This window comes from Acipenser ruthenus, chromosome 10 (genome assembly GCF_902713425.1).
Source record: "Acipenser ruthenus chromosome 10, fAciRut3.2 maternal haplotype, whole genome shotgun sequence".
Classification (NCBI taxonomy): Eukaryota; Metazoa; Chordata; class Actinopteri; order Acipenseriformes; family Acipenseridae; genus Acipenser; species Acipenser ruthenus.
In genome coordinates this window covers 34400618-34508300 of record NC_081198.1, presented here as the reverse complement: position 1 = coordinate 34508300, position 107683 = coordinate 34400618, and the positions used below count along the sequence as shown (strand labels likewise).

The window sequence follows — 107683 nt, the reverse complement described above, 5'->3', positions numbered from 1 at the left end:
TACAGTAATTGACCTGCAGGTCTAAGCAATAAGTGTTTTACAAGGAATTTCAAAACAATTAAATGTACCATTTTAAACTAAGTGCAAAGTTTGCCCCGATTTTTTTTTCCTGAAACATAATTAATATACAGAGGTGTGTCGGCATGGAGACTCAGAGACCAGAAACGCTGCAGTTAAGCGCTTACACGCATTTATTTACAATACATTTTAAAAACAACAAACAGTGCAGCCAGCCCCGTTCCTTCACCAACACTACCTAAACTAACACTCATGATCACCCTATGTATACACCTATATTAAGCCTTAATTACTAATTTAATCACTTATTCAATTCACAGATTCAGCCACATTTCCATGTGATTTTGCAGGGAGGAATTTAACCCCCTCCATGCCACTCAATATTCCCCACACATACACACACCTGTGCACTGGCAGGACTTTCAGGATTTAAATCTTGAAATTACGTAAAAACTGTCATTTGCGTCATTAGCATATAGGTTTCTTATTTAAGTACTGAATAGATATTCTGCCACCTTTTTGGAACTTGCACCCATTCCACCTGCTGGAAAACAGTTTCATTTTATGATGGAAACAACGTTCAGAATTAGAGACAGCAAGACAGTCGGAAGACACTTTTTATATTCAGGGCCATTATCTTGAGCGCACAAGATACTAACTTTTTTTTTTTAGTGATTCTGTAATACCATATTAAAGCAGCTTTTTTCTCTCTATTTTATTATTTAAAAATATTGCATTCATTACTCTGGCGTGCTCTGCTCAATTCAAAGCAGTCATGTTGTTGGTCACCTCGCCTATTGAAAGAATGTGAAGTTAGAAGTTCCAGGGGAATCAATGCAGGAGGAATTCTAACCCAGTTCTGCATACATTTTATTCATTAGGCCTTTTTGGATAGATAATATTAGAATAAACAAATTTCTTACTACAACATATATACTCACTGAGATGAAGTATCTCTTTTATGGGGATGATATTTGGGAGAGGGTAACTATTGGTATTTAGCTAAGATACAGTACTTCTTAAATGAGTAATGACATGAAATATTTAAACTTCAGAGAGTAAAGAGAAGTATTTGCATACCTGCAGCACTGTACCATCCAAGATCATTCCTCTACTGAGCAACCAACAGCACTGCATAATGAGAAATTCTACAGAGGTCTCCCCATCCAGATACAGATCAGGACAACCCAAATCAATATCAATATTAACCAATGTGCATTATTTAATTTTTAGGTGTACAACCCAGAAACTAGGGGCTAGATTCTTAAAGCTCTTTATTTACTCAGTGACATTGTAATATTTTTCCAAAAATGATGGTCCTTCACCATTGCTGTGGCGAGGAAATGTAACTGCACATTGGACTAAATTAGGAGAAAAGTTAACGTGAATGGTAGACAGATTCCACTACATGAATTGCTGTCATATTTGGGATATTAATCGTGATGTCAGGATGTGAAGGTCTAACATAGTGTCACAGCATTTTATATATGGAATGGACCTGAACTGGCTACTTATCAGTGACAACACTTATTACATTAAAAGATAATGAAGTTATGTTGCTGTTCTTTTTAAATCTTTGTAAAAGCATTTTACAAACACACAACATGACATTGTCAAAGTCAAAGAGAATATCTGACTGGTCATTCCCATGTAAACAGGAATATGCTAAATAAAACCAATGCATGAATTCCGTTGAAAAACCCTGAAACATTAGCAGATGCGTTGCTGTTTGCTACATAGCTCACTGTGGCTGAACCCTAAAGGCTTCCCAATGAAAATGACAATATAAACAGAGAGGAGCTAGGCAGAACTTTTCCTAAATAAAAGTGATTATTTCTGTAATGTTTTACAGTGTGGAGTAGTGATTAGGGCTCTGGACTCTTGACCGGAGGGTCGTGGGTTCAATCCCAGGTGGGGGACACTGCTGCTGTACCCTTGAGCAAGGTACTTTACCTAGATTGCTGCAGTAAAAACCCAATTGTATTAATGAGTAATTGTATGTAAAAATAATGTGATATCTTGTAACAATTGTAAGTCGCCCTGGATAAGGGCGTCTGCTAAGAAATAAATAATAATAATAATATGTTGCCAATGTCATTAAGGCTGAAGTGTGTGTGGGAGCGAGGGGGGCTTTGAAACACGTCCAAGCTAAATTAATGGAAATACAAAATTAAGCCGATGAAGGCACTAGTCAGAATGTTTGTTCACTTCTTATAATTGATATGTAGATCGGAAAGAGGGAGAGCACCCGACACATACATGTCTCCTCATTAACCTGTGAATTATATATATATATATATATATATATATATATATATATATATATATATATAGTCATTTCATTCATGAGCCCCTACAATCCTGTAATAAATAACTCACCTGTCAGAGGAGCATATTTGTTTTGAGCCGACTCAGGGTCTTCATTGAAAAATTGCAAATCATTGCAAATCAGACAACGCAGGACATAACAACAATAAAGTAACGTGTTTCTTATAAACACTGCAGTGTCCTATAACACTATGAGACCAGAGAAATTCATTAAGTTCTGTCAGGCCCAAAATGTGTTCTGTTATAAAAAGGAAAATACACCAAAACTGTACTTTGAGGCTGGGATTTCATCTCAGTGCTCTTTGCTCTCATGGTTTATGTTGTCAGAAACCCTTGACGAAATTATAGCCTTATAATAATTAGTAGCAATTGTTTAAATCTGTATAAACTGCAGCAGAGTACAGCTGTTTTATTTACAGTTGCGACAACAGTAAAATAATTAGACTGCACATGTTTCCTGTAGTTAATAAACACAAATGCCATTGACTTTGCCTCAGAACAGCTGTACAAAGCAACTGGCTAAACCAGTTCAGTTTAGTTCCAGCTGCCTAAGTGGATACATATCTGCATTTTTCTGAGATGGCATCAAGAGGCTGCAATGGTAGCATTCCTGATGGGTCTCCAAGGCGGTTTTACCAAGTTTCCCTGCTATCTTTGCCTTTGGGACAGCAGGGACACCAAGGCGCACTACCACAGGCGGGACTGGCCACAGCGGACCGAGTTCTCTGTGGGGAGGAACAACGTCAAGTGGGAGCCACTGGTGGACCCCCGGAAAGTGCTGATGCCACCACTGCACATCAAATTGGGCCTTATGAAACAATTTGTCAGAGCTCTAGATAAGGAGTCGGCAGCCTTCAAGTACCTTCAAGACTTCTTCCCTAAGCTGTCTGAGGCAAAGGTCAAAGCCGGTGTCTTCGTCGGACCACAGATAAAGAAGATCCTGGAGTGCAATGAATTCCCCAAGAAGCTCACTAGTAAGGAGAAAGCGGCTTGGAACAGCTTTGTCGCAGTGGTTCGGGGCTTCCTGGGCAATCACAAGGCCGAAAACTATGTGGAGCTGGTTGAGACTCTGGTGAAGAACTATGGAACAATGGGCTGTAGGATGTCCCTCAAAGTCCATATCTTTGATGCTCATCTTGATAAATTCAAGGAGAACATGGGAGCGTACTCGGAGGAGCAAGGCGAGCGCTTCCACCAGGATATACTGGACTTTGAATGCCGCTACCAAGGACAGTATAACGAGAACATGATGGGAGACTACATTTGGGGGCTGATTCGTGAAAGTGATTTACAGTATAATCGTAAATCTCGAAAAACTACTCACTTCTAAATCTTTTGTAGTCATTTTTGTATTACCTTAGTATAAATTCATGTTAATTTGGATTCATATGTTGTTTTTTCTGACTTTATGTGAACGAAAAGACAAAAATTCGCCCGTTTTCTCATTGGAAATAGGTAAATTTCAAAATATCACTGTCCTGGTCACAAAAGCAAAGTTTGTGGGGAATAATAGCCATTTTCTATACTTTTGAGGCATAAGCAATTAGGAAATAACACTTACTACCCAGGAACAAAAATTGTGTTACATAGTGTTATTATTATTAATAATAATAGTAGTAGTCACAGTAATTTTATACAAAAGTTTGACTATTTATATAAAAAATTTTGCTTTTTAAAATTTGGAATAATGTATTTATCTTTATTCTTTAGAAACTGCAACAAAAATGTGCCACATTCCCTATATAATAAAACCAGTTCATAGTGAAGCTGAAATCTTAATTGTGGGTCAAAGAAAGGTGATCTAAACCATTTGCTGATCTAATCTACCAAAGTGTCCATTACTGTTTTTATTGTCCCACTAAGAAGTTGAAAGGAATACACATTGCTGCCACACCTCACAACATCTCCCTGTAAAGCCTTGTCTGAGTCACATAGATACAACCTGAGGCATCATTATGGTTAACTTAGTCCCTCAATTATTCAATTTCAATAATTAAATTACCTCTCCTGTGAGCATATTTACAAATTAACCATTTTGTAAAAAAGACTTTCTCTGGGGTTGCAATTACAGAACATACAAGTTCAAAAATTACTTCTTATTGTATTCCAGTGCATGATCTAATGATAATGATGCAAACCATTATGACACTGAAAACAGTTTTTATTTACCCCTTCTATTGAGCTTTCTCTTATGTGTTAAAGGAATGCTGAAAAGCAATATTAACATAGCTGATATCTTAAAATATATATATTCTTTATATATATATATAAAAAAATGCTTCCTAGTATCTACACTCTTATAACCGCACAGCTTTATATTTGAAAATATTTGCATATCCTGAATGAACGTTAAAATATTATCAGATAAAATGGGGACCAGTAATACAGTGAATAGTAATTCAATTCTAAAGCATCAGTTGGCACTCATTTAACTGATTTCCAACCTTCTAATAGTGAGTAGAGTTCTTGAACACAGCTTGCTGCAGTACCACAGTGAGTGCTGCTGTGCCTGTAATTTGAATAAGTACTTGTATATCTGCCCTGTCTCTTCTCCTGTGGTCATCAGAAATTCATACATATGCAGAGCACAAAGCCTACAGTTAAATCAACCTCCATGTATCTGAAGCTTTGTAACAAACGTTTTGCTTTGTTTGCTGGGCAATCTAGTGCTCCCACAGGTTAGGGAGGCAAAATCAACAAGGGCTGAGGGGCTACAGCAGCCCCTGGTGGCTAGGTGCCTGGTGAGCTCAAGCGGATACCTGCAGGCCTGGCCTTTGTCTTCCTGGAGCTGGTTGCTTGCCGACATACACTGTCAAACTCCTTGGTGTAAAGAGGCAATAGGCTTAAACGAGCGATTGGAGGACACCCACTGACCTTCAGTTCTCCTAAGCTATTATGGATATTCCTGTGGTGAAGGAACAATTCTAAATTGGGGTGAAACACTGTGGTAAAATAATTTGGCACTGTGAATAAAAAAAAATGAAAACACTTTGTTGTAAAGTAGTACATGCAAGTTTCCATTTCACTGTCTTTCTTCTTATCTGTAACATGAATAACATCTGCCCAACTGATAACTAGAAAAGATTGACCTACAGGTACATGGTTACATATCTGAATAGTTAATCAGGCCCACACCCTGCTCTCTTGCTGCCTGAGGAGAAGAATGTTTACAGTAGCTGCAGGTTTTGAATTTATGCCCACAAGCATCGATCAGCTAAAAGCTTCCACCTTCAAACTGTAGTAAAACAGACAATTCAGAGACAACAATAGTATCTGGGGAATGTGGCTTAAATAATAGCCCCTAGGGCCATCATGGAGTATAACTAATGAAATCCATGACAGAAACATCTGACTTAACAAAACCAAACACACTATGGGACAACAGTCAGTGTCTATGATAGTTTAGACAGTAGTAGCCCATCATCTGGCTTCCTTTTAGTAGCCCCCGGTCAATGTTCTCCTCTGGTATTATTGAACCCCTTAGAACATGTTGTAGAAGAATCACTCAGTTCATCATACAGTGGCTTTCTCATACAGATTTATTATCATAGCATTGCAATGGATTACTTCTTGTGTGTATTGATTTGGACCAACATTCCAATTGGCTGCTATTGTTCTTTAGTACAGTGCCTACCTTTGTATTGTCATGTTAATCACTGTCTTATCACTTGTAAAAGCAAAATAAGAAGGTGTTCACATTTCCAGGTTAAAGTCAAAGAAAGAAAGTATAAGCGAAGAATTAGCATTACCTCAAAATGAATTCATGTTTCTTTTTGGTATGTAATATGTGATTTAAGTGTGTTTTGATGTAGGGGATGCTACTATTTTGTTCAAATATGGTTTGAATGATATTTCTGTTTTTAATGGACCAGATTTATCAAGCCATTTTAATGTCATTCACCACACAAAAACGTATTTAATATGTGGTTTATTTTTGTATGTAACAAGGTTATAGGAAGTGAATAGTTAAACTAGTTAATCCAGATCATGTGATTTAAGAACACTTTGATCAGCCAACATGCATGGGCTTGGTTTAAAGATTTTAAATTCGTGATATTTAATCTAGAGGTACCTTGCTTCTTGAATTTGTTTCCAAGATGTCTTGCATTTGGCACTACCATAATGGGAAGCAGGCCCATATTAAATGAAAAAAAAATGGGGGGGGGGGGGGAACTAAAATGAAACAAGACATTATATATATATATATATATATATATATATATATATATATATATATATATATATATATATATATATATATATATAGTGGCTCTCAAAAGTATTCACCCCCTTGGACTTTTCCACATTTTATTGTGTTACAACATGGAATCAAAATGGATTGAATTAGGAGTTTGTGCCACTGATCAACACAAAAAAGTCCATAATGGTCAAAGTGAAAAATAAAATCTACAAATTGTTCTAAATTAATTACAAATAAAAAACAGAAAATAATTGATTGCATAAGTATTCACCCCCTTTGCTATGATCCACCTAAATACGCTCTGGTGCAACCAATTGTCTTTAGAAGTCACATAATTAGTTGAATGGAGTCCACCTTTGTGCAATTAAGGTGTTTCACATGATTTCAGGTTAAATACACCTGTCTCTGGGAGGTCCCACAGTTGGTTAGTACATTTCCTAACAAAAACTACATCATGAAGACGAAGGAACATTCAAAGCAAATCTGGAATAAGGTTCTTCAAAAGCACCAATCAGGGGTAGGATATAAGAACATTTCCAAGGCATTGAAAATCCCCCGGCGCACAGTAAAGTCCATTATTAAGAAATGGAGAGAATATGGCACAACTGTGAATCTGTCTAGAACAGGCCATCCTCAAAAACTGAGTATCCGGGCGAGAAGGGCACTAGTCAGGGAGGCCACTAAGAGGCCTATGGCAACTCTAAAGGAGTTACAGTCTTACACGGCTGAGCTGGGAGACACTGTGCATATAGCAACAATAGCCCGGTTGCTTCACAAAACTGGCCTTTATGGGAGAGTGGCAAAAAGAAAGCCATTGTTGAAAAATACTCACATCACATCTCGGCTAGAGTTTGCCAGAAGGCATGCAGGAGACTCTGAGACCAAGTGGAAGAAGATTCTATGGTCTGATGAGACCAAAATAGAGCTTTTTGGCCTCAATCCTAAGCACTGTGTTTGGCGCAAGCCTAACACCACACATCATCCTGAGAACACCATCCCTACCATGAAGCATGGTGGTGGCAGCATCATGCTATGGAGATGCTTCTCTGCGTCAGGGCCTGGAAAGCTAGTGAAGATAGAGTGCAAAATGGATGCAGCAAAGTACAGAGAAATCCTGGAGGAAAACCTGCTGAAGTCTGCAAGAGACCTGGGACTTGGGAGAAGATTCATCTTCCAGCAGGACAATGACCCCAAACATACAGCCAAAGCCACACTGGAGTGGCTTAAAAACAAAAAGGTCAATGTCCTGGAGTGGCCCAATCACAAACTTTTTCAAAGAAGTTAAAATAAACAAGAGCAGTGAAAAAGTAAACAGTGGCAATATGCCACCGCTTTGATTTTTGCTTATAACTCATTAAAACAAACGCTTTGAAAACTATTCGAAATGTCAACAGGAAATACAAATATAAGCAAGTTAAAGTTTAAGTTATGCTAAAAGAAGCGAAGTATTTGTAAACAAATGACTTGACAAAATGTTCTGTTTGAGGAGTGGTATATATTTTATATAAATACAATGAAGGGGCACTCTGGGTGTTTAGTAACACTAAAAATGTGTTTAATTAAACCACGGGGTTGATCTGATTAATCCAAACCCTGTTTAGAGCATTCTAAAGCACTTAGGAACACCCCTAATATTGGTTATCCCAGTACAGTACTGTATTGCCCCTTAAATAAGTGGTTGATTATTGGTCCTATAAAATGCTTCCAGTGTGCATAGGTTGATCAAATCAAGTTTACAGAACATTCTGTGATTGAGGAGGGTAGATTCAATCAACAATATTGCAGATAGGTATTTCCAGCATTACTTTATGGTTTTATTTTGCTATTTAAACCTCTAGTTTAATAGAAGGCTGCCATACAACAGGGCTATAATACAGTTTGTTTTTTTAATCTCCCTGTGAAGTTATGAAGAAACATGCATGTGTGTGTGTGTGTGTATTTATATATATATATATATATATATATATATATATATATATACATACATACATATATATATATATATATATATATATATATATATATATATATATATATATATATATATATATATATATATCCTAAATAAACCAGTTTTCCACAGTAATTTCAAATCTTATGTATAAACTGTGATCTTGTGTAGTTTGGGCTGTTAATGTATGTGTAGTGATCTTGTGTAGTTTGGGCTGTTCAAACTTTACAGAAGCCAGTCTCTTAAAATAAGAGACACCCTACTCAAGACATATTAACCACAAAAACTGATACTGTAGCCAGGGTGTACAATTAAACCTTTTTTTCTTTTTTTTTCTAACATGAGCTGCATTTTCTATGCAGGGGATGATATATGTACCCAGGATAAGATATAAGATAAGATAAAACAATGATTTATCATGCAAGTTAATAATACTGAAATATAATTATTAAATGTCTATTTGCTTCCATAGTTTAGTATGGTACGGGCCCATTGATTCTGACCGCTGCTGGCGAGATGAGGTTAAAGGCTCTATAAGTGCAAGTTCCAACTCCTATTCACACTCAGCCTCCGCCCTAATAGATTAACTTAAAGGCCGGCCTTTGTTTTTTGTAGTTTATTGACATTCCACAAAGGTAGCTGTTGGGACACATTTCTGTGCCCCTTGTAACCAGCCAGCTCTATCATCATTCTAGAATTAAGATACATTTGTACTGACAATATTTTACAGAAAATACTTTCTGTACAGCTCTTGTATTGTCATTATTTCCTTATAAGAACCTTCTGAAATATATATAAAAAAACCCTATTGTTAAAACCTAATGGAGCACCACTCAGGAGTCTGCCTCGTCTGGTTCCAGGTGATCGATTGGTAGCCAGTCGTGTCTTAACTTGCATTGAGTTTGCAAGCTGGAGCTGTTTGGAATTTTTTCCGCAACAGTCACCAGGATTTAAAAACTACTTCACCTGAGGGGCCTTATGTTATTGAGATACATGGCCTCTAGTTATATATTTAAAGTTCCAGACATCCTCCATCTCCTGTCATTCCATTGTTCTTCCCAAAGCATTACTGACAAATTCCCTCTTTACAGCTTTATTTGTCAAAATAGAGGAATCCCCGAAGGAGATGCCACTTACCAGTCCATAACCACTGAGCACAGTCCACACACGCTGATATTAAAGTCTAAAAACCTAAATTAACGTGCAAGCGACATAAATAATGGTCTAGGTGTTTGAAATAAAGTCGGAAATTAGCTTAAAAGGATGTGGTCTTGAAAGCTTGTTTTCAGTCTAATGCTTGGTATCAAAATCAGCATTGTTTCTCCTTTTTCATCTTTGGACTAATACAATAGTTTAAAAAAAGAACAAATTCAAACTTGAAGCTAACTCTTTAAATACAACACTATAGAATAGAACTGCTACACCCTGTACTGTAGGTCATTCTCCAACATATCATGGTTTTCACATAATCCCATATAGCACAGTTGAAAAGTGGTTCAATTAAACAGTCACTCGAACAAGTTGTTCAGTGTTCTTTGTGCTTAAATGGCCTACTTGAATTAATGTGCAGAGGTGTAACAAACAGCAGGAATATACGTATAATAAACCAGGCTAAATAAATACACTATAGTTACTAGAGATTTTGAAACCCAACATGTAGCACTGAACATGTATAGTCTCTGTTATTAAGTGTATTTATTGAAAAAACATATTTTGACACGACTGCAATGTAAATCAGAATGTAAAATCAACAGATGTGCAGCACACATGTTACTGGTGATCGACAGTAAAATATATGTAAATATTGTTTTGTTTTTGTTGGCAACTACTTTAGTTTGCTTTAGTGACATGTCATTGACTCATTTGTTTATTTGAATGCAGTAAAACCTGTATTAACAGCCACCTGAAACCTAACACCTAAACCTAAGTTAATGAGACAGGAACATTGAATAAGCAGCCACGAATGTCCATCCTTATTAGTTACTATTTTACAAAAGGCAGGGTGACTATTACTGTTTTATAAGAATGTAAAGCTATGCAAAGTTTCAGGCAGGAAACTCTAAATACCCTTGCAAATATGATGATCTGTTTGACTGGAAAATCCTTGTGACCATCACCAGAAGTCAAGCAGACTTTAGACTAAAGAGCTGTCTCCCACAATCATGTCAGCCTTCTGTAAGTGGAAGTTACTTATAGTATTGAAGCCAGATCAATTTAAACCTACCTCTTTGCAGTCAGTGCCATGCTTTGAGTTACCCTCCTTCTGATCAACCTGCACCTCATTTTCAGCCTTGCCTGGGGGGTTGGCAGTTGAACTGCCTCCTTGCCAATGTCTCAGCACTGGGGGAGAGATGTCAATCAATATTTGGAGGGAGCACCATTTCCCGAAAGGCAAGGCTGGGCACCAAAACAAAGCAAGGAAAAATACTGTTATGAAGGCTAATGTCAACTGTTTTTATTTTTTAATTAACATATTAATTGTAAATCTGTTGTCCTGTCTAAAACCAGACTTTGTTGGCTTTTCAGTTTACTTTTCAGTTTACGCTCCCTAACTGGTGAGTAAGGATGGCATGAGCAGTGTTCATTTTGATTCACAGCATACCATTGCACAGTTGGGACATTTAAGGAGTAAAGAAAAAATGAAACACACACACACACACACACAAAATAAAGTTTCTGAGGAATCTTTACACCTACATATCTGCAGCACACATGTTTCATATAGTTTCCTTTTCAATTTTCAGGTCACATCTAGTTGTAGCTCACTACCACCTCCCTGTGGCCGTCACGCACAATGAACATGGAGGACCTAACATCTTTTGCTACATTTCTTATATCTTATAAAAACACAAAGCAGAGCATGAATTGAGAATCTGTAAAATGTATTTAGATTACAGTTTGACTGAATATTTTAGACCCGCTTATTACAGCAGTTAACCATCTGAAACGTTGTATATGGGTTTATTAAACTTTACAATATTGTACAGTGGTCCCTAATCTTGATTTGATTACTGTGAGAAATAAATATGTGCAATAAAAACAAACCCAAATACACCAGTTGCCTTTCCTAAATCTATTTCAGCCAAGGCACTGTGCCAATGGGCTCTTGCCAAAATGTAGTTAATTTTTCATGAAAGCGCTGTAAATTGATTTAATAGCAAATTTCCTATTGTCGCTGAGCCATGTTTGAACATTGTATTGTGTCTTCAATTCAGCCAATTTATTTAATAAATGTCGTGCTGTGTTTACCCCCAAATTCGCTCAGCATTTAAACTTATAGCCCATTCAAATAAATGTTTGCACAAGACTCTGACAGGTGCTAATGTATGAAAAATGAAATGTTTATATTAAAACACTCATCAAGTTGTGATGAATCTTGTTATCGGTATATTACAAGCTCTTTTCACAATCTAGGTACAGTGTACAACATTTGAGATCTAGCTTACCCGATAAAGGAACATCCTTGTGGTGTGCAGGGTGAGTCATACAGTCAGGTAAAGCACAGATTTGCATCCTGGCTGTGCAAAGTTGTCAGTCTTCGCTAGGGATTTCCACATGGGCTGCCGTGATTAACAAGCCAATACATTGTGCAAAGGCTTTCTGTGATATCACGAACCCTGAAATGCCCAATTCATTGGCTTGTAATTTAGTAACCCATATGTTATTTTTGTATGTAAAATATTTCAAGTTTATATAGCTTATATAAGTATGGAGAATAGCAATTGCCAATATATTGAACACAGAAAGCACTAGCTCGTCCCTTTATGGAACACAGTATGGCCGACACTGAAGTACCTCGCAAACTCTACTCCCTTACAGTGGATATTCTTGGAATTCCACTGCCTGCTGACCCAATCCCTGTGGATGATATTCCCAAATCAAAAAGGAAACGGTGCTCCATTTGTCCATTATTGAAGAACCGAAAGACAAAGATCTCCTGCACCTCATGCAAAAATCCAATCTGTCTTCAATGTGCTTGTCACATGTGTCCAAATTACATCTGTAACTGCTCTGAAATATTTGAATAGTGTTGTTTTCTTTTGTCATCTTTTTTAAATGGATTTAATTTGTCTGTTTCTTAGACCAAATAAACCAGGGGTCCACTGGACCCGTGGAGAGTACTTAATTGACTTTTTTTGGTGGATAGTATGGGTTAAAGGAGTGCTAACCAAAGATTTTAAATCACATTTCTTACCTCTTATTAGTGCTAGCAATATTATCAAGACGTTGTGACCTACAGCAACTAGAATGCCGCTGTTTATGTAGAGCACTGAAGTTGAAATATTTGTTTATCCTTGTGGCAAAGTGGTGATTGATTACAGGTGCGTGCAGTGCAGAGTGGAAACAAGAACACACAGACAATGATTTTTCAGGTGCGAGGGTGTTTATTGATTTATTATACAATATCCAGAGCCTTATGGCGAACACCTGTAAATAATGAATGATGGAAGTGATACAACAGCGTGTATCACTTTGTTTGTAATCCTCGGGTTTGACCCGAAACCAAATAACAAAAGTCCAAGTTCTATTACACCCACACGAAACACAAAACACAAACACAGTTACCAGTGAGTGATTATTAGTGCTCGTGGTGCAAGACAGTTCTCCGTGAACAAAGGGGAAAGTGTTGGTGTCCGGGTTTGATGCTGGCTGAATAGCGACAGCTCCGGATCTTTAGTAGCAGTCTAAAATAACAAACAAGCAGTTTTTACTCAGACAACTAAAACACTCATGTTTTTAGCAACACAGGATACTCCTTCTAGGTTTGTTCTAACCATTTTCAAAAGGAAAAGATCACTTACACTATGTCCCCTATGTATGTCCCCTATGTACACTATGTACACTATGTCCCCTATTTATACCCTCGCTCATGACCCCTAGGTTAACCAGCGCATCTGCTCCTCCAATCCTCAGATGCCACGCCGTTTACCGTCTGGGTCATTGAGTTTGGGTACCGTAGCTTTGCCCCTTTCTTAAATGACTGACTTCCACCTACCCTAAGAAATAAATTGTGGTGCCATTTAGTTAAGGGTACTCTGTTCCTTTTACACAGTGCCCTAACAGGTCGAGAGGGAGATCTAATACCAAGAATCATTCGATCTCTGTCACAATCCTGTATTAAAAAAAAGTTAAGAACTGAAAGACTCTCAGCACAAAAGGGGAACCATTAACAATGTGAATACAGCTAATAAGTGGTTAGTTCTCAGATCGAAACTTGGTGTGTCTATGAAATATCAGAGTTATGTTAACTGATGTATAGTCGCAGTCCTGACATAAAAGATTGAAAAATACAACTGCAATACCATTCTAACAGTGTTGCCCAGAAACAAAATAGCACAGGGATGGGCCCTTTGAAACAAAGTCTTTATTCCTACCATGTACTTAAATGCATTGCTTGTGTTTTACAATATAAAACTAAGGACATTGACACTTGTGGCAACTGTCAGAAAAATGTTTGGTGCCACTGTATATTGCATGGGGACATTAATCAATGGAAGCAGACAAGAGTAGTGAGTCAAATCACCATGGGAGAAATATCATGAATAAATGGAAACAGGAACAGCTGGTTAGAAAACAATAACACAATCAGTACATTGAGCCGAAGCCAAGCTCTGAAGCCAGGTATCTTTGAACAGTTAAAAGCACCCTGATTCCTAGCAGCTCCAGTTCTATTTAAAGTAATCCTTTCGCTGGAATCATGTCAACATCAGTTTTCTGTAGCTTATCAGAGAGGATGAGAGAGGGCGAATGCTGTTGCCTTTGGCAGAGCAGTCTATACCTCACACAAACAAATGCAACAACAGTCTTTTTTTCTTCCTAATCCAAATCTGTAGGAAAGGAGCCAGGGCATAATGTTTGGGTATTGTTTAGGCTGGATGAGACGGCCAGCATTTCTTTCATAACAATCACAGAGTCAGCAAGTATTGGAATATGTGTTTATGTAGTTGCATGCCAAATGAGGTAGGGCATGTTTAGAAGGCAGGATTTCTTTTATGCATTTTTCTTTAGCCTGGATAACCTAAATTACATGATTCATCTTGTTTCCCCATAGGCACCTGCTTAAATTGTATTAAGCCTGTTTAGCTGACTAATACATCTTTCTTATTGAGCTACCATCCAGAGGGAGAAACCTACATCAGCACTTTCAACATCAGACCTTACCATCGTTGAACTTAAAGAGAACCTACAAAACACCCATCAAAGCAAATGTAATTTATGGAACTGTTTGGTACTGTTACCCATGGACTCAACGCAGGCCGTCTAACACATTACCCGCAGTCGCTAACACCATTGCATACAGATATTTCGAAATACTTAAATGTAAACGGTAGCTTCCAAATTGTTGTTTATGTGTCCCTGTAACAGGGTCAGGGTTCCATCGCTGGCTTTTCGGACGCACGTGTGTGCTTTTGAGCTAGTCTTGAGTATCTTAAGTGCCCAGGACTGAATAGTCTTCCTTACTCCATTCAAATCATGTGACAATGTGACATGCCCCACCCACTTTACAAATATATAGACAGAGAGAGAGGTTGGGGGGCTGACTGAGTTGACAGGTTACACTATCACACAATTTAAATGAAATGCTTACTTTTTAATCTATTTTGTTGCATATTTCAAAGATGCAATGTCCTATGTTTTGTTACCCTAAGCATATGTTGAAACTATGTGTCATAAAAAAGGCAATAACTTTTTTAATTTCACCTTTTCTTCTTAAGCAATGATAGAACTTGACATGTCATTTATAGGTAATAGCAGGAGCACGCCTGATTGATGTAGTGGCAAGGAGATTTGTGAAGGAGCAAAAAACGTGTTTCACTACTGCAAAAAAAAAAAAAATTTAGGGGAATGGAAAAAAAAATAGTCTGCCTGTGTATTCAGAGAGATTTAATATACAACTGCTTAATTATTATTATTATTTATTTCTTAGCTGACGCCCTTATCCAGGGCGACTTACAATTTTTACAAGATATCAGATTATTTTTACATACAATAACCCATTTATACAGTTGGTTTTTTTTACTGGAGCAATCTAGGTAAAGTACCTTGCTCAAGGGTACTGCAGCAGTGTCCCAACCAGGGATTGAACCCACGACCCTCCGGTCAAGAGTCCAGAGCCCTAACCACTACTCCACACTGCTGACCCATTATTTTATACTAATAACTAACTTTATTACCTACATTTGCCAATAATGATTTACTACTAGCTGCTAAGAGATGCATAATACTGATTACAAATATGTTTATGCTCTTAAAATAATTGGATTCTTTTTAGTCTTTTGAAGTCATTTTTCATTATTCCTTACTTGAAGCACGTTCAAATGGCATGTTGAATTTAGTTTCCTGGCATCCAGCAATCGGTTAAATAAATATCTATTTTCAACAGAGATGTGATGTGCAGAAATTGCTTTAGGTCAGAATAATTCTTCAAACATGGTGACTTTTTTTCTTCTTTTTTTCATCAGAGAAACAGAATAAATACATCATTCCTAATTGGTACTTTGAATTCAAATGTTTTATGCAGGCATGTCTTACTGTCATCCAGTTACAAACGTTATATTCTTGGACACCACTCCCAAAGAACAATAATACATCATACTAACCCTGTCAGACAATCTAGGTGCAAAATGAATTAATATTTCTAGACACCTTGAATTTTCAAAATGATCTTCTCATTCAAAAACAACAAATCAATGACAGAAATGATAAGAAAGATTTATAACAGTATCTGTTATCTAAAAGTAGCTGTTTTCTTTTAACAAAAGATGATTTATAATAGGTTGATAAATACACTTAACCTTACAAAAACCTTAGGAAATTGCTTTTAAAAAGGAATCCCTACAGTTACAAGTTACTTAAACAAAATGATAGCTAGTTACATTAACTTTACTTTGAAAATTAATGTGACTAGTTACAATAACAAATAAATGTACATTTCACATAGTGTAGGCAGCAGTGTGGAGTAGTGGTTAGGGCTCTGGACTCTTGACCGGAGGGTTGTGGGTTCAATCCCTGGTAGGGGACACTGCTGCTGTACCCTTGAGCAAGGTACTTTACCTAAATTGCCCCAGTAAAAACCCAACTGTATAAATGGGTAATTGTACGTAAAAATAATGTGTTATCTTGTAACAATTGTAAATCACCCTGGATAAGGGTGTCTGCTAAGAAATAAATAAAAATATGTATTTTTTTCATTTTGGACTGGCTGCAGCTCAAAATATTATTTATATATCCAGCTATCGACCCACCTGTTCCCTCCTCTGATTCAATTTTCTACAAGTTCATATAAAAAGTGTGTTCATATGACATGTAAGGTTTGACTTGCACTGTTGAAGCGCTTTCTGATTTCCATGCTATGCATTAGCCATAGTCCTTTTTTTAAATGTAACTAAAAGTAACTACATTATTTTTTCACATGAAATGTAATACATTACCACATTTAGTTACCTGTCTGAAAAAGGAACCCAGCACTGTATAAGACCGTCTATTCAATCACACTCTCAGGTAATTTCCATGAGGTCAAACAATCAATGATAACATACAGTACATACAATAATCTCTACCCCACTGGAATAAGCCACAGCTAGTTTTACAGCACTGGGAATTTCCATTGATTTAATCACCCCCCTTTTTTTGGGGGGGGGGGGGGCAAAAACTAGGATAAACATAAATGGTTGATGCACCCCAGTGTCATTCCTAAACGTTGTAAAATTCCCCAATACAATTCAACTATGGGGTATAGGCTGATTAAATCAACCCCTTCATTCATAAAATTAAACTTGTTAAAGTGTTGCATCCTGCTACACTTGTAGATCGCATTGTCTGCAGCAGCAACTTTTCATTATCTATAGTATTGTCTTTGAAATATCTGCACATTCTAGATTGAAGTGTGCTAGTTAAACAAACAAGAATTATCACAAGAAAAGGGGGCGTATTGATAGTTGCCTAGAAGGAAATGTTATGGATATGAATTGTTGAACTAAGCAGGCAGCTAAGAGGGTACTGAAGCTAATTATGGGTAGTTTGGTTTATTTTAAAGCTTTACTTTCTACTTTGTGAGCAGGTAATGGCTGAATAAGCTCAAAGCCAGGCCAGAGACTTTTTATAGAGAGTCTCTTTTTATGAGAGGGTCCTGGCCAAGACAGACAATAGAATTTATAACAAGCTGTTTGTGTGCTTAGTGGTTTATTGACACGCAGAGGTTAAATGAAGAGGTAGCGCAATGAAACTACCCAATTTGCTCGAAAAATTAAACATACCAGTCACAAAACCGATTGTAAAGGTTGACCTCCTCTCCATTGGTAGTTCACTATCCAATCTGCAATCAGTTTTAGAGACACCCTGTTTGTAGAAACAAGTTCAGTATTCCTGATATTGATGTGGACCTCATTTGCTTTTCTGAACTGATTTAAAAAAAGCTTTTAACACACATACATTTTACTGTAGGTTTTTTTTTTACCCAGTTTGAATGTTGCCTCAGATCTGCAACCTACATTGCATTCTGAAAGACAGGAGATCAATGGACTGTCAAGCCTTTTTTTTTTTTTTTTTTTTTACCTACAGATGTTAATAAACCTATGAACCACCCTTATAAAAGTTTACCACAGGAAATTGGCATGGTCATTTTGCTGTTTTCCCCATGCTTTTCTCATGATTATGCACTTACCAAGGTTTACCATGTTTTCAATATGATCTGCCATACCTCTCTGTAGTTTACGATGCTTAACTCTGCTTAACTATGTTTTCACTATGCTTTATTACACTTTGCTAGATTTTTACCATAGTAAACTAGTATAAGGGCAACCTCGGATTTCTCCATCTGGACTTGTGGGTGGTATCACCAGCCGCTTTTATAAACGCAATAGCTAGTGCAGTGTATAATGGTTCCAGGTACTTGTATGCACAGTGTGAGTGATGTGGAAATGTATGTTCTACTGTTGCCGTCTCACCCCAGGTGGCAAAATTCATTACAAGAGCTTCCTAAGGGTCCCCAGACAGTGATAAAATGTTCAACATGACTATACACTAAACACTATGTGCCTGCTAGTTATTTTGCAAAAGCACTACCCCAAAGACTTACTAGCTGCTGGATTATAGATATATATATATGTTATTTTGAGCATACTTTCAGAAGTGGCCCAGGCAGCCACAAAGAAGCCAGTCTTCAGTGGGTGTTGTCTAGAGGAGTATCCTGTGAAGCAATAGCATTAAGAAGCTTATACAGCGATTTGTGAATGTTGAAAGGCATGGGTGTAATTTGACTTAGATTACATGCACAAAAAAGAATAAACTAATCCTATTGCTTTTCATTACAAAACATGCAGCTCCATTAAATGATGTGTTTTTTCAGAACTTTGGAATGATTAAGTCTTTAGATGCAGGTACTTAGACCTGACCAGTACCTAGGCTACTGTTCCTTCAGCCACGCTGCACCTTCTCATACAGAACTCACTGCCACTCTTCCCATGTAGTGCTTAAGTACTTTACAGTAAAATGTCCCTGATATGTCACTACAAAGGTTTAAATTGTATTGCATTCTTTTGTCATTTAAATTGCAATTCTTCATCTTTTTTTCGAGTTTTTTTTTCAGTAATATGCACCATAAAACACTGATGACAGTCATCCTATCCCTTATAAATGAATAAGACACATTTTAGAAAGCATTGTTATATAAGTATATATTTGTAAGTGATTGAGATTTGACATCGCTGTTTCTGAAACTGATGATAAAACGCATTGAAAAACTTCTGGGATCTTCTGGGATCTCATCTGAAATATATACTTTTAACAACATAGATTTCTTGTTTGAATGGCTAGAACCAGACAGCTGCACAGACTTAGCCTTGTCTTGTTGGTGTAATGGATAGACTAGCACTCACGTTTGTTCTTGTAGAGGTATGTAAAAGATAAGATGTCGGATAAGTAAAAATAGAAAAAAATAAGAAGTTAATAATGTAAACATACACAATGAGGTCAGGCAAAGGTGTTTTATTATATTTCACTAGGTGAGGCATGTTGTCTGCTTGTAGGCTACAAGGATCTGGCATTTTGTTTAAACCTTTTTATCATTAAATTTCCTTCATCCAATGTAATGGTTTGAAGTACTTCATTTTGTATAGCATGTCTTTATTCTGTAGTTGTTATCTGTTGTTTTCTATTCATATGTTCTTTCCTTTTTTAAAACATGTGTTGTAATTATGTGCACTAGTTAGATTATTAAAACAAAGCGTACCACCAAAACACAGAAAACACCACTGTCTATAGATTATATTCATTTGCAAGTGCACTTTGGCTTGATTTGTCGTGTTAGGTAAACACTACAGTAGTTTATTTTCCTAATTAACACAAGCATGGCTATCAGTCCTCGCTTCAAAATATATATTTCTCTGATTTATTGAAAGCAGGTCATTAAGCAGGTATCTGTATGAAGCTTTACTATAATTTGATCAACTTGTTGAGTCAAAGACCTGCCTTAACACCAGTTTTAAGTTTATAAAATGTATTTCCCTAGTTTTTATTATTTTAAGTACAGTTTTCACTACACCCCTTGTGATTGTGAGTAAAACTTGAGAAGTAGCCCTCTCCATTACAACTCAAGTGTTTACATGTTTTGGCTGAGTTACATGCTTTTACTGCCTTACTGTTGCAAGATAATATACCTAATATACTTATACTTCACTTCTGTGGATTTATACAAGACGTTAATTAAGTCCTTTATGACGATGTTATAAATGTTACATTGTGTCCAATTCAAATAAAAGGTTATCAAAAAAAAACCTCAATCTAACTGGCTGCCATCTTGTTTACATTCATTGTTTTGCCATGTGTCTTTGGTTCTTGAGAAACTATCTGTCACTGTGACCATTCAGCTGACTCCACCTCCTTATTCTGTACCTGTATACAATGCCACAAACCAAGTTGAAAGGAAACCATACTACATGATTTATCAAGAATCAGGAACCAAAGAAACAAGGCAAAACTACAAACACCAGAAAGCAAGATGACAGCTAGTGAGCCACTTGAATGATTTTTTTGTTTTTGTTTTTTTTGCCTTTCCAAACAGTAACTTACAGTCATATTATAATTAGTATTCTGATCAGGTACCTAAATAGGGTATTGAATTAAACACTTCCCACAGTCTTGAAATCTAGCCAATCCATTCACGGTTTACTGAATTTCTGTCATATACTGACCACCCAGTAATCTAGTACAGTATCTCTCCCCTGATTCAGTCACGTTACAACATCCAGACCACATTCATACTTACAGGGCCAGCCACAATGGAAAACACAGACTACAGCTATACAGTACTGCCTTGGAACTTGTTGTCATCAGAAGCTAAGCAAGGATGGGCCTGGTCAGTATTTGCAGGTATGATTCGGAATCAATTTCAAACCCAGACACAAAAGGGTTAAATGTTATTGTATGATACACCAGCTTGACCTTTGAAAAAGCCTTAATTTGTGTAGCAAGTATAAATCAGATATCTCAAACTGAAAAACCACATCGTCACAACATGGCTGCCATTTTAAGTCACAGGTCAAAGTGAAAGGGTCCTGAAGAGTTTCAGTAAGATTGAGAAGATGAAATCAGTCACCCTTAGCTTCAGACGGGATGCATGCTACTATGTCATTGAAATAGAGTTTTTCTTTTAAAATTAATTTGGGCCACTTACATAACTGCAGACAAGGAAAGGTTATTTTCATCTGGGTGTAGTAAATCACAGTGAAACTATATCGAGAACCTAGTAAAACACAGGCAAACATGGGTAGATCACAGACAATCATGGTAAAGTATAGAAAAAACATTGGGACAATTATGGTAAACTGCCAAATCAGGTAAAGTTTTCTAATGTAATGCATGACACTTGGTGCACCTTGTCTTGTGAGCTGAGACTCAGCAGACCTGTCCAGTCCACAGATCCTTCCCAGCTGCACATTCCCTGAAGATAAACGGAAAGCTGTGTGGTCTGGGGGGAGAAACATTTCTGTAGTTCAGCTAGAGGAGGGGAGGGCAGCCACTTGACATCACTGATAACACTCTCTCCAGGTCTGAGAATGCAGCTGCATACCTGAAGAGCAGCTCATGAGTTATTTATAAGCAAGCCCTCCTTTGTCTCATTCATACTGTGGCCCTCAATACCACTGTGATACAATACTACCGATTTTTAGATCATTAAAATAGACTCAGTTATCAAATTTCAAATGCAACATATTTTTTCCCCCATGAGCCTTTGTGAAAGAATAGTACAATGCATTTGAATTACTATTTTTAAATATGGGGTCAAGAAGATTGTCCGCAGTAGTGTGGTGAGTTTGTCCCTGTCCGCAGTAGTGTGGTGAGTTTGCCTCCCTGATTCGCTGGAACAGCAGAGCGTATGAGACTCAGTGGAATCCCCAGTGAAGGCTCGCAATTTTGCACAGACAGGACGCAAACCTGCACTCCTTGACTGCCTGACATATATATATATATAAAAAAATTTATTGTACGGTAATTGTATTTATTTATTTTATTTTAAGTCTATATTTGTATGAGGAGTTAATGCAAGACATTTATGTACCAGCTTTACTATGAACTTTATTCTTTACACAATTAAAATATAATATATAAAACTTATAGTAGCTGTGTCAATACTTTGGGAGCCACAGGGACTGTACTGTATGTGCTGTATACATTGCAAAAACACCACTTCCAGTACATGTACAACAACTTTACAACACAGACGAGGATCTAAATACAGCCCCACATCTGAGTAAAGCTGCAGTGTATTTGTTTATGTGCTGAGTAGTCATGAGGCAACGCAGAAGTTTTATAAAAGGAGGTTGTTAATCCTGTCGCTTTCACAGAATGGATGTTTCAATACAACATCATTGCCAGGAACCCAGCTTCTGTTTAGCTCCTGATCAGATTACTTCCATCAGTTGAAACAAGAGAGGTCAAATATCGAGTCAGAAAATGTTGAGTTTTTTAGCAGCTGAGGCCTTCCTTCGCCCACAGACACATTTGTGAACCCATGGAAACTGAGAGCCTGGGACGCATTTGTCAGGTTTTCCAATCAATGTTAAAACCTCCGCAAAAACACATATTACATATTACAAGCAAATGCTATGCACTGCAGTATTAAGCTTGACAATCAATACATCTTGTGTTACTGGGTTTACAATTCTCCACAACTGCAATTCTTAAAAGCATGCATAACTATAAAAACACTAATTTGTGCTATAAATAAACAAATACGTATTGGAACTTTGTAAAATTCAATGACTAACACTTTGACAATACAATACGTCTTTCTAAATGTGCTGGTTCTTTTAGCATTTCTAAATGTTTCACTTTTGAGTAGTTATGGATGAAAAACATATTTAACCCTCACACACAGCTTTCAATTCTGTCTATAACGAATACAAAGTTATTCCTCAAGGACTTACAAAGCAAATAAAACTACTTGCACACAAAATCGCAGACTAAAACAGAAAAGGAGACTGAAGACACATTTACATATTTCAGTATGTCCAAATCTTTAAAAACAAACAAAAGAGAGAGTTTTTAAAGCCTGTTTGGGAAGATGTTCGTGGAAAAAAAAAACTACTGCTTATGACAGTTACAATATAAAGGAATAACAGATTATATAAATTAGAATCTGTTCAAAGCAACAACAGATTGTATTCAGTAGATTCTGGTGAGTACTGGAGTTACTATGTGCACTGGAAGATGGTGCCAGGTACACAGTTATTTCCAAAGCAGTTTAAACTCTAGAGGCCTTAGAGGAAATTTCTCTGAGTGGAATAAAACACTTGTTACAGTATAAATCTAGCAAGAAAGTTGCAGGAAGCATAATGTGACAGGATGAAGACGTTGCACATTGATATTTTATGTCTTGTTTAAGTTTGGCAGAGATGAAGAAATCCAAGTGCAATCCAAATGACCACATGTAGAAAAGCACAAGAATCAGCCAGGAAGGCAGTTCAAAGGGAACTCAGTGAGGGGAGAGTTTAGGTCCTCTCAGAAGCATTGCAACAAAGACATTATTTGCAGGGTTAAAGACTTTTGTTTAATTATTTGTTTATTTAGAAATAAAATTGCCCAATAAGGGCTTAATTACACTAATTTGTTAATGTGACTACTGCTTTAACAGTACCTGCTTGACCAAAAATTGGCTTTTACCTTTGCACTTGATCAGTTTATTCTAAAGCTTTTAGCCAAAAGGCTTAGGAGTTTAGGTGAATTTCAGTTCTCAACCCGGCCTCATGCACAGGACTGATCTTTTGAAACAAATCCACCAAAAGCTTGTGCTGCAGTTCCTGTTATCAGTAGAAAGCACTTAATCAAATGGATGCCTTTCTAATGTACTGAGATAACTGACACTGGACGCCGCAATTGAGATAAAACTCCAGGTCTGAACAAATGCCTAAATTCCTACTGACTGGCAAAGATGCCAACTATTACTTGGAAGCATAATCTCATTGTTTTGTATTTAGTCTAGTGGAACCAAAGAAGACCAGGGTTGGGTTCAAATTGCTTTTGAATGGGGTGTTTATGAAATTAGATGGTTTTACAAGAACAAGATTTTGAAAAATACCATTGGGATACCATTGGTATTTTTCAAACATTAACCCTGAAGAAACCTTTAGCCTAATCTTGGAATTCAGGACCTTGGTGTCCCCAAGCTCCAAACACCTTGCTCTCCGGATCAGTCAGTAGCGGCTGTTTCATTCTAGGTGTTTGGTTGATTCATCCATTTACCATGTTTACAAACAGCACAGTAAGCTTACATGTCACCATTGTTCTGCCCTGCACATGTACAAAGCAAGGACACCTGTGAAACATAGTCTACATGTGAAACAATCAAAACTATTAACATGCCTGCCTCTCTCTAAAACATGAGGCCATTGCCAGAGTTCAGACACAATGTGCGCTGGAACTAACAGCCATTCTCATACCATTTAAATCATGTGACAGTGTAATCTTTCAACCCCACTTTGCTGCATATCTGCAACATTCATGGCTGACTACATAATGTTACCTTAGGTACAGTAAGGCAGTCTACGATTAGTGCTAATCGTGGTGTGTGAAACCAGAAAAAAATAAGGAACAGGCAATTAACAGGGGTGGTGCTAAAGTTTTAAGAGACCACTTAAATTAGGACTGTCCTTTTCCTCTAGGTTTTATAGGGTCTCAAGTTAGCTCAGTGACCCCCCCCCCCCTCATTCCAACCCAAGCATGTGTTCTATTATTAGTAACTTGTAGTGAGTGAATGGAAGGGCCTGACTTATCTCTCCCGCTGTCATCGAAGCCGCTGGTATTTTTAGGGGACAGCAGCAGCTGCAAAAGCATTTAACGGTTTTCTGCGAACAATGACACCAAGGGTGCTCCGGGACTCTTGAAGAGCCACACAGGAGGCCAAGGGGGATCAGGGAACTACAGCTGAGAGGCACTGAGTGGGCCGGGAAGAGTGAGAAAAACCAGTGTAGCAACTCAGAAGAGACGGACAGACAGTCAGACACACAAGGCTAAAAAAAGAGAAAAACAACAGGGTATTGAGAGGGTTACAGACAGTAATTTGAAACATAGACACACACACACATAAATATATGTGGAGAGAGTGGTGGAAGAACTGTAAGGAGATACAGACAAGCAGCAAGAGGCATAGAGAAAGTAACAGAACGAAGGAATTCAACCACTAACAGAAAAAGGGGAGACGAGACACTGAGGCAAAGCATTTACTCTGATGACATAAACACCGGACAAAGGACAAGTACCTTGAAAACTTTGCAGGAAACTTGAATGACTGCCACATTCTTCCCCTGCTGGTGGTTTTAAGAAGCACTTGTGTTTGAGGATTACTGGGCTGCAGTATTACTGTAAGTTTCTATTTAAATCTTTTTTTATTTTTTTCCCCCCTGATATTAAGTTTTAAAAATAATTTGCTATTCTGATTTAATTTCCATTGCAGTATCTACCAAAATAGAATTCCTATTACTACTACGAATGGACACACATTCTTTATTGTTAGGGACACCTGTATCACACATCTACTTAAATACCAGGTAGTATGGTTCTGATTACAGTGCATACCTTCATCATAAAGAATGGTCTTTCTTTAAAAGATTAGTCTTATACGAGCTGCTGTCATTTCATTATATCAAAGGCATTTGTAAGAATACTACTAAACAAACATACATATATATATAAGTTTGATTGAATGTTGCTAAATATTACCAAATATGTTAAGTTATAAATGTTTAAACTTGTTTAATACTAAAGTTTAGGAAATTAAATAGAATCGAACACCCCTAGTTGCTATATATATATATATATATATATATATATATATATATATATATATATATATATATATATATATATTGTATATATATAGCAGATGCTCTATTCTTTTACTGATACTCCCTCTATGTAACTACAACTGAAATCTGTGTAATCGGGCATTTTCTAATGTCGTATTTACACTGATCACCATTCACAATTACGTTTTTAATACATGTGATCATGCATTAATTACAGTAGGTTGCGTAAACAGGGTACTCTAAATCTACTCTAAACTAGATAAGGTCAGTTGTTCCCTCCGTGGTTGTCTCTCTATCTGTACCTCCAGCCATCATTCTGTATGTCACATTACATTTTTGTAAATACCTGGAAAAGCTCTTATCAAACTGTGATTAAACATTGCTAAGTTTTATTCTACATTATTCTGTACATACTGTTATTATATGTCTTCAACTTTTTCATCATACCGACAGCTCCAGTTTTGAATTTCCAGCCATGGTGAGGGAGGTATGGTACTTGTTTAGATACAAGTAGTTTGAACTAAGTGTACAACAGTGGATAAATGTCCAAGAGGTTTAATTGTAAAGCCTTCATGATATTGGGTTTATTGCAGGATATCCCGATTCTGTACTGACAGTATAATGTAGGCTACACACTCAGAATCGCTACAGAAGTAAGCGGGCAGTCAATTCCACTGCTGAATAATAGAGTAAAAATGTCATTCAGCAGGTACAGGTAAACAATTGAAGACCAACAACACTATACTCATTTCTGGTCATTTTGAAATCTGATCAGTTCCAATATAGCAAGACACTGACAACTGCTTAGATTGCTAGCACAGCATCTTTTAATAAGACATCTTCTAGTTATACAAAAAATAAAATTAAAAAGGACAAGCCAGCGGATAGTCATGAGTCAGGGCCAGGCACTGACAGGTAACGACTGAGGATGAATCTACAGCTGCTCCAGTCTCACTTCTTAGAGTTTCTCCAGTACATTGCCTTGATGGCTTGGGACAGTCACAGTCAGTATGTGCACGAGTTCAAGGGTTTTTTTTCGTACTTGTACTTGTTTATATACCAGAATAGAAACACATGTAGGAACACCACATCAATAGGTAAGATACAAAAGACTATACAGTGTTTCCACTGAAGTCTGATGGCTCTATTAAAGATCCTGCTGATATGTGCAAACAGGTGGTACGCATGTGTAACAGTCAAAGGGCTAAGTGTGAGAGTACTGACCTTACATCTTGTAAGCATAAGTAACATTATCACTGTTTCTCTTATCAGTAAATATATCCTAAAATTGGATTTAAAATCCTAGTTGGTAATGCATGTCAGCATACTGATACTGTAATAGAATGTGTATTGGATCAAACCATTTTTATGTCAAACTATAAAAATGGTACCACTGTGGTATCATTCTACTAATGACTCATAGATGCACTTTGTAGTACAGAACAAAGGTGGCTATATTTCAAACAGGTGTTTCTTGATAACATTTTACAGGAAACAGTAAAACTGAAATGGGCTTTAACCCTTGCAGTTCTGAAAAAGAGCTCCTTTATATTAAGTATACATGAGAACACAACACATTATTTTATTATTTTTTTACATATATTTATACACTATCTCAGACTGGGACCTCAGAGTCCTGTAAGGCTCCAACGTGATTTTCGACAGCATATTAGGGCACCAGTGTAGAGTAGTGGTTAGGGCTCTGGACTCTTGACCGGAGGGTTGTGGGTTCAGTCCCAGCTGGGGAACACTGCTGCTGTACCCTTGAGCAAGATACTTTACCTAGATTGCTCCAGTAAAAAAAAAAAACACCTGTATAAATGGGTTATTGTATGTGGAAAAAAAAAAAATGATATCAGTATAATGTATAATGTGATATCTTGTAACAATTGTAAATTGCCCTGGATAAGGGCGTCTGCTAAGGAAATAAATAATAATATGTTATAGGGCATTAATATAAGAACTGAAAGGGTTAAAGCAACAAGTTAAGTATGAAAAAACAATTTTTATAAACCATATGGGGCCCTAACTTTAACAATCACTATGACATTGAACAGGAAGACAGGTTGCTCAGGACAGTTTTGAATGTTCCATACTGGTAATGTTAGGGTAGCTCTAGTTTTCCTTTGTTTTTTTAGGGGAGGGGGTGTCTGACTACGCCCTTACGTTAGGGCCTCATCAAAGTACTAGGATTAGAAGTGTGTTTTCAAAAGGCTGGCCTTCATAAACCAACCACAGCTGAAAGCACAGCTGAGCGTCCACCCCCCCCCCCCCCCCCCCCCGACTTCATTGGAGATATTGAGGCCAATTCCTTGCTGTTGGTCAAAGGCTAACTTAGTGCGGAACTGCTGCTGCTTGTGAGACTATTTCGTACAATTTGTATTTCTATTGCCTAATTAATTGGTTCTCCATTACCTCTCTGTACCAAAATCACAACTTTCCCTTTCAGAATTTACCTCAGGACCGGGCCTTGAAATCTCATTGCTTAATGAGAGCCTTTCACATTTTAGAGTTGCAAGTACAAAGCTTCTACAATTTGATCTAAAATAAGAAATTGGGCATGTGTAATAGCCAAGGTTTTAAAAACTTTTATAATTAGCAAGCAACAAGTGTCACATGTCCCTTTTGTTATGCTGCTTATTTATCTTTTAGATGTTTGATGGAAGAACCTTTTTTTTTTTATCTTCCAGTGGGGTCCCGTTACCTGTAAGACAGGAAGAAATGTATAGTGTTGTGACAGGAAACATGAGCTTTAAGCATTGCCTTCACCCAAATCTAAATCAAAGCAAGTCTGAGAATGTTTTTTATGCTTGTGAAGTGTTTTTATGCTTTGGTTATTTATATTATTATTTATTTCTTAGCAGACGCCCTTATCCAGGGCGACTTACATTTGTTACAAGATATCACATTATACATTATTTTTACATACAATTACCCATTTATACAGTTGGGTTTTTACTGGAGCAATCAAGGTAAAGTACCTTGCTCAAGGGTACAACAGCAGTGTCCCCCACTGGGGATTGAACCCACAACCCTCCGGTCAAGAGTCCAGAGCCCTAACCACTACTCCACACTGCTGCCCATATATAGAGAATAATACATCTCGATTGGTGAAAATATATGAGAAATAGAGCAATTGTGTCTAAGAATCCTTTTGGGAATGCTATTTACTGATGCAAAAATCAAGGCCATGGGGGTGTATATGTTAACTGCAATGGTGCTAGTGCAAAAGCTACAGCTTTTGAAATGAAGTGTGTGTGTGTTTCTGAGTGTGCATAGTGGGTGTGTGTTTTGTGACACCCGAGACAAGACTCTAGCAGCTCTTTAATTAGGCTGACTATAAAAAGCTCTTTCCCACTGAAATACAGGACCAGCTGTTTAAAATCTGTGGTGGCTTCTATGACAACAGGAAATTAGACATTCACCTCTAGACAGCAAGTTCTTTTCAGACTGTGTTGACCCATATAGCCTGACTTTGAAAAATAGATACCTTTACGATATTTTCGTGAAGAAACTAAAAGGACCATTATAGGACAGAGCATACCAGCAATGACCACAGAATGGGTCTGAAGCAAATATTGCCCTATTGCAGCATGGTAGCACATATGAACTGATATACATAAGCGCTTAACATTGTTGAAAAGTGGGGGGTCAAACATCAGACAAGCAGGGGCCTGTGCCCACTTTTATTTACTCAAAAGCGTGCAGCAATATCACATGTAGATTTAATATGACATTCAGATTTAAGCTAATGTATGTGTGAAAAGACACTTCTACACAAAGAAAATCATCTGTGTATATCATGGAGGTCATGTTCAAATTTCAAGTTGTTTTTCCACGAGAGCCAGTTTTCCTTGCAAAGTCTCAGGTACAATGCTAAATAAAGGAGCTGTAGACAAGCATAAGATTAATATTTTCTATGAAGGAAATTTTGGCAACTATCAAGTGACAGGAACATGTATAGTTTGGCAGAAATGTCACTTTTCAAGCTAAAAAATAATTTATTAACATGCATCCTTTGCAACGCTAGATAGTATAAAAGGGGCAGAACAGCAAGTAATGTCAATGTGGTAAATGTCAGGGGGTGTTTACTAAAGCTTTGAATAATCTTTCTAAAATGGCCAGTCCCAGAAGACAAAGCAGATTGTATTTAAGTCCTGATTATAAATTATTATAGGACACACTAAAATACAATTTCGTGGTATTGTATTACCGTGGTACATCCTTTCCTAGGTCAGCTTTGTATTCCTTCTACTTCATCAGAAAGCAATGTTGTTGACAGTTTGTTTACATTTCACCAAGGGTAGTTTTAACTGTGAAACACTACATGTAGGCCTCACTACGGGTCAGATAGGCATTCTCTTGTTTATACAAGACATCTTCCAGCTTTTTATAACTTTAACTTTTTATATAGCAAACGTTTTAAATCATCTGTACTGTATCATATTGAAGCAATTAACTATTAACATGGTCAGCTGCATACCATATACCACCACAGCCAAATAATGTTTCACACATTTTCATTGTTTTAGACCATGGAGTGATCAATCATGGTCAACAAAGATACCATGGTTTACCAAATAGAAATAGATATCCGTGAATGTTGTCCTATTTTAAAGAAACTCCTTGGTTTAAAATATGAGCAACAACCTTCTAAATATGTAAAAAAAAAAAAAAAAATTCTATGGATACTACAGGGACAGTAGTCAGCATTTTATAGGTCATATCTCGTCAGTTATCAGCAGAGGCAGAGGGAGTTCTAGAGAATCTTTGTCATACAGTAACAGGAAGACTAAAACTACATCATGCATTGCTAGGTGATTTCACCCAAATAAATAAAGCTAACAGGCAACTGCATCCAGGAACATAACTATGCCAGCCAATTTATGAGGTGTTGATAGAAAGTCAGTTATGTAGATAGACCGACAGATAAATGGAAATCTCATTGTCCCAGTTGCTTGCTCCTGAAAACCTGTGCTAGAAGCAAGAGGTGACAAGCCAGTCAGATGGTGAGGTAACCCTTTGTATATATATTAACAGGTTTATGAGACTGCATGTCTGAGGAGTTCAGCGTGAGGTTAAGCTGGCCAGCAAGCAGTGATGGACGTGTTTGGCGGTGCCCCACGCTTCCTGGCATACCCTCGCCCCCTGGTGGTGCAGAATGGCACTGACGCCGCGCTGAAGTGTCAGATCGCTGGGGACCCACGGCCAGCCGTCATCTGGGAGAGGGCCAATAAGAAGCTCCACCCTGATGGACGTTACCGCCTTTTTGAAGACGGCAATGTCTACAACCTTATCATTTCCAGAGTGGGGGCGGAGGACAGTGGGCAGTATATCTGCAAGGCCAAAAACAGCATTGGGGAGACCTACGCCGCAGCTACTCTTAAGGTCGAGGGAGAGGCGCAAGAGAAGGAGTTACGAGAGGAGAACAGGCCTCGCTTCCTCATCAAGCCTCTCTCAGTTCGAGTCGGCCGAAGTGAAGATGCCGTCTTCTCCTGCAAGCTGTGGGGCAAGCCCCGGCCGGAGATCATCTGGGAGAAGGATGGCAAGAAACTGAATGACATTTTCGAAAGCACTCACTTTAGCATCGGCCACCAGGACGGGGGCTGGTTCCAGCTGAAGATCTTCCAGACCCGGGCCCCTGATGCAGGAATCTACACCTGCCGGGCCAGGAATGAGTACGGTGAAGCGCTGGCTGGAGCGGTTTTGTTGGTGGACGCTGGGCCTGGACATGAGGAGGAGGCAGCAACCCGTAATGGGTATGCCAATGGTCACTGGAAACACCATCAGGGCAAGCGTGGTTCCAGGTTTAACGGCACTCACAAGATTGAGGAGCCTTCGCCCAACTCAGCCAAAGTGAAAATGTTCAAAGTTTCGGAAGGCAAGCATGCCAAATTCCGTTGCTATGTCACAGGGAAACCCAAACCAGAGATTGTGTGGAGGAAGGATGGTGTTGTGATAATGTCTGGGAGGCGGTATCTGTTGTATGAAGATCGGGAAGGCTACTTCACGCTGAAAGTGCTCTACTGTAAGCAGCAGGACAATGGGCTTTACGTCTGTGCTGCCTCCAACACGGCAGGACAGACCCTTAGTGCTGTGCATCTCAACGTCAAAGGTAAGCCCAGCATCATATAACAGGGTCTTGGTTTAGATGGTGGGAGGTTGCATGTAAAGCCTTGGTCTCACATTTTGGGTTCTGAAAGAAATACATGTGATGGCAATCATTTATACATATCTTTTAAAGATTATTTTTTTAAAGGTACAATTCATATAACCGTAAATCATTTTGTAAGGGCAGTAATTCCCCAAACTGCCACTTGGAAAGTTTTTACTATTCGTAGTTTTATGACAGTTTTATTTTATTCTTATTTATTTATTAGCAGACGCCCTTATCCAGAGCGACTTACAATTGTTACAAGACATCACATTATTTTGACATACAATTACCCATTTATACAGTTGGGTTTTTACTAGAGCAATCTAGGGAAAGTACCTTGCTCAAGGTTACAGCAGCAGTGCCCCCCACCTGGGATTGAACCCACGACCCTCCGGTCAAGAGTCCAGAGCCCTAACCACTACTCCACACTGCTGCCACTCAGAGTGCCACTCATTATGTCTACTGTGTCAAGGGTTGTCAGGCTTATCTTTCTTCTCTGTATAACACTTTTTGGAATATGATAACTCATGAACATGTGAATGGACTGGCAGGCTGTTTTGCGTGTAGGCTGATTTGGTGCTCTAGACATCTTTCAAGGGATGACTGACACAGGGGAAAGATCATGGCAGGCTATCAATGTTCCACATACTGGACATAATCAAGTGTTGGATTTGTACATTAACATTCGTAACTCTAGGAGTATCAACATATTTATATTTTATTTGCCTTTAGTTTAGAGAAAGAGGGACAGGTATTAAGAATGAATAGAATTAAGTAAATATTTAACAGAAAGATAGTCCACTCTGAACAGGAGCATCCTAAGGAAAGAGCGATCAGTTCACTCACAGATGTGTTCAGTCTATGTGTACATACTTTGAGTCCTTTTAATTATGACTTAAACCAGATATAACATCTACTGTATACAATTGGTAACCAGTGTTTCTGGTACTGTAAAACAATGATCTAGTTTTCAATAGTAAATGTATTTTTTTTATTCTTAACTATTATACAATAAGCACTCATAAATAGATTGTGGAAGTAGAAGGCAAAATGTATTACTTTTTTATTTTACTCAAAAATAGTTAAAATAATAAAGAAAACACCTCTTTCTCAGTATTTTTCCTTACCTACAGTTAGTAAGTGAAAATCTCCATTAAAATTCTACCATAAAAGAAATGTTCCAATAGGACCAGCTGCCAGGGAAGTATGTGGCACTTTTACTTAAACCGCCAATCAACTAAAACATTAATGAGATCTTTTAATTGCTTAAAGACCTCTGTGGGTGCATTCATAGTGCTGCGAGGCACATCTCCATTGACATACTAGAGATTCCACACAGACCGTTTGACCGATCTTTAGCAGTGTGTAACATTGGTGGGATTGGATTCCTCCCACATTGCACACAGGGATAGGTCTGTGCTGTAGTAGACATGTGGCTCCTAGCACCAAAGAATAATGAAATTTGACATTTGCTGCGTAAGACCTTGATGGTGATTTTTTAACAGTCTTTATTATGTCACTACTTGCTAAATAGTCTTATTAACTAAAAGAAACAGCCCTCCAGTTTTAGCTACGGAGACATTTGTCAAGGAGAAAAATAATGGAAGTACACCTACAGAAGAGGGGGTAAAACCAAAATAAAGAGGAAGTAGGAATTTACCTCAGCTAAGTATTCTAGTGGAAAAAAATCACATATACAAAAACATGAGATTAGAAAATTCAGCCAGTGGTAATAAAATCAGAAACCAGATGAATATCAGACACTGTAATAGATGCACTGAAGACTTATGCAAAATAAAGAATCAAAAACACATGTACACTATTTAAATACAACTGAAAACATGCATATACACAGCGTATACCACGGCTTGCATACTAATGAGCCGCTTCACACTGAATAAATCACTAGACTCCACTACATTCTAAATTCCATGACAAGCTGCCATTTTATTTGTTATTGGTTACAAAACCACTGCCAAAAATTAGTGACATTCCACCTATTTCCTTTAATATATTTAGTGATGAAACTCCACATAACTGGTATAATACCAACTTTCTGAGTGAAGACAGCAGTGACCAGCGCCTGAAAAACATAAATAAAATAACTGCACCAGCAACTGTCAAGAGTAGACACATAACCGTAGATGAGGAACAGCTAAATGAAATAGAAGAAAACATTAAAAAAAGGAAAAAACACTAAAAAAACTACAGCATGGGCTGTTTATGTACTTAAAGACTGGTTTAAAGAAAACAATATGGACATTCATTTTAAGGAAATAAGTCAAAATAATCTCAACAACATAAAGCAATTTTATGCCAGTGCAAGAAGTTAAACTGGGCACCAGTATTCAGTCTCCAGTTTTATAACGCTGAGCTGGACTAAATAGATAGTTTAACAGTAGAAGTTTTAACATCTCTGCTGACAGCAAGTTTAAAACCAACAAGAATGTATTCCTGTCAGTTATGAAAACTTTTAGAAAAGCAGGTAAAGACAAGGCCAGACACCACCCCCTGAATTACCAGCCTGGATCTGAAACGTCTGTGGTAAACTGAGGCAATGTCCCCTGACACCGTGGTCGGATTGGTGCGTAAAGTCTGGTTTGAACTTCAACTTAATCTGGCACGACTTTGACATGACATGAGGGTGTTCGACAACTAACAAAAACATCTTTTGAGGTCTGAAAGGATGAAAACTGACTTGAATATGTGTGCCTCACATATAACGAGGACACAAACTCACCTGAAGATATAGCTTCAGCATTCATGGCAGCTGCTCCCCTTACTTCCTCAGTGTCATTTAAATCCTCGCCCATAATCAGCATGTGCTCAGTCATCTAGTTTCTAGTGAGATTCCACTTTCGATGCATAAATTCATAATTAACAGACATAAGCAATTTATTTTTAACACACAAACAATAAATTAACTTAAATTAAATGTGGGACTATATTACACTGCGGATGTATACACAATAAAAGTTTCTGGTTTTGTCTTAATTTAAAATGTGTTTTAATTATTTTTCATCCCCCAAATGACAGGTAGCCATGTTATAAGTGGCATAAACCACTTCAGGCCGCGCGGTTCCGATGATATATCCCACTTCTGGAATGGTATATATCATGGGAACCGCACAGCCCGTCTTGGTTTATACCTTACTAATATCAGGTTGTTTTTAACTGGAACTAGATATAAAAAAATATCATCCAATGAATGAAACTCACCAGAAGGAAAATCTTTGTTTGTGTTGGTTTGCTGTAATGTTGGGTGTTGATGCACATCCAGGGAGCCAGAGTTGCAGTTTAAAAAGCCGGGTTTTTATTTTATTATTATAGCGTTTAACTTCAGTTTAACCAAAGCATAGCGGTAGGAAGCATAGCACAAATGAAATGCACCCAGAAATAAACTTTCATAACAGGTGAACATTCTTTTATAGGACTTATTACATTATATAGGTTTTTCCCAAAAGAAGTACATTTTCGCATTTTTCGTGCTCAGGACAGAATCGTGCCCCTGGTTATAATACATCTGTAAGTGTTAGGTGGCTACCACAAGTTCTCACAAAGCACTGTCTTGATTTTACAGCGCTTTTTGATAACTGTTGTGAAAGGCGCGATATAAAAACTCATTGTATTGTTATATAAGTTGAGAGTGTTTCTCCAGCACTCTTTGTATGACAGACCCAACAAAGCAAAGAATGCATGAGAAATACAATCTCAACTTGATTATGGGGTAGCCACTGCACACTTATAAACATGCATAGTTAAAAAGTGCTACAAGCATGACATTCCATTCATCTCAAATTTTAAGTGTGCATAAGACCCATCTTCATTTACAATATATTTTGCTTTTTTAGAACATAAGAACATAAGAATCTCAAATCTATAGATCTCAAATCTATATATGGCGGATCCCTTTATTCTAACTTGGTAGGAACAACTGTCACTCTCCATCTACAGTGATGCAACTGCAGCATGAATTCATTTCTACAGGGGGGCATGCTCTGTACTGTAAGTGATAGCTTACCACTTAAAGACTTGTCCCTGTGAAAGCAATACCACATTACAGGCAGGGTCTCAGTCTGTGAAGGGTAGTTTATCCCAGTGCATTAACTGGCTAACTCCGACATTGCTAAATTTAGTGCCTGAATCATGTTATCTGCAATGTGGCTGCTGGATTAGAAGCAGTCTGGGCAGGGGAGAGGGGATAAGGCAATCATTCTTTGGTTTTGCAGTAGGTGTTTTGCCCTGTCAGCAATGTTGACCCCTATTTCCTATCTTTCATTACGCCCACCAGTGGAGGAAGGCTCCTCAGTCGTTACATGTTTACTGACATTCCAAGCATCCCTTGGACCGCAGAGATCCTGCATTAGCTTTCCCCATGTTCCCATGCATTTACTGTTTTATTTGTGTAACATATCTGTGGAGGGGTGGCGCCTGATCTGAAATGCACTTCCAAAATAAAAACAGGAGGCCCAGTGCGGTATTCTTAGTCACGGCAAAACCACAAGCCGAGCAAAAGCCTGATTCTCTACTCCAGACCTTTTTAGTGTTTTTGATGATCAGCCCTCTATCTCCTTTGTCAACTTTCATGTAGGTAGTCCACCTGTCAGCTGCAGTAGCATTCCTTCAAATAGAGACTGTGCTCTGTAGGTAAAGATCTTGTGGGGAAACATAGGAGTGTATTAAAAAGAATGGCAGCATCAACTAACCAAATAATTATTGTATCATTACCGGTAACCTCCAAAATAGCACAAAAGTGACTAAAATTTGTGTCAGAGAGTTAAACTGACTATATTGCAGTTTCAGTTTCAAGCATTAGGTATGAGAATAATTATTGTTTTAATGTTTGTTGTCTATGCATTAGCTATACGGTAGTCAGGCACTTACATATCATTCTTTTCTTCTTTGCCTCCAGAGCCGGCAGTGCGGTTCAAGCAGCCCCTGAATGACGTGGAGGTGCGTGAGCGACAGCTGGCTGTGCTGGAGTGCGAGGTGTCTGTGGACACCGTTCCTACCACCTGGTACCTGGAAGATCGCCGACTGCAGGCAGGAGCAAAGTATGGCATTGAGCAGTGTGGTACAGTGCGCCGACTCACCATCCGAGATATTGGGGCAGATGATGATGGAATCTATCTCTGTGAGATGGCAGATGGAGGGCGGAGTATTGCTGAGGTGTCTGTCAGAGGTAAGCAGGCCACATATCCACTGGGGCGTGCAATGTGTGGCCCTCCCTTGACATTCTATACATACTGTATAACAACCTGCCTACTTACTGTGACGGTGTCTTTAACAAAACAATTATGATTAATGGACCTTAGTGCACAGGAGCAGTAAGTAGTGAGAATATTATAAACGTCAAGGAGTTGACTAACAATGTACTGTGTCTGGATTTTGACAAGTTTAGTATTTGCATTACATTATGCACCAAGAAAGTGCAATAGTATTATAATTAAATATAGATAACTTGCATTACACTTTCCCCATTATACAGACTATTCAGCCATTGCCCATACTTGTGGATCTTTAGTTTGCAGTTCTGATTCTTAGTTGCTAGAATCAGACACAGTGATTGCTTGTTGCTTGCAAATTACCAGGAGATACAGCGATTGCAAAAGGATGCTGGGAGGTATAGTTCTTGGGAATCTACCAACAGCCTTTTGTAATCGCTGTGTCTCGTTCTGCCAACGTGAAGCTTAAAACATGCAGATTGGAGATGAGGTTGTTTTTGTATATGTCTTTAGGTACAATTGTGCGCAAGCTTCCCCGGAAGGTGGATTTATTAGAAGGGGAGAATGCTGCTTTCTGCGTGGAGGTTGAGGAGGAAGAGATGGACATTCATTGGTACAAAGATGGATTAGAGCTTCGAGAGACGCACCAAACCATCCTCAAATCCTTTGGCAAAACCCACATTCTCGTCTTTGTCAATGCAACACCCCAAGACTCCGGGATTGTGACTTTTGTAGTGGGCAGATCTAAGACTTCTTCCCAGCTCCGTGTCAAGGGTAAGGAGATCAATTTAAAACTGCTCAATTTGATGCTGTATATATAGGGTGATTCTTAAACAATGTGTATATTACTACTAGACTATCATGGCAGACAGGATCTTATACAATGTATATTGTGTTAAGCAGTACAGTATTTTCAAAGTAATCGCTAAAGTTTAAGCAGTAAAGGCACTGTTTTAAGAAATCTGTTTCATTTTCAAGTGTATAAACAGAAACATGATGGTTCTTTGTACTTTAGGTAATGAAAAGTTTGAATCTGGAGTAAAGACATAACCAGCTCAGGTTCTTGTTTCTCGTTAAATCAGGCAGCTCATTTGTGAAGTTGTGAGTATATACAGTAGATGTGTCTATGATTTAAAGGTTTCTAACTGTTAAAACTAAAGTATTAAAAATCAAAAAAATATTATAAATGATACAGTAATATATAGTTATGTAGGGAAATTCACCTTAAAAATACCTGTCTTTAAAAGTCCACTTGTTCATCTCCTTAGCGGTCCGGCAGTCTCCACCCAGTTGCCCGGTGGGTGTGCAGATGAACACGGAGCGTTCGAACTCAGCGTTGCTGTCCTGGGTCCCTGCACACGATTCACGCAAGAACCCCCCCACAGGGTATGTGCTGGAGAGGCAGGAGGTGGGCTCCCAGGAGTGGCTGCAGTGCCTGACCACAGACCTAGCCAGTGCGGTAGAAATCCTGGGCGACAGCGTGCCCGCTGAGGCAGACTACCGGTTCCGCATCTGCAGCGTTAACAAGTATGGCAGGAGCGGCCACGTGGAGTTCTCATCAGTTGTCCACCTAGGTGAGCAAACTTTCTTTGTTAAGAGTTAATAAGGACAAGGCGCAGTCTCTTTTGTTAAGAACAACAGGTAGGCAATATTTGATATGTCTGTGATTAATTGTCCCAGAAAACAAATACTTAAAAGATGGTAGGAGGTGGATGGAAGTGGATTGACATAGAAGGCATGGTGGTCTAGTGGTTAAAGAAAGGGGCTGGTTATCGGGAATCAGGCAGTGTGGTTCTGAAAGTTCTAAGCTGTGCTGGTATTGTGACATATTGCTCCCTCTTTTTTCATCATTTATAATAAATTTTAACCTATATTACAACCAGCCAACTAACAGCTAGCTACTATAGGCCATGAAAAAGCCCAGTCATTTGAATACTGTGTCAGTTATGAGTAAGTAGTTACCAAATAATGCTAAACACAATACCCAGAGTTTACAACATAATTAATTACCATATAATTACACTGTATGGGGTAAACACATGCTCTATTCAATTCTCTCTCCATAGTGCCTGTGGCTCGGATAAAAACCCCTCTACAGGATGTCCTGGTGCCTGAGGGCAAGGATGCTAAGTTTTCCATTGAGCTGTCTGCCCTGGTGATCGGGACCTGGTTTTTAAATGGTTCCCAAATCCAGGAGGATGAGAGGTACACCATACACCGCTCCCGTACAGAGCATTCCCTGCTTCTCAAAGCTACGAATCCGTCTGATAACAGGTCTGAAATCACCTTCATTGCCTACGGAGTGAGGGACTCGGCAATGCTCTATGTGCAACGTGAGTTATCAGCATGACAGTTCTAAGCCTTTCACTGTGTTTACATGACTAACTGCAGTCAAAGTTACATTTGAGTGCCCATCAAAAATAATGCAATATAAAATCTTGGAAATAATGTTATCCATTTCAACATTTAACTGTATTTGGAAACCATGAATAGTCTAGTGGTAAAGTATGGTACCTTATTATTTATCAGTAAGTTGAATTTTATTTCATACATGAGCAATTACAATTGAGATATTATTAAAATCTGAGATAGATAAGCGGGAATAAGAAAGTTAGTTACTGTATATATATATATATATATATATATATATATATATATATATATATATATATATATATAAATGATATTTTCTGGAGTATATGGAACTGAATTTACTCACAATGATTATCCTCATGCATGGAATAACTACAGTAATCCAAGAATGTTCATTGTTTATCCTCTATATAACTCACTAAAGCTTGCACACAGAGCCTATGGTATTCATAGTGATCACTGTGTAATGTGAATTACTAAAATGAAAATCAAATGTCCTGCACATCTTAATTCAAAATTGTGGCTGAAAAAAAAGTATTTTAAAAGTGGTAAAAGCTAGGTAATTCACTAGATATTAATTTCTCAACTTGTAGCTCCACCAGTGAAGTTTGAGTTTCTACCAGAGATGGACCGCAACAAAAAAACTGAAGCAGGCAGCCCTGTTGTCCTGTACTGTGAACTCTCAGACGCCAATGCGCAGGTCCATTGGTACAAGGATGGGGTGGAGTTACACACACAAGAAGGAATTCACGTCCAATCAGAAGGCACCATGAGGAGGCTGGTCATCCAATCAGCAGATTTCTCTCATTCTGGGGAGTACAGGTGTGATGCCATTGATGATGTCCTCAAATTTAACGTGGAGGTTGAAGGTGAGTGAACGTAGTCTACAATATGCTAATCCCTTTCAATTTGTGTTGTAAATGTAATTGCTCATGCTGCATCACTGGTCTTGATGATGTCTTATTGTTGTCTATACTGTTGTATTTTGTTGCATTGACTTTATGTTGAAACTAGTTCTAGTTGTATCAAATACAGAAACAGTAGCACAAATCTAAAAAAGATTATTTAAACCACCTGTAGCTCCACGGGTGAAGTTTGCAGCACTTTCGTTGATGGACCGCCACAAAAGCATTGAATCGGGCAGCCCTATTGAGCTATGCTGTGAACTGTCCAACCCCAACACTCAGGTCTGCTGGTACAAGGATGGAATGGAGCTTCACCCACAGGATGGGCTTGATATCCAATCAGAGGGCATCAAGAGGCAGCTGGTCATCCAATCAGCAGAGGTCTCCCACTCTGGGGTGTATAGCTGTGACGCCGTTGATGATGTCATCAAATTTAACGTGGATGTTGAAGGTGATATAATAGTTTGGAGACGGAATCAAGTCTTGTGATAAGGCCTTTTAATTATCCTTATCTACTTGTTAGTCTGTGAATAGTAACTTTTATATAACAGTTTTGAGTCTAGCAAAACAACAGTTTTGTGTATCACATGCTTCAACATATCACAGACAATTATTATTTAAATCCAGAACTATTCGCTATTGAATCTCCTGTAAACTTTTTTTTCCCAATACAGTATAACTGACATTGTAAACACAAATCCCTTTATTTACTAATTAAATGATCATATGTGAAACAATATATTTATGACCTTTCGCCATATAGTAGGAGCTAAAAAGTAATGTCTTATTGTCTACATTTGGTCTCATTGTCTTTATGTTGAAACTGTTTCAATTGTGTTAAATACAGAAATAGTAACACAAATCTTTAAATGATTACTTAAACCGCCTGTAGCTCCACCGGTGAAGTTTGCAGCCCTGTCGGAGATGGACCGTCACAAAAGCATTGAATCAGGCAGCCCCATTGAGCTGTGCTGTGAACTGTCTAATCCCAAAACACGGGTCCACTGGTACAAGGATGGAACGGAGCTCCACCCACAGGAAGGCTTTGACATCCAATCAGTGGGAAGCACAAGGAGGCTGGTCATCCAATCAGCAGAGGTCTCCCACTCAGGGGTGTACTGTTGTGACGCTGTTGATGATGTCATCAAATTTAATGTGGCTGTTGAAGGTGATTTACAGTGGTTGAGAGGTTGAATCTGGTCTTCCGATAAGTTAATGGCTTTTGATTATACTTACAAATCTTGTTTGTGATCAGGAACTTTAATATACCACTAAAGAGTTCTGAGTCTTCCAAAGCAACACTTAAATGCTGCACTTCACAGATTATTCTGATTTAAATACTACATCATTCATTATTGAACTTCAGTTCAGAATCTAAAAAACTATTTTGGTTAATTCTTAAGCAGTTCCTTTTATTGTTTTAAGAGTGCTGTCTGGTGCATTCTTTGAATTTAAGACCTGCAATGCCTGAGGCACAGTGAGTTTCATACAAACGTTTAAAAAAAGCCAATCATGCAAGTAGAAATTTGATTAAAAACTTTTTTCTAACTGTGAAATATTTACGGCTTGCCTTTTGGTTTTATTCAGATACAGACTTACGTAGTTGTACTTGACTGAAGACTCTAGAAAATAATTAAGTCAATTAACTTTTTTTTTTAACTCAAAGTTAGTTGTTTATATTTCCACACTGGCATTTATTTTACCAGTAATGTAAGGAAATGAACGTTTAGAATTGTATCATGTTATTTGTGAATGTTTTTTGCTACATGTTTATAGTAGCTTGATAAGCAAAATGCAAACAAATAACTACAATCTTTTAATTAGTCAACAATTACTAAAAAAAACTAAATAAGTTGATACTAAAAAAAAAAAAAAAAGGTCCATAGCGTTCTCCATCCCATTTATTTAGTAAATATGAGTTTGTTACGTATATTAAATCCTTCAGTTCTGGATCTAGTTGTATCGAATGCATTAATTTAAAAAAGCCTTTAGCTACACCGGTACCCTTCGTTAATTTTGTATTTTGTCTTACTGTAGTCTACATTTGGTCTCATTGCCTTTATGTTGAAACTGTTTCAATTGTGTTAAATACAGAAATAGTAACACAAATCTTTAAATGATTACTTAAACCGCCTGTAGCTCCACCGGTGAAGTTTGCAGCCCTGTCGGAGATGGACCGTCACAAAAGCATTGAATCGGGCAGCCCCATTGAGCTGTGCTGTGAACTGTCTAATCCCAACACACGGGTCCACTGGTACAAGGATGGAGTGGAGCTCCACCCACAGGAAGGCTTTGACATCCAATCAGTGGGAAGCACAAGGAGGCTGGTCATCCAGTCAGCAGAGGTCTCCCACTCGGGGGTGTACAGCTGTGACGCTATTGATGATGTCATCAAATTCAATGTGGATGTTAAAGGTGAATCACAGTTTTAAGTTGAATCCAGAACAAATTAATTCCTTTAATTCTTCTTGAGGCAACTACTGTAGCACATTTTGTACTTAAGAACCACAACATAGTTAACACAGCCCAAAAGCGTATTTGGGTTTTATCTTAAATGATTTGTAAGCATTTAAGATGAAGTGTTGCACCCAAAGAGTTACTATTGTAAAATATTTGAGTTGCAACACACTAGGAGGCATAAGTTCCATTTCAGGTACCACAGGTACTTTATTTAGGCTGCTCCCTGCAAAACAGCCGCTCAGAACAAGCTTAACGCACAGGGGCTTTGTCCCATGATGATGAACCTGCTGAACGGTAGTGGTTACTCACTAATAGAAAAATAACCCACCATCAGATTGCAGACATGAATAACACCAAAGAATGGTCTCCCATGATTCACCCTCCAACTGCATACTAGAGTGCTCCTAAATCCCCATTGACAATACCAGGGTGTACTGCACCTCCACCGGCTGTTTTTTGCCACATAATGGTGTTGTGTGACCACAGCACCCCACATAGTATGTAACGTGGATGTAGACTTGTAAAACTTATCTATTTACTGTCTTTAACACGTCTATTCCCATTCTATACCAAAATAACACCTGTAGCTCCACCGGTGAAGTTTGCAGCCCTGTCAGAGACTGACCGCAACAAAAGCATTGAATCGGGCAGCCCCATTGAGCTGTGCTGTGAACTGTCTAATCCCAACACACGGGTCCACTGGTACAAGGATGGAGTGGAGCTCCACCCACAGGAAGGCTTTGACATCCAATCAGAGGGAAGCACAAGGAGGTTGATTATCCAGTCAGCAGAGGTCTCCCACTCGGGGGTGTACAGCTGTGACGCTGTTGATGATGTCATCAAATTCAATGTGGATGTTAAAGGTGAATCACAGTTTTAAGTTGAATCCAGAACAAATTAATTCCTTTAATTCTTCTTGAGGCAACTACTGTAGCACATTTTGTACTTAAGAACCACAACATAGTTAACACAGCCCAAAAGCATATTTGGGTTTTATCTTAAATGATTTGTAAGCATTTAAGATGAAGTGTTGCACCCAAAGAGTTACTATTGTAAAATATTTGAGTTGCAACACACTAGGAGGCATAAGTTCCATTTCAGGTACCACAGGTACTTTATTTAGGCTGCTCCCTGCAAAACAGCCGCTCAGAACAAGCTTAACGCACAGGGGCTTTGTCCCATGATGATGAACCTGCTGAACGGTAGTGGTTACTCACTAATAGAAAAATAACCCACCATCAGATTGCAGACATGAATAACACCAAAGAATGGTCTCCCATGATTCACCCTCCAACTGCATACTAGAGTGCTCCTAAATCCCCATTGACAATACCAGGGTGTACTGCACCTCCACCGGCTGTTTTTTGCCACATAATGGTGTTGTGTGACCACAGCACCCCACATAGTATGTAACATGGATGTAGACTTGTAAAACTTATCTATTTACTGTCTTTAACACGTCTATTCCCATTCTATACCAAAATAACACCTGTAGCTCCACCGGTGAAGTTTGCAGCCCTGTCAGAGACTGACCGCAACAAAAGCATTGAATCGGGCAGCCCCATTGAGCTGTGCTGTGAACTGTCTAATCCCAACACACGGGTCCACTGGTACAAGGATGGAGTGGAGCTCCACCCACAGAAAGGCTTTGACATCCAATCAGAGGGAAGCACAAGGAGGTTGATTATCCAATCAGCAGAGGTCTCCCACTCGGGGGTGTACAGCTGTGATGCTGTTGATGATGTCATCAAATTCAATGTGGATGTTAAAGGTGAATCACAGTTTTAAGTTGAATCCAGAACAAATTAATTCCTTTAATTCTTCTTGAGGCAACTACTGTAGCACATTTTGTACTTAAGAACCACAACATAGTTAACACAGCCCAAAAGCGTATTTGGGTTTTATCTTAAATGATTTGTAAGCATTTAAGATGAAGTGTTGCACCCAAAGAGTTACTATTGTAAAATATTTGAGTTGCAACACACTAGGAGGCATAAGTTCCATTTCAGGTACCACAGGTACTTTATTTAGGCTGCTCCCTGCAAAACAGCCGCTCAGAACAAGCTTAACGCACAGGGGCTTTGTCCCATGATGATGAACCTGCTGAACGGTAGTGGTTACTCACTAATAGAAAAATAACCCACCATCAGATTGCAGACATGAATAACACCAAAGAATGGTCTCCCATGATTCACCCTCCAACTGCATACTAGAGTGCTCCTAAATCCCCATTGACAATACCAGGGTGTACTGCACCTCCACCGGCTGTTTTTTGCCACATAATGGTGTTGTGTGACCACAGCACCCCACATAGTATGTAACGTGGATGTAGACTTGTAAAACATATCTATTTACTGTCTTTAACACGTCTATTCCCATTCTATACCAAAATAACACCTGTAGCTCCACCGGTGAAGTTTGCAGCCCTGTCAGAGACTGACCGCAACAAAAGCATTGAATCGGGCAGCCCCATTGAGCTGTGCTGTGAACTGTCTAATCCCAACACACGGGTCCACTGGTACAAGGATGGAGTGGAGCTCCACTCACAGAAAGGCTTTGACATCCAATCAGAGGGAAGCACAAGGAGGTTGATTATCCAATCAGCAGAGGTCTCCCACTCTGGTCTGTACAGCTGTGACGCTGTTGATGATGTCATCAAGTTTAACGTGGACGTTGAAGGTGATGTGGAGTGCTTAGAGCTGAATCCAGTCTGCAATAAATTAATCCGTTTAAATCTTCTTGAGGCTACTAACAAATCTTACAAGTTTGTGAATAACTTCCATTGTCTGATTTAATACCCGTGCATACCTAAAAACTGCTGATACCGCTTATTTTTTTATATGCATTTTGTGTTATTTGTTGAACCAGTTTCTTTTACACCAATTAATATGTGTGTTTGTAAGACAATTCTGTCTTCCCTGGGAGTCCTTAAAAATTGGACGAATATCTTAATGACCCTATGATGGTTATATATAATCTATAACAAATATCTTGTCTGCAGGGAGAAATAATGATTAATTATTTCTGCTGCTTTGCGTCCCTCAGTATTTAACATGAATAACATTTGTCATCGTGCTAGCCTATATCTTTATAGCATTGCTTAAAACCGCGTTGTGTAGGGCCTCTCCTCTTTTAGCAAGCCAGTGGTTTCACAATGGACTGGTAATCCATTACAGTACTCAGGTACTTGTATGGTCTGCTCAACAATTCTGGTGAGCTGGTAACCCGCTAGAATGTGGGAATTGGAAACAATATTTACTGTCCTCTTACTGGGAGCCCAGCAGGTATATACAGTACAATCCCAGACAAGGTTTACAGCAAAAATAATTTATTTAGAAACATAGACAAAAAACAGTTGACTTTTGAACTTCAGAGTAAAGGGATTTTTGATGGACCTACTTTTTGGACCAGTTTGACCAGCACCTAGACTCCTAACCAGCTGAAAAGAAGCAAACTACCAGCACTGACCAGCAGTCCAGGTGTACCGAGTTGTTTCATTGACATTTTCCACAGTAAATCTTTTTAAAACAGAACTCATTATGTGTCCTGCAGCTCCTCCTGTGAAATTTAATCCACTTCCTGAAGCTGACCTCCACAAAAGCATTGTCGAGTCCTCTCCCGTGGTGCTGTACTGTGAGGTGTCTCGCCCCGACGCTCCTGTGCGCTGGTACAAGGATGGAATTGAAATCCAACCAAGAGATGGCATTACTGTTCAATCTGACAACACAATGAGGCGACTGGTTATCCAATCATCAAATCTCTCCGACTCTGGGGTTTACACCTGCCACGCAGTAGATGATGCAGTGATTTTCAATGTGAACATTCGAGGTAAAAATTTAATTTTGTTTAAAAAAACTTAAATTGAGCACATTATTAGTTCCCTGGTAATTGCTGGTACACAACAGCTTACCGCTGTACCATTTAAAATAAAAATAGCAACTTGAGTTGTCTTGTTGGACAACATGACTCCAAAAGTGCAACTTGAAAACTTAACTTTGACTATTTCCATTAACTTGGTGCTTTTTTTTGTCTCAGAGCCACCTGCGACAGTCGTACATCCAAGGGAGGACGTCCATCTGGAGCATCAGGTTTCCGAACGAATTGTGTTGAGTTGTGAGCTGTCCCGCTCTAATGCAGCTGTACACTGGTACAAGGATGGCCAGGAGCTTTTGGAAAGCGATGATGTCATCCTGGAATCCGAGGGACCTCACAGGAGGCTGATCATCCTCCAGGGACGCACTGAAGATTCTGGGGAGTACGTTTGTGACACAGCAGACGACTCAATTTTCTATCAGGTTACAGTGATAGGTGAGCAATATACACAGCACAACCTGTTGCATTGTAAATACTACAACTACATTGTGAATTAGACATATCAATGTGAAAAAGGTAATTAAAACAGAATCCTGATAAAAACATAGTACTACAGTAGATTATTTATGCAATCCCATAAAATTCCAATGACAGGCAATACAACATTCTGTTTTAGTCACTGCTTTATCAATTTCACTCAAAATCAAAAGAAAACAACTTTAAAATTATAATATACATGGCATTTTTTGTATTACTTTTAATTTAAGGGGATTTCTTTTTAAGTATCCCTATAAGGGGAGCTGTTTCTGTAAATCTTCCACTGCTTCTTCAACTTGCTAATATTTCATAAACAATTTTATATGTTTGACTTCACATTTTCAATGTTATGTAAACTCCTCAAAATCTGCACCCTTCGCTGTAACCTAATACAGCTGCAGTGGTGACTTTGTTTTCTAGGTTACAAAGACCTAATTGACTTAATTCTCTGTACACAACTGTATTCTATGATTCACTTGTTCGATCACTGATATTGTACAAGAACATATGTTTTGGATATATTGGACTGACATCAGCTCACATTACACAGGAATCTTTATAGACAAGTCAGACACTATCTTAGTTATTAATTTTATTATTATTATTTATTTCTTAGCAGACGCCCTTATCCAGGGTGATTTACAATCGTAAGAAAATACATTTCAAGTATCACAGTACAAGTAATAATACAATTAAGAGCAAGATAAATACAATGACTTTGGTTCAAGCAAGTACAAGTGTGACAAAATACAATTCAATAATACAGCAGATAACAGTGTCAGTGATAGTTACATCAGGATATGATTAAATACAAAATACTACAGATTAAACACTTTGCAGATTACAGTACTCTGAAGTACAGGATTAAATGCTGTAAAATAGGGGGCAGATAAGAGCAAGTAAAGCGCTTTTAAGGAAGGGTGAAAAGTGTCCCAGGGGAAAAACAGAGGAGTTCCCATGAACAAGATTTCTTAATCTCTTGTTGACTCTCTTTCAGAACCTGCAGTCCAGATCGTGTCCCCCAGCCAGTCCCCCGTGGAGTTAGAATTCCTCACAGAAGAGTGTGTGGTGCTGAGCTGCGAGGTCTCTCGACCCAATGCATATGTGCGCTGGTACCAGGATGGACTGGAGTTAGAGGAGACAGAAGACCTCATCCTGGAGACAGAAGGAGTCCACAGGAGGCTCATTATCCCCAAGGCTGCAGTCCAAGACTCTGCTGAATACATCTGTGACACAGTTGATGATTCAGTGACCTTCATGGTGAAAATTACAGGTACTTTCTTAATAATGATGACCTTGGTTACCATTACTCACTGATATACCTTGTTGACCAAAAAGCTTTCGACTCATATTTCTGTCGTGTTAAAACCACACCAAGAAATATTAAGTTGGTCTACCCTAGTTTAACCCATGCTTAACCAGGTTATACTTGGTTTCAAATTTGGTTGTACATCCAGCCATTGTTATACCATGTGTGCCCATGAAACAAACATGGTGAATAATGCTTCCATGATTTACCGAATGTTTTTTCAACTGTGGCCTAAAATCTCCTCTGCTTTTATAGTCTTGCCATGACAGTGCTGCTCTTACCAAATTGCTAGTTACTTTATGGAATGCATAATCCCTATTCTTTTTTACTGTCATGGAATTTCAGTATTCCATTAGTACCAGACACTCACGTTTTGTAAACCACAGGTAAAAAGTATGCAAATAACGTACTTGGGATAGTACGTGATGGATAAAAAACCAATCAAATGGGGGAGATCCTCATTTGAGGACCAGGTCTAAAAAGAATGTTAAACCCTATGATGGGAGTGTTTTGAGTGGATGAGAGGGATAACTTATGTTAAGTTTTGATTCCAAATCTTTATCTTCAGAACCGCCAGTGAAGTTTGTGCGGCCTCATAAAGCCCCAGGGGCTGTGAAAGTTTTCGTGGGAGACCCTGTGGTGCTGGAGTGTGAGGTCTCCCGTTCTAATGCAGTGGTCAGCTGGCGGAAAGAGGGACAGGAGATGGAGGACAGCAGAGAGGTCACCATCGAGGAGAATGGAGTTCTCCGGCAGCTGATCATCCTCTCCCCCAAGCTGGAGGATTCTGGGAATTACTATTGTGACGCCAAAGACGAGACAATGGATTTCAGCGTGAAAGTTACTGGTGAGTTTCCAAAGAATGTATTCCTTCATTAATTTAGGTATTATATTCTTTGCTCCCCTAATTATTGTGCAGTTTAACTTTTCATTTATAATGAAGGAACAACCTTCTCCACTTGAGCTGGCATGACCTATATGCATGTTATTTCTGTTCTCAAAGTGATACTGAAGGATTATTCACATAGTGTTATGTAGCCTTTGTGAATGTGTTATACATGCTTTATGAATCTTACTTCTTTCAGAGGCACCAGTGCAGATCAAGCGGAAAGGGGAACTGAAGACTCAGCAGCAGGTTATGGTTTCAGACGATGTTGTCCTGGAGTGTGAGCTCTCTAGAGCCAATGGGACCGTCAAATGGTACAAGGACGGAGAGAAAATCACAGACAACGAGCGTGTCTGTTTGGAGGAGGAGGGCGCTTTCCGCTCGCTGGTCATCCTGAACGCAGAGACCTCAGACTCAGGGGAATACTTCTGTGATGCCTGTGACGACAGCGTTGTTTTCCATGTCTGTGTGAAAGGTAAGGCATGTTACCATAGGTGATCTGTTCTGGGAAACACTGCCACAGTAGGAGGAAGGGATTCTCCATGTCCTGCACCCAGACCTGCTTAGTAGAACTAGCTTGTGAGAAGTGTTACTAAAATGATCAGGTCTGCTCTGAACTTACCAGAGTTATTGCACAAATCATCTCACCTCTAATAAGTCTCACCTGAGTCTATACTGTAGGTCTTTATTGCATATGGAGGGGTTAAGCATTCGGCCTGCTTACTGGCACCTGATCATTTTAGTAGCACTGTTTACAAGGACTGCAGGACAAGTAAAATTTCTTCCACTTATTTTTGCTGGGTTTTCTCAAAGCAGGTCACATATGCACCATGAAACTATTGTCTCCAATATTTCTCTAGTAGTATAATCAATTGAAGTTTTATGTTCTTTATATATATATATATATATATATATATATATATATATATATATATATATATATATATAAAATAAAAAAAAATCTGTAGTTTTTTCATCCATGTCCAGCGTCTTAAGCATTGGCTGTTAATAAATATAACTTCCTAGGTTGTATAGATTTAGGTCAGCCCACAATCCTGGCCTATTCACACTACCTAAATAATGCACAATCAACGTGCATTGAAACCACATGATGGTAGTGAATAGGGGAAACAAGGCATTAGTTATGAATGTCGAAGTGCATTAAGGTTTCTTACCTGCAGCTGCTCTGATTCAAGGATTAAACAGCATTCAGATTTACTCACTAATGCATGAAAGAAAATTATGTATTTTTTTCAAAATTTGGTTAAACCTTCATTTTAAAAATTAGAAATCAGAACCCTAATGTACAGTACAGTAAATAAAATGTATTCTAAATTAAAGTTCAAGTGTGTATTGAGAAGGGAAGCTGAAATAAAGTAAAGGAAATCTTAAATTATACTGGCAGGCGAGAGCTCTTTGATTCCCATTAACTAGAACATTGACCAGAATGTCGGTTGAGATGTATTTGACTTAATTTCACTGAAAATACTGTATTAAAAAAGAATGAGCTTGGGCTTTCTTACCCTGTGTTTCAGAGTGTCCAGTGACCATCATAGGAAATTCAGACAGCCCTGAGCACCACAGTCTGATTGCTGGTGATGACCTTGTGTTGACCTGTGAACTCTCCCGGTCCAACGCCACGGTGGAGTGGTACTGCAACGGGAAGCCCCTGTCCTCAGAAGACTCCCGTATCTGCATAGAGACCCTCAGCTCAGTGCGCCAGCTGGTCATCTCAGACCTTCAACCCTCAGATTCGGCCGAATACATCTGTGATGCAGGCGATGACAAAATGGTTACCACGGTAACTGTAAAAGGTAAGTCTGGTAAAAACATTGCAGTCTTAGATCATGAAAAATTGATGGCAGCCAGATTGTCGTTGTGGATGTGAGATACAGACCCAAGTGTAAAAGAACCATTTGGGCAACAGTTTCATGTATAACATTAAGCCTCAGGCACTGTTACCTCACTGACAGGGACCACTACAGGCACTGCTGAGCTCAAGTGGCACCTGCAGAGCTGGCCTTTCTCCTGCAGGGGACGGTAGCTCGTTGACATCCGCTGTTGAGGCTAATAATAAAAGAATCTCAAAATCACTCTCTTTGACCTGATATTCAGATTGATTAAAAGGTGACAAAACAATCTAATAATTTTCGTAGATTGTGGTATTTGATTCCCAGATTGCTGATGAAATATTTGAGGTACTGTATACATATATTTTAAAGTGCATTTTGAGTTACTTTTACAAAATATTTAAATGCAAGACCAGTTAATGGATTAGTCGATTCTTGCCACAGTCAGTCATCTAGCTGGTAACATCAAATCTGAATATTCCTTTTTCACCTCCCAATAATTATTTAAATGTCCATTTTTACATTTAGAGACGCCTGTTCAAATTCTGAACAAAGAAGATGCGAAGGAGTCAATTGAAGTTGTGGAGAATGACAGCGTGACGCTGTGTGCGCGGGTCTCCAAGGAAGACGCCATGGTGCAGTGGTTAAAGAACTGGAGGGACATGAGCGGGGAACGCTACTGCGCAAGCAGTGATGGGAAGTCCCGCCTCTTCAGCATTCACAAAGTGCAGCTGTCAGACAGCGGAGTGTACACATGCGACGCCTTCAGTGATGAAATTCATTTCACCCTGCAGGTCAAAGGTAGGAGGAGAGCCCACAAATGGGGGTGCAATAAAACAACACTGGGATCCTATCTACTGCACGGTACAGGCATATTTATGCTCAGTGCAAGCTCATAACCTTAAAGGTGTAAAAGCTTGTGTTATGAAATACTTCCATAAGTCTTAACTGTTGTGTAATTTAATTTGTAGAAGCACATATTATAGCAACAAAAAAAAAAAAAAATCTGGTACCATACTAGGGTGAAGAAAGCAGTTTTCATGCCTTATTTTCAGGTAGTTTGTTATACTTACACCTCCTGGGTCATGTCACCTGGTGAATGAAATTTGAATCACCCTTTCAATACTTCTTATCTGCCAATAACCGGTCATCTACTTTCCCTAATGACTGACAGACACTACTGAGGTGAAACAATTGGTATCTCCAGCGTGATTCTAAAGTTTAAGCAGAGAGACTAGATTTGAACTATTTGTTATTTTGTCCTATTATTCCTTAAGCGGCTCCCATCAAGTTTGAACGCAAACAAGAAAAGCCAGAGGATGTGTTTGCCACAGAAACTGAAAACACCATCATGTCAGCAGTGGTGTCAAGTGATAAAAGTGAGGTGAAGTGGCTCCGTCACCAGAGCCAGATCTTTGACAGTGAGAAGTACGAGATGAGGGTGGAGGGCAGAGTTCACAGCCTCATTGTGAAGAACACGTCCAAGGAAGACAGCGGCATGTATACCTGCGTCTCTCAGGATGATGAAATGGCGTTTGTTGTCAGTGTGAAAGGTGGGTGCCGCCACATTACACGGTTTTCATTTCTCCATTTTATGTCACACTAATCGTGAACCGTTACCATGCAAATAACTATGGGGTAAATGTGTCAAATGGCTGACTGAAAGCTATTTTATATATATATATATATATATATATATATATATATATATATATATATATATATATATATACAGTACTGTGCAAAAGTTTTAGGCAGGTGTGAAAAAATGCTGTAAAGTAAGAATGCTTTCAAAAATAGACATGTTAATAGTTTATATTTATCAATTAACAAAATGCAAAGTGAGTGAACAGAAGAGAATCAATATTTCAATATATAAAAATCAATATTTGGTGTGACCACCCTTTGCCTTCAAAACAGCATCAATTCTTCTAGGTACACTTGCACACAGTTTTTGAAGGAACTCGGCAGGTAGGCTGGCCCAAACATCTTGGAGAACTAACCACAGTTCTTCTGTGGATTTAGGCAGCCTCAGTTGCTTCTCTCTCTTCATGTAATCCCAGACAGACTCGATGATGTTGAGATCAGGGCTCTGTGGGGGCCATACCATCACTTCCAGGACTCCTTGTTCTTCTTTACGCTGAAGATAGTTCTTAATGACTTTCGCTGTATGTTTGGGGTCGTTGTCATGCTGCAGAATAAATTTGGGGCCAATCAGATGCCCCCCTGGTGGTATTGCATGATGGATAAGTATCTGCCTGTACTTCTCAGCATTGAGGAGACCATTAATTCTGACCAAATCCCCAACTCCATTTGCAGAAATGCAGGCCCAAACTTGCAAGGAACCTCCACCATGCTTCACTGTTGCCTGCAGACACTCATTCGTGTACCGCTCTCCAGCCCTTCGGCGAGCAAACTGCCTTCTGCTACAGCCAAATATTTCAAATTTTGACTCATCAGTCCAGAGCACCTGCTGCCATTTTTATGCACCCCAGTTCCTATGTTTTCGTGCATAGTTGAGTCGCTTGGCCTTGTTTCCACGTCGGAGGTATGGCTTTTTGGCCGCAAGTCTTCCATGAAGGCCACTTCTGACCAGACTTCTCCGGACAGTAGTTGCCCGTTTCTTTGTGCTTCTTCAAAAGAGCTTGGACAGCACATCTGGAAACCCCTGTCTGCCTGAAATTTCTGCCTGGGAGAGACCTTGCTGATGCAGTATAACTGCCTTGTGTCTTGTTGCTGTGCTCAGTCTTGCCATGGTGTATGACTTTTGACAGTAAACTGTCTTCAGCAACCTCACCTTGTTAGCTGAGTTTGGCTGTTCCTCACCCAGTTTTATTCCTCCTACACAGCTGTTTCTGTTTCAGTTAATGATTGTGTTTCAACCTACATATTGAATTGATGATCATTAGCACCTGTTTGGTATAATTGTTTAATCATACACCTGACTATATGCCTACAAAATCCCTGACTTTGTGCAAGTGTACCTAGAAGAATTGATGCTGTTTTGAAGGCAAAGGGTGGTCACACCAAATATGGATTTGATTTAGATTTTTCTTCTGTTCACTCACTTTGCATTTAGTTAATTGATAAATATAATCTATTAACATGTCTATTTTTGAAAGCATTCTTACTTTACAGCATTTTTTCACACCTGCCTAAAACTTTTGCACAGTAATGTATGTGTATATATATATATATATATATATATATATATATATATATATATATATATATATATATATATATGTCTATAGAACTTGCTGGTAGAATACATCTGGAGGTCAAATTAGAAGAGCTGTACCCGATTTACTGATCAGGAGGACTAAAGATCAACAGACCTCCCGGAGACAAAGCCCAGCCTGGTTAGTCTCCAGTACAGTGCATGTTTCTATGGAGAAAAATAAATTGCCCAGCTAGTCAAGCCACAATGGACTCTGTTTATAAAGTTTTAACTCCTGAGTTGGTTTTTCAAAGTCTGTTTTATATATACAGTAAAGCGTGTCTAATCCAGCCCCTCTACATACTGGGATTCTGTATAATTCAACTTGATTTGTGGGTCCTGACCAAATCAATTGAATGGTGTGATTCTGAAAAGAAAAGATGCCTGGAAAAGACTTTACTTAAAACAACATGGAGAAAACCTGAATGCCAGCAGAAAGCTCCTGAATCCCACATGCTGGTACGAACAAGTGAACGACTTTGTACGGGAATGGTTTAAACAGGATTGTGCTAACAGGTACAGATTTTGTTGAGGCACTGTATTTATTATACTGTATGTACTGTATTAAAGTTTTTTTTAAGTGTTCAAAAATTCTCAATGATGCTGGATTTGACAGGTTTTACTGTAAATGAAAGTTTCATATTTATGAAACTGTTCTTTTCTATTGTTAATGAAACTATTAGTAGTCCAGACAGTTTTATTAATAAAAACAGACATTCTTTAAATAACTCCTGTGTTAAAGCTTTGTGAACACAGCCCCGTTTTTCTTAGTTTTCCCTTACATGGATTCATGCAGCACTAGATCATTACATAAGATGATTACATTTACCTTTTGCCTTTGTGGTTTAGAGCTGAAGTTGAATTTTGTCCGAAGTTTGGAAGAGGTCTACGCTTACAAAGATGACACGATCATTCTACGTTGTGAGCTCTGCAAACCCAAGGGAGATGTCCAGTGGCAGAAAGATGGCCAAGAGATCCTTCCCAGCAGATATCTTGTTATCAAGGCCGACGGTCGCGAGCGCTCACTGACCATTCACCGTGCTACAGGCAACGACACCGGGGAGTACGTCTGTGAATCCAAAGATGACAAGACGTGTGCCAGAGTTACTGTGGAGAGTAAGGAAATAATATGTATTTATTTTCCTAAGAAAAGATTCTGTTTTTTCAACTTGCTGGGAACTATAGATCATTAGACATTAAAGTAATACAGAATATATGAGATTTATTCCAATCAATGGGTAATGAGTCCAAGAGTCAGAGGTGCACGTGTTGTTTTGGCAATACTTTGTCATTTCCACTTACAATAGGAGACCCCTCTGTTTGTTTGGTTTTTCTTGGCTTGAACTCAGTGTATAAGCTTTCTTTCTTGTTCAGTCCCGAATGGTAAATTTCCACCTGCCAGGTGGTCTCAAGTGCTCACATGTCTGTTTGCATCAGAGACTGGTTGCTGGAATGTGTGGGATGTTCCGTTAAAAGGGGCATTTATAAAAGCTAAATCCCAGTGGCTAGGTTTATCCAATGTTTCTTGCCCTTACTACATGTGTAATAAATATATAATTCCATGGAAATGGCCTTTGCCAGGGTGTTACCATGTAATTACATCCGTTAACAAGATGGCTCACAAGACACATTCCATGTAATTACACAGTTGCTACCAAGTAACTGCAGCAACAATTGGTAATTACCAAGTTACAGTATTGTAATTAAAAATGGTAGCTGTTCGTACTCTATAATCTGAAATGCTACCAAAAAATGTTTCTATTCAGCCTTCCAGCTCTGCAGGCAGTTATTGTTCTTCCTCCCCCTTCTCTCTCAGTGCCTCGGGTGGTGGAGGTCATCGCAGAACTGCACAACATCACTGTGCTGGAAGGGGAAGACGCCACATTTAAGTGTGTTGTGTCACCAGAAGATGCCAAATTGGTGTGGCACAGGAACGGCAATGTGGTTGTTCCAGATGAAAAGTTTGTGGTGTCCAGAAATGGGCTGTGTCACACACTGACCATCCGGGACTGCCAGCTTACAGACAGCTCCAAGGTGACGGCTGAGGCTGAGGGGGTGGTGTCGAAGGCCAACCTTCAGGTTCAGGGTGAGTGACCACCACAGCAGATCGATGCTTTGCATTTAATCAGATAAGCCACCGTGGTTCGGTTTCTTGTTTCCAGTCGAGATTGAGAGACATAGTAAACACAGTAAAACCTTAATTTGTACAGTATATTGTGCACTCATTTACAATTTTGAAAATAATTTGTGTGCTATAACCAGGTTTGCGCAGTATACTCGGGTTGTAGTATTTTACTGTATGTAGTATAAAATGTTTCCTGAGTAGTATACAAGAGATTATTAAGGACGCTAAATCATGCGTCTTATACTTAGGCTGCATCTTGTATTCAGAAAATGACGGTGTAACAAGTGCATTAAATAAATCAGATATGTTCTTTTTTATGATATAGGGGTAACGGGGTGCTTATTAAATAAATTAAAATAATACAACTTTAACATTCTCATAAACCCTGATACAGTTTAATACATGTTGGCAACTGTATTTTTCTTTTACTTAAGAAATAGAACACTGGTTTGACAGAACCACCAAGGTAATGCCTGATAATCAGCATTTATTGTGATTAGATACTGATAGAACTGTTATCTTTACTGTTATTTCATCTCTTTATTTACCTTTTGCTTTCTTTCTGTTTTGCTTTTTAAAGCTAGATGTTCCATGGTGAACTTACCGTGTCATGCAATGGAGCTTTCTGATTGGTACATAAAAGTTTGGAGGTTTCTGACAGGATTTAATGTTAATTTGAGTTTGACACCACTAATATACAGTGATTACCACCTTTAACGATTTTTCAGGTTCAACCTCTAAATACACCTGTAAGGTCCAACTTTGTGGCAGTACAATTCTGGTAGCCCTCAGTAAAGCAGGATGCTCTTTTGGAGGGTTTTCACACTAACGCTACGACTGTTCTCCCCCCTCTCGGGTACAGAAGCGCAGGTCCTGTTCACAAAGAAGATGGAAGCCGTGATTGCAGAGGAGCATGGGGAAGCCACGCTGGAAGTGGAGGTCAGTCTGGAATCAGGGGAGGTCCAGTGGATGAGACAGGGTGTGGTCATCCAGCCCAGCCCCAAATTCACACTGAGTGCGAAAGGGAGGAAGCGCAGCCTCACTGTCCGCAACCTCACCTTCTCAGACCAGGGCACCTTCTGCTGTGAGACTCTACATGACCGGACACAGGGCAAGCTCAACGTGGAGAGTGAGTATGCCGGCTCTACTTCTACTTCCTGGGTTATCAAGGCCTCAGTTTGCTCCCTCATTTGTACAAATAAAACTGGGTTTCAACCAAAATTAGGCTTCAGTGCTCTCTATGGGTTTTAGTATATAGCGCAACACTCGTATGCTTCCCTGTCTCACTTTTTTAGAATTTTTAGAATCACATTTTCTTTAATAGTAAGTACTGAATGTTCAGGGAAATTAGGATTTAAGCAGATACAACAACAGGGAGTCATGCAGAACACACATACAGTAGGAGCCATATACAGCTACCCCTGTGCTGGTAAATGACACGTCACAATTGGGTTTGTTGTAGTATTTGTTTAATCAGTCATTGTTTGTTTTTCGTGCTGGAGGAGGCTGTCTGACTAGAAGCTAGAGTTGCAGGGATGATGACATACAACTGTTCATTACCAGCAGGCATTACAGTCTGAAGGCTTGTTTTTTCTGACATCTTTCTGTTCATCCTGCAAAACAACCATGATTAATAACAAAGGGAAATACCTGCATATAAAGATCACGATTAATACAGTTATGTGGTAAGAGACGGTTGCTGCAAGAGATGGAGAACAAGCATTATCATTGAAAATAAACTCTTTAGTATCATATTTATTAAAAAAACAAAAAAAGTATATAACCATCTGATATAAAATGTGTTTTGTCCCTAAAGGTTTTTTTGTACTGAATCAGAAGACACGCAGGTATTTTCCGTAAAGAAAACTAGAACAAACAAACAAATGTTCTGTAATGCCAAGAAAACTCAAACTTAATTACCCCCCACTCTCTTTCATGACTGTTTTAAACTACCGCTAACAATAGGATCTTCTTTATAAATACCCATTGGTAAATTCAAAACACGATTTTGTTTGGCTTTTATATGAATTATACAATACAACAACACAATCTCATATCTCAATACAGTTGTAAGCTAAAACTGAAGCTGTAATAGAACATTAACCTTGTAAGAAATTAACTATTATGAAAATGTAGATGATATGAAAGTATTAATTTAATCCAATGATTTCACCCCAAGGATTAACTCCTTCCCTCGATAGCCTCTACTATTGCTGTATTTATAAACTGTTGTTAGAAATAAGCCATTAGGTTTACACTACATTGTTCATGAATTTATAAGTAACAGGTGGGGTTTCCTTAGCAGCTGAGGCAAACCTCTCCGAAGTGTCAGTGGAATGGAATGCAAAGGCAAGTATGACCTTTGCCTTTTATTGCGTCAGGGGAATCCACATCACTTTTCATTGCATCTAAATTTATCTCTATAAAATTTTAGGTGGTGTGTGGAAAGGATAGCATCAGTGGTGTAGCTAGAGCAGGGGTGGGAAATCCTGGTCCTGGAGGGCCGGTGTCCCTCCTGGCTTTTGTTCCAACTGTGCTCTAAATTACTTAATTGTACTGATTATTACCAATTATTGGTCTAATTAAGTACTATAGAGCACAGTTGGAACAAAAGCCAGGAGGGACACCGGCCCTCCAGGACCAGGATTGCCCACCCCTGAGCTAGAGGGTGGTTTTAGGGGTCTGAACCCCCCCACCCAAATTTCATTATTCAACAACGTGGAAGAGAAAGAAATGTCAGCCATCTGCGACACTGTAAGCCTCCGTCCCAACCAATGTAAGCTTTCTGTTTGCTTTGCTGCCCTCCTAAGCACACTTACCAGTTCAAACACATATCTAGTTTAGAGTCCTGTCATTTTTACACCAGATTCAGCCTTCGGCTCCTTAGTTTGGAAAACGCGTGTTCACGCACTGTTCCAACAGACGTTGAAGTCGAACATTAATATAGAAATTATGGCCTCAACTAATACTAGCATTCATATGAGGAGATACATTTGACATGCTAATATTATAATCTCAATCCCTATTGTTACTCCACAGGCAGGAAAATCTCAATCAAGAAAGGCCTGACGGATACGGAAACGTTAGAGAGGGAGACAGCCTCGTTTGAGGTGGAGGTCTCGCACGTGGATGTGCAGGGGGTGTGGCAGAAGGACGGGATCCGTATCAAACCCAACAAGAACTGGCGAGTCAGCACCCACGGGAGGGTGCACGCACTCACCCTGTCCAATCTCACACTGGAGGACAGCGGCACCGTCACCTTCAGTGCAGAGAGCGTGAGAACATCAGCGAGACTCACTGTGAAAGGTACTGCAGGGATTCTCCTTCAACAGTGTTCACCCACATACATTGTGTTACCTGTTACTCTTTAGAGCAGTGGTACACAACTCAGGTCATGGAGGGCCAGTGTCCCTCCTGGTTTTTGTTCTAACCATACCCTAAATTAGTTAATTGGACTAATTAAGCTTCTAATAAGGTCCAATAAAGCACTTTAGGGTGCAGTTGGAATAAAAACCTGCAGGGACACCGGCCCTCCAGGACTGAGTTGTGCACCACTGCTTTAGAGACTATGTATTTATACAACTTGAAGGACTGTTTGAAGGAATGTTTTGTTAAGTACTTTTTAATCTTGCTGAAGTTTTCAAAAAGAGACCTGAGAGAATGTTCTGAAAGCTACAGTGCTTCTGTGTTTCAGAACCCCCAGTGATGTTCCTGAGAGCGCTTGAGCATCTCCGGATACCTGAAAGCTCTGGAGCATCGTTTGAGTGTGAGCTGTCCAGGCAGAATGCAGATGTTAAGTGGTTAAAGGTAGTAATAAAATTTAAAAAAAAGCATTGGTATTTAAAGGTATACCTTATCACCAAAATTGTCTTTATATTACATTTCTTACATGTTTAATATCCTATTATGTGCATGCTCTAACATTCTCTATTGTCTTTTCCGCTTACACCATTATTTACCAATCTTACAACATTCCAGCAAAAAAAATGTTTTTCAACCGAGTGCTTCTGAAATGACTAAAAGCTGATCTTCTGATGTAATTTAAAAAATGATAATCAGGCTGTACAGTAATAACAGTTGCATGCTCCTAGTGTTCCTCTCTAAAACTCACTTCAGGAATTAAGTGTTGAGGAGTCTTTTCAGAAGCAATCCCATGGTTGATAACATTAGTTAGTATGCCTAGTAAATAATGATATAAGGAGAAACAGCAATAGTGGGAGTTTTGTACGTTTTTGGAACTTTTACAAATGTCTTAAATCTGCCTATAGAACGGACAGGAGCTGAAACCAGGGAAGAACTATCGCATCTACTCAATGGGGAGAAAGCGGTTTCTCCAGATAATCAAGTGCAAGATCGTAGATTCAGGGACTTACACCTGCGACGCTGTGGACAGCAAAGTGACTGCTGTCTTGGACGTCTACGGTATGATAACACCAAATAATTTTATTTAAGAATGTATAAGAATGAATGTATGAACATATATAATATACTGGACAATATATAATAAACATTTTAGTATATATCACTGTAACAGGGTGAAGTGTTACATGTGTGGGTAGTCACTGGAAAATACTCACAGACATAGAGCATTGGTGTTGCTATGCCGCTCAGGCGCTCAGATTTAATGTTAACGCCGAACTGACACTAGGGTACCAGCGATGGTAGACCTAGTGTCACATTTAATAAATTAATAAAAACAAAAAAACAAAAGCTAAAAATAAAAGTTTGCCACACAAAATGACCAGCGCTAGTCCCACTAAAAGGAACGTCCCGCTCCAGGAACCTACTACTCTACGGTAACCCTCTTTATACTGTTTTGGGATCCACCTCCCCTAAGCTGACCTACTTCTGTTGTGTTATTTCTGAAGTCCTGGCCTCCCAGCGACTCCAGGCCATTCTGACGGTCCTGGCTGGGCAATCGCCTTCACAGGCCCCGTCTTGCAGTTAAAGGGCTCCGTAGTAGTCGTTCCCGCAGAGCGGACGCTTCCCTCCTGGATGTAAACAAACTCTCACTCTGCGCCCGTCTGTACAGCAATGGCTTTGCAGCAGCCCCGAGCTGTAGCGCAGCCGCTTTTTGAGCTCTGCGCAGCATCCCCAGGCATGCCCCCCAGCCAATCCAGACCTCCCGATCACTTTAGCTCAGGACGCGCCTGCCACTCAACTGGTTGCTTAGCAACGTGTTTCCAACTGTGCGTCGCAGCTGATTTTCTATAGGCACACACTTGCGCAGGAACCAGCGACCCGGTTCCCTGTCACATATCTTCCCCCTCAGAATGGCACCACCGGTCCGTTCGATAACTCCGACTGGTTCCTCCTCCGTTTTGGGGGGGGGGGGGGGGGGGGGGGCGGTCAGTGGGTGGATTGCTGTCGTCCCCGGCGCCATCTCTAAAGGGACCGAGACACGGCGACAGGAGACCCGATTTGCGTGGACAGGGCGACCGAAGCGCAGGCTGGTGACCGGGCGGCTGCAGCTGCCGGCAGAGGTGAGAGCCTTGGCGACAGTGTAGCGATGTCTGGTTCACCATGGGGAGCGAAACAGGAGTCTGGGCGAACAACCATGCCTGCTGATGCTGCGACCTGGGACCCAGGCCCAGCGATGGGAGGTCCAGACACCAAGGTCGGGTGTCTGGGAGCACGGGTCAAGGGCTGCAACCCACAGGCGCCGGACTGTTGCCCAGTGGTGGTTGGGGCTGTGGTAGAGGCAGTCTCCTCCTCACTGGCGATTAGGGCAGTAGCTCCTCCTTTAGCCCTCCGGATGGCAGTTACTCCTTTATGGAACGGTAGCTGCTCCTCTCTCGGACGTCAGCTCCTTCACTTGGACCACAACTCCTCCATCGGCTCTCCGGACGGCAGCCACTCCTTTGGCCGAGGAAGGCAGCCCTTGCCTCTCCACACGCCTCGTCCACGTCTCCAGTTGCTCCCTCAGCAACGCCTCCGGTGGCTGCTGATCGTCAGCTGGTTCTGCCTGTGCATCCTGGTAGGCAACTGCTCTGTGCCTATCCTGCCTTGACTCAGCAAGACCAGTGACGCCCACTCTGACACCATATGTGACAGGGTAGCGTTGCGGGCCCAGATGGTATTCAGCAGGCAAGGAGACTCAGAGACAAGGAAACTGCAGTTAACGCGCTTCTGCGCTGTTTAATAAACAAAAGGAAATCAAAAGGTCAAACAAAACACTGCTCACAGAGCAAAAATAAAACAGTTAAACAAAAACAAAACTTTCACAGTAAAACAATCACAAAATAACTGGCACAAGGGCCCAAACAAAAGGTTTAAACAAAATACAAAAATGTAAGCTGGGCATTAGCCTTCACTAAACAGCACACAAACAAACAAACAAACAAACAAACAAACAAACAAACAAACAAACAAACAAACTCACCCAAAACACCTCCACCAAACAAAGGATTTTCCCCTTTTTTATAGCATGTTGCTGGAGCCTAATTATCAATTATTCAATTAGCTCCAGCCACATTCTCACATGTATTTTGGCAGGGATAGGAAATTAACCCCATTCCTGCCAACCACCACCAAATCACCACACAGTATTATTATTTACAGGCAGGGCCCTGCCCTGCTACAATCACCTTCAGGCCCTGGGGCAACTGTGTTCTATCATATGTTTTTTCACTCATGGTTTTTTTTAGTGTACAGAAAAAGTTCAAGGCATTCGATAGGATAGGTACAAGAATGATTTGCATATACCGTTGTTGATATAAGAGTGCCACCTGCTGTCCTGAAAAAGGACATCTTTTCAACAGCATGTCAAGTGCAGTAGTTAAAGCCATTATGGTAGACTTACAGTATATATGTAGTCCCTGAGTACAGCTGTCTAATTTGTAACATATTCAAGGTCATCCCAAATGTTTACCTGCTTTCCTAAGCATAATGTAACACAGCAACTCAGCAAACAACAAGCCTCTAGAACGTCCTAAAGGCTATATTTACATCAAAGATTATCAAATACTTCTGATGCAAAAATGAATCAGTCACTAATGAGACTCAAAGAAAGTGAGCATAACAGTCTTAATGACAATATCTAAATTACTTTCTGTGTGGGACATATCTCTATATACAATTGTTTTGTAGGAAATCCATGACCACTTTAAAACATGAAAAATTTGATTTAGCTTCTTGTAGTTTTAACTTAAAGTTGGAGGTGAACTTAGGCACTGAACGAGATTGTGTAAAATCTATATTAACAAGGCATTATTACAGTGGGGGGGGAGGGGTCACATTTAATCAAATTTACTGTGGGGTTAAAAACTTTATTGTGGGATCTTTGTACCCCATAACCCCCCATTAAAATGTTTCCTTGTTGTCGGAACCCACACTAACAGCGAGGCCCTTGTTTTCAGAGCGGGAGGTGGAGATAGTGCAAGGACTGCAGGATGCTGCTATCCAAGAAGATGAAAACGCTGTGTTTATGTGTGAGGTGTCAGTGGAGGATGTGAAAGGAGAGTGGCTCAGAAACGGGGAGAAAATCAGGCCCACCAGCACCGTCAGAATTCGGCAGGAAGGTGAGTTTCTATATTTATATAGTTATACTTTGTCAAAATATTGAATCGAAGCAGGTCTCCAGGAATAAAGGTCAGGACCACATTTCTGTTTTCAGTATATTCTGAAAATAACTTTTATTTAGTTTAAAATCCTGAAACCTGTGTCTCCTACAGCTGACCACAGCAAACACACATCAACAGCCGACAAGGTCCTGTCTCACTCCACCCCTCCTGACCAAGGGGTGCCCCCTTTATCCTTTCCCCCTTGCCATGGATCATAACCTCACCCTACTTCCCAAAATAACCCTTTAAACAGCCATGGGGACCCTCACATAACTGTAGTTTGTCTATGTACCCCCAGCCCACTGCCCTTGAGTTGCCTCAAGTGCAGCTAAGGTGGGTATTACTCATACTGCATGTTTCCTGTCTAAGGAAATTGATATGTTGGTGTATAGTGTCAATCTTTATGAATGATAACACATAGGGTGCTTGTGACAGGGTGTCCGCCCCCCTACATTTTGTGTTAATATTTGGGCATTGCATTATTATTTGTATTATGATTTATTGTTATTATTGTATTTTGTATTTCTGCTGTTTGAAAACTGGCTATGTATTAGTTAAAATATAGTTGTATTAGTGTTTGGCTAGGATGGGGTTAATTCCCATCCACAGATGATTGTTCAGGTGTAGGTGGTTAGGAGTTTGATTGTCAATTGCGCAATTAACTCCTAACCACCTGCTATATAAGCCCAACTCCAGGCTCATGAGGGTGGACTGGAGTTAGGAGACAGAGACAGAGACAGAGACAGAGACAGAGACAGAGACAGAGACAGAGACAGAGACAGAGTTTGAAGGAGCTAGACAGCATTGTGAGAAAATGACTGCTACCTTTGTTTTGTTGAGGTATTCGTTCTGTTTATTTTCTGTATTGTAGCTTTGTTTTGTTTGACCCTTGTGTCAGTTTTATTTTGTAGTTGGAAGTGTTTTACTTTGTTTATTTAATAAAACAGTGCCCAGCCAGCAGTTTGCACCGGGCATACCTGTGTCTTGTTCCTGGTTTCTACCATCACACTCATGACACCATCTTGTCAAACACCAATACAACTACATTTTCAAACAGCAGAAATACAAAATACAATAATACAAACAATTGTAACAATAAATCATAATACAAGTAGCAATGCAACGCCCAAATACTAACATAAAATATAGAGGGGTGGTCACAGTGCTGTATAATAGAAGTTGGTATGGCTTCCACTTCTTTAATTCAGCAATTAAAGAGTACAGATTGATACAATGCAACATCAATGCAACACACATTATCAGCAATCTGTGAAGTGGGGTATTCAATTATGGATACACATGATTTTTTATAATGTGCAATATAGAGTAGCTTAAGGTATAAAATGTACACTATCAACTAATATTTGTAAGTATTCTGGCTTCTGCATTTTGTATTAACTGCAACTCAAAGAAACAGCCAATTAAAAGAGTTTAAATGGGAATAAAGTCAGTGGTGCTTACAGTATATTATTATTTATTTCTTAGCAGACGCCCTTATCCAGGGCGACTTACAATTGTTACAAGATATCAAATTATACATTATTTCACATACAATTACCCATTTATACAGTTGGGTTTTCACTGGAGCAATCTAGGTAAAGTACCTTGCTCAAGGGTACAACAGCAGTGTCCCCCCACCAGGGATTGAACCCACAACCCTCCGGTCAAGAGTCCAGAGCCCTAACCACTACTCCACACTGCTGCCCTGCTGCCCTGCACTCACTTAATTATCCTTCCTCTTCTCACATCCAGGGAATAAGCATTTCCTCCTGATTTGCAATGTGAAGACAGAGGATTCTGGGAAGATTACATTTATTGCTAAACAAGCAGAATCCACAGCCAACCTGGAAGTGGAAGGTAAGTGGTTCTTTTTTTCAGTCATTATAACAGCAGTGTTGTGTGATGCACTGCTGTTATAGATTCTGACTCCTCAGAACACACACAGACGCGCTCAAATTTGTTGGTACCCTTACAGCTCATTGAAATAATGCTTCATTCCTCCTGAAAAGTGATGAAATTAAAAGCTATTTTATCATGTATACTTGCATGCCTTTGGTATGTCATAGAATAAAGCAAAGAAGCTGTGAAAAGAGATGAATTATTGCTTATTCTACAAAGACATTCTAAAATGGCCTGGACACATTTGTTGGTACCCCTTAGAAAAGATAATAAATAATTGGATTATAGTGATATTTCAAACTAATTAGTTTCTTTAATTAGCATCACACACGTCTCCAATCTTGTAATCAGTCATTCAGCCTATTTAAATGGAGAAAAGTAGTCACTGTGCTGTGTGGTATCATTGTGTGCACCACACTGAACATGGACCAGAGAAAGCAAAGGAGAGAGTTGTCTGAGGAGATCAGAAAGAAAATAATAGACATGCATGGTAAAGGTAAAGGCTACAAGACCATCTCCAAGCAGCTTGATGTTCCTGTGACAACAGTTGCAAATATTATTAAGAAGTTTAAGGTCCATGGAACTGTAGCCAACCTCCCTGGGCGCGGCCGCAAGAGGAAAATCGACCCCAGATTGAACAGAAGGATAGTGCGAATGGTAGAAAAAGAACCAAGGATAACTGCCAAAGAGATACAAGCTGAACTCCAAGGTGAAGGTACGTCAGTTTCTGATCGCATCATCCGTCGCTTTTTGAGCGAAAGTGGGAGACCCAGGAGGACTCCACTTTTGAAAGAAAAACATAAAAAAGCCAGACTGGAATTTGCTAAAATGCATATTGACAAGCCACAATCCTTCTGGGAGAATGTCCTTTGGACAGATGAGTCAAAACTGGAGCTTTTTGGCAAGTCACATCAGCTCGAAAAAATGAAGCTTTCAAAGAAAAGAACACCATACCTACAATGAAACATGGAGGAGGCTCGGTTATGTTTTGGGGCTGCTTTGCTGCGCCTGGCACAGGGTGCCTTGAATCTGTGCAGGGCACAATGAAATCTCAAGACTATCAAGGCATTCTGGAGTGAAACGTACTGCCCAGTGTCAGAAAACTCTGTCTCAGTCGCAGGTCATGGGTCCTCCAACAGGATTATGACCCAAAACACACAGCTAAAAGCACCCAAGAATGGATAAGAACAAAACATTGGACTATTCTGAAGTGGCCTTCTATGAGTCCTGATCTGAATCCTATCGAACATCTATGGAAAGAGCTGAAACTTGCAGTCTGGAGAAGGCACCCATAAAACCTGAGACAGCTGGAGCAGTTTGCTCAGGAAGAGTGGGCCAAACTACCTGTTAACAGGTGCAGAAGTCTCATTGAGAGCTACAGAAAACGTTTGATTGCGGTGATTGCCTCTAAAGGTTGTGCAACAAAATATTAGGTTAGCGGTCCCATCATTTTTGTCCATGCCTGTGGCAAAGTGCCCCGCCCCTGTGTGCATTTGTGTGTTCTGTGTTGTATGTTGCGTGCGTGTGTTAATGTTGGTGTATAGTCATTGGTACACGGGATATAAACGGGTCTGTGTTTCACGTGTATTTAAAAAGTGTAGATTTGTATTTAGGCACGAGGAGAGCACAAATCACTTCACGTGCTGGTTAAATATAATATGTGAACACGGGGTTTCACGTAATGAATTCACGTGCTGGGATTCAAGTGAGTAATTAATTAGTAATTGAATCCCAGCACAACAGTATATATAGAGACACGTAGCATGCAGTCGGGGTTGGGTGTTCGGAAGAGGAGAACGGGTGAGAGAGAAAGGAGTAATTAGAAGTAAAGATCGTAAATATAAGTGTTTGTTCTCACCGTGTTTGTTTGTCTGTCCGTGCACCGTTTGTTTAGTGTTAGTCCGTTTTGTATGTCTGTTTATTTTGGCGCAAGTGCCGTGTCCTGTTTTGTATTCCGTTGTTTAAACCTTTTATTTTGTTATTAAACGCTGAGTGTATATGGTCTCAACATGGTTCAATTATGTGACAAGACCTTCATGCTAGCTTCCAATATACTCTTGCTGTTCCTAAGCTGTCTGAGCAGTAAAGTCTGCTGTAGTGTTGCGAGAAGAAAGAGTCCAAGCTGATTTTGCCAAGCTAACACAAGAGAGCCCCACTGCCAATGCAAAGTTCCCTGTGGAATCTCAGTGACGATCTGTCACTCATACCACATAATTGTGACTATATATGTAAACTTAAGCTAACTGAGCATACAACACAGTCCAGGTTTATGTTCCCACCCACTGGTTCAGTTTGGATGTACTTACCGTACTCCGATAACAGACAGCACACTTCCCTCTGTCTTTCCAGAGCTCCCAGTGCAGATTGTGAAGCCCCTGCGTGATAAGACCGCCTTGGAGAAGCACCGTGTGATCCTGGAGTGCACCGTGTCGAACCCGCGCTGCAGTGTGCGCTGGTACCAAGGAGAGACCCTCATCCTGCCCTCAGACCACTATGAGATCTGCAGCGAGGGCTGCTACCGCAAATTGGTCATCCAGCAGGTCACTGCCATGGACGAGGGGACTTACAGTGTCCAGGTTGGGAAGCATGAGTCCTCTGCGCGCCTGTTAGTGGAAGGTGAGTCATCACATAGTCTTCAATCTCATGTATTACACGGGGTGGTTCAAATATCAGAAAGTAGTAGGGGTAGAAGTGAATAGTGAGCTAGTCGATTAGCAAAAGGAGAGTGGACCAGCACCAGAGTTGAGTATGAGTGAATGTCAATGGGGTGGCGGGAATTTGTCTTAGCAATAGAGAGGTTTGCAACCTCGACAAATAAATCGAGGTTCAACATCCGTGCAGAAAAGACAGGGGGATGAATTTAACCACTTCTTATAAGCATCTTACATTTTCTTGCTATACAGTGGCTCTCAAAAGTATTCACCCCAATTGGACTTTTCCACATTTTATTGTGTTACAACATGGAATCAAAATTGATTTAATTAGGAGTTTTTGCCACTGATAAACACAGAAAGTCCATAATGTCAAAGTAAAAAATAAAATCTACAAATTGTTCTAAATTAATTACAAATACAAAACAGAAAATAATTGATTGCATAAGTATTCACCCCCTTGAGTCAATATTTGGTAGAGGCACCTTTGGCAGCAATTATAGCTATGAGTCTATTTGAATAAGTCCCTACCAGCTTTGCACATCTGGACACTGCAATTTTCAACTCTTTCCACATATTCTCAATTAGATTGAGGTCCGGGCTTTGACTGGGCCTCTCCAGGACATTGACCTTTTTGTTTTTAAGCCACTCCAGTGTGGCTTTGGCTGTATGTTTGGGGTCATTGTCCTGCTGGAAGATGAATCTTCTCCCAAGTCCCAGGTCTCTTGCAGACTTCAGCAGGTTTTCCTCCAGGATTTCTCTGTACTTTGCTGCATCCATTTTGCCCTCTATCTTCACAAGCTTTCCAGGCCCTGACACATTCAACTAATTATGTGACTTCTAAATACAATTGGTTGCAAAAGAGCTTATTTAGGTGTGTCATAGCAAAGAGGCTGAATACTTATGCAATCAATTATTTTCTGTTTTATATTTGTAATTAATTTAGAACAATTTGTAGATTTTATTTTTCACTTTGACAGTATGGACTTTTTTGGTGTTGATCAGTGGCAAAAACTCCAAATTAAATCAATTTTGATTCCATGTTGTAACACAATAAAATGTGGAAAAGTCCAAGGGGGGGTGAATGCTTTTGAGAGCCACTGTACCTACTGAAAAACAATCATTATATTACAAAATAATTACTGCAGAACAGTGCAAATACTTTGCAGAAAGTAGATTGCTACAGATTTCTGTGGGGTCTACTTTCTTTGTAATGTAGGTATCATTAGCCATCCCGTTTTTTAGTTTGCAGTATACTCATGTATTTTGAGGGTGGCAGTGTTTTAAAACTCGTTTTTTCACTGCTGGAAATTCAAATCACTCAGGCCTAGTAAAAGTTTAGCTCAGACAAAACCATCACACAACAGCTCGGTACATTTGGCGGTGGGAGGCTTTGTTGGCAGCCTCTATCCGTGGAGTCGGCGTGACAAAATATAAATACATCACTGAACTTTTGATTCACTGAAAAAGAGAATGTGGGCTTATATATATTAATATATATATTCTCTTCTTTCAAACAGGTTGATCGTACCTAAATGGACTAGAGAAGGAAAAGAAAATACAGAAAACCTGGAGTTTCTCATGATTACTACTAGAATTTATTTAACTTATTTAAATATTTTTTGTTTTGGGGAGGGGGTGTCAAGGTTTGCTCTAATTTTTGAGTCCATGTATTTTGTATGATTATCGCCTTGTGTTTCAGGCACATTGTAAAGGTGGGGGAAAGGGAAAGGTATGTGATGCCAGTACAATAAAGGTTGTGACAAAAGCTTGGAATGCAGGTAGCAAAAAATAAAAGTGGTAACTATCCATGTGTACATCTTCTGTAGTGAGAGAAAAAACTGTTTTCTAAAGATGGCTTTTCTTCAAAACAAAACCGTGTTGATATTTTTGAAGGTAAGGGGCCCTCGTGGGTTGTGAAAAATATCCACTCATAACTTTAGAGAGTCCATTTACAGTATGAAATACCAAGAATGCTTTGAAATTGATAAGATTGCAACATGACTGTCAAGGCACTGCTACAATAAACTGCTGGCTAAAATTTAAAATAAATGTTTGTTTAACAAATTCCATCTTGACACTCCTGAAGCTCTAATCCGGTTTTTACTCCTTGACTAACAGGCAAGTGCTCCTTGTTGCTTTCACAATAGAGAACTTGTCAAAAACTCTTAATGCAGTACAAAAAGAATTAGTTTACACATTCAATACTGTACTATAGTGTAGTGGCATTATGAGGCAAATGGAAGCCAGTCATGTTGCCTTATACAGCAAATGGTTCAGAGCTATAAAGAACTGCCATTTAATGGGGCAGTACAGCAGTTCATGATTAATTAAATGTTAAGGTTTATCGTGAATGTGTGTGGAACATTCTGCTTCGTTTGAATTCAGTTTATGTTATCTCATACACCATTACTTTTTATTAACACTGTGTTCTCACTTTACTGTAGCTATTAACAATATTCGTTTCCTTCTCGTTGATATTTTATGTTTGTAATTTATTACCTAGGAAAGGATTTCTTAGTTCCTACTGGTGTGAGTTCTTCTTTTCAACCCCTTGCTCTTTGACCTCTGTCTTCTGTGAATCACTTCCCCCACCCTCCGCTCTTTTTTGTTGGCCGGAGCTGGATTCTCTAAATAAAGCAGCCGAATACGAAAGAACTGCCTTCTGTTATTTAACTTGTACAAACAATCAAAATACAATGAAACCTGAATTAAGAGGCCACCAGAGGCACTGTGCATGTGTGGCTGCTTAAAACAAATCTGTCAAGAACCTCTTAACAGCTTTTAAATAAAGATTCTACAACTGTTGTTGTAAACAGCTTCTTGTCTTTCACAAAATTAAAGCGATACCGAACATAGGAATGTACTAAATGAAATGACTTTGAGTGGAGGACAACCTTTTTTAAAATAATACAGGTCGATAAACAAAACTACTGACTACATTACTCTGAAATACATGACAGAGCAGGGCAATATTCTTGAAGTTGCTATTCAGTGTTTTACGCAGTCTTCAGTCCATTTCTTTTTTGCACATTGCTTCTAAACAAAATAACACAGAGGCATTCAGACAAAATTAAAGGTTGTATTATATTTATGAGAGCATGTTCAATACAGTAAAATATATTTAATAATAATGATATTAATAAAACAAAATCATAAAAAAAAGTTCACAACAAGGTTATAACTGTGTTTCCAGATCAAAAATATAGTATATCCCAAATATTAATGCCAATTTTGTCTTGTGTTTATATTTTATGGGCCCATTATTTTTAAATCCAATTTCACAGAGAGGGCATGTCTGTGTAATCAAGTACAATAGGAAGCTACTACCAAACTACTGAGACCCAAAGATGGATTACTGAAGTCCATAAGCATTAAAACATTAAAAACATTCATACCATTTTGAACTCACTAATAAAAACAATTATTACAGAACATTAATAACATCCACACTCTTGAATTCCTTGTTCGTGCCTGCTCATGTACAACACTGTATGGTTTTCATCATATTAAATTTGCCTTTTATTACCTGTAATGCCCCAAGACTTTGGGAGGTAATGCAGTCATTTTCATTGTTAAAAATATTGTTTGTTTTAATTCTGAAAACATTTACTCACTGACTGAAAAATACAAGTTAGATTATTTGACAGGTAGACCAGAAACTCGTACACATCCAGGCAACCGCACCTTGTGCCGAGTCCACTAGATTCTGTCTAGGGAGCTACAGGACTTACTTGTACAACACAATTGATACCTGTTTTGTGTTTCATGACAGGGTTCATTGATTGAAAAATGTACACAAATGTGTACCACAGGCACTATGAGTAAAGATGGGTGACTCTTTACAGGAAGGGACATTTACACACTGGATGGTTGTTTTACTTGAGAACATAACATTTATAAATAGAGAGAGAGAGAGAAAAAAAGATTTTTAGGGCAATACAAGGGTACTTAAAAGATATTACCTAGAAAACCTCCATATGGCACAAGACTGTCATGTTAAGTACATTCTCTGCAGATAAGATTACTTTCAATATAATCATTTTCCTCAAATTACAGTGTGCCATACCAATTCTCATACAATGTGAAATTTGTGGCAACTTTAGGAGGCGATTTGGGCGTGTGCTTTGTTGTTTTTCATTGGCACTTTCACCGACTGCTACCTTTCAACCCAATCAGTGAATAATGCAGACATGCTAAAATCTGCACTATATTAGCGCCATGAGAAAATACTGATTTTAAATAAATGGTAATCAAGAAATTGAGCTATGTGTTTGTTAATACTGATAATTTGTCTTGTGTTTGTCAAGTTTATTACCGACAGTAGTTTGGTTAGGGAGCGTTCCATTGTATCAAGTTTGCAGGCCAAGATCCCAGTATTGAGCTCTCTTGTCTAGTACATTTGCAGTTTTTAAAACAGTAAGTAGAATGAAAATGGCATTTAGTCATTCATTAACTGTGAATTTTGTATTTCTCTGGTATTTCCTTTTTTTCAGTATTTTTGTTCTGCTTGGTAACATTTCTGCTGATACTCCCATTTCCATGGGAACAGTTGTCAAGACAAGAGTAAAGGTTCTTTCACATCAAGCTCGACTCAAAGCATCAGCGATTACTGTACATCTTAGGAGGCTTTCACACCAGTCACGTAGTGTAAAACAGAGGTGTCTAAAATAAACTGTGTTCCCATTTATCTGCAAGCGTATGAAAAATATACATCAACATGGTAAATAATTGTTTTTATTAGTGTGTTCAAAATAAAACGGCATATACTGTATTTTTTAAATTGTGAATGGTTGTTTCCGAGTAGACTACAGGACTGCCACTTTAAAATAATAATAATAATAATAATAAACAAACAAACAAACCAGAGAGGTTTCAGGAACATAGAAGACAGAAAAAAAGACTAACAAACAGATAAACCTCTCGTTTATCTACACTTTGCAGGACATAAAAAGATGTTTAACGGCAGTCTAACGTATTTCGTTTGGCATTTATTTTTAACAGATAACTTGGGGTGGGACGGGGGAATACAAGTTGGAAGGATATACCAAGGTACACAATATTGAGCAAAAAAGTTGCAAGTAATCAAGTGCAGGTATTATTTAATTATTTTATACAAGGTGCAACCTTACTTTTTTGTTTCAATAAATTAGCAAGCGCTGTATCTATCAGCAACAGGTAGGAAGTGTTCAAACAAGGTTATAAATAATTATAAAGATAGCAGTCATTGTTGTCAGTGTATGTCTGTGTGTGTGCCAAATTGGAAGGCACTGAACGTTCAACAGTCATGATGTACAGCGTGGCAATGATAGCACCACAACGGCAGACTAATGTATAATGTATACTATTTTTTCTGCAAGACACAAACTTTAGTGATCCTGAGTATTTCTATTACAGTACTTAATGCTGAAGGATACAAAAATATAATGATCTACTTTAAAGAAATGTTGTGTTCAGTGACAGCGCTTCAGATTGATTGACACTTTTGCTGTGAAAGCAACCCGACGCTGACACTCTGATGCTACGCGCTTGGTGTGAAAAGCCCATAATTGAGGAAAGCCAAATCTTAAAATGCTACAAATGAAACCTACAACTGTATATAGTAATTATGTGTATATATATATACACACACACACACAGCCCTTTTGTTTTAGTTTACTAGAAACATTAATACACCAGTGAAAAAAAATACCTATGAAAGAACAAATATATTCTATGAAAGAACAACTATTTTGTTGTTTATATTTATTTCTCTCTGTGCCTTGTAATTATTTTGAGTATAGTGCCCATGGCTAGAATAAATGTATAGTATCAAATAAAAGGTTTGGTTGGTTCTACTTGTGTCACCTTTAAACTTTGTAAGTCTTCTTAACCAATTAAAGATGTTTATTAAGACCTGGTTATAACAAAAAAAATAAATCAAATAAAAAAACAATGTTAGTGGTCCCAAAGAGAGAAACAGGAGTGGGCCAACATACAGTAGACAACAGGATAATCATTTAACCTCTATAAAGTCTTCTACTTATTACTTGGTTCGTTCTGTTTCTGAATCGGTGTGCTTCAGGCATCTGAACAAACTAGACTTCACAAATGAAGATGCACAAGGGATCCCGAGATAAGGACCTCAGTATTGTACGGTAGTGCTGGTTTAACATACAATATATTGAAATGCCATTTTCACGCAACTCACACTTTTAGGCCTCTGTATTTAGTTCTCGGTTCTGTTTGGTGGCACACTGGGACCAAAATATTGAGACCTCACAAAAACAGAAAACAAACAAAAGGCATTTGTTGTATTTTAACATCAGGAGAAAATAAACCACACACACACACACACACACACACACACAAACTGGACCGTTAGTGACTTTTGCTGCCATGTGTAGAAAAATTAATGTCCACATCACATAACATAACCCACATTGGCACATACTGGCTCCTCCTGTCATCAGTTTCACATACAGGCTAAAGGTCGGACAGTCATGGTTCCTGAATTACCTCCCCACCCATGGGCAAGGTTGAAGCACATGCAGGGGCAACTAAATCACAGCTCCTTGTACAAGCTTTAAACTCATCAGTACTTTATATTTTAAAGACATTTAATGAAAAAAAAAATAGGATGGTTTTCAAACAAAACTGAAAACCAAAAGTTGTTAAGGCAAGTAGGTGTTTTATAATATGTTAAAAAAGGACATGAATAGACTCCCAATTCTAATACTTTTTAGTCCATTCCAGGCCTGCAGTCTCCAGAAATATGTGTTAAAAGGAACAATCTAAGTAATATTTCCATCACCAAGTATGGTTATTTGCTGCACCAAAACCAAAGTAGAATACATGCTGAGCTAATTTATTTGATTCTGAATGATCTCAATAAATACGCTCATTTAGCAGCGGGATCAACGGACGGGCAATGAATATGATATTCAAAACTGAATTTTATAAACCATTTTAAAAGTCAGGAGATATCAGAATTTACGACACAGAGGTCGTTATATATATTTTTTATCATAGATTGCGAAAATTTGGTCATGTTTCTTATAGTATATTTTTCCTTTAATAATATGACAGATCCATCCCCCAATCCTCATCTCTTAAAATAATGATAAAAACACAAAAAAATAGAGAATAACACATTCAAGTGTGAAATGTTCTATACATATTTTTTTCTGAAGTGCTTCACAGCTCCACCCTGCCACTTTCCAAACTTGCAACCGCTCAGCTTTTCCACCAGGCTTTCCTGTGAATGGAATTCTGGGTAGGTCATGAAGAAAAGGGTAGTTCTGACTTCTTGGTTAGAAGAAGGGGTACAGCCTGTGCCCACCAGCCCCTCCCCATCCAGACAGCCCTGCCATTCTGTTAACTTATAGTCCGCTGCTGTTTGAGTACTGTGTAGACGTCATCCACTTTACTCAGTCTTTCAAAGAAAGGGATGAGATCGAGCAGCTCTGTGTCGGACATGTCATCAAACCAGGAAACTACAGGCACCTACAGGGAACAAGGAAATTGCAGGAATGTAGTTTTTTTTATAGGAACAGTATAGGCAGAATAAATGTTGCAAGAATGTTTTTATAGATATAGATCACAAGAAAGGCCTACATACTCGTCTACACTGATGGAGGCAAATTCAGATTCATTTCTTATTACTTTTATAAAAAAAATGTAATCACTTTTGACTTACCTGTGAAATACCAGTAATTGTTACATTACTGCACACAGAAGCACCTGTTATCAAGCTCACCATCAACATCAGTCTCATCTGCTTTGTGCTGTCCATTGTGACAGTTACTGACAGCTAAGTAAAAGACACTGGCAAAAATTCCTCACTGAAAGATTAAGTTTTCTTTTTAATACTACTGAATATCTTTTAATTTGAGTATTTCTATGTTTGTATAGATGTTCAGATAAGCAACAATCCAGTCACTCAAGTGAGTTTCAAATAGGCTTGTAAAGGATGACACATCCCCTCCGTTCCCCAGATTCTGAAACTTTCAATAACATGTTCTATAGTACAGTAGAGCTGATAGTATATGATCCTATAACATACAATACCCTCTATTAACCAATGGACCTCTGGCTTGTGTTATTCACACATGCTGCTACCAGCTGAACGGTACAGATGGAAACTGATTAATGCACATTTTGTTATGGGTCTAAAACAGTAAGTTCAGCTCTTAGCAGGGCAGATTCCAGATTTAAAAAAAAAAAAAAAGGAAAAAAGCTGCTGAGTTTCAGAATTCTGTTTCCCTTCACGTAAAAACAGACTGCCCAGTTTAACCATGTTCAATAAAAGAAAACAAGAAAGCAAGGAATTAATATTATTACTGTACCATTAAAAAGCTGAAACAACATTTTTTCCTGAACTCCAAAGCTAGTGTGGGCGATTTTTTAAACGGGTTACCATGCACTACAGTGCAAAGAAATTGTACTTTGGCATGGGCTGAAAAAGTTTTCAGAATGCTGTTTTGTAAATTGCCTTATTACAATGCATTGTTTGCTTGTCAATTGTCACTGATTTTCTTTGTACAGTATACGTGCAGTACCACACTTTGGTGTTTTAGACACTGCTGTACCTGACATTGTACATTTGTAATGCCCAGAGATGTTAATAAAGCAACTACAATGTAGTATAATGATTCCGTCTGAGATAAAATATTTTCAGGACCCCTGGAACAAATTAAATCAAATATGGCAGTTCTACTGTGTGTCCTTAAAGGGTACCATCCAATTAGATAAGCTGTGTACATATGTAACAATGTGAGATACTTAGATGACCAGACAGACTCCTCCATACATCTCCAGACTGTAATGCTTTCAATAACATGTGCAAAATGTCCTTACCAAATATCAAGTGTTAAACTCTGTAAATAATAGTATGTAAGCATAAATTAAATTAAGCAATTAGACACAAGCCACAAAGCTGTGCAGTAAGTTCTCACCACCAGTAACATTGAAGTATTATAAAATGGCCCATTCTAGAAGACTAAACTGAGCGGGGTTAAAAAAAATGGTTCCGCCAATCAGGGTTCACCTAAGCTACTTCATAATGTCACTGGGTATATACAGCCTCGACGGTGTAGGGAAAGCCAGGGAGGAGGGAGGGAATAAAGAGAAGGTTACGCACGGCGTTGTCGGGGTGGAAGATGTAGGAGGCTGGGGAGTTGTCTATGATGATGCTCTTCTTGAGATCACGTCCCAGACGGCTCAGATCCTTGACGTAGTTACCGCGGTGGAACACACACGACTCCCGGAACAGCCGGCTACGGAATGTACCCCACTTATCCAGCAAATCAGAGACCGGATCTGCATACTGTAGAGAGCAAGGGGAGAGAATGAGGCTTATCCAGCAAATCAGAGACTGGATCTGCACACTGTAGAGACCAAGGGGAGAGAATGAGGCTTATCCAGCAAATCAGATACAGGATCTGCATTCTGTAGAGACCAGGGGAAAGAACGAGGGTTACAGGAACGGAAACTACAACATCAAAGAATTACACTTGCACACAGCACAGGCACTACACAAGTTTATTTGAAATGTTTGCCTAATATTTGACTCCATTGTTTATTTATTATAGGCTGTAACGTGTTATAGCTGAAAGATACTTGCATAGTCTTATTCTGGAATTCATTATATTAAAATCAAGAACTAAAAGAGGTGTTTGGACGCTGGTAAGTGGGTAGGTGTTTTCAGTGTTTTGGGGGACCACATTGTTACAACTATGATATGAAATACTAAAATTAACTTGATTTCAATTACAAACATTTCGACTAGAAGAACATTGACGGCATTTCAAAATACTAGCAATAGCGTTTGTCATTGAAGTGTATTTAACCTACTTGGCCTAATAGTTCTGAACATATAAGTAACTATTTGAGTACCTAAGGCCAATTTTCCAAGACAAACAAAAGTCATTTTAAATGGCATAAAACAAGTAGGAAACTATTCAGAACAGTAACTAAACTGTTCATGCCTTTACTTGTATTTTAGCAACCATTTTCATAAATTTCGGTAAGGAAGCTATTAATTTAACACCACCCCCCAACATAAAATGTCATAGAAAATGTATGAAGTTTGTAACAGAATAGTAATATTTAATGCAGAAATATTTTTGGAAAAACACTATCAATGTACTTTTTGTTGCACTAAACTCATTTACCTTGGCTAAACTGGCAGTGAACAGCACACACTCGAAGAGCTCACCCATGCGCTGTAAAAATTCATCCACATGGGGGCGCTTTAATACGTACACCTGCATTTGAAAAAATAAATACATGAATTAATAAAAGGCAGAGGGATAGAGACAAGGTTAAAGGGATAGAGACAAGATATTTTAACGGTGAGCGTCTGTCTTGCTAGGCGCGAGACTGACAGCTGAGAGCTCTCAGTTAGAACTGTGGCATGAGCAGGGGGGTGTGGCCACTGGACTGTGTTTCTGTTTGTGTGTGTGCGTGTGTGGACTCTGTACTCATTTCCACACCGCACCACAATAGCAAATAACAAACACAGAACATAAAATACTTTTAAATGTATTTTTTTTTTTATAAGATAATAGAAACAATGGTGTCTCACAGGACAGTGCCAAGGTACTTCACAATCAGCTGGGGTTACCAGCCTGCAGACCTCATCTTCAAGTCACTAACTTCAAGGACGGCCATTAATCCCCAGAAAATACCCGACTGATAGTTATTGCTTAAATCCGTCACACATGTGCAGTCATACCCCAAATATTATCTATTTACTACCAATGCAGAACAAATGGGAGGTGAAAGAAAATCTGGTCCTATAAATTGGTTATATTTGGAGTATCAATGCACTTTTTTCATTAAAATTAAAAACGTCTGCATTATAGGACATTAATCCATTCAGAGATACCAAGATATTTGTCATGCAAAGTATGGGGAAAAACTGGAAAGAAGTGCCTCATCTCTACCTGTTCTCCTCTTATTAATCTGTCTCAACATGTAATTTTGCAAATGACCACTACCAATATACAGATTTTTCAATACCTGTTATAGATTAAGAAGGATATAATAAATGGCAAGTTTATTTTTGGTTGAGGGACAATGCTATCCAACAGCACATAAAAGGGTATAGAGGGATACAATCTGAACATTACTGAAGCTGAAAACACTCACTGAATATAAAAATATCGAGCACCTTTCCTCCACCCTGCTGAGCCTGTAGTTATCGGCCTGGTTCCTGTACCAAGTCGTCCAGAATAGGCTTTGCTGGATAGGACCAGCCTATCCTGGATTACTTGAAACAGGCACCAGCCTGAAACACCAATGGGTCCTCTTGAGTTGCATAGGAAACAAGATGAAAAGAGCGAAAGGGTCCTTCAATTAAAAGGAAGCCTCTGAAAGAGTAGACCACTTTGTAGGGCAGTGTTGCCCACCTGTAGCTCATTGTGAAGTCCATGTCCAGCAGTTTTTTTTTTCTTGTGGTACTATGTTGTGCTTTTACAAGACGTGCTAATGAAGATATATTACTGTCACCCCCTTATAAAAAGGTACTGGCTACTACTTCTGCTACTTCTGTATCAGTAAAGCCAGAAGTCAGTGCTTTGTAGTACACAGTTTATCAATGCTAATGCATTTGCTGTTCAACAGTCACTATTTAAAGTCATCTTTAATTAGCAGAAGTTACAGTAAGTAGTGCAGCAGTACTGGCCATTTAGCATGATCCAAGTACTTAAGCCACAGTCTGCATGAGCCAAGCTGTGGAGTCAGGCCAATTTATTATTTCTCATGCCTTTCACCGCTGGAGGCTTCTGGAGTTCAAATTGGGGAAGAAAATAAATACTCTGCCATAGCCCCCAGTGGACATCAGTCCACATTACAAAACCCACAAACATATTGGCAGAATTCGGAACAACTGGCAGTCTCCCTGGAAGAGGCCCAGGACTGAATGTCACGGGGGGGGGGTTGAGTTGTGCTATGACGGGAAGCTCCCTTGGTACCTGTTAGTGCCACTGCTTGACTGTAGATGGTTCCATTTAAAATAAATACAGGACTATCCAGCTAATGCAAGTCTTAAAAGAAACAGGCAGGACAAACCAGGCTAGGACATACTGACCTGGATAGCAGGTCGGTTTTCACATGTGTCTCAGAAAAGAAAGAGATTCATGATTGGGCTTGGCAGAGACTTGCAGGACAAATACGGTATACATGTATGAATGACTGATGCTTTTACCTATCATGATATTATCTCTACACAGCTCCTTTTCGCACTTACCTGATGAACTGTCCCATCAATTTCAACAGGAATGATAAAATCAGCGTTGTTCACTGGCTGTCAAAGGTAAAAACAAAGATGATTTAATATTTCAGGCCAATGGGATTGTCTGTACCCAAGTCTGATTAAATGAAGAGAGGACCAAACCCAGTTTTTCAAAAGTTCAGTTGTACTTCACAAAAGTCCTCAATGTATGCTATGCAAAGTAATCAGAACATAAAATATCAGTGACATAAAATTAGAGCAACTGGAATTCACTTTGTGGTATGATTTGAAATGCCCCATGTAGGTACTCACCTTAAATGAACTATGGACTAGCGTTTCATCTAGGTCAATGAGCACACAGATCTTCCCCACATCTTGACTTCTTATTTGGGGAAGGAGGGGTTTCACTGCCTGTAGGGTAAACAAGAAATTATGTCAGTAACATGCAAATCCTGTCTAGGACAAAAACACCACAATACAGGTGTCAGAACATGCTCAGGAACAGTTTCATCAAAATCAGATGAGCTGTTCCCCGAGATATAGCCTACAATAGTACAGTTATTTTTTCTACAACTATCACACTACATGGATCATTGTAGTAAAAGGTGTTGACAGTAGTGGAATTTTTTCCAATAAAGGGAATAACCAAATGGAATAAATACTACAGCTGCATTTAGGCTTACTGTGTGGACTGAACTCCCTATGGTAGCATCTCATGCTTAATATGCTTTGCTATGGGAGGACATAGGTATATATGTTGATCCTATTAACAATGTCCCTTTAAATACTGCTTTATTATCATTTTTTCTAACACAAAACAGAGGGAGTTTGAAATGCCACTTGCCTTACAAGTCACTAGAATTCAGTCCCTTTGGGGACTAGTTGGTGACCTTTGGATTCACTGGATTTAGCAATTTAGCTGAACTGGCACTTTGGTTCTAAAACTCATGCAAAACAAGGATTTTCTCCTTAACTTTAAGTTAATAATCCAAACCGGCTGGGACCAGACACTGTGCAGATTACTGATTTGTTAGGAGAATTCATCTTAATATGTACCATACTAACATTACCTCGTGCTAACAATAATTGGTCGAGAGTCTACTGTTTTTATCTATCCTGTGATCGGCTCTGAATGTTGAATACCTTTTTAAAATGGTTGTACCCATTTTCACCACAAGATGGCAGAAATAACACTCAATTTACAATGCCAGCATTCCAGTGCATTATTGCCAAGTCCCATTTTCACGGGAAGCCCCGTCCCCTCGTCAACACGGTAGCCTCTAAGGTCTACTTTCAACCCTAAAACTGAACCTGATGTCTCTTATTTCATGAGACATTTGAAAAGATCTGCAGGAAGACTACAGTTTACCCAATAAACAGGTTTGTTTTTATCCTACACCTCAAAATGCATGCGGTTTTGCTCAATTACATTCCATGATACACAGCAGCCTTCAACGGTTTATCCAACAAGATGTCAGTATTGTGAGAAAAATGCAGCATGTAACATTAAAAGCTTTACTGCAACTACAAAATAAAACCCAGGGACAGCATTTATTGAAGAATAAGCAGCTTCAAATGCCATTTATATTGGTTTGTTTTATTTTACATTTCCCTCACTTATTATGTCATTTTGAGTGGTTCTAGGTTTTCAGCTTGTCTGGAGACCCCTAAGTGCCAGGACTGAACAGCCTTCCTCATTCCAGCCTTCCTCAGTCACATTCAAATCACCTGACTGTGTGACCTTTCAACAACACCAGCCCCACCTCTCTACATATATCTGTAAAGTAGGTGGGGCTGGTTGAGCACTTAGGGCTCTGAAAATGACAGCAACGGAACAGTGGAGCAACAGAACCCAGAACTGCTCAGAATTATTGCAAACACCAGACGATTCCAAGAAGTGCTTGAACAAATTGTCAGCATACAAACCCTTTCAAAATTATATTTAAAATGCAAAAACAATAGAAGTATTTCTCACCACAGCAATTTATCTGAATAGGATCACATGATCAGTAGGAGTCTACTTTAATAACACTTTGACTGCTAGTAACACAACAATGAGCAAACATTCAGCAAGTCAGCATTTCTCAGGGCTGCATTCTTTATCACACAGCATACAATAAACAGCCAGTAAGTGCATAAGTTCATCACAAAGCTTACTTTTGAGACACTTCCATTTTCCTCCACCAGGAGGGGTGGTTTGCTGTTGTCTGGTATGTGCTCTGATTCATCAGGGCAGAAACAGCAGAACAGGCTGTGGAAAAGACCCCTGCTTTGAGGCTTATTCTTCCTCTTCTTCGAGGAGGAAGAGGAGGAGGAGGAGGAGGCCGGACTCTGGGCACCTGCAAAGTAAAAACAAGATTAATTTATTGAGTTCAATTTCTAATTTACCAATGCAGTGCCAGTACCGATTTTCAAAGATATTTCCAGTAAATGTATTCGACTAGAACAAAACATAATTTGTTTACATTTGTTTTGCTTGCTGCAGCAGGAATTTGAGAATGTAGTTTTAGTTCACATTGTGACAAACTGGGATGTGTATCTGCATGCTGAAACTTCCATCAACACACTGGAACGCCAACAAGATCTGACGAAGCACAGTGAAAAACTGAAGCTAAAGAACAATGTACTGTAGTAAAGGGTCACCCAGCAATCATATTTTAGAATAAAGAAACACAGTAAGTTGTGTGTGGGATCCTGCAGCTTTAAGACCCAGGTGCAGCAAAGCAGAGAGGTGCAAAAGCATGTTTGAAGGATATAGTTCAAACAGTAGGAGTGGACATAACGTTTATCACTAGTTTTACACAGTTTAAAATGCATTTTTAACAGGCCACCTAATTATGAATTATGAAACAAAGGTGTAGACTGGTGATTCTTACAAAGTCTGGGACTGTCACGGATAACTGGTTTTAATGAAAACTTTTTCACACCTCTTACTGTAATATGTGATTGAAAAGTCACATAAAACTGTGGCACAAAGGCTACCAGTTGATTAAAAGAGCAGGTTCTAAATGTGTTTCCAGGCTGGATTCTGAAGATGAAGAAGCACACAAGACAACAGAACGTCATAAATCAAACTTGGAATTAAAAGCCATACAATAATGGCAGTGTGGCCAAGTGGTCAGAGTTGAGGACTCGGACTCTGCACCAGAAGATAATCAGGCAGTGGCCTCAGTGGTCAGTCTGCAGGATTGGATGACAGGGTATTCTGGCAGTGTGGCCTTACGTTTAGGAATGAGAACTGGTAGCCAAGGGATACTGGTCAGATTATCATAGCTTTGGACGGTGGTCAAGCCTACTGGTCTAATGGGAAGATCTATACAATGGGAATGTATACAGTATAGATGTAATTTCCCAATTCTGGAGCATCCCACCAGTCAAGCCCATTTAAAATCACTCCTGTTATTGCCACCCTCCAGCTCCAGTCTTGGCATCTCAACCCATTGAATTGAATGGCGAGATGATGAGTGGACAACTGCTTCTTAAGAACAGACATCTTACCATTCAACAAAGAACAGGCGCTCTAGATGAGCGTCTAGGAGGAGATCCAGTAAAAGGTTCAACTTCTGATAATATAACTTCAATTATGATCACACAGATAATACCAATGACATTTCCAGCCGGTTATGCAACAATACAGTGCTGTGAACACAGTTTAGATTTCCTGCACTCTTAAGGCTAGTTCATACACTACAGGGTGGCCCGTCAGCCCTGTTGAGACTCACTCATATGTGTTAGTGGGTTGCTTTGAACTCCCTATGACATATTTGGATACAAACAAGCCCAGTGTAAAGCTAATTTGATATGAATCATATGCAAAGCTTGAAATAGGTGAGTACACTGTACACGACAGATGATATTTCCTAAATTTAACTTTTTTTTCAATGTAGGCTACGCATTTTTTTTAGTACCAATCAATAATAATGAGGAAGCGTCTTAATTTTAATTAATATTCAAACACCTGTGGGAACACAAAATGATGCAATATAACATCCACTGAGGTTAATGGTTCAGTGGTTTTGTTAGTTTATCAGAAAGTCTCCTTCTTGGGTAGCGAGAGAAACAAACACCATGGACTTAACCATTCTTGTCGGCTGCAGACATCCACATTTGAATTTCCTTCCGCCTTCCGCATTGTACACGTTTACCTTAACCCGCCTTTTTTTCTAAAATTCCAACCCCTAAAATGTAAAGAGGCATACTGTGCATATCTGAGACAGGATTGGTTTTTAAATTGGCCCTAAAACCCAAATAAAAGAATACATAAATTGAGCCTGATTCATACATTTTATCCTGCAGACTGATGCTTCTGACGTAGTAGGACTAGGGACGGATCTTTCCCAGGAGGTAGAGGGCGTGGGGCAGGTATGCTGTAAATCAAGAAAGAAATGCCTAGCTTTAATAAAAGAACTAAATTAACCAAAAGCAAGCTTCTGTGCGCCTCTCTTCCTGTGCGTGTGTGCCCGTCCATCCATATGCAGTTTTTGTAAAATGTCCCAAACAAACGTTGACCTCGCAGGGGCCCCAATTCGCAGGGGGCCTTACGCTATAGCGCAATTTGCATACAGGCTAATCCTGCCCTGACCAGCGCCTTGGTAAATAAGTACATTGTGTTGTACTTGGAAAGTACTGTATAAAATATATAGTATAAATGTACAATACTGTAATCGGTGCAATACAGTGCTTTCTTTTACTTCAGTATTCATTAATTCAGATATGGTTCATTCACAGATAGGCCATGTACTGTACTGAGTTTTATAATTTTAAAAAATAGGTTTATTTGTTCAGTCAACACTGTTTGCATTGTATTGCTTATCTTGCCAGGTTATTGGTGAGCTCCTGAAGTGATACAATGCTTGAATCTCTCCTTATTGTTAAGCAGCATGACCTTGCCATTACTGTCAAGTAAGGGATCATGGGAATTTGGAATCACAATTCAGGGGCGCAAATAACTTTCCTTTCTTGTCTCTTAAAAGATGTTGTCCAAGTCTCCAAGGTTTTGAACTTTTCACATTTCCTTCACTGAACCACAGGAATGCGTTAAGACAAAAAATGACAAAGTTTTAACATCAAACTACTTGGAACAGGATGAGCATAGGTGGGCCGTATAGCCTCCCCTCTTTTGTAAATGTTCTTAGGTTCTGAACAGCTTCAACTGTCATTTGAATTGCTTTTTTACATTGTCACATGACCTGAATGGAATGAAGGCAGCTGTTCAGTCCCAGCACTAGGATTATCTGAAAGCAGAAGCTGGGTACAGGCAGATTTAAAGAAAATGTAACCCTAAATAGTAATGTAAAAATACAAAAATAAAACAATTTAAATGACTACCTGGAAAGCTACCTGTCATTTCTAACCTCTTTCATGAGAAGGTTGGGTAAAGAACCGAAAATTCAAGGAGTCTTGTTTGACCTAAAGTTAAGGACTCGTGTTGTAAGAGTAACACATAAACAAGAAACAACATAGTGAAAAGCCAGTCTGAAAGTTTTCTGCCAAACTTCCCTTAACCAAAGAAATCTCTCTCTCTCTCTCTCTCTCTCTCTCTCTCTCTCTCTCTCTCTCTCTCTGTCTCTCTCTCTGTCTCTCTCTCTCTCTCAGCAGAGCGCCTGGCCAAACCAAAATAAGAACAGGAAATGCAAGGCAGTGAAGAAATGGCAGTTCAAAGCTGACAGAGACCGACAGGCTCTGTGAACCCTGAAAGGGTGAGGCTTTTAAAGTGCAGTACTGTAACAAGGGTTTCAAATCCCTCAATTACCTGCAGACTACTTCCACTGCCCACCACCTTTAACGTGGTTTCCTTGAGTGTTTTAAACTTTAAGTATATACTGTAAAAGAGCTACCCTCTCCTCCATGTTGTTGCACAAGACTTTAGGAGACCTTTTACAGGAAATACACAAACTCTGCTTGTGTCAAATGGCCTTCAAACTGGAATAGATGTCCAAAAATGAATTTCTGCAATTATGACTGCCAAGGCATTCACTGTGATACACCTCTGGGCAGTTGCTAATGCAGAATCTTTTGTATAAAATGCAGAACAAATATCTCACCCAGTAATTCTCCATTGGGGTTGCAGGCAGACCTGGGCTCAATTGCAATTGTAACTATGTAATTTCTAATTAATTACAATTAATAGTAATCAGTATTTGTAACTGTAGATAAACCTTGACACGTCTCTGTAATTGTAAATGTAATTGTCATTACACCATTACATTTAAATTACGCCTTCTTTAACCATGGTTACTTTTTCAGAATTTTATAATTAGATAAACATGTGTGATCCACTGATAAATGACAGCATCATTAGCTTGATATTAAAAGCAGGTTTAACAAATCAAATACAATTGGATTTAGCAAACAACAAAAAATAAGTATTCCTTGATTAGTGATTAGCTTCCTGTGATTCCTAGGAACTTTGTCATAATGAATGTAACTGATATGCTGTGTCCTTTATCATTATTATGCAACTGTGTAAAGAGCTTTGAGATGCTGCTCACCATAAGGCACTACAGAAAATAAAATCTGATTTGACTGATTTGGGATACATTTCTTTATTACAACCATATTTTTCAGACACCATCCAGATATCCACAAAGAGCTGAAGCAACCTGTTCAAACAGAAACAGCAAATGACCAGCCAGCTGTCACTTCACTATCATTTCTGATCTAGTAGAAATTCTGGGCCTGACTGTGGACATTGGGTCTGGTAGGGACATGCGCTCATACATTGGCATCACTTTTAAAATGAACATCATGCTGGCTTGTAGGAGATACAAGGGGGCACACTCTTTCTGGCCTAGAGCAATATAATATGTCGGACAGTGACAGTGACAGTGAGCACATCAGTATTGTGGATACAAGCCACAATCTTTAATACCTGCCTCATTACTTTACCTGCTTTGCTCACACTCTCCAGTTGGTTGTAAGGGATGGACTGAAGCATGCAGGACAGATGTCAACCATCATCAGCAAGGCCAGTAAACTTGTTAGTCACGTGTGTCACTCAAACTTGGCAACAGAGCTCTTTGAGGGAGAGAACAAGCTGCAGGTTGCAAATGCCACTAGGTGGAACAGCCAAGTGAAGCTGAAGTCCATCCTCAAGGTGAAACACACAACCATGGAAAAGCTCGACTTCCCTGTTAAGCTCTCCAAATATGAAATCAACATCATCAAAGAGCTTGTTGAGATCCTTAGCCCATTTAAGTTTGCCACTGATCTGACTGAAGGAGACTCTCAGGTCACAGTTAGTTGTATCCTGCCCTGCATATGTGTACTTAGAGCGGAGTTAGCTGAATTATCAAACACAAGTCCAAAATGGTTTCAACACTACAATCCTCCATCGACAACCGTATGGCAAAGTATGAGAATGAAGAAGCACATTAGATCAAACAGGTGCTTACCAACAAACTCACAGCTTTGGCTTCAACAGAACAAGCAAGAAAAGAACAGTGTTTACCTCTAAAAAAGCGTTCACTGTTGTTCAGGTTCATGGCTTTGGCGTCCCACAGGCCTCAACTTCCCATAGCCACTGTGTCTCAAGTCGAAAGCTACTTTAGCCAGCCCAGTACCCAAGAGGATGCAGACCCATTGGCCTTCTGGCAAGAAGGCCAAGTAACCCTTCCCCAATTTGCCCATTTAGCCACCAAATATCTTGCAACTCCGGCTTCTACCCCAGTTGAGCGCCTTTTTTCAATTGCTGGGAAGGCCTTCAGGCCAGAGAGATGTTTTCTCTCAGATGCTAGATTTCAAGAGCTTATGTTCCTTTGATGCAATGGACAGTTAAATTGTTAATTCATTTTTTGTTTTGTTTTTTACAAATACAAGTTCAACTTTATGTTTCTGTATTTAAGTCTGAGACTGTTTCTTGGGCTTTGAAATAAATAAGAGTAAGCATATTAAATGTGTGGTTGTTAGTTACTTTTTAGTACAACTGCAATTCTAATTGCAAATACTGCTGCATTATCATAATTAATTGTAACAGAACACTTTAACTGTAATTGTATTTTCAACTACCAATGCTGCTGTAATTGTAATGGGATTGGTAATTGACCCCAGGTACACTTGTGGAATGTGTAGCTTATTAAAATCTTTTGACTATTTTAGTGAAGAGGTGAATTATCTCTTTAGCAATAGGGTGAAAACACAATAACATGCCTGTTGCAGACAGGACATTCACAAGCGTTTGTGATACTAGTGCTATGGTACCTCTACTGTATTAATGCAGTAAAATTTTATGCATGGCTCTGCATATTAATAGGGAACTTTTATTTGGAACAGCTTTAACGAAGCAACACTGAAAGATTTATGATTCTCTTAAAAAAAATTATAATAATCTGAGAGCTGGATTCAATCGCTGTACCTCAGGGATCAGAGGGAAGATACCTATCCATTGGGCTCTTGACATTGGTCAGAACTAAAGATACTGTACACATTTCCAGCACATCAACACAGTGCAGTAACTGAGGCAAGTGTGCATATATGTATAGCATGGCTAGCCATGGTTTTGAAATCATCCTGTCCATATTGCGTTGTGGCATGTTTTTTTCTTGTTCGTTAGTATATTTCAGGTAAGAATCTAATTAATTTGCAACAGGAATCAATAGGACATTTTTGAATATGAGATGATGTTTTGATGATAAATGCTAATATTGATTTAAATAAGAATAGTGTAGTAGGAAATGGGAAACAAAACGACTATGGAACAGATAAATAATTACACAGCAACAGCTGCCCTGCAAAATAAATGCCTTGTTACTTTGTGTTGTTTTTTAACCAAAGTTTTTGAATGGTAAAATGTACTGTACCTCTGTTTTTTTAATATTGTAAATTAAATGCACATTAATTAATTTATTCAGTAGGGATGATACGTGTCTGTGGGGGGGAATGAAGTACAGTACCATTGCTCTTATGAGATGGTTTGCTCATTACAATCATTAGTATATATCTGAAGATGACCTGCAATGGGGGGACAGGGACTAAGCTTATACTGGTCTTTCAAACTAAACCAAAGCACACTGTGTCATAAAGTGCATTCCCTCATTGCCCGACTGGGAGATACACACCACCTTGATAAGTGAACACTATGAGCAAGATGTGCAAGGTAAATTAATGGCTGTTTCGCAGCGATAATCCAATTAAGTCACTAGAAATCGAACCTTACTGTACAGTATTTATATATGGTTACATACAAGTCCTACAAAAACTTTTAATCATTCAGTAAGACAACATCCTGTTATATATATATATATATATATATATATATATATATATATATATATATATATATAAAATATATATATATATATATATATATATATATATATATATATATATATATATATATACTACCGGTCAAAAGTTTTAGAACACCCCCATTTTTCCAGTTTTTATTGAAATTTAAGCAGTTCAAGTCCAGTGAATAAACTGAAATGGTACAAAGGTAAGCGGTAAACTGCAAGAGGTTAAAAAAAAAAGTTTAGGTTACCAAAAACTGAAAAATAATGTACATTTCAGAGTTATACAAAAAGGCCTTCTCAGGGAACAAGTAATGGGTTAACAACTTACAGCTGTTCTGCAGCAATGGAAGTAAATTAAGCCTTGAAAGTTGATGCTAACAATTCCTACAGGTGTCCCAACTTTTGTTGATTACTTACAAACCCTCTGTCTGTATAAAAGCAGTGTTGGATCAGTCTGTGTTACTACACCCTCTTAAGCATTATTTGGACAGTATTGTACTGCAGGAAGTAGTATATTGCTCTCATAATGGCGAGAAAAAGGCAATTAACAAAGGAAGACAGACAGACCATTATAACCCTTAAAAGTGTAGGTCTTTCCTTTAGAGAAATTGCAAAGAAAGCCAAGGTGTCAATGAGTACAGTTTACTACACCATCAAAAGGCACTTGGAAACTGGAGGAAACTCTGACAGGAAGAGGTCTGGCAGACCCAAAGCCACAACAGAATCAGAAGACAAGTTTCTGAGAGTCAACAGCTTGCGTGATAGGCGGCTCACAGGACAACAGCTTCAAGCACAGCTTAACACTGGTCGAAGTAAGCAAGTCTCAATTTTAACTGTGAAGAGAAGACTTCGAGCTGCAGGTTTGACAGGTCGAGTGGCAGTAAGAAAGCCATTGCTAAGATGGCAAAATAAGAAAAAAAGGCTTGCCTGGGCCATGAAGCACCGCCAGTGGACTACTGAAGACTGGAAGAAGGTCTTATGGACCGATGAATCAAAATTTGAAATCTTCGGTTCATCAGGCAGGGTTTTTGTACACCGTCGAGTAGGCGAAAGGATGGTTCCTCGGTGTGTGACACCAACTGTCAAACATGGAGGAGGAAGTGCGATTGTCTGGGGCTCTTTTGCTGGATCCAGAGCTGACGACTTGCACAGAGTGAGTGGCACCCTGAACCAAAACTGCTACCACAGCATTTTGCAGCGCCATGCAATACCCTCTGGTATACGCCTAGTTGGTCAGGGGTTCATCCTACAGCAAGATAATGACCCAAAACATACCTCCAGACTATGTCAGAACTACCTTAGAAGAAAAGAACAAGATGGTAGGCTTCAAATCATGGAATGGCCAGCACAGTCTCCAGACTTAAACCCCATCGAGCTGGTTTGGGATGAACTGGACAGATGGGTGAAAGCAAAGCAACCTACAAGTGCAACACATTTGTGGGAACTTCTGCAACAGTGTTGGGAAGAACTTTCCGAACAATATTTGATTTCCATTGTAGAAAGAATGCCACGAGTGTGTTCGGCTGTTATATCTGCAAAAGGTGGCTACTTTGATGAGTCAAAAATTTAGATTAAATTTTGTTAAACAAAACGATTCCATGATTTCTTTTTTATCTCCAATTGTTTATTTATTCTATGCTTTAATTTCAGAGTACACCGAGACATTAAACTGCATAAATTTAAATAAAAACTGGAAAAATGGAGGTGTTCTAAAACTTTTGACCGGTAGTGTGTGTGTGTGTGTGTAATATATATATAATATATATATATATATATATATATATATATATATAATATATATATATATAGACACACACACACACAAACACACACTAACATACACACATTTTAGCTGAGCTTTTAATTTATATCTGATTCTAGATCTTGTCTGGTAAACCAGTAGTAAAAGCAGATTGAATTGATCTAAATCTATTATTATTATTATTATTATTATTATTATTATTATTATTATTATTATTATTTCTTAGCAGACACCCTTATCCATCTAATAGCAGTTTGTATGATGTAAAGTATCGGAAAGACAGATTATACAGAAAGTCCCAAAAAGTTAACTTTGTCAAAAAAACAACAACCTTAGCCCACAGCTTCCTGTCTAGCATCACATATATGTTTTTATTTAAAAACAATGAGGGCATGATTTTTTATTCACCTCTCACCTACTTTAGTGAGGAGAGGGGTGAGACAGCACCAATGGACAAGGACTGTATTACTGTAACAGACACGTTGAATTAATTAATTAAAAAAACAGTGTAGCTATGTAAATAAAGAGTTTAATGAGTGTCAGAATTAGCAATAATGAAGAAGTTGTACATTATAAGCCTACTTACTGCAGCATGTTTCTGCTTGAGAGACAGAACCTCAGTAGAATAGGAATCTAAGTATGAGCTGCTATTTGTTCTTGGTATTTTGCTCCAATTCCAAACCGTTATGCATTTAAATCATGACAGTTTGGATTATCTGATACGCTTAAAGGCATCAGGAAAAAAAAAATATTGGGAAAGTTTTCTTTATAAATTAGGATACATTACATAAACTGCAGCTTGCGTATAAGCCCTGAGGACTGTTTATTTAAAACACTGTAAGACATTCCGATATATATATATATATATAAAATTTATCGCAGAGCCCATTAAAATCCATAAAAATGGATTGCAAAACTTGGTGTGCTGGCCACCACTGTTCTTTAAGGATAATGTTGTACAGATCAGAGGTTCAACATGACCTCCTACTAACACCCTGTATATTGCAATATACTGTGAGTCCATCCAATCACAATACACAGCATTAGTATAGTTAGTAATATTACTGTAACATGACTGTCCCTGCTCCGGATTTCACAAACTACATTTCTAGCGGAGAGTAGAAGAATCTGAGGCCCTCCGGCAATGGCTTTCTGGTCTGTTGCCTTGCCCATGTGAACAGGTAGATGCATATTTTCTATCTTTGAAAAAACATGTTATATAGTTGCCTTTTTATATTCAGAAAAAAAACCCAGGGCCATGAAAAGAATCACATGAATGTCAAACAATGTGAAGGAAATCAGTCTACCACTGAACTAAAGTTTGATTCATTACAGCTTTTTCTATAAGCTTCATTAACCAAAATGTCACAATAAAATCTGGAGACTTAAAAAGCTATGCAACTGTATTCCATCCCTGTGCAGGTGGAGATTCTAATAATTCATTGATTTTAAAGCAACCATTTAAAATTCAATTTATATTTGCACTGTATTAGCATGTAGTGGTGTAGATTATTCTGCATTGTTAAAAGCATAAAACATTAATTGGGAGACTTTCTTAATACCGTACTTCAGTAGTTAACTGTCAAGTATACACAAGACACACAGAATTTTACTAGTGCATGTTCTACCAGAAACACAGGACAGGTGTAAGCTCACAGCTCTGTTTTTGAACACAGGCACTGCTACTGTATTTTCAAGTCTGACAATATCTTGCAACACAACCAGACCATGGAGAATAAAAAGCCAAGCTCTACGCTCTCATTCCTTACATGATTAAACTTGTGCCACATTTCTGCACTTCCGCAAAATCATCTCTATACTGTAGTATAGTGTAAAAAAACAGTGTGAAATAATAATAATAATAATAATAATAATAATATTATTATTATTATTATTATTATTATTATTATTATTATTATTATTATTTCCCTGGCTAAATATTTTTGAATACGTAAACAGACAAACTTTAAATTAGTTATGTAAATTTATTACAATTTTTCATTGTTGACATACATTGGCTGAAAAAATATAAAACATGCATTTTACACACATATGTACATTTATATACAGTACTGTGCAAAAATTTTAGGCAGGTGTGAAAAAATGCTGTAAAGTAAGAATGCTTTCAAAAATAGACATGTTAATAGATTATATTTATCAATTAACTAAATGCAAAGTGAGTGAACAGAAGAAAAATCTAAATCAAATCCATATTTGGTGTGACCACCCTTTGCCTTCAAAACAGCATCAATTCTTCTAGGTACACTTGCACAAAGTCAGGGATTTTGTAGGCATATAGTCAGGTGTATGATTAAACAATTATACCAAACAGGTGCTAATGATCATCAATTCAATATGTAGGTTGAAACACAATCATTAACTGAAACAGAAACAACTGTGTAGGAGGAATAAAACTGGGTGAGGAACAGCCAAACTCAGCTAACAAGGTGAGGATGCTGAAGACAGTTTACTGTCAAAAGTTATACACCATGGCAAGACTGAGCACAGCAACAAGACACAAGGTAGTTATACTGCATCAGCAAGGTCTCTCCCAGGCAGAAATTTCAAGGCAGACAGGGGTTTCCAGATGTGCTGTCCAAGCTCTTTTGAAGAAGCACAAAGAAAAGGGCAACGTTGAGGACCGTAGACGCAGTGGTCGGCCAAGGAAACTTACTGCAGCAGATGAAAGACACATCATGCTTACTTCCCTTCGCAATCGGAAGATGTCCAGCAGTGCCATCAGCTCAGAATTGGCAGAAAACAGTGGGACCCTGGTACACCCATCTACTGTCCGGACAAGTCTGGTCAGAAGTGGCCTTCATGGAAGACTTGCGGCCAAAAAGCCATACCTCCGACGTGGAAACAAGGCCAAGCGACTCAACTATGCACAAAAACACAGGAACTGGGGTGCAGAAAAATGGCAGCAGGTGCTCTGGACTGATGAGTCAAAATTTGAAATATTTGGCTGTAGCAGGAGGCAGTTTGTTTGCCGAAGGGCTGGAGAGCGGTACACGAATGAGTGTCTGCAGGCAACAGTGAAGCATGGTGGAGGTTCCTTGCAAGTTTGGGGCTGCATTTCTGCAAATGGAGTTGGGGATTTGGTCAGAATTAATGGTCTCCTCAATGCTGAGAAGTACAGGCAGATAATTATCCATCATGCAATACCATCAGGGAGGCATCTGATTGGCCCCAAATTTATTCTGCAGCATGACAACGACCCCAAACATACAGCAAAAGTCATTAAGAACTATCTTCAGCGTAAAGAAGAACAATGAGTCCTGGAAGTGATGGTATGGCCCCCACAGAGCCCTGATCTCAACATCATTGAGTCTGTCTGGGATTACATGAAGAGAGGGAAGCAACTGAGGCTGCCTAAATCCACAGAAGAACTGTGGTTAGTTCTCCAAGATGTTTGGGCCAACCTACCTGCCGAGTTCCTTCAAAAACTGTGTGCAAGTGTATCTAGAAGAATTGATGCTGTTTTGAATGCAAAGGGTGGTCACACCAAATATGGATTTGATTTAGATTTTTCTTCTGTTCACTCACTTTGCATTTTGTTAATTGATAAATATAATCTATTAACATGTCTATTTTTGAAAGCATTCTTACTTGACAGCATTTTTTCACACCTGCCTAAAACTTTTGCACAGTACTGTGTGTATATGTGTAATATATATATATATATATATATATATATATATATATATATATATATATATATATATATGTCCCTACACATCAAGAGAAATGACGTCTACAAGGCAATGGAGTATGGACTCTTACCAGTAATCCAGTCAATAATGCCTTGACAAACAACAGACTACAACATTTGTCATAGCAAGTTCTTATCAGTCAGTTTCTATTACTGATTTCAAATTGGATGCAAAGTCTTTTACTGTGGCTTTATGTATAAGTGCTTTTAAAGCATTATCGAACAGTGTTCAAACCATTCTCATTGTTTTCAATAGAGCTGCATGAAATAATGATCAATTGACTGATTACTGCATTAAATACCTGGATAAATAACAATATGTCACTCAATGGAAAGTATGTATTTTTTATGATACTTATTTATCTAATAGAGTTTGGATAAGTATTAATATTCTAGAACAACAGCAACAGCAATTTCTAAAATACAAAAGATAATGATGTGCTAAACAATGTAGAACATCCAGTTTGTGTTCAGTAACCCTCGGAGAAAAGAGCTGAGCCCAAACGATTGCTAAAAAAATATGTTGCCAGTAAAATTGCAATAAACTGCTAACAAACTTATAGTCATATTGAAATATGTAGACTAATAGTGAATCATCAACGACCTCAATATGAATCTAGTAATTCTTGCAGCACTATTTTTAGCCATCATGTTTAATTTGATAGTATCAATTATGTGGGCTTCATAATTTAATAAAATTGAACAAAAAGCATCTTAACGTAAGTGAATTAAAATGACAGATGTAGGAAGAAGCTAATTAATAAAATGAAATGCACCATTAAGGACCAGTAGAACAGTACAGCTGTGTCTGTGGGAAAACAACCCCAGAGCCAAAATGTCAGGGGTTTCGCTGTCGCTCGTCACCCTCTTAATTTGCGAATGTTTTTTGAAAGTGACGACAAAAAAAAATGTGGAATCGTCACTAGTGACGATCGTTTCTTTTTGTACTATAAAAAAAATCCCTTTTGTTAAAGTCACGCACAACGTCTCGTTCTTCAAAAAAATGACCAGAGTGTCATTGCTGCTGATCAGATCAGCACATCAGCCTCATCAAATCATTGAGTCTGCAACGTTCTCATCCCATGGTAGATGATGTAAATCAGCCGTCAGCCGTTCAGCGCCTCAGTTACCATGGTAACCCAGACCGCTTTATGAGGCTGTGCTCGGTGCTGCTGTAGCTTTCAGACTCACATTATTCTTTGCAATCGGATAGCTTCTGCTGCTGCTCTTTCACGACTAGTGTTCTGCTCAAACCTTTGCACCTGCAGTGTTCGCGCTAGGCAGCACCATTGCACCAATGTCCCGCTGAAATTCTCTTAACGCACTCGTGTGTCCCTCTTCCCTGACCAGACGCAATCAATACCAATACGCAGTAAATTAATGCATTTTGTATTACCATGACATGTCTGACGACAGGCTAATCTTTTTTTACTTGTTTGTTTACACTTGCGTTTTCATAATTAAACTCCTGTGCCATATTCTCCAGTCCAGTAGAATGCGCTCACTCCCTCCCTGGTTACAGTCAGTTTCACAGTAAAGCCTGGACGACAGCGTCATCAGGCTTGTTAACAACATGGCCCGGCGCAAATACAGTGCCTTGCAAAAGTATTCAGACCCCTGACCAATTCTCTCATATTACTGAATTACAAATGGTACATTGAAATTTCGTTGTTTGATATTTTATTTTAAAACACTGAAACTCAAAATCAATGATTGTAAGGTGACATTGGTTTTATGTTGGGAAATATTTTTAAGAAAAATAAAAAACTGAAATATCTTGCTTGCATAAGTATTCAACCTCTGTGCTGTGGAAGCATGGTTTTGGTAAGTAGCATTTTCTAAACTACATAATTATGTGCAGTATTAAAATAAGTTAAAAACATAGCAAATCCACAAAACCAACGAAATACATAGTGTATATTTGACATTTTAGTTGTAGTGTTCTGTGTAACACGGGCCTATCGTTTAACCTGAAGCAGATATACGCGTTTATCATATTAAAATAAAGCAACAATTGTTTTGAAAACTGTCCAGAATATTTACTTGGTGGCTAAGAATGAAAAATGTCAAGATAAAAATGCCAAAAGGGGAAGCTGGAAGAATCTACCAGTCAGGACAACGGCATTTAAATACTACTACTATTAAACTGTATCTGTTGGTAATGTGGTTTCTTCTAGCAGTTTTCAAACTGGGGTACACGTATCCCTGGGGGTACTCGAGAAAAATTCTGAAATGGCAGACAACGCATTTTATTTAGTACCACTTCCCAATCTATTGCAAACTTTTGTCATGTAATCAACATTTAATCGCTAACACCAGACTGATGTGCTGTTACAGAGCGTTCAGTGCACACACGACTAATTTACATATTAAATATGTACATTTTATATAAGCCCTGTTGTTTAACAGTTGGGCGGTTACTGCAGTCTGTCTGGGATACAAAAAAAGACATTTTAAAAAACTAAAAGCCTAGTCTTTAACTCATTTTATTTCCTGTGTGCGTTCATGCCTGCAAGTCGATATTTATTTGTTTCAATGACCTGATTAAAGTTTATTGTAACCTAAGTATTATTGGTTCATTTCAAAATACAGACTGTATGGCCAGTCAGAAACCGCAGTATTGTCATGCGGTCTAGTTTGACATGCCGTTAAGTCTGGTTTGAGAGTAGTAAGAGTTTTTAGCTTTCAATCCAGTGAAAAAATGTGGATTGTTTGCTCAATACTAGTACATTACTAGCAAAGGGCGATCAAGACGAAATTCCATCAAAGATTAAAAACACCAAAAATGTCTTGCGACTGAAGCTCTCTCCAATTTCCCTGCCATCATCAGTGATTTGCGTGGTAACAAGCAGGGACATCCATTACACTGATACTAGGTAAGCGTATTATTATTATTTTTTAATTAGCATCAGTACTGTACGTTTTAGTCAGCAATAATTTAAAAATGCCAGTAATATGTTTTCATATTGAGGTCAGCTGTAGAGATGCGTGGATAGTGAACTTTTCTTTGCCTTCTTTTCTATAACTTTCTCATCAAAATAAATACATGATTGCGGTAAACTTGTGCGCGCGAATTAAAAAACAAAACTGTTAGCCAATACTGTAAAATGTCGCAGAAGAAAATCCACTCGTTTTTTCAGCGCGGCCACAGCAAGAGTGAAACAGAACAAACAGAACAACAAGTTTTATAAAATAAAAACAGGATTCATAACACCCTTGAAATGTGTGCCAGTAGTGACTACTGAATATCTGGAGTGACTAATGTTTCTAGAAAGTATTAGTCACTAGTGACTACAAAAATCTAGAACCCAGGGGAAACCCTGCAAAATGTGACTGATTAAAAATGCTTATGCTGTTGTGTGGTTATCCCTACACCACACTGAGTGTTAAAGCTTGTGAAAATCTGAGTAAGAATATTGTTTTATGTGACCAAAAAATGGTGGTTTAGTTATAAATAGCCCAGAACAGCTGCTTTACTGGAATACCACACACCCTCAAACAAAAATAATCGCTTAAAAAGATCACAACCTCTTTACCGTTTACAGTTTTTTGAACGCAGAGATTGAGGCACTGTGATCTGCTCTTATAATAAAAAAAATGATGATCATATATGCAGAATTCTAAAACCTTTCTAAGTCTCCTGGTATTATATGCACCTGTAAATGTAATATGGTATTTTACTGTGTGGTAACCAATATTCTGAAAACCGACTCTGTGGGTATGACACATACCGTCATCAGCAGATCTTACTAAGCACTGCAAAACACACCAGGGCATGAACTTAGGGTCATGAAGGGCTAGGCAATGTTGCCTTCGTTGGGCGTGAAGATTCAGGGGCAAAAAGGCAAAACATAAACCCAACCCAAGGCAACCCAAGGCAATTTCATAAAACAACAACAAATAAATAAATACAGAAAGCCTATTATGTTGATGAAATTGTAATTCAAAAACACAAATCAATGTTTTGAGTGATTCACACCCTAATTATTACAAAAATAAAATATAGGTCACTTTTCCATTGTAAAAATCAAATTTAAAAACAACATTAACTTTCATAATGAAAAAATATAAAGGGTAATTTGACAAAAATGTAATATTCAGGGTATTTTTTTGTTAAACTCGGTCACACTCCACTAATACATACATTAGACTAGAGGCTTAGATACAGCCTTGGTTATACAACAGCACAAATAAGCAATGTCAGTGAAGGGAAAGTTTAAAAAAAAAACAAAAAAAAAAAAACAAAGATAGATTTTCACACAAATTGGCTAAAGATGTACCCATGACTGGAGTTTAATAACGACAGTGGTCAAATGAGTTTTTCGGTCTGCAGTGTGTCTACGCAACTGTAGTTTGCAAACCGCTTTACAAACAACACAGCCTTGAAAAAAAAAAAAAGATTGAAATAGAAACTTGGTCAGACAATGGAGAGTGCTCTGCATCACAATGATGAACAGAGCTCAGTCTAACAGTCAGTGAAGCTGTCACAGCCCTGCATTTTCAAAATATCACTTCAAAATAAAATAATAATAAAACACCGCACTATACATTTATCTACACTTTTTTTTTTAAATTACTTCACCTTTCTTTTAACCACTTCAACACCATGACGTATGCACGTACGTCAAATGAAAACCCACTTACAGTACCATGCCGTACGTGCGTCAGTCTAGTGTTTCAGGTTTCATTCTCTAAAGCAGTGCTAGTACTGTGAAATGTGCAATGAAAGCTTGTATCCAATTGCGTGTCATGTAGCAATACCAGTCTGTAGCTGTGGGCATTTAGAAGGCTGAGATATATTGCAGGAAGCCATTCAGCTTTTACAAGTATATATATATATATATATATATATATATATATATATATATATATGTTTTAAATTATTATTGTTTTATTTATTATTAGTTTTACTTGTTTAGTTATAGTTTATATAGTTTTTAGCGACGTAGCTAAACATGGCAACGTATGTGGTCTTTCTATAATGAGCAACGGGAGTGAAGTTGGTTCGGAGGATTTCGATACCAGCGACAGTGATGCTAACTTATCAGTCAACGATGATGATGACGAAGAGGATGTGGAGCCAAGAACAGTACAAATTGTACAAGCAGAAGAGCATGCAGCTACTTTACAGGTGAGCCAGCTGCAAACGGGAAGCTGTTTGGTTTGAAATGGCAGTAGAGTGACGAAATACTATCAAAACACAGCACTGGATACAGGCAATGCGGCAGCCAGATCCATCACAATTCTGGCGCAAAGTAGCTGTGTACATGCATTTGTGACTATCCCTCCAACACAAGCGAAGCAGAGACCGCAAAAAAGGAACAGGATCTGCTACGAAAATGAAAACAAAAGAAAACACACAAGAAAAATGTGCAGTGGTTGCAACCCCGGGTTCTGTTGTATTGAACATTTCAATAAATGGCACAGAGCAAGTCGATACTGGCACACATTTTGATATTGTTTGATTTTTATTTGATAATTACGGTTTACTGATTATTACTGTTATTAACTTTATTAGCAGCAATTTTGTTTGTTAAAAAAAAAGTTTTTCATCTCTATATTGAATATGGGTATGTAGTACACAGCAGCACAAAATCTAGTACCTGGGAAGGGGTTTCATTTTTACATCTGGAGTTGAAGTAGTTAAAGTCAATATTTCAAACCATCAACAATCATGTTTCAGAATATTCCATATACATGTGGAAAAATTAAATTTTGGAATATTCTGAATAATTATGGAATACTAGTCTGCATGTAAACATAAGCAGGAACTGTCAATAGGGTGTAGGGCACAAATGTAACATGTATTAATGATCTATAAAGGATAGTTAACTATCTTTAAATAAAGTCTGCAGAAAAGTGTACTAAGAGTCATCACTATTGAGATTCCTTATGAAACAAATACATTGTTATATATAGAATCACCTTTCACCTGAGTGCCTATTATTACTGTAGCCTTATACAAAGCTAGCAGATCCACTCTTACCCATGTGACTTTAACTGATTTGCAAAAGGGAGATGCAGCATTTATATGTATCAGAATACATGTCAGGGATGCTATTTGCCTAACAAATAAATCAACCATTGGAGGGTCCACCCATTTAAACATTTGCAGTGTATGTATTGCAGTTGTTTTACACTGCTCTGTACAACCCCTGTGCAGGAGATTCCCTTATTTCCCTGTGTTTTGCTTAAGGAAGTACTGTAGCATAAGCATATCAGTTAATAGTTAACAAGTTCATTTCACAGAGGGAGGTGCTTTGAGTGCCTACTGTTGGCGAGTTTAAGGAAAGTAAACAAACTGCAAAGCCAACACAAACAGAGCATCAGTCCTCTAAGTACTGCAATAAGGAACAATTTCAACACAACCCTTGTTCCCAATTTCTAAGACAGGCAGTACTAACACAATGTTGCAAAGGTGATGGCACCATGACTGGTTTCTAGAGAGTGAAACAACCCTAATATACAGCAGACACATTATCAAGCTCATATTTACAATGACGTTAAGGGCAGCAACAACATTATGCTCAACAACCCTTGCCAAGTGACAGTAAATAAACAAAATAGCTTTTCAAATTATTTTACATTTTAGGTTACGTGTCAATCTGTCAGCCTGTCACTCTTACAGGTACATACCGTGGATATGCTTACAGTGATCCACTTTATCATGATGCTGATAGTGATATCCCTAACTTTATGTACATGCTCGGCAGGGGAAGCATGTTACAATACTCAATGTCCAACAATATCGTTCAGTTTTACACTGAAATTGTATTTCTTCCTGGCTGTTACAGCAACTGCATTCTTCCATACTTACAGCTTTAGTTACTAAAGGAAACCTTATTGACAAGATATCAAAGATGTAGGGAAACAAGCTTCCTCCCTCTTGGAACCAGATGGCCACTCTGACTGCAAGTCACTTTCTTTAGCTAAATAGGTGTGTTTTGCAATTATATGCAGCAGTAAAGGCCTCTGCACACCGAACGTGATGTGACAAGCGAATGTGTCGTAGAACACACCGCACCACGACAAAAAAAAATAAAACATGTATTTTTTTACACGAGCCGACCACACTGTCTGCGATGCGACTGGTGACACAAGTGACGCGAATAAAATAGGATTGGGGTCTATTTTTGAGATTTTGTCACACGGCAGCTAGGGGTCTGACCAATGAGTAACAGCTTCTGTTTTTCCAACAATCTCCCCCTAAGCACGACCCGGGGCGGCTCGGTTGTATGGTGGAAAAAGGGGCAATACCGTAGGCCTGTTGCTTTATTTGTTGCTTGTAGTTAAATATGGAAAAGTGCAATATATATGACAATCCTTACAGATAATACACTAAATGATTTTATCATTGACACATCCAGTGTTTAAAAACTGGAATGGGTAATGCTCACTGGACACCAGGTGTAATGGAACTTTGAGAGGATCATAGAATACAGCTGTGTACCAACTATATAGACACGCTATGTCAAAGCATGTGGTCTGTATCAGGGTTTAACGCAATGCTGCAATTAAAGGGGATATTACTGCACAACTGGTAAAAGAAACCGAAGTAAGAAAATCAAATACAACAACTGCATAAAGACTCATTTAGCATGAAGGGTTTCTATAACCCTGCAAATATGAAGTCACTATCTCAAATGGTTTCTGAGATACAATGCTTTGACACAGTGGCAACGGTGTAAAAAAAATAAGTGGCCTTAATTGTGAGGTGTTTATAGACCCACTGAGGTAAAAATTAAAGAGACATTCATCAATATATTACAATATTAAGACTACAGTACCAGCTCAAGCAGCAAATAGGTAAACAAATATGACACATGCATTACACGTGAAACATCATTTCCGAAAATAGGCAGCTGCACTGTAAATTTACCAGTAAAGACATCCTGTTTACAAACGTCTTTTTATTTACTACAATTACCACTAATACGGTACATTGATGGTGTTCCTTCTTTTTATACTCTAATACTGTACCGTGCAACACAAACCGCGAGAATTACCTTGTGAGGTTCCTGCAGTGTCTCTGGTCCTATTCTAAGTAAACGTAGAGTAAGTTACTGTATAATAATAATTTAACCATATAGCCTAAATACTCGTCCATGCAACTAGTTAATAAAACCGTTGTATACTATAAATTAATACATGCACTCTACTAAACGCGCCAACGTATATGAAACAGGTAAATAATTATAAAATCAGAAGAAAAAAAAAACTTTAAATGAAAAGGCCTTCTTAAAAATACAGTAATGCACAGACCCCGCCCACTCGTTTGCTTCCAAAGGGAATTAAATTGCAATAACACAAAAATAAAAAATAAAAACTATATCGTTAGACTTTTATAAACTTGTTTTGAACGAGAAACTACTGATAGACTATATTATTACGTTTAAAAGCGAAAACGCGGTTCATGAGGTATCGAACTCTGTAACATAAACAAGTGACAGGCGGGTCAGCTGCGCCGCGTATGTGCAGAAGTGTCAAACATGCCTGCGACTTTTCCTTAAGTCAAACTACGAGCTATGCAGATTGAAATTATAAACAAAACATAATTTAAATCATATTAGTGGTTGTGCAAGACCGGCAGTAGCTTTTCGAAACACCGTCCCCCCAAAAGAAAAGTTTCAGAAGTGCAATTAAAAAAATACAACTCAGTTGTCGGGTTAAAAACAAACAAACAACAACTTGCAAATCTTACCTTTTTCTTGCAAATGGGTATTCACCTCTTCATCTCTGCTAACCTGGGTGATTATGGACGTGGAGTGATTGTCCATTAGATCTGAAATTCCTGTATAGCCTGTTGCTTCAAATAGTTATTATTCTATTATAATTACCCCCCGACCTTTAACTCTGTAAATCTACTCTATGCATAAATGTTGTTTTTTTCAAAATTACAATAAAAAAAATCTAAAAACGAACAACGAAAAAAAAAGAAAACGTAAACAGGGAGTATCTTGATAACAACTTTGTTACAACATGGAGTTCTCTCTGCTCTCAATTTCAAGATACAAACCTGGAACTTGACGGTTTCAAGGCACCCCTCCGTCTTAAAGCGGCGATGACATAATAACGACTTTGAACAAATAAAAAGGCGACATCTGAATGTACTCGCCTACAAAAATAAATTAAACGTTACAAAAAGAATACTCTCACAAAACTAGATTAACATAGTGTTAAAGAGTGTGGCGCTATTAAGATCTGCAACTGTTTACATAATTAAAACAGACCCCTTTGATTTAATGTATAGGCCCACTCTCAGGTAAACAAAATAAATTGTAAGATGTATTGAAAAATACACTGTGATTCATTCAAGATGACCTGCAATGTGTGTATATATATATATATATATATATATATATATATATATATATATATATATATATATATATATATAACCATTGCTTATTGTTTGCAAATTTAAATGGTGTTAGTGGTCATGTGCAATTATTTATTTATTTATTTCTTAGCAGACGCCCTTATCCGGGGCGACTTACAGTTACAAAACATCACAATACAAAGTATCACAATGCAAAATATCACATTACTCATACTTATTGCATTCCATAGTTCATCTGTACAGCTCTGCTGACTTTCATGAAAAATTCGATTTGTTTAACACACATTTTATTTCTTCCCACTTTGACTGCCTAGTTCTCTTATCTCTAACATATACAGTAATGCTTTTATAGCGTTAAGATATGTTCAGAAACGTATAAATAATGGCATTATAACATTTTGGATCAGTCGTTTTTTCTTCACACTCATGCATGCCAACAGTCCCTATATGGTCGGGACAATCCCGATTTCCTAACAAATGTCCCGCGTCTCGGTACATAGAAAAAAAATCATTTATTCTGCACAGTAGAGTTAGTGAAAACCACACGCTGTGCTCTTCGTGCGGCTGACACACCTGCACAAAATTAGATGTAAATACTGACGGAGGAGGGTATATTTTGATAACATACCAATGATAAAACGTAATATGCTTTTTGTGTAATTTGTATCTGGGGTGACTTTTGCTAGGAAACAAACGATATGGAAACAAAATAAGCATTGCTTTCTTAAAGTGGTTATATATAGCTAATTCAATAATTCCATCAATCCTACATTTTCAAATTACTCTAACAATTAATGTGTGGTGTTTTACATTCCGAACACACATTTATTTTCAGCTTTACAATCCAACAGTGTTTGTCTCCTAATACTCCCCAGCTTGTTACCTGAAAAACTGGGAAATTATTTATTGGCACTGATTTTCACCCCTTAAGTTTTCAAAAAAGTCTACATAGAACCTAACAGTACCATTATGGGGCTGACACTTTTACAATGTATTCTATCATCTTTAAACTTAATCAAGAAAAAAACACATTCAGAATACATTAAAGTTGATAATTAACCTTGCCACTAAAAACAAACCAAAAACATGCTGCTGTTACATGGCTTTAACTTGCTTAACACCAGGTTTAAAAGGAACTGGTCCAGTGGTTAAGTGGTTAAAGAAAAGGGCTTGTAACCAGGAGGTCCCCGGTTCAAATCCCACCTCAGCCACTGACTCATTGTGTGACCCTGAGCAAGTCACTTAACCTCCTTGTGCTCCATCTTTCAGGTGAGACATAGTTGTAAGTGACTCTGCAGCTGATGCTAGTTCACACACCTTAGCCTCTGTAAGCCGTCTTGGATAAAGGCGTCTGCTAAATAAACAAATAATAATAATAACTTGTTTTAGCTGCTTAAACAACTCAAATGATCGAATCAGTTCTAAAATAATCCACATTCAAGTGCCTAATTGAACACAAAGACATAAACAACAAATTATTCCAATAGGGCAACACTGAGCATACATACATATATCTAGAGAAGGGGTTCTCAACCTTTTTTGAATCACACCCCGCCTTAACAATGTTTTTACTTGCCCCCCCCGCCCCGCCTCACCCCGCCCCGCCTCGCCTGTCATCCCACACACAGAACACCACACCTAATTTCAGTGCATTGCACATGTAGTCGTGGCTGGGGATATCCAAATTGGTAAGTTATTAACTGAACTGGTTGAAAAGTGATTCAGTGTTGTCAAAAACTTTCCCCACCTCTGCTCTACTCTATGTGGTGCTTGGCTAGTCTTTCACCCCTTACAGAACACTGCAGAGAGCCCTTTGAGGCCAGGGCAGTGGGTCTTTGTAGGGATTCCCCTGCTACTACTGCTTATGCTGTACCATAGGACTCCACAGTCGCCAGTGTTGCCAATCTGTCATCTTTCAAAGGAAGTGACTTGGACTGTTGGACTGCAGAGCCTGACAGAGCCTGCTTTTGACACGATTGAAAAGAAAGCACAAAAAGGAGACAAAGTTGTTTTCTCGTTTGTGCCACAGTGAACTGAATCCATACAGAAATCGAGCACAGACTGAATCAAACCATGACAGGAAGTTCCAGACAATAATAGCATTCAGAGGCAGTCCAGACCCAGTGACAGTGACGTAGTGGCCCATTCAAGAAATTTCTTGAACTTCTTAAAACCCTGCCAAATGTGTATTTTACAGCATCACTAAGCCTTAAACTTTCTTCTTTAGAAACTGGGTCTGCCTGTGGTTTTTAAACATGGTTGTATTTGTGGAAAAATAATCAAGTATTTTTTTTTTTCCCAGGAAGACAGTTTTTACTAATGGTTTCACAGACTACAATTAGCACCAATCTTGACCTACCTCACATAAGGTAACATTCTGTAGTGCCAGTTGGGTCTAGGAAACCATCCATATAAGCATAATAATTATTCACACTTGAACTTATTTTGAGATCCTTGGTGACACAGAATTAAAGCCTGAAATGGGTTCTATTGAAGGGCAATGGGAGTCTAACCTTGTATAATGAAAAAAATTAATTTGCGGTTATTAGCAACAAAATACAGGAGTTGTAAAACAAGGCAAATCATTAGGGTGTAAATTATCATATCTCAAATTAGATTTCAAGATATCTTTAAGTATTTCAGGATATCTTA

At 38.6% G+C, this 107683-nt stretch overlaps 2 protein-coding genes across 2 annotated transcripts; one reads left to right on the top strand and one right to left on the bottom strand.

The window, feature by feature from the left end:
• The first annotated feature begins 24837 nt into the window (after positions 1 to 24837).
• LOC117403098 (obscurin-like protein 1) lies at positions 24838 to 71575 on the top strand. The gene is made up of 31 exons (XM_059032069.1): positions 24838 to 25357; positions 30842 to 31916; positions 36871 to 37140; positions 37697 to 37957; positions 38452 to 38757; positions 39250 to 39516; positions 40150 to 40425; positions 40637 to 40912; positions 41354 to 41629; positions 42601 to 42876; positions 43509 to 43784; positions 44417 to 44692; positions 45325 to 45600; positions 46474 to 46749; positions 46957 to 47229; positions 48269 to 48544; positions 49149 to 49424; positions 49663 to 49938; positions 50999 to 51277; positions 51842 to 52114; positions 52591 to 52866; positions 55383 to 55649; positions 56350 to 56619; positions 57521 to 57787; positions 59698 to 59964; positions 60353 to 60465; positions 60927 to 61080; positions 64017 to 64178; positions 65973 to 66077; positions 68469 to 68735; positions 70291 to 71575. The coding sequence occupies exons 2-31, from the start codon at positions 30902 to 30904 to the stop codon at positions 70293 to 70295; spliced, it is 8133 nt and encodes a 2710-aa protein (XP_058888052.1). The 5' UTR covers positions 24838 to 25357; positions 30842 to 30901; the 3' UTR covers positions 70296 to 71575.
• Positions 71576 to 71838: 263 nt separating this feature from the next.
• LOC117409812 (carboxy-terminal domain RNA polymerase II polypeptide A small phosphatase 1-like) lies at positions 71839 to 104730 on the bottom strand. The gene is made up of 7 exons (XM_034016107.3): positions 104393 to 104730; positions 83145 to 83326; positions 81300 to 81398; positions 81003 to 81059; positions 78925 to 79017; positions 77892 to 78077; positions 71839 to 76255 (listed from the first exon to the last, which is right to left on the bottom strand). The coding sequence occupies exons 1-7, from the start codon at positions 104466 to 104468 to the stop codon at positions 76127 to 76129; spliced, it is 822 nt and encodes a 273-aa protein (XP_033871998.1). The 5' UTR covers positions 104469 to 104730; the 3' UTR covers positions 71839 to 76126.
• Positions 104731 to 107683: the final 2953 nt, after the last annotated feature.

What these genes read in the sequence shown, in the direction of transcription:
- LOC117403098 (XM_059032069.1), top strand. Translation starts at nt 30,902, where the DNA reads ATGGACGTGTTTGGCGGTGCCCCACGCTTCCTGGCATACCCTCGCCCC. An exon ending in TGTGCATCTCAACGTCAAAG is followed by an intron (nt 31,917 to 36,870) that starts GTAAGCCCAGCA and finishes CTTTGCCTCCAG; the next exon opens with AGCCGGCAGTGCGGTTCAAG. An exon ending in TGCTGAGGTGTCTGTCAGAG is followed by an intron (nt 37,141 to 37,696) that starts GTAAGCAGGCCA and finishes ATATGTCTTTAG; the next exon opens with GTACAATTGTGCGCAAGCTT.
- LOC117409812 (XM_034016107.3), bottom strand. Translation starts at nt 104,468, where the DNA reads ATGGACAATCACTCCACGTCCATAATCACCCAGGTTAGCAGAGATGAA. An exon ending in TTGATGGGACAGTTCATCAG is followed by an intron (nt 79,018 to 81,002) that starts GTAAGTGCGAAA and finishes TTTCAAATGCAG; the next exon opens with GTGTACGTATTAAAGCGCCC. An exon ending in TCACTGCCAGTTTAGCCAAG is followed by an intron (nt 78,078 to 78,924) that starts GTAAATGAGTTT and finishes TGCTCTCTACAG; the next exon opens with TATGCAGATCCGGTCTCTGA.